Source organism: Uloborus diversus, chromosome 8 (assembly GCF_026930045.1).
Source record: "Uloborus diversus isolate 005 chromosome 8, Udiv.v.3.1, whole genome shotgun sequence".
Taxonomy (NCBI): domain Eukaryota; kingdom Metazoa; phylum Arthropoda; class Arachnida; order Araneae; family Uloboridae; genus Uloborus; species Uloborus diversus.
The window spans coordinates 46,831,275-46,964,886 of NC_072738.1; the positions used below are offsets into that span (position 1 = coordinate 46,831,275).

Sequence of the window (133,612 nt, forward strand, 5' to 3'; positions counted from 1 at the left end):
GACTATGCCTCTAGACTTGCACCAAAAGATCAAAATAAAAATTCTATGAATCTTTTTTTAAATTTTAAACTCTAAATTTATTTTGAATCTTACATTATTTGTGTTAAAACTGGTCTACTTATAACCTAATATTCAAACATAGCTACTGCCATGAAATGAAAATACCTAACAAGTTGCTGTTTCACCTATTGTGTGGGAAATATATTATGTTTTTAAATGTAACGTAGGATCGGTTGGGGTAAGTGGGACCTCTTTTGAGAATAGTTCGTTTTTGAAACCTTATGCATCAGTTTTGAAGCAAAAAATTTTAAACTTATTGTCTTATTTTATGTTATATATTATTAATAATCAAAAGTTCTTCATTATTTTCTAAAATAATGTTTTAAATATTCTTAACGATTATATTTTTTAAAAAATCGGATGGGGCTTCCACTTACCCCATAGTAAGAGCAGGGCCGGCTCTAGTAGTTCTGCCGCCCTAGGCGATATTGACTAGTGCCGCACCCCAATCACCCCCATTGAATAATAATAATCATAATATAAAATAATAATATGGGTTTTGCATATTCAAACTGTGGTACACACTTTAAGTTGTCTTTTTCATTAATAAAGTAGTGCATCTTATATCACTGAAACGGATGTTAATATTTTCAAAAGACTTTTAAGCCACGCAATTTGCCGCTTCTAAAACTAAATTGAATTTTTAGTTACATTCCAAAATATGCTTTGCATGTCCAAGCACTGATCAGGGGCGGATCCAGAAATTTTTGTAAGGGGGCTCAGGTTTTAATAGTCAGCGTTACTTCCTACTTAAAATGGTATCAGTTAGGCAGGGGTGCCTCTCCCCCCAAATGAGATCGAAACCCTGTCAATCTTTTCCCGCTACATTTTTTAATGCCGCAGCTTGCGCCATAGAAAATATTCCCTTAAATTTTCATCAAAACTCATATTTCTTTAGGTAGACAGGCTAGTCACGTTACCCTCTGCTCTGAATACATGAGATTACAGCTATTAAATAGTTGAAAAAATCTCAGACCACGCACACACGACATGAGGTTTGAGTTGGAAGAGTGCTTTGAAAAAACTTTAAGTTCATTTGAAATGATTCTTCTTTTGAAAATTAGCAAAAAATTAAAAATAGCAATGGCCCAGTAAACGAACCCAGTCAATTCTTTGAATTATTACGCGCTAAGAATAAGAAATACCAAACAGAACCAAGCAAAAAAAAAAAAAAAAAAAAAAAAAAAAAAAAAAAAAAAAAATTGAAAATTAACTTGAATTCTGAAATTTTGAATTCAAATTGTTTTTCGCAATCACAAGTTGCGACAAGACCCTGCTCATTGGGGGCAATTGTTTCTAGAAACGGCTCCTGTCCCCCCAAACCTGCCCCTCCTCCTGGGCTGCTACGTATATGTATAGTTGTGTGTGTGTTTAGGCGCGCGTGTGTGCATGTGTAGTCTTGTGTGCAGGTCCGTGTTCAGAATTTCATAAAGGGAGGGGTTCTGGTTTCAATGTTTTATCGTTCTTACCTGCACTATCAGAAAAATACAACAGTGGGTCAAATAATTCATTTCTGTTTAATGGCTACAATGAGGGGCATAGCGGTGTGTGGGGGAAGGGGGGAGGTTCAAATTCGCAGAAGATGTGTTTTTAAGTGATATATTACCAATTCTATTATTGTATATTTTATATACAGTAAAGCCTAGTTTTTATTCGGCTCATGTTTATCCGGATCAAATTTGTACAGTTAAATTGTACAGTAAATATATATTTACTTAAATAATAATTTAAAACTGTGAGTGTAAAACAGTGGTGCAACTAGAAAATAAGTTTTAAGGGAGACATGTTGATAAAAAATCTAACCTGATAAGAGGAGTCGGGGGTTCTCCCCCGGAAAATTTTGAAGTTTTTAATATTGAAAACGGAATTTTAGACGGTTGGCTCCGCGGAAATTTGTAGAAATTAAGGCGTAAAACGTGATTATAGGCCATATTTATTGACGTTAGGGTAAGGAATAGGGCTCAGGGACTCTCCTTGATCTTTTTTTTTTCTTGAAAAATTGATAGAAATTTATTTCTCCTTTCCTTTTCAAATTTTCTAAATTGAAGTTCCAAAAACGCATTTGCAGACAAACTTTGAAGATTTTTACGGGGAGGGGATTTTAAATCTGTCCCCTGAATTTTTCTAGAAAATCCTAAGAAACTTAAGCAGTATCCTAATATATTAGAAACGGGGGAGGTTCAGAGGTTATTCCACTTACATTTTTAGTAAGTTTTGTTCTAAAAACCTAATTTTTGATGATATTAAAAAAAGGCGATTCGAGGACCCTTGCTCGAATTTTTTCTGAAACTGGAGTTTTAAAAACGCAGTTGTACGACCATATTTGGAAACATTAGGGCGCTTTCCACACTGAAACAAAGCCAAACCCGAGTTAAGGTGATTTTTTACAATTTTAAGCGATGTTGTTAGATATTCGGGGGCTTTTTCTGGAAATTTTGCAAAACTGAAAATCTGGAAACAAAATTTGAAATGCTCCATAATGCTATTGGCATGGGGCGGGGGGGGGGGGGGGGGGGGTTCGGAGGAGCAGCACTTTGAAGAAGACTTTCTTATTTTCAGACGAACTAGAAAAAAGGAAAAAAATTGCTGGGAAACTTCAAAGATAATGTTTTGTTTTTTTAAATACTATAAACAGACTTTTCAACATTAAAGTTAGTTTTAAATCAAATTTACACTTTTCTTTGGTTTTTTATTATGTTTCTCCAATGGAAGGGGTTTAACCCCTAAAACCCTCCCCTTGGACACGGCTCTGCTTGTGTGTGTGCGTAGAACTGTGTGTATGTACGTAATCATGTGTGTATGCACATAGGCGTTTGTGTATGTGTGTAAAGGCTTGTGTATGAGTGTGTGTGTGTGTATGAGCGTGCGTGTGTGCAGGATATGGACGCTACCGACCAGGAGAAACGGATTCCAGGAGGCAGTGCTCGGAGTCGCACCTGCAGAGGACGGTGGGCGGTGGTCCTGCAGAGGCCCCTGGTCCAAGCTGAAAAAGGAACCGGACATCAAAGACGGCCAAATGAGAACAATAAGCAATCGTGATTGCGCAAAAAAAAAAAAAAAAAAAAAAAAAAAAATCACATTGATTCCAAGTACTATATTTTCGGATCTAAAAATTTGAAGTTCAATAATAATCATAATATAAATCTTGTCACAGGGGGGGGGGGTCAACTGACCCTTTGACCCTCCCCTGAATCCGCCCTTGGCACTGATACACACTCTAAATTATTTGTACTTTTAAGCTTTGAAGCAGTGAATCTTATGGCGCTGAAACAGATTCTCATACTTCGAAATTTGCCGCCCCTAAAATCTGCCACCCTAGGTGGCCGCCTAGGTTGCCTACCCCAGGAGTCGGGCGTGAGTAAGGGGTAAGTGGGTCATCCCCTTTAATTTAAATTTAAATGAAGCATATCTAAAAAAGCGGTAATGCGGTACATTTTTAGTGTGAATTATTTTTTTGTAAATGCATCCGTTTATAAGATAGTTGCTGTCTTTTAAATCTGTATCGTGGAAAATTTTAAAACGAAAAACAAAGCAATTTCATTAGTGAAATTTATTGAAAGTCTATAGGGACATATATTTTACTTTTACATATAAATGTGTGTTTAATGAACGTAATACAGTTGATTAAGATCAATTTGAGTAAATTTGCCAAAATTATAAGTAAAAAAAAAAAAAATTGGAAACACTAAATGACTGCGTCTTTGTAAAAAAGAACCATTATCGTTTCATCCTCAGGGATTATCCCAATATTATCTGCACAATGCCAATAAAAAGTTTCACTATTCCTATTCGTTATTGAAAATTCAACACTATTTTTCAATTTGATCATCAACTTCCAATATTAGACCTACTTAAATCGAACGTTTCACAAATATAATCACCAGCTTTAGCAGTTTTTAGCTCAACTATCAATTCCTAAACCAAGTCGTCATAGTTGTCTTGTATTTTGCCAATACAAATACTTAATCAGAGTTGCTCTTTATTTTTAAATCCCCATTATTATAGGGGGACCCAATTACCCCATAGTGAGGGGGTAGGTATAATACCCACTTACTTTGTAGATGGGTATAACACCCACTTACCATGTATAGCAAAAATGTACGGGGTAAGTGGGGCCCCTGCTCTTAAATACTTATTAATAATATTTTATTCAAAAATTCATGTTTCTGTATGAACTTTAAGTTATATTTTAGGTGAAAAATTAATTATCATAAAAAATAATAAAAACTAACCTGGGAACACTTTTTTGAAAAATGTTGCTTAAACTCGCAAAAAAAAAAAAAAAAAAATCAGATTTTTTTTTTTTTGACTAAGTGCTTTTGACTAGAAAAATTTCACGAATCCCAAATATGTGCTAAACCAATTACTGTGATGAAATTTAACATGATCTGGGCAAAAGAGTTTGAAAGAGTTGAAGAGAGTTGTTTATCCCTATTTCAGTTTTAGGGGGGTGACCCACTTACCGCAGTGACCCCACGTCCCCCAACCAACCCTTAATCTACAAATGTTTCAAGATTTAAAAAAAATCTGAATGAAAAAATCCGAGTTTTTTGATTTAAAAAGAAAATTAAAAAATCAGAAACCCTGATTTTAAGTAGTCATTTCTAATAACCTTTATCCTTATTACAATAAAACTATTTTCATATAGAATTTTAACATAGAAAATGTGTTTTACATATGAGCATCTTGCAGACTAAAATATTTGAGGGCTTTTTTTTTTGAGCAATCACGATTGCTTATTGTTCTCATTTGACTGTTTTGATGTCCTTTCATTTTATTTTCTCACCGCCACCCTCTGCACCATCATCGTCGACGGGCTCCTCACGATGCTGCTCCTAAAGCGAAAGCCGTCTCCAGGTTGCATCCATGTCCTACACACACGCGCATACATACACAACTACACACACACGCACACATACACACACACAAACGCATGCACACACATACACCTACACACATATACATACAGACACCTACACATACACACACACAAAAACATACACACATACATACAGACACCTACACGTACACACACACATACACACAACTACCCACACATTCATGCCTGCACACAGACACAAACACATATGCCTACACACACATACCCCCCCACACACACATTCATACACACAACTACCCACACACTTATGCCAGCACACAGACACAAATACACATGCCTACACACACATACACATACCCTCTACACACAAACGCACATACCCCCCACACACAAACACACACGCCTACATACACACACTCGTGATTGCGAAAAACATAATTTGAATTCAAAATGTCAAAATTCAAATTATTATTTTTTTTTTTTGTTTTGTTTTTGATGTAAAACTAAAAATCATATTTTAAACTGATATATTTATCATTAAATTTGTTGTAAACGAATTTGAATTTTTTTTCCAATTAAAAATTTTCGTTGCTCACTTTTAATTAACTGACATTTTTTTCAGCACCTTTTTCACTTTTTAAAGACATGATTATCGACAAACTAGTTTAATAGTTATTTTTCACCTGGCATTAACTAATAATGAATACTAAGTGTAAAAAGTAAATGAATATTAAGAAAATAATTCCATCAATACTTTTTTTCAAATTCATTTCTAAAATATTTTTTACTGAACTTTATTGAGTACTTTCATCAGTTAAGGTTTTATTAACTTTTTTGTTCAGAGGATTAATTTTACATCCTCCAAATGTAACAAATACTAATTCCCAAGAACGTCCAATGTTTGTCGTCCAATTTTAAATTACTCTTTTTATGAATCGTAGCTCTTACATATCCTAAGTCTATTTCACGCAAATGCGCAATGTATTTATTCAGAATAACCCAAATGAAAAAACGTTTAATAATGCTACTTTATTCCTGTCTCTTTGAATAATTTTATTATTACTAACAATTATAGGCAATTTGAATTTTATCATGTTTATATATTACTAAATTTGAAAATTTATTATTCACCCATTTACACCAAGTGTAACCAAAAACAATACATTCTTCTTCTCTTTTCTTTATAAGATTGCACTAAAGTAAATAATTATGTATGTAAATGAAAAAGTCTATTTTTCATTTTTTTTCTATCATAAACGCTAAATGTAACCTTTATAATTCTTCAAATATTTATATTTTGGCTAATTATGAAGAATAAATGAATACGGAAGAAAAAAGAAGACAACCATAAGGGCTTTGCAACCTTATTTTGTAATTAATATTGATTGATACTCATACATCTGTTCGATAGATGGCAGCATGAACGATAAGAAAATCAAGTAGAAAAGCGAAGATATTGCACTATTTCACCCTGACGCTTTCAGAATCTTTCGGTCTCTAACCGAACGTGTAATGTACTGATGATTTAATTTAAATTTTGGATCGGTGTTGTAATTTTGTTTTATCTTCAATTTCATTTTAATAAAATGGCTGCTAATGTTAATGAGCAAATTTTAAGTTCTGGGATTTTATCGAAATTAAAATTGAATGAAAAGAAGTACAAAAATCTTAAAGAATCTAAAAGTTTGCTTGCAATTTACGAACAACATGTGTTTGTTTGGCACGATGTTGGCTCTTGTTTATTAACTGCAGAAATGAATGCATCTGAATCCAAGAGTAGTTCTTTTATGGTAAATATTTCGTTAATATCGTTATGAATCGTTGCTTACTAAATGAATTAAACATTTTTATTGTTATTAGTCATTTACAGCATTTAAACAATTTGCTCCATAGAGATTGAAACAGAATTTTGTTCAATTATTTATCTTTTGTAAACTTCGTCCTAATTTTTAAACATTTTCCTTATTCCTTCTCTGACTTTTGTTTTGTGTTGCTCCATAAACTTGAATTCAGTCAAACCAAGCCACCATGGATTTGGATTTTTTAAAAAATGCTTTTGATTTATAAAAACGGCAGATTTCTATCTCTACCACTGAATTTTATGCATATCATTTATTTTGGGCGCTTAAGTTTTTTTAAAGGTGAATGTAAAAGTTTTTTAAAAGGCTTAATTTTGACTTGAGTGATGGATGTGATCCCTGCTGTTGTATATGTTATTCAATCATAGTCAGGGGATGAAGTGAGTGTAGGGTTCGCATCTCCTATTTGAGCCACTAGTTTTGACACATACAGTTGAACCCACTTATAAAAATTGAGAAGGTGTTCCGATATTTGCTCACAACTGAGTGCTTTTAAAACAGGGTTCGTACGCTCCTTCGAAACTCTTCCTTTTTTAGATCAAGACTACATAATCTTCCTGTATGACAGTAATTTAAAATACTTCCATCGACAACTTAACTTTGTCACAAAGGCGAAGATAAAAGGGCGATTTTAATGTAGTAATTTGATACATTTATTTTCATAAAGATGTGATTTACAAATTGGTTAGAGAAGTCATAAAAGTTGAATGTGAAAATATTATTAGTATTAGATGACGAAGACATTTTATAAGTGAAGTAAAACATGCTTAAATGATGCTTGGCTATTTTTTCAAGTTTTACAATTATTTTTTTCCCTCACCACCAGGGTTGGCAAAAACCCGGGTTTTTTTAAAAAAGCCCATGGACCCAGGGTTTTTCGGGTTTTTTTTAAATAAAACCCAAAAAAACCCAACTGAAGCTGGGTTTTTTAAAAAGAAATGTGGGTTTTTTTGTCTTTTTTTAGGGAAAATGTGGGGTACTTGTAGCATATTGTAGCGTAAGTATATGGACAAAGTGCAAAAATTGTCCTGGGGTAAAAAAGCTGGAAAACTAGTTAAAATTCAGCGTTTTCTGATGAAAAGTATAAAAGACGACAAAACCCAAGAATGGTGAAGTTTCAGATTTTTTAGTTTTCATGATTACCAACAGTTAAGGCAAAGTTACTTCTCGAGTGAGAAAATCTATTGTTCGTTTTTAATTGCTATTACTTTTTTTTTTTTTCATTTTACTTTCCTGTATTTCATTTTGTTATGCAAAACTACTGTAGAACATCAAGTAGTTTTTACTCCCTTTTTACTGAATTCCAGCTTAATCAAGATATTTCTTTCAATTTTATGTTGCCAGTTTTTCTATTTCTGTGTACAAACTAAAAAATATTAAACTTTTTCGTAAGATAATGAAAATACTGTACATCCTGTTCTGTTTTCTGCCCGACCGCTTGAAAAACCTGTTAATTTCTAAAAAATATACCTTGTGTTTATTCGAGATTTGCGACGTGTTTGTTTGCAGGAAATAATTCACATGAAAGCCTTTTAGCTAGAGTAGTTTCCTCTGTACAATCTGCAAATATTGGGAAAATCAGACGTGACAGGACTTAGTCAAAATAATTTGAGTCCATTTATTTATCAGTTAAAGAAAAAAGTTAAATATATTTATTTAAAATCTTTGAAACATTTTTTTAATGCTGTTAAGAGTTAAGAAATACTATTTCAAAAAATTTATTTTTTATGTCCAATGTTTGTGGTGAAGAAGAAATGAAAAAGAAGTTTAAATTGTGAAAGTATTTAAATTAATTTTTTTTAAACTTCTCAGAAAATTTAAAAAACCCAAAAGTGGGCTAAATAATGGGTTTTTTTTAAATGGGTTTTTTCAAAAAAACCCATTGGGTCCGACCCAATTGGGTCCAATCCGGCCAACCCTGCTCACCACACTCTCAGCAACAAAAGGCAGTTTGTGTAATTATTATTTAAGTATTTAAAAATATATTAGTAAATAGTACTATATTAAATGATTGTGTCAATAAAACTATTGTTTAGTAAATCGCAGTTTTGACACTCTATAAAGTCATCCACAAGGTTTGCCATTACTTGACGGGGAGACAAAAAGTGACATCACATAGTTATTATAACAATATGTTTATGAAAAATGACATGTGACAAAGAAAGGAGTAAGGTGAAGTGTGACGAAGGGGGAAGGGGATCAAATATGTTGAAAAAAGGTGTGACAACATTTAAGAATACCCCAAAAGTACTCCTTCAGATTCTCATTTTACTCCTTCAGAACTCCTTCATTTTATTTCTGAAATTGAGAACGAACCCTGTAAAAAATTTTATTAATCCTATTAGCTTTGTGTGTGGGATGTCTCTGTTGAGGATGGTTCAATTTGAAGTTCTTTATATCTGTCGTTATCCTCTCATGATATATATTTGTCATCTGCTTTAGCTTGAACTCAAATACAATATCCTCAGATGTATTTATATCGGCATAGGTGGCCTCTTCACTTCCTGAAATAATGGGACCTTGCCCTTTTCAGAGTTAAAAATTAATAATCGATTAAAAAATGATGTTTTATAGGGTGTTTTAATTTATTTCACAAAATTAAAATCTTAAAAATTCTAAATAAGTGAATTTTTCTCATCTTATTTCAAAAAATTGAAAAGAAAAAATATAGCGGGGGCCATTATCCCTATTTTTGATGCTATTTTATACATTTTTAGAAGTTCTTAAATCAGTTACATTAAAAACCAGTAAGTAATATAACTTAATTTTACCAAAAAAAAAAAAAAAACCCAGGGGCCATGCACCTTAACCCATACACTTCTTTTGACCCCTACTTTTTTGTTCACCTGCCGCCTATGTATCTTGGAAGAGATAATATTGACACCAACAAATATAGTAGACCCTAGTTTTGCGCGGTTTCGATTATACGTGGTTTAAGATTTGATACCTTTATTTTATTTTACACAGATGAGTTTCAGTTTTACGCGGATGCGGCAATGCAAACAGATACAATATTCCCCTCTTTAAAAATCCAAACTCCTAAAGATTGCAGATTACACTTAATAAACTGCATTTTGGCATTCTAATAATCGAGCTAGGGCCACCGGAGACATTTTATATAATTGGTTCCAAAACTCTTTCCAAAAGTTAAGTTACTAAACTCACACAGTTCAGAACTCACTGGAAGAAGAGCTTTTAGGAGTGACAAAGGAGGACAAAACCTACGATGATACTGACATCGGTGACACACAACCAAAAACGTTTACATTGAAATTTTTGAGTCATTCCTAGACAATAGAAATGATCCAGGGGTCTGTCCAAAATTTTTCACAGGGTCCGTTTTTTGTGAAAAATCAAATAATTTTGTAAAAATAGAATTAATTTTGTGAAAAATCAAAAAAATTCGCAAAAAAAAAAGAAAAAAAATTTTTTTTTTTGTTAAAACGAAATTTTAGAATTTAGAGATGGCACAAACTGCATCAATTAAACTTAAAGTTGAGTGTTTTCCTCTTCTATGACGAGAAAATCATTCTGGATTTTTCTTCTGATATTTGGCGGGGGGGGGGGGGGGGTGCATCGCTCTTTTAAGTATCAGTATTTATCTACCATTCTGCATTATGTTAAATTTTATACTAAATATATTTCTGTACAATATTTAAAATAATTGTAACAAAAATATAAATAAATAAAACAAAATTCAGAATAGGGTTCAGCATTCAACATTTTGACCCAAGACACTCTTAAAAAGCACAGAATTTCGTTTAAAACTTATAAATTCCGTGATTTTAACAAAAATAAAAAGATATTTCAATTGTTTACCTCTTAACAAAGCGTAATAATCATCAAAAATTAAAAAAATCGGATTCCCATAGCGGATGCAAAGAGATCGCAATTCTCAAAGTGAAGGCATCAAAAGTATAAAAACGGCTTGTAAAAGAAATATTTTTGTTAAAATTATTTTAAAATTGCATTTTAGAGTCCTATGATAACATATCATTAATATCTGTGGACACAGTTGACCCAAAAAAACAAAAAAATAATAATAATAAAATAAAATAAACCATCTATTCAGCATTTTAATTTTTGACTCATAACAAAAAATTTAATTTTGCTTTAAAAACTTGAAATGAGAGTTCTAACAGAAATAAAGAGACTTTTCATTTATTTGAATCCTAATAAAGTGAAGTTAGCTTGAAAAAGGAACAAAATATGATTCTCATATCGGATGTTAGACATCTAAAGAAAAAAAAACGGTAATTAAAAGTTTATTTAAAGTTAATCATCCTTGTTAGCATCGAAAAATCAAAACCCATATAATTTTCTCCCAAAATAACAATTAAACATCGCAAAAACGCAAATATTGACAAGCCAACAAAATGATGAGAATATTTTCCAATCAAGTCATTATAAAGGTTCAACGCCAGACGCTAAGTGGTGATAGTTTTCAAGTTGGTAACCCTATCTGAAGCGATCATATTTTTTCCTCACCCTTACTATCCCTTTGCAGTTCTAAGTTCATTTCGCAGATATATATTATTATTGTTTATTAAATCATGAGCAGAGAAAAAGTGCTTACCAATGCCTTTTCAGAAAAGTTTACAACAACACCGCTGCTAATTAGCTGTGATAAAACAAACAACCATTATATTTATTTGGCAGTAGCAATTATTTATCGCTTGCAGGAGCAGGAGCATCGGCTTGCAGGAGCAGGAGCGGCTTGCAGGAGCAGGAGCATCGCAAGAGTGCCATTTTTTTTTTTTTTTCAAAATTAGCCGATTTTGTATAAGCTGATCCCTCTAATTTGACTTAAAAAAAGGTTCCAAAATTTATCGGTTTATACACAGAAATATGCGTTATTTTGCTTTCAGATTTGCTCTTTCAATAAACAATTTGTGACAGATCCGATCTTGTTTATCAGAATTTTGTGAAGGGTCCGTTTTGTTTGATCGGGATTTTGTGAAAGGTCCGTTTTGTTTGATCGGGATTTTGTGAAAGGTCCGTTTTGGTTGGTTGTGAAGGGTCCGTTAACGGACCCAAATATCCTCTGGCCAGACCCCTGTGATCTTTCTGATTTGTTAGTGAAACAAGATTCTATCATGTAAATGACGCAAGTGATCATGGATGCGTTAATCCTCTGCAAAGAATTACGGAGAAAAATTCTTAATGACTGCTAAAAGACTATCATTATCAGCTCCTCCTTATAAATAAAACACGGAATTAATTTATGTTTTCTTTATGAATGTTTTGCATAAAAATCAATATAAGTACACATTAAAATTATTATACAATTAGTGATCACTAGAATGAAGTAGTTTTTTATCTACAGAACCTTACCGCTATATTTTAACACTACTACTAAGTCTCAATTTACTTGGTTTTGATTTACATGGCATTTCCAAGGAATGTAATGCCCGCGTAAAACGAGGGTCTACCGTATATAATTTTCAAATGTTTCTCTATTCCACAAATTAAAAAAAAGGAGAGTTAAGTATTCTTTTCAGAATTTATGACTCATCACAAACTTCAGTTAACATAGGAATATTTAAGAAATTTTTCCAAGAAAGTGTAAGGTGAACTATTAACAGATGAGGCACCAAAACCAGGTGTCCTGGCTATCGTTGTTACAGTGGTTGTTGCCGAGAGCTGCTGCGGAGTGAGAGGCATGTGAGCATCCTCAGTTGGGAGCGTGAGACTGAGTGCCAGCGTTTTGGCTGACGAGGGAGCATTGCTTGAGGAATTAAGTGCCTATGGCATACTCATATTCCTGCGTGACATGCAGTCATCTGTTGCATCGCCAGGTCACCAATATGTGGTGTACGGATGCGGAGGAGCGATACTTGTCCGTGTCGGGATTTTAGCCCATGGATGTTCGTGTCACTAACCCGATGCTTTAACAGCTAAGCCACGAGGACCTTAAGGCTCTGGGGCAGAGTTAGGTTATCTGCTCTCTGACGTACACCCCAGAAGTTTTTTTGGCTAAACCCTTTTATGATTCCAGCAAGTAATTTCTGGCAGCACTACAAGTGAATATAGTTGACCATTTTTTTTTTATTTGTTTTGCTTTCTAATGTTATCTTCTGTTCTAGACACTCACATTATCCAATCCTCCAGTGTTTGAAGTTGAGTCGATTTTATTTAATCAAACTGGCAGCTTGCTTTCACTAACTGGGAAGAATGGTGTGATGGTGTTCCAAGTTCCTTGGAGGTATGGGAAATTTGGAGCAACGGGTGATAAAAATGAAGCTATAGTAGGAAGGTAAAATACTTATATTTTTATGTCTTTCAAGTATTCTTGTTAAATACTTCTAAATATTGAAAATGAAATAATAAAAAAGAAAGAAAGGAAACTTGGAACTTGTTAAATAAAATACTTATCTTTTCACACCGGAAAAATAAATAACAAAAGGCTTTGTGATTACTGCTTAATCAAAATGTTGTAAGCTCAAAGCTTTATCTGAATCTAAAGAGTGATTTATTGTAGCCTCAGAACATAATGTATGTTACGCAGACAGTAGGTACAACCTCAAAAAACATACTTAAAAATTTGCATTTTGTCAAGGTTTTTTTTCCATAATTTACTTTTTGTCAATTAACATTTTTTATTAGTCTTTAGATGATTTCTTGAAGTTCAATACCCCTGTACATCATCCTTTTCTTTATCGAATACTAGAAAAAGTTGTTCAAAATTGAAACAATTAATGATTTTTGACATGCTGAAAAAAATAAGGTGAAGAGAAATTGTTGCCTTTTATAATTATCAGGGTTTGAAAATGTCATGGTATTTACGAAAATATCCGATATTTTGATAAATATCAGATCTGTCACTGATATCATGAATTTCTTTTTCAATTAGTTAAGTTGAAAAGAAAGTATTACCACTTGAATTCAAAGCTTGTAAGTATGGCTCGATTGGAGAGCATTAAATTTTTTTTACCACAAAGGTCCCTGGTTCAAAACCAATTTGAAGGGTATCCAATAGATTTTTTACTTCCCATTCTCAAATCAAAAATCAATCTAAAATTTAAAAATAACTTATAATAAGTATGTATACCCTGAAAGACCAAGCCCTTATAAATATGGTCATTTACCAGTGAACGTTAATATCACACATCAAAGGCATTGGTAAAAGATTGAATATTTCCAGTAGATCACCAATGGATGTTGACATTCTCTAATATTGGTCTTTAACAGTAACATACAAAAATATATAGGGTCCAAAAAAAAAAAAAAAAAAAAAAAAGACTAAATGACTCCAAAAAATATCTTAGTTGTTACTTTTATCAGAACAAGAATCTTTCAAATGCCACTTTACACTGAATTTGCATATAAATTCCAATAAATAATTTGTCAGGTAGGAGAATGTGGGGCAAAGTGAAGTGGTGAGAGATTTACTCTGCTTTTGCTGCCACTTAACTAGTAATATTTTAACTATGTAGTAACACGTGTAGTCTATTCTAGTCAAGAGAAAAGTACCTCTGAAAATTAAAAAAAAAATACCATAATACAAGCAATTTTCCAAAATTGATACTCATGTTGAAAAATTTTGTTGTAAGTCGAAAATTATTTTGGTTATTATTAAATGGTAAAGTTCTTGACATAAACATTTGAAATATTAATTGAGACCTAATAATGGGGTTCGATGAAGTATTTATTTATTTAATATTAAGCTTATTTCTATTTTGAATGTTTTGTAAAGTTAGTCAAGTGCATGCAAGGCAAAGTAGATGGGGCAAAGTGAAATAGGTATTTAAATTCTACTTATTCAATCTTTTAACAAATCACTTTTATATTTATTTTATCAATTGTTTTACGTACATTCCTTCATGTATTGTTTATTTAATTCATATTTATTCTCTTATTTTCTAATTCATTCATTTATTTTTCTCATCTATATATTTATTTATTCTTTTATTGTTTCAGTTCCTTTTCATTTGTTTATAAATTCTTATTTACTCATTTATCTTATCAAAAATATCTCTAACAATCATATGGAAAATGTTTCATTAAAAAAAAATTTTATGTTTCACTTTGCCCCATGAAAAAAAGAAGTGAAAAATGTCCATCTGTTTTTGAAGGGACGAATTTACTGCCAAAAATGAAAAATAATGTTTCAAAGCAAGTTTTATTTTTGTATACATTGTCTATCTTTATGTTCCGTGATTTTCAGAACAAATTTTTAATTTGTTTGTTTTGAAAAAAATAAGTTATCTTAACTATTTCACTTTGTCCCACATTCCCCTATTTGAATTTTTTTTGTGACGCCTAAGAATTTAGTTTTTGTCAGTCTCTTTCTCTATGTATATATTTTAACTCTTACAGGTCTTGGAATGTTGCAGAATACTTCTTTGTTTGCTCTAATAGAATAAGTGTAGTTCAAGCTTTATGGCATCCTGGCAGTTCTTCAAATACTCATTTGACTGTTTTAAGTACTGATAATTACATCAGGTATTACGCACGTGAAATTATATTATTCATAAGTTTTGTTTGTTATTGAAAGTAGAGTAAATTTCATCTGAATTATGTCATGTGAACTTTTCCGTACTTGCCCGGAATACTGTCAGTTTGATAAAGTTAGGCACTTAATTTTATTCTACACACCTATTACACCTAATGAAATGACTATCAGACTTATAGTTTAAAAATTTATAAAATATTGAATGATAACACTGAGGGAGAGAATATTTTTTAACACTAGAATTACGGAGGTCTTCGCATAACTGAATTATGGTGGTGTCATTTTAACTCCTGAGAAGAAATCTGCATAGTTCCCTACATAATGGTATACATTTGTAAAAATTATTTTAAACATATTTATAATGAATGCAGTTTATTTAAGAGATGTAGTGATTTTATGGATGCATAATAAGTTATTTTTAAAAAGTTTAAAATACCCTTGAAATGATCAGCACTGTTTCAGATGCATTTCAGAAACTAGTTGCTAATACCCCTTTTTACATGCAAAAACATTCTGAATGCTTAAAGTTCTTGCAATGATATGTTCTATGAGTTCGTGCTCTGTTTCAGCATCAGTAAATGTATTTTTATTTTTTCTCCTCAAAAGGCTCAAAATGACACCTGCCCACGCTTTCAGGTATCACCCCTTCAGTTGGGGTTACAAAAAAATCTTTTCAAAAACTTTATATTATTATACAGTACGATGATTTAGGAAAAGTCAAGGAAGGGTTAAGCATTTTATGGAAATACAGGGGAGCAGTTAGCAAAAAAGGTTTGCTTGGGTCAAAATTATCCCTCCCGTAGTTCTAGTGTTAAAGTTAGTGTTGAAGTTGTGCAGAAATCTGGGTTGTTTAAATGATGGCTGCAGTCAAATCTTATCCATATATGAGGCAATGAAAAGCAAAGGTATGAAAGTGGACATTCCCCATTGTTTATTCCAGTCCTTGGTAGTCTTTCATTGAAAAATGTTTTTGCTAAATCATGCTGTGTAGCAGCACCTACCAGGGATACTTGTACTATTTCTTGCACCAAAACAAAGCAGAAGCTCATCTACCATTTGTACTGGTTAACTCCAAATTTTCAATTTTGGTGCTTACATACTTTTGCTTCTCACTGCCTCATATGTAAATGGAGAGATTTTAATACCTCTACTAGGAACTGTCCATAAATGTCACTTTTTCAACATATTTGAGACCCCCTCTCCTTTTTGTCACACTTCAACTTACCACCTCCCCATCTCTTGTCACATGTCACACTATATTGCACCCTACATTTTGCCATAGAAATGTTTTTATTTCTACCAAGATGTGTCATGGTCACTTTTTGTTGCTTTTTCCCTCCCCCTTGTCAAAAATTGTTGCAATTTCAAACACCCCCCCCCCTTCAATATGTGATGTTATTTGAATAACCCCAAAGCGTTTTTTACGCTTTGAAAATCCTTATATATTATTTCTGTAGCCTGTTTTTGGTTTCTACGGGAGATTTTCTTCAATTCTTGATCGATTTCTTTGATTTACACCTTATTTTAAAGCTTATCGTGCAGGCTACTGACGAAAAATAGACCCACGGTCTAAAAATTGTGTTTTTCGGGCAAAAAAACCTGTTTTAAAGAACCAGAATGAAGTTTTCGGTTAAACTTATAACTTTAACTTGCACTGTTACCGACAGAGCTGAATAGCTTGATCGACAGAGTGTTCGACTGGTAACCAGGAGAATGCGTGTTCGGGCCCACGTCCGGACAACCTGCATCAAAAAATTATAAAAATATCGCGCATTACATGAACAATGGATAACAAATATGAGGGAATACATGAGGTAGAAACGCTCGTAGCTGTTATGAAAACTTGATGCAACACGGAGCTAAATTGATACTCAATTGCAAGGTTTTTTTTTTTTTAAGCTTTGGCTCCGGGAAGAAAATTAAAGCATAATGTAAGCGAAAATATAAGTATCAGGTTTAGGATTTCAGACTACATTGGAATTGTTTTTTGTTCAGTAAAATATAATAAATCGTATGTTGAAATATAGATTCTTCTAATGAGTTTTTGACTCTTTGTACAAATAAAAAAATACTACCACAATTTAAAGGGCAATATATATGTTTTTCTTCTTTTTGCAAAAAAACAAATAGCGTATCACATTTTTACTACATTTGAAAAGCCACGCTTAAAAAAGAACTTAGTTCAAATTATTTTGTATTTTAACCGTACTGTTAAATGATGAACACATGCTGCTATCTAAGTTCAGGGGCGGCAAATAGGGGGGTCAAGAGGGGGCGGCTGCACCCCCAAATTTTTTGAATAGAATGATAGAAAATGGGTGAATTCAATTTATGTAAGTCGGAAATCAATGTTCATTAAAAAACTTGCTGGTTCTCAGTAACTACTTGATGCAACTCGACACATTCCCAGAAAAAATGTTTTTCGTTATTTGGATGGTGACTTAAAAATTCATGAAGCATTTTCCGAATTTTTCAGAAGATAGAAAGCTGAAAGAGAACCATGGTTAATTTTAACTAAAGAAGACATTTCTTCATATAGGCTAAATATCTCATACGTGTGTGCCCGGTGTAATGATGGTATGTCCAATATGAGAGGCTCATGCAAACTGGTGTGGTTGCATGGTTTTCACAAGAAAACTCCTTGATATTAATTCACTTTTACGCTCACTTTTTAAGTGTATATTTATTTAATGAGTGTTCATTGCTTTCTTCTGCTAGAAACACGTTTCAGCTGCTCAATGCATTATATACTTTCATAGAAACTTCTTAAAAATGCATGTGGTAATTGAATAAAAAAAAATATATCAACAAATACCTTTTATGGGGCTCTATAATTATGCAATCTCGGAGTGACACAAGATGTTCTTCACAAGAGTTAAAACCATAAAAACATTTCTCGATAACTTCAAAGCAGTGATTTGACGACTGGAAGAATTATTACAAAATGCTTCTTTCAATGGTGAAAAAGCTCATACCCTTTAGCATGTATGACTTCGTTTGAAATTTTATTCAATTTGTATTGAGGGAATTTTTGAAAAATGCTTTATTCTATCAAAACATCTTCAATCCGCTACCCTTAATTTTCGGACTATTCTAGCGACAGTTCAATCTACAATTGATTTGTGCACCATACTACCATAATTCAATTTACAATTGAAACTGAAAATAGATTTTACATAAGATGTATATTTCATTCAAGTGTGAATCTTTTCAAAAAAATTCTTCCTCCGAGCCAATTTACATGATAATGTGAAGTCAAACATTGATTTTTCAATATTTTGTATGAAATAATAGATTTAGTTTCGAGTGAAATTAACTCAAGATTTGATGATAATTATTTTTCTGTATGGTTGGCTCTATATTATCTGGATTGGATTTTGAAAACGCAAAATAAAATGTTTCAATTATGAGTAAATTTTTAGCATGAGGCAAGAAAAATTACAAGCAATATACCGACAAGACCGGTTATCAAATACAGAGACTGCAGTTTCGTCCTTGTTATGAACTCATCAGTCTGGAATAGTGAATAACAGAGCTGGAGGCAGATGACATCTCATTGAAGCTGAGAGCGCCGACGAGACTAGATTATTCAATGATGAAAAATTCAGCCCCTCACAGTTTTGAAGTTGCCTGGGAGATTTTGAAGAGCAAAATATCAAGTGTTTTTATAGATAACTTTGTTACTTCAAATATTTTTTAACTATTCCAATCAGCTCAGCTAATAGAGAAAGATTTTTTTATGTCTCAGGAGGTTAGAGAATTATTTTCGAAGCACAATGGGCAAAAAATTCAAACGAAGTCATACATGCTAAAGGGCATGAGCTTTTTCACCATTTTTTACTTCCTTTTACAGAAAAGGAAGTATTGTATTAGCGAAAAAAATTTCACTCAAAATTCGACCTTAATTTCCATTTTGCCCACCCCCGAATTAATGTTGAGTTTTTTTTCAACACGGTTCACACGCGGATAAGTGCCTAAGAACGTATAAAAACCCGAAGTATCCATTTTGACATTCCCCGAGTTAATTACAACGACTTTTCTCGTGACGTCCGTATGTACGTATGTATGTACGTGTGTATGTGCGTATGTATGTCGCATAACTCAAGAATGGTATGTCCTAGAAAGTTGAAATTTGGTACGTAGACTCCTAGTGGGGTCTAGTTGTGCACCCCCCTTTTTGGTTGCATTCCGGTGTTGCAACAGGGGCAAGGGGTCTTTTGCCCCTGTTTGGGGGGAAATCATGGTTAATTTCAATGTATACTCAAGTGGTGTTATAATTTGGCGGACACTTGGCGATATATCGCCCGTCTTTTGGTCGCGAAGTTTTATCGCCAAACTGGCGACAAATTTGGCGGATTTTTTTTTTTTTTTTTTCAAAGCTGGTTTCAATTTGGCCACTGATGGTTATATTTAGAGAGTTAACTATTGAATCACATTAAAATTGCCAATAATGGGAAAATGACATTAAAATTAGAGTAAAAGGAAGTCATGTGATGCACACATCAGCTCGTTCTATTTAGCTGTACTGGCAAAACAGCACGACACTGGACACTGATAGATTACTAACACGATTCCCTGCTCTTCTGAATTCCAAAAATCATGCATTAAAACTTTTCCAAAAGGTATAAAAAGTTAAGTATCGAGATGTTTTGCATGATAACATATTAGAAAGTGAATCAAAATTTTAATTGTTTCCAAACACTAATTTTTATTCATATTAAACCGATTTTATGGCCACTTCCTGTTAGCTAATGTGTGTTTGGGACCGCACGGTGGTAATACATATTTGAGAAACTCGACCCCCCAAATGAAATGCTGAAATGCCGCCCCTGTCTAAGTTATTACGGTTCAAACAGCCTGTGATAACAAATTGTAAAAATTTTCAAAAATAAAAACACTTCTTGGCAAGAAACAAAATTTAAAATTACCTGTGGGTTCTTTTTTCGGTAGAGCATTCGGCTATAAACTGTCTGAACTTCAGGTCAGTTCGGGCTGTCCGACATAATAGCAAATTTACAGTAATATTAAGCATTACATGTACTCATAACATACAACAGATAACGCACGTAATAAAATAAATGCAGTGGGAATGCTACTTGGTGTTTCGACTCCTTTATGCAGGCTACAGTTATCATTCAGATAAGTTGACTGTTAATTGAAGGGTGTTCTTTCTTTTTTTTTAAAGCTTTGACTCCTTCCAGACCACTAAGCAGAATGTAAGCATAAAAAAAGGATTAGATGATTTACTTTAAGGGAATCCTTTTTGTGCAGAAAAACATTTTCATTGTATGCTGAAATGTAGATTTTTCTAATAGCAGTGTTCGACCTTTTGTACAAATGAAAAAGTACTACGCCAAATTAAAACTACGAGTTTCAACCAGTAAATCTTTAATTATTTATTCGAATAAGATATAAAACATTAAAATTATTATCAACTTCATTAGTAAGAAATCATTTTCTACTCCTCTGCTTTCGGCTTAAAAAAAATACATTTTGTCTACGTTCGAAAAATTATACTTAAAAAACGGACTCAGTTCAACTGGTTTTGGTTTTGAATTTTAAGTGTTCGATTAAAAGAAAAACAAGTGCGGGCTTTTAAGCCGTACAGGTTAAAGAAGCCTGCTATGGGAAATTGTTGAATATTCAAAAATAAAAACTTATTTCAATCTAATTTATTAATTCTCTAAAATGTTTGTTTCAAACGCTACGCGAAATCTTCCTCATTCTTTAATCAGATTCCATGTTTTACGAATAATTTTATCATGACAAAACACAGAGATTAATGATCTTATTATTATTATTTTTTTTTTTTGGCAAGAAGCTTTTTTGCTGTTTTTTATTACGCATTCCCTCAATGAATAGCATTCGAAAAAGAAGGCGCAATTGCTAGGTTTGTTGCAGTGTCGTGCTGTTAATCAGAATAGGGCCAGTTCGAATCCGTGCCAATAAATATCTCTTTAATGTTTCTTTTTTTTTCTGTCAGATGCTCAAATGACCAGGACTGTATTTGCCACAACCCATTTTTTCACATGCACAATTACTGCTTTTTCACGAGTCCCTCAGTCACACTTTTAATGATATCTATGTTTGCATTGAAAATACGTGCACGCAAAAGGTGAGCGATGATCAAATTATCACAACGTTGTATTTAACGAGGTTTTGTTGCTGATGTCTTCAAATTACATGCCTCATTTTTGCGATTATTTTTTTCGTTTACTTTTTTCGGTTCTTCTTCATAATGTTCTTTCTTTGAAATTTTTAAAGAGCGAAATGCCTAATGAAACGATTTGAAGCACAGTGCAGAGTTCCGCACGGGTCGACTAGTTGGTAACATAACTAAAAAATATAGCCCAATGTATTTTTGTGTTAAGTATATTGAATAAAAGATTTTTATGTGGAAAATGAGAAAAAAAAATTAATTGTAATTTTCAAAGCAATACATTTACTTTTCAAATACAAAACGGCAAACATTTTAATTGTTAAAAATCAAAATAGTACACATCTCTCCTTTCACTAATATCTTCCATTTCATCCTTAGAAGGTTCCCCCCCCCCCCCCTGGAACTAATAATTATTCTGCTACTTGCTATTTTTGTACATTTCATTCGCCTCCAAAATTAATTTCACTCCACTGAAAAGTGTCGGATCATTTTCACACCTTTAAAAAACCAGAGGTATATCTGTATGTAACTGATTTTCTTAAAGGCCTTTTTTTTCTTGAACTTGTTCCATTTGTGATTTTAGGGGGCATTGTTGGTTCAATATATTTATTAAAGCAAATATAAAATGGTGCAAGTTTCGGAAGGAATCAAAACTTGATCAATGTATCATATCGTAAATTTTACTAATTACCCTCATCAGTGCAATTATAAACTATCCATAGCCATTCATTCTCACTGGAATGAATACTAGTGACCTGATCAAGTGGCTGTTTAGTCAGTGTGGCATTGCTAATGTTACTCCGTTGTGTGAATATACTGCCGTGGGTAGATAAAGTGCATTAACTGCAGCTATTTCATTTTTCATTTTTTTGCATTTTTGTCATCTATTAGGCATTAGCTTTACTGTACAAGCTTGCTTATTTGGTTTCCGCTGGGGAAAAAAAAAACACACAATAAAAATGCCTAATTCTAACATTTTTCTATTGTTAGTATTGTTAAGGATTAAACCTTTTTTGGAAATGATGACACAGTTCTTGAGAAAACAGAGGAGATTTATTTAAAAATATTAATAATAGAGCAGGTAACAATTGCAAACATCCAGCAATTAATCGAACATCGTTAAACACTGTACATCACTCAGTAAACCACGCGTTCAAATCCAAAATACGTGAAAAGAACAAATTTGAAAATCACAGCACCAGTGCTGATACATTCACAGACAGCAGTGAAAAACGAGACTAAAGAGTTAGAAAGCAAAACTGACCCTCCTGTTCATTCACAAGGCCCCCGGCATTTTATACTTAGCAAGGAAATATCCAGAAAATCCTGCAATTTTCTGCCAATTTCTCATATTTTCCTTTTGTTCCATTCACAAATCTTATCATTCAGAATTGGGGGGGACCATATACCTCAGTCCAATGTTAGGAGGTTGTATATTCATTACAAGAAACTATTTACAGGTTACGTTACTAAGACAATTTTAGATGAAAGATAATGGAATAAATGACAAATTTAGCCAGATTACAACAAATTAATCATAAAAATAATTACAAATTACAGGATTTGTAACAGTATTGAATCCAAAACATTTTTCTTCAAGTATCTCGAAAACTCATTTCTTTGTATACTGCTGTTTACCTGCCCACATCAGTATAATCGCAATTTCATGAAGGTAAACAGTTCAGTTTAATTAGGAAAAAACGAGTGAAAGAATTAAAAGTTATTCTTACTGTTTATTTATTTATTTTTCATTGCCTTTGTCCATTTCCAAAATAAAATGGAATTTTGACTTTTGAGGAGATAAGTTTTAAATTAAATTAATTCACTGAAACTTAATGGATACTTTTGTATGGCAGACATTATTATCTAAAATGTCTTTTTGTTAATGAATTCATAATGCAGTAATTTAATTCTTTTTATTCTTTTTAACAGGATTTATGATGTGACTGAGCCTCAAACACCGACACAGGTAATATCCCTTGGAGCTAGTGCAAGGAGTTCTTATTTGTCATCTGAGGCAAAAATATCATTTTCCACATGTTTTGGTGAAAATGCTGTCAGCTTTGATTTTGGACTACCTGTTAAAATTCAAGTTCAATTGCAAAGTGAATCAAGAGGAGTAAAAATGTTTGGAGAACAAACAATTTGGCCAATATTTTTGCTGCATGGGAATGGAGATGTATATATTCTGAAGGTACCACTGAAGAAAGAAAGGTATTTGACCTTTTTTTTTTAAAAAATTTTAGTCCTCATCCTTGTGCTAATCAAAAATATTCTTGAATAATAGAAATTGCTTCCCTTTGTTTTGTCAAAATTATTTCATTGTTATGAACATTTGTAGAGGGAGCTACAGTCAACTCTTGATAACTCAAAGTCCCTAGGGATTGGGTAAACTGTTCGAGTTATTGGTAAGTAGACTAATGGGAAGTTTTCACGACAGTCTCAAGCATTTGGGACCTAATAAAAACTTCGAGATAAAGGAACATTCAAGTTATAAGGTTTCAGTTATTGAGATCCGACTGTATTTCTAACAGGTTTGTAATAAAAACATTGAGACTTGAAGAATGCTAATAAGCAATGCATTTTTAAAAACTTGAAACAATAAGCATTTGCTACCTCTATTCATCTATCGAGGCTATAGAAACAAATGTGTTCACATCTGCTCAGATAGTCAAACTGCCTTAAATGCATTTAATCAGGTTGTTAAGGCATCTGCTTCGCACTCTTGCAAAGCTGAAGGAGGTTACTCTTTGCTGGACACTCTGGGGTGAAGGAAAATGAAATGGTTGATTACCTTACTTGGAAAGGTTCTGATACCCCTTTTGTTGGCCCAAAGCCAGCAATTAGAATTTCAAAAAATCTTATTAGGACTGCTGTTTTTGATATTTTTTTGGAAAAAAACTACCATAACTGGCGCAACCTAGATGGACAGCGACAGACAATGGAACTTAATAGAGGTTGCCCTAGTATAAGGACAAAAGGGCTCATAGGCCTGAATCAAAAGTGTTAGGAGGGCATTTTGTGTGATTGCAATGTCTTTTCTGCCTACAGGTTTGAACTCCTTGGTTGCCACTTACTCCAATTGTGGGAGATTTATGATGTTCCCATTAAATGCATGCTAATTTTTGCTTCAGCTACTGGTCTGTTTTGAGACTTCTGTTTGGGGTTTAGTACAATAGACCTCTGGTCGCAATGCTTGGCTCTGCTGAGCCCCCTTCTCCTTCATTACATTCACCTATGTTGACATACTATATACAAAGTCCAGTCACATTAATGTGACCACTTGTCAATAGCCAGAGGAACCACCTTTCGCAAAGCGGACTGCTGCGAGACGTGCAGGAAGAGAGTCAATTAGGTAATTAGGTTCCTGAAGCTGGTCACTGGGATGTTGAGCCATGCCAACTCCAATGCCGTGGCCAGCTGCGCTAGTTTACGCGGTTGAGGATCCATGGCGCGAACAACCCGATCGAGATGGTCCCACAGATTTTCGATTGGGTTTAAGGCAGGTGAGTTTGCTGGTCCGGGGAGAATGGTAAACTCATCCCAGTGCTCTTCGAACCATGCAAGTACACTGCCAGCAGTATGGCACTTTGCATTGTTCTGCTGGTAAATGCCGTCATCTTTGTTGGCTATTGAAAACATTATTGATTCCCATGCAAATTCGTTCTTGCACGTCGGTTGGGTGCGGGCTGACGCGATTGACGTCATCATGTTGGATGTAATTTGAGGTTAATGGCCTACAGCTAAGCTGAAAATTAGGCAACTCATTTCCAACTAAAAATTTGAGGGAGTGGTCTGCCCGAAGAAAATAAAACATGAATCATTCTTTACACTGAAAAACATTTATTTAACATATATTGAGAAAATAATTACAACACAATGATTTGGTTCTCCGAAGAAAAATTAAAAAAGATCTTACAATAAGTCCATGCAGGTATCAAAAGTCCTGTCGATGTTCCATAGTGACACTTCACAGGTAGATGGACGGCATAGCAATTTCCACCAGAATTGCAGGCTGGTCAGTTCATACCTTGTTAGCAAAGTTCACCACATCAGGAGAAAAAAAAACATATCGAAGATGGACACGACCCTCCTTCCTCGGAGAACAAACGACCCACATCAGGGAAAATTATAACTTTTCACTTTGATAGACGTCATAACAGCACGCGCTTTCCAACTGAAGACATCAGCAGTGCATTATTCAGGAAAGATCAGACCTCACCTGAGAGGCCAGTAGCGAAAAATTTATGATGACATTGACAAACACATTCACAAAACACCAACAACACAAGACGAGGAGACGAGTAAAAGAAAAGTAGCGATCGAGCTACGGCAGGTCAGAGTATTTGTAGCCAGATCCGACCTTGCACGTAACAATGTGACGTTACATTATTTGCATATTGCAAGAACAACACAACCCGGAGAAAACACAGCTTGCAGGTTGCACAATTCTTATTTAATTTGGCATTCAGCACTCAACACCTCAACATGGTTTCCTCATGTGATCGACATGTGCTCTGTCGGAAGTTTACCGACGTCTGCCGAATGACGGCAACCAATCATAGCGTGCCACATATTTTTCCGAACACTTCCGATTCAAACTCGGACATTTGAGTGTCGGTGGCAGGTGGATGGGATTTCCTGCGCAAGGTTTTTCTCCCGGAATGGCAAAAGGTAAGTCACAAAATTTTTTTTTTTAAACAATATTGGTGAAATCCTTCAAGAAACAAAAATAAAGGCATTTAGCCCAACACATCACCAATCGGCGATCGGCACGTGCCGAGTCGACGTGCATAAGACACGTGCATTGAGATGGAATGGGGGGGGGGGGGGGGGTTTGGAATGAATGAGTGAGTGAGGGTGACTATCAAGTTGATAGATGGAGATGGTTTTTGTTTTTAAGCGATTCTGTTTTTATTTTATTATCCTTTAAATAGTTCTGATTGAGTGTTCAAATAAACGACGAGTTTTTAAAAAATTAGTTTTTCTTTCAAAAACAACTGCTACATGGGCTTAGAACGTTGGGAAAGTTCAGGAAAGGAATTATTTTTCCCAACAGAAGGGTTATGGGCCGTGCCCATGTTGCACTATTTTATTTGAGAGATATATCGGCTTCGGGGGCCGTAAGGATTGAAAAATCTTATGAGCTTTTTAAAGTCTGAAGATTTTCAAGTTTAAGTTAGAAATTTTGAACATTGCTTTACAGCCATGGCTTTGCTCCACGAAGGTTTTGAACTGCTCAGCAAAAAGAACTGGGATAGATGGAAAATAGATGTTAAAGTCTTACTTCTCGATAAAGGATGTTGGAAATTTATTGAAGGGAAAGTAGTCGCTTTAGATGAAAAGGCAACTAGTCGTGAGCGTAGCGAATTTCTCCTGTTGCAGGATCGCGCTTACCCCACACTTTATTATGCTATAAAGCCTGAGTTCAGACCACTTATTCAGGACACTGCAGATGGCAAGAAAGCATGGGAGATTCTGCAAGCTCAGTTTGAACCAAAAACGCGAGCGAGAGTTATACAACTTTTGGATGAATTCTTTAACATCCGTTATAAAGATAACGAAGAAATGGGTCTTTTTATAGCTAGAGTTAAATTAGCAGTGAAGAAATTGTATGACGCGGGCCATAGTTTAGATTCGCTTTTTCAAGGCTTCCAAGTTATTAGGCATCTACCGCCGTAGTATACCGGTATAATCCTACTAATTTACCGTTGGAATGATGAAGATTTTGACATCAACAAGATTGCTGAGGAGCTGGTGAAAGAAGAAAGTAGACTGAAACAGGAAAAAGCTGACAATGAAAAACCTTAGGTGAGTGCTTTCAATATTACTAATAGAAGCAAGAAGACAGGAAAAGAGTAGAAAACAAAGGAAATGCTAAATATGTTAAAAATACGAAGGATAGAAAGTTAATAGGACCGTGTCATAAATGTCATCAATACGGACATTTGATCGCGCAATGTAGAAGTAACGTAAATCGTAATAACTTTTCGAACTTCAATGATAAATATTCGATGTTAGTTGAGAGTTACATTTCGACCTCTGAATCAGGAGCTGGTAAAGATTGTAATAGAAATCAGTTTCACTGGATTTTTGATTGTGCAGCAACAACGCATTTTTGTAATAACAAGAACTTAATGAAAAATTTCGAAGAAATTTCCGATGTAAATATGGCTTTGTTAGTGGGAAATGCTAATAGTAAAGTTTTGGGAAGAGGAACTGTGAGATTTGCTGTAAAAATGAACGGGAAAGTTAATTGGATAGAGTTAACTAACGTTTTATACAACCCAAACATGAGAAGAAATTTAATCTCCGGTGCACGTTTAGAAGCAACCGGTGCACATTTTGTTGGAAGTAAAGGAAAAATGTGCGTGTTCTTTAATAATTGCCGAAAGCTATTTTATGCTCGTAGAGAAGAGGGTTTATACTATGTAGAACCGTTTGAGTACGATACTGCAGAAAATAAACAAGTAGAAAGCGGATTTAACGTAAATGCCGGTACTGTTAAACAAAATCAACTCTCTAACCTTTGGCATAGGAGATTTTGTCATATAAATTATGATTACATCCGAGATACTAGTAGAAATCAAAGCGTGAATGGTCTTCCAAAAATAGAAAAACCAGACGAAAAATGTGAAGTTTGTATTCTAGCTAAGTCAACTAGGATTTCTTTTAAATCAAATCCTAAGATCTCCAATTCTGCACTACAGTTAGTTTTTATGGACGTTTGTGTTCCTCTACCAACGCCATCAAAAAGTGGGAGTAGATATTTTCTTTCGATAATTGATGATTTTAGTCGTTTTGTGACTGTTTACACTTTAAAACTAAAAGATGAAGTTTTAAGCAAATTCATCCACTATCATAAGAAAATGGAAAGAATAACGGGAAAGAAACTTGTTAGCATTCGTACAGACAATGGGGGCGAATTTTGCAATGAAGAGTTTGAACGGTATTTAAGTTCTTACGGTATTCAAGCCCAAAGAACAAATGCTTATACACCAGAGGAAAACGGGATTTGCGAACGTTTCAACAAGACATCTTTAGACGGGATAAAAGCAATGCTAAAAGACGCGAAAATGAACAATGAATGGTGGGCAGAAGCGTTATATTGTTTCACTTTCACTTGGAATCGAATTTGTCATAAAACAACCAAAACTCCTTTTGAAATGTTTTTCGGAAGAAAACCCTCGGTAGTATTCCTAAAAGCTTTCGGAAGTAAAGCTTTCGTTAATGTTCCAAAACAACGGAGAAATAAATTCGAAATGCGTGCAATTGAGGGAATAATGATCGGATATGCGATAAATACCAGAGGATATAGAATTTGGTTAATTAACGAGCAAAAAGTAATTGAAACTTGTAATGTTAAGTTTAATGAAAATAAGAATGCAGTGGAAGAAGTCCTGGACCCAATAGAAAAACCTAAAAAACGAACTCAATACTTGGAATTCCATTACGAGTTAGATGAGGAAGAAAGCGCGCAAGATCGCGATGACGATGGAACATCTAGTGAAGATTCAACTGAGAAAGTTTCCAAAGAAGAAAATGGATCTGAATTTGCGAAAAGCGAATCAGAATTGAATTGGGTTAGAAATGCAGTGCCGAGACCTGACGGAACGCGAAATGACATTTATTATTTCTTAGAGGGAACGAAACAAAGATTTAGATTATGTAATGAAAAAATATTGCAAAAGTAAAAATTTAAAATTCGAAAAACAGCTGTTTGATTTCAGCGGAAAGAATGTTTTTTCGGGAAAGATTAAATTTGCAAATGATACAGAACGCGAAACTGAAAAAAATGAAGCAAACATTGTTGAGGTGAAAATTCCGACAAGTTTCAAGGACGCTATAGAATCCGAGAATGCTCAAGATTGGATCGAATCCATGAACGACGAGTTAAATACAATGAAAGAAAGAAAAGTTTTTGAGTTAGTTGAGAGACCGCCGAACAAAACTATACTAGGAAATAGATGGGTGTACAGCGTAAAAAGGGATGTAAATAATCAAATTTCAAGATTCAAATCGAGGTTGGTAATTTTAGGTTGTCAACAAAGGAGAGAAGATTTTGACGCTATTTCTTGCCCAGTAGTCAATTTTTCAATTATTAGACTATTTTTTTGTATTTTGGTTTGTTTTTATAGTTGGAAAAATTGTCAAGTAGACATCAAAAACGCTTATTTATATGCCGAATTAAAGGAAAGTATTTATATGCACCAACCCATAGGTTTTTGTAAAGATAAAAATAAAGTTTGTCTTCTGAAAAAGTCAATCTACGAACTACATCAAAGCGGAAGAAACTGGTATATAGAAATCGAGAAAGCATTAAAAAATATTAATTTCATTAAAGTAGAATGGTGTAATTGCGTTTTTAAAGGACGAAATACCATCCTATTACTCTAAGTAGATGATATCGTAATATTCGGAAAAGAAAACCAGTATATAGATGAAGTCATAAAAAGTCTGCGAAAAATTTTCAATCTGAAAGTCCTTGGAGAAACGAGAAAATTGTTAGGGATCGAATTTTGTCAAGATCATAAAAATTTGTATTTGCATCAACAAAGTTACATAGAAGAAATTTGTGAAAAATTTAAAGAATATAAAATCCCGATAACTTCTTTACCCATAGTAAAAGGAACTGTTATTTCAAAATTAGATTGCCCAAATTCGAAATGTGAAATAGAAGAAATGGAAAGAATTCCCTATCGAAGTTTGCTCGGGAGTTTAGCTTTTTTAGCAAACCGCACTCGTCCCGACATAACCTACGCGGTAAATGTTTTATCGCAAGTGCAGGAAAATCCCGGAATCAAACACTGGGAAATACTACTTAAGCTTCTAGGTTACGTTAGGTCTACCAAAGAATATAAGCTGAACTTGTCCAAAGTGCGAAACATTGAAATGAAAATTTTTTCAGATGCCGACTACGCTGCAAGTAGGGACGACAGAGTTTCATTGGGAGGAATGATAATTTTTATCGACGGAGTTCCTATCCTGTGGAAAACAACGAAGCAAAAATGTGTGAGTTTGTCCTCGATGGAATCCGAATATATCGCATTAGCTGACGCGGCGAAAGAGTCTGTGTGGCTGAAAAATGTACTAGCGGATAAAAATTTGAACTTCGATCTTGGAGATACAGTCGACGCTCATTATAACGACCACACATTATAAAGACCGTCCCATTATAACGACCAGTGGTAAAAGTCCCAACTTGGTTCCTATGAACTCTATGTTAATTTGCTTTCATTATAACGACCTTTTTGTATCGTCTAATCCAATACAGCGACCGAATTCAGCGGACGCTATTTCTGGTGTTCTTTCCAATAAACAAATTTGTAGCTTGAAATGACTTTGATTATTGTTTACGGACATCTGCCTGTAGTTTTCAATGTCAAATCGAACTTTGAGAGGGGTGGAGAGATTACCATTCACCACTGCTAGCACAGAAAAAATAATGGGAGGAAAAATCGAGAAATTTCCAGATTCCTAAGAAAAGGGAGTTGACAGATGTGTTGGTAGTTTGGTGTTTGAATCTAGTGGTTTTTAAAATTTGGGGTTCTCGAGGGACTTTTAAATGCTTCTTTGAAAAGCAAGAACAACACAATTTATCACCTATATCTGAAACAGAAAATAATGTTTCGCAAAAATCACTTCTGTCAAAAAGGCAAACATCTGTCTGGTTTTATCTTCAGAAAATGTTGTGGTAGTAGTAGTAGTAGCAGATTTGCAAGTGTGTAACATTTTCCTCCCTATATTTTCTACTTTAAAATTTGTTTAATATTCTGTCATAATATTTTGCACACGATTTTTCTAAAAAATTCCTATGATAAAAATAATTTGGGCATTTAACTGGAATGTTTGAAAAAGTACCATTTTTTTCGGAACAGCGGGGCATGCATGATGACCGTGTATATATTTTTTAATTATACCAGTTATAACGACCACTCGTTATAAAGACCTTTTTCTCTGGGACGGAGATGGTCGTTATATCGAGCGTCGACTGTAGTACTTTATTTTGCGACAACAAATCGACAATTGATTTCACGAAATCAAGTATAGAAAATGCGGCGAACGAAACATATAGACGTTAGATACCATTTTATTCGCAATTTAGTAAATGATGAAATTTTCAGTTTGAAATTTGTTTCTGGGAAAGAAAATGTTGCAGATTTGTTTACGAAGCCACCTACTAGATTGGAGTTAAAGAAATTTTGTGATAAGGTGTTTGTTTGAATATGCTTTCTTTTGGAAAGAATTACTTTTCCGGACTTTACGTTTTGACCAGCGAGATGCTGCGTGATTTTGAGTTGCATGCATTTACTTTGAACTTTTTGACTTTATTCCAAAGTTAACTTTTTGAACTTTAGTTATGCTGAACTTTTGCTTATTAGTTTTTCTTCAAATTTCAATTTTTTTGATTTAATGCTGGTGATATTTATGTATTGTGTTTTTGAAATGTTAGTTACATTTGCAATTGATGTTTTTGATGATAGTATGTTTGAAGAGTGATTTGCACGGGAAGGTGGCCGATGTTGGCTATTGAAAACATTATTGATTCCCATGCAGATTCGTACTTGCACGTCGGTTGGGTGCGGGCTGACGCGATTGACGTCATCGCCAATCGGCGATCGGCACGTGCCGAGTCGACGTGCATTGAGATGGAATGGGGGGGGGGGGGGTGTTTGGAATGAATGAGTGAGTGAGGGTGACTATCAAGTTGATAGATGGAGATCGTTTTCGTTTTTAAGCGATTCTGTTTTTATTTTATTATCCTGTAAATAGTTCTGATTGAGTGTTCAAATAAACGACGAGTTTTTAAAAAATTAGTTTTTCTTTCAAAAACAACTGCTACATGGGCTTAGAACGTTGGGAAAGTTCAGGAAAGGAATTATTTTTCCAACAATCTTGAGGAAAAACAATGCCATATAGGAGTGGATATAGTCCGCAAGGACAGATGCGTACTTGTATTGATTCATCTTGCCTTCCAAAATGATGAGCAAGCACGATCAGACCTAAAATTGCATGTTCATGCTTAGTATAGGGATAACATTTTTGTTTTCAATTTTTAATTCTAACTTGCGCAATGAGTCAAAATTAGTTAAAATGGAACAGGCTTTTTATATTGTTAGAATTTTATACAAAAACAAAAAAAAAAAAAAAAAGAAAATAAATACTGTGTTTCATGCATACTTCCAAAGAAAGATCTATTCTAACAAAATATGTAGATGGTGCTTCTGTCTTCGCCCATTAGCACCACCTATACAGTGTCATAAATATGCTTGCAGGTCACGTTAGTCATTGATGGACTAGGAGTAATAGCATCATATCAGTACTGACAAATTTTGTACGGTGATAAATTGTTGGAGCCCATCTGGTGGGTATTTTCCTAATGAAGGTAGCAGAAGTGTTTATTATTTCAATCTTTGCTGTATTAAAGATTGTCTTCATACCTAAAAAACGGAAAAAACGTCATCACTAAAAAAGTGTTATCGTAAGTAAGCTGAATAATCAATACAGACTATCATTTGGCTTGTCAGACATCCCAGTTTCACCGGGACAGTCCAGGTTTTCAGACAAATTCCTGGTGTCCCAGCGAGTTTACTTCTTGTCCCGATAAAAGGTAAATTTGATTACAGATGACCATAAAAAAGTATAAAAAATTTTAACTGTGAAAGAATATTTAAAATAATAACTTTGTCATTTTTATGGCTCAGAGCCAGACTGACGTAAGTTCAAAAATTGCAATTTTCTGTTTATCACTGCATTGTATGTAGAATCCTAGTCCACATCCAGCAATGCAAAAAAAATCTTCTGTAACTATTTACCAGTGTTAATATAGCATGCTTCTTATCCTTTGCATGCACCAGACAAATGTTTTTCTTATCTCCTGTAAAGTAGCGATTATGTGACTTACGTTAGTCTGGCTCTGAGGTTCAGATTTGTAATATTGACCCATAAAATTAATATAGAATTAGCTTGTGAGGATGTTTACAGCAAGATTAAAAACAAAAAAGACTTTCCAAAAAAGTCCTAGCCAATTCAAAGAACAAATATTGTTGGAATTTTTATTCCTCATTCAAAGTTTTTCTTCTTACTAAAGTAACTTTAAAATATATACGTGTAAGAAATAAAATGTTTAAATGTAATTGCTTGCGTCATGTATTATTTATTACCTGTGGTTTAGACTCTTAATTAGTAACCGTTTATTCATTGCATTGAAAATGAACTACGCTCAAAAATCCAACCCGAGATATGTACCGTTGTGAATACTCACTAAACAGCCGGAGGGGGCTATTCTGGTGTCCTGGTTCAGTGGCGGATCCAGCCGATTGTTTTGGGAGGGACCATCCGAAATTTTTGAACAAACCCCCTAGGGCTGAATTTAGCTCCAATCTGCTGCCCCCTCTCCCCTAAAAGAAGCAAAATATTCTTGACTCAAAAAACGTAAAAAGTGTTCCCCAGATTCAAACTGTCAAACTTATGAAGAAATGATGGCGTTTCACATTCAGAGCCGCCCCGTTGAAATCATAGTGATCTCCCGAAAAAATGTTTGTTCGGCAAATTTTCCTGATGATTCGGCTAATACCATGATTGAAAAATATTTGACTTTCATAGGATGTGTGAAAGTAATAATTATTAAATTACCAGAAAAAATTGTCTCTGGGAAAAATGAAAGAATGCTAATATTTTACTTTCAAGAATAACAATTTAATTCAAAAAATGTGTATTATAATAGTAAATTTGCTGCCCCTGAAAAGTTTGCCGCCCTAGGCAACTGCCTACTCTGCCTATTGGAAAATTGGGCTCTGATAACTCCCCAGAAATTTTATTAAAATGAAGTTTTAAAAACTTAATTTTCAAGGTATCGAGACATTAGGTGAGGAGGTGAATTCAGGAATCTCCCTCAAAAATATTTCAAAATATAAATTTCTGAGTAATTTTTGAAAATTAGGAAACTAAAAACGCATTTTGTCTATTTTTGTTGATGTATGGAGAAAGATCAAGTTTTGGGCGCTGGCCCCAAAATACTTTTTGAAAATAAAGCTTAGAAACTGAAATATTCTGTCATTATACATTGAGAAGTTAGAAGAGAAGGGATGTTCTTCTAGCTCTTCAGCTGTCCAGCCTAAAAATGCACCTTTAGGTAATGTTTGCTTACATTTAAGGAAGTGTGAAAGTGCTTAGAATCCTTCCTTCCTGGAAGTATTTTGCCTTTGAGGCTCTAAAAATTCGATATATTTATACATATTTTAGAAAGGGATGGAAAATTCGTGAGCTCCTCCAAAAAACCTCCTTTTAAAGCTATCATCACGATATAAACTAGGGGTCCTATCAAAACTCGGTTGTAATTGAAGTCTCAAAAAAATTCATTAAAGTTGCTTTTAAGCAAGTTAAGTGATAAGGGCTGGATAAGCTAGTTTCCGTTGACATTTTTTCCAAATAAGACTTAAAATGCAATTTTTTGCTACATTTCAAGGCATTTGTGAAAGGGGGTTCTCCTCCTAGTTTTGAAATTAAACCCATAAAAACGAAAATTTAGGCTGTCTTTGATCTTGTGAACAATAGGTATACTTTGAGAACCGCAGCATTTAGAAATTGTCCAAGTGTCTGTAGTTGGAATCAAGAAATGATGTAAAAGATGGAGAAAATTTTTGGAAATAAAAGTTTTGCTTTGAGAATAGGGATATAATTTATCTCCCAATTAAGGCCTATACTTCTTTTTAAGTAAAAAACATGTGTTAAATTTTGTTATCTTCTCATATTTTTTTCTTTTTTTTCCTTAAAAAAATTCCTACAATCACAAGGCTTTGGGAAAGGCCATGGCCCCCCTCTAGATCCGCCCCTGTCCTGGTTGAATACAATCAAAAATTGATATCCCTAACCTCCTTATCTCAAAACCCTTGATGTCTCGAAAAAAAAAAAATTCTCCAGCATTTTCTATAAAACTACTATGTATTTTCCATTGTTATCTCGAAAGTTATTTTTCGAAACCCTTGATATGTCGAAATTTTTACATAGAAGCAAGTTTCAATTGTCATTTTTCTTTGGCAACTTTTGTAGTAAAACCAGTTCCAGGGACAATTGCTTAATGTTTTTCATCCCTTTTCTTGGAAATTTTGTGAATGGAGGATTAGGGCAAGATAATAGAAGAGTGTTGGTATGAGGGAGGTGCTTTGTGTTTCCCCCAGAGTTTAGAATCTTTGTGCATTTGTTGTTCATTTTGAGGAAAGGGGGTCCATTTTTCGTCTGTCAGTTTTCAAGCGAAAACGGCAAATGCGTTCCTCATTTTCATCATTCTGCTTTTTTAACTCCTACAAAATGACTGCTGAGAACTTTTTGAATGTGAGGTTACTAGTTGAAGATAAAATTAAAAGTTTTTTAAGTGAAAAAAACCAAGTTGAAATTGTTATTAATTTCAAAATCTCATCCTGTGCACTTTTGAAAACTATAAAATTTCAAATCTAGTAAAATATTGAAGACTACTTTATTGATCATAATTCAAAGTGGTCCCATAGTACACATATAAATGCATATAGCGTATGTATGTATAATTGTGAGAGTTACTAGTGTAATTATTTTAAAACCTTGATAACTCAAAAACTCGATATCTTGAATTTTTTTTCCGTCCCGGGAGATTTGAGACATCGAGGTTGTACTGTATTTCAGAAATCTGGCAAGCTTAATTTAGATGAATTCTGATAAGAAATGAGAAGACCACAACTATATGAGTTATGTACTACATGCAATATACCAGACAGCCCGGTTATTACATCCAGAAACTGCAGTTTCATTTTTGTTAGAACTCACCAGTCAGGAATAGTGAATAACCAAGGTGGAAGAAAACGTCATCTCATTCAATAAGATGATATCTGCTAAACTTGTATCTATTCTGGTATTAGGAATGGGGACGAGCTAACATAATGTATATTTATTTATAATTAAGCATGATGATCATATGTAGGCTTGCCTGCTTTCCGAACAACTGAGATGTTAAAATGCCCCCCCCCCCCCCCCCCCGGCTTCCCCCGAGTTGCAAGAATTAGAAAGGTTACACATTCTTGACTGGTTTTTAGATTGTTTTCAAGGGTAGTTCATTCTTAATGCTATGGATAAATACTTGCTAATTATGAACCTAAACCAGATGTAATAAAAAGAAATAACATCAGGCCTCTTGAACTGTGAAACTTTAAATAAAGTTTTTCGCAATTCTGAATTGCAATAGGAACCTACTGGATGGGTTTCTTGTTTCTTCAAATGGCTACTCTTGCAATCAAAATAGCAAAAACCACAATTTGAATGTTCACGATTCAAATTAATGCCAGGGGATACTGGATGATGTGTGCTGGATGCTGGATGACGTGTACTAGATGCTGGATGATGTGTACTTGATGCTGGATGAGTGTACTTGATGCTGATGATATGTGCGGAATGTTGTATGTTGAATTATTGTTTAGACATTTGAGACATTCTGGTAATTTATGGTATTAAATCCCATAATTGACAGATTAAGCTGGCATTGGTCCAAATTTATGGGAGGTGATGCACGTGTGACAAAAGTTCAATCATTAACATAAAAATAAATTTCATTTTTCCTTCAGTGAATGGTTTATAAATAACTCTGAAAAATGATCGGACATCAACTACGGTCAAGTGAAAACAATAAGCAATTCATGATTGCTCAATAAATGTCACAAGCAGATAAGTTTGAGCAGGCTAGGACTTTCTTTAGAATGTTTTTTTAAAGCGTTAATCTTGTTCTCAAAATCTCCACAAACTAATCTGACATTAATTTTACATATCAATGTTACAAATGGCAAAGTAATTTTAACTACCCTAAATAATCCTTCACAATAAATTATTTTTAAACTTCTTTTAAATCAAATTTATCTTTTACCGGAACGTGAAGCAAGCCAGCTTTAATTCCAGGATTTTGTTTGAAAACTGGGACCATCCCAGCCAAACCTGACTCTCTGGCAAGTGTAATCATATGTAATGCGTGTAAGTTTAGCAAGTTTTTGAAGTAATAAATGAAAATGTAAGTTTTTTTTTTAATACTTAACTAATTGTTGGTGTTTTATTTTGCAGAGTGTTATCTGTGGCAAAATTAGAAGGTCCTTTAGCCATGTATCCTCCTGCAGAAGATAATTATGGCTATGATGCATGTTGTATATTGTGCTTACATAGCACGCCTTTAAGCATTGTAGTTGCTACATCAAACGGCATGATTTATCACTGTATAGTTCTGGGAAATTCATCGTCTACTTCCGTCAAACAACAGGTGTATTTCTTTTCTTTCCCTTTTTGACAAAACGTATCTTGCTCTTCTTCTTCTACATAGATACATTTAGTAAAAGTCAAAATAATCTTTTCAGGCTTGTTTTAAAATTAAAAATAGTTGATCAGATAATCAAAGATATTGTAAAAAATGAACATTTTGAATTGTTTGACAAATATATGTCCCTCCCCCCCCCCCCCCATTTATTTCAGACACAAAATCATGTGTACAAAGAAAGTTGATTTTAAATGTTTTTTCTAGATATTTTTCTCCCAATTTTAATTTTCTCTTGCTTTCTTACTATTCAACTATTTTTGATAAGATGTGTCTGCTTCATCGGTGAATTCGCTAAAAGCTGAACTTTAGAGAATGTTAACAAACTGTTGATCAGTACATATTGTTGTTGCTTATCCTCCAGTAGTCTGACGAAGTCAGACGAGGTCCATCAGAACGTTGATCCTGAGAAAATCAAGAACCAGAAGGGGAGATGAATAAATGTCCTCTCTAGAAAGTCCCAAACAGTTGAGGATATGTTTAGGATAGGCTCTGTATATTGAAATTAGAAATAAGGCACTTATTTGCTATTTTATTCTCAGTCTATCTTCACCATCCATGTGGTTCTAACTTTTGCACTGGATGATAATGACATTTTATTGTACACAAGAGATAAAATATGGCTATCTTTATTAAACTTTTACGTAATTTGAGTCTCACTTGTTACAAACATAAAAGGAACAAAATTGCGCAATAATGTTGGAAGTAACTCATCTCTACATAGTATAAAATGAAATCCCCAAAAAGCGTCTGTGTGTTTGAACTCGCAAGACTCGAGAACTACCTGGCCGACTGTGCTGAAATTTTCACAGTTTGTTCCTTTAAGTCGTGAAAAGGTTTGCAGACCAGTTCGAATAAAATTCGATGAATAGTTCTTTTTTATTCCAATTTACTTCTAATTTTTACATAAATTGTCAAATATGAGGGTAAAAAATTACTTGCACATATTAATATTACATATCGTTAGAAAGGGTAAAATTTTCCGCTTTCTACGCAGTTTGTTTCAATGCTCTAACTTTATTACGATGGGAGTTATTTGAGTTTTTAGCTCGAATTTTTTTAGGCTTAGCTGAAATTTAGGCACTACTTTCTTCATTAAATAAATCAATAAAATGTGAAGGAATTGTCCCACAGCTTTCTTTTTGACACCATTGGACAAATCGACTTTTTTTATTCCAGATCTAACTCGACCTATGGTCGAAAAAATAAGCTGTTATCTCAAAAGGAAAAAAAGTTACAAGCCTTTTTAAATCAAGTTTAAGAAATTGCGATTCCATTCAAATTGTAAACCATTTTCTTTCGCATTTTAATTCCTTAATCTTATTTTATTTTGTGTTTCCATGGTTACGCATTTTAGATCATCTTTCTGGATATAATTTCTTAAAAGTATTTTAATATCTGTCGTCATTGTTTGGAAGGGAAATCATGATGGTTGTTTTTAGTTATTTTTTACGCCTGATTGTTGAATATACGTCACTTGACACAATTTTTATTTTCAAGGTAGACCGGGCAAAGCTGGGCAAATCAGCTAGTTATGAATAAGAATGGTAATGGCTGACTTTTTTTTTTTTTTTTGATTTACTTTGATATTAAGTACACCTAATCTGGAAGTTTAGACATTTCTACACAAAATTAATATTTTACTGTCACAATTATGATGGCTGCTACTAAAACGGAAAGTTAATTGAGCTGTCAGTTGCAACCAGTAGTCATGAAAACCTAAAAACTGTTGATTCGTAATGATGCAAAGTCCTGGGGACCAGTTTTAACCATTTAGGAAACATATTAATGTAGATGAAGATATTTAAAGCATTGAATAAGTCTTTTTTAAAGGTATAATTTATTTATATTTATTTTATTTATTTATTTATTTATTTATTATTATTTTTTTTTTTTGCTGTTTAGCAGACTATTGATTAGAGAGTGGTTGGTTGTGACATTTTAGTACTTATATTGAGCCTTTACATAAATAAATATTATTTAGCGCTGTTAAATGTCTGTTATCTTGTTCTTTGGAAATTGAAAAATAAAGTATAATATAAAAAGAAATGGAACACTTTTCTAAGCTTTCACAAGAAATTGCACTTTCTCGAGAATTACTCTTATTTATGTACAAAACTCAAAAATTGTATTTTTGAAATTCTAGGTTAATTTAGTTTTTCTTTTTTTTTTTTTTTTTTGAATAGGTAGAAGAAGCTTCATCTTTTGAGGTGTCAGATAAATGTGATAGTGCTTTGTATGTATTTGAAAGTGTAGAGCTACCTCTTACTTTGAGTGATGAACAGGATGATGTGTATGGTCACCCTATTCTACTGTATAAAGGTAACGATTGCTATACTGACGTGGGATGGTAAAGCCCTTTATTTACAAATTTTTCATTTTTCATCTTTTTGCATTTTTGTCATCTATTGTTTTTCAGCTTTAAGTTACGAGCTTGCTCATTTGGTTTCCTCTAAAATGAAGCACAAAAAAAAAAAAAAAAAAAATCAAATTTAAACATTTCTCTATTAGTAGCATGGAATCCAGAGTGTGTTTCTTCAAATATCTCAAAAACTCATTTCTGCAGATAATGTCCTTTACCTTCCCAAGGTAGTATAATTGTGTATCGTTAAACCTCGTTAATTGATGATGACTAAAGTTGAAATGTGGGGCACCTCTTTGAAAGTAGTCTGGGCAGAAGTCTTTGCCTGCTGAAAATTTTGCATAATGGCTCTCTCTTTTTTAAAAAAAAATCTTTTGCTTAAAGCTACTGATATTAATAAAGTAAATAAGATTTGAACTTTTTTTTTGTGGTGGTATGATGTGTATGTAGACATTGTAGACATCTTCAGTCAATTTTATCTCTAAAATTTTAAAAATTTTGTTCTTAAAGCAAGGATTTATCATCGATTTTTCTGTTTAAGTTACAATCTTTATGGGGTGCAATGTGAAATCTTTTTGCATCCTTAACAGGGAACATATTTTTTATTTTCCTAGTAAAATTACTGTCTAAAATGTGGTTGAATGTTTTTTTTTTCACATTTCAACCAGATTTTCTCAGTACTTTTTTACATACATCCAAACAAAGCACAAAAATTGGTCTAAATGCTAATTATCTCCTCTTTGTAACGTTCTACTGAAACTAGGATTTATGCCCAATTAGGATTTAAAATAATTATTAAATTTAAAATTTTGTTTAAATGAGACTTCCACACTTTTTAAGTCACCCGATGAAGTGTAAGTGCAAGCAGGGCCGGATTTAGGGGAGGGCAAGCGGGGCTACTTCCCCGGGGCCTCCACAACAATGGGGGCCATCACAATAAAAAATTTTTCCAAAATATCCTAACTTTCACGGGTTGAAAATATCGGATATATACATATATATCAAAATATTCGGATACATATCAAAGTATCGGATATTTTCGAAAATATGATCTTTTCGAACCCTGATTAGGAACCTCCACTCCTTCGTTGCCCCGGGGCCTCCACACTTCCAAATCTGGCAGGCCTGTGCTGGCCCACCCTGATGCCGGGAAGAATCCCGGTGCACCAGAGCATTTTTTAACATAGGGACTGCGCGACACTAATGTCGCCTAGTGAAAAAAATCTGTCGCCTAGAAGATGCGAAATCAAACCACTGGGCGACATTGGAAAATCTAAAATTGGTACACTCATTTTTGTAAACGGATTTTCAAATCTTTGTAAAAATCTTAGGAAGACCCTTGCCTTCTTAAAAAAAAAAAAAAAAAAAACGTCGACTCGTACATGACGAAAGGGTCATTCCATGTCAAGTGATCCAAAGTTTTTTTCCCTCACCCCTTTGTATTTCTTTGAAATTTGGCTCATCAATTGTACCCTTTGAGGTAATCAAAAGTCCAAAATTTTAGATTTTTATCTCTATTATTTTTTTATTTATGACACTTTGATTTTTCGAAAAACCCTCTTTTTTTCATGGATGTTTGAACATAAAATGGACGATAACTCAGCACCAAATATAGATAGAAAGATTTGGTAAAAAGCATTTTAAAGTACATGAGTTGCTGTTTAATTAGATATGCAACATGACTAATTGCAGAAAATTTTTTATTTTTAAAAAATGAAATTTAAATTTTAAATTTAAATTTCTCAGAAAAAGTATAATGAATTTTTTTTTAAAAATTCTCAAAAATTTGTGTGTATTTTATCTTCTTTTGTGCTAAGTTTCAAGTTGGGATCTCAATGGGTTCATATTTTTATGAATTTTTAAATAAAATTTGACTTATGAAATAATGACATTTTTCAGATTCTAACTAGTTAAATATCGGGTTCTCTTACTAAGGATGGTCTAATAAGTAGTAATTGATCATGGCTATGCTTGAAATGAGCTGACATGAATTTGTAGATTGGTACCCCCCCCCCCCTCCCTCTACCGCACAACCACATTTTATCTTTTTTTTTTCAAAACTGTATTTTAAAAAAAAAGCTGGCACGTAAGAGTTATAATCATAATAAACTGGGATGCACGCTGCTAAACATCAGTAGTGACTAAGGCTTATAAATGGGGGGGGGTCATAAGAACTAAAAGTCAGAAAAACTTTAACAGACAAATAGAACCACTCATTTGCAGCTTTTTTTTTCTTTCGGAAAGTGGGACGATAGGGGCAGGGGGAAAGGGAGGGGGGAGAGCAATCTGGAATGAAGCTTAACAACATGGAAGGTTATGCTCAAACTAGCAAAATTTGTTTGATCTATAACTGCTTTTAATATATGTATAAATAGATCTCGCTGCATTGCTCTCCTTTACAACTGAAATTAAAAAGAAAACTAGCATTAAAGAAAAGAAGACCGCTGCACTCCAAATGTTGTAGAAAGACAGTTTTATGTGGAGATGCATATGATCTGATACTTAGATTGATTTTTAGTTTAGTGTGAAAAGAATGAAACAACATGGGGGGAAACACTCCTATTTTGCTATGATCTTGGGGCAAACTATTTCTTTCCTCCCTCCAAAATTGAAAGTTGGCGCAGGGGTAGGGGATGAAATGAATCATAACTTTCCTTATCAGATAGTGAATTAATCAAGTACATTTTGTGAAGTTCGGATTGAAAAAGAAACACTTGGTCCGAAAAAAAAAAAGCGTCAGGTGAGGCGTGATACCAGTATAGTGTTAATTGTATGTGTTGGTGGGGGGGGGGGGGGGGGTAATGTACTTCGTCTTGCTTTAAAGAACAACATTTACCAGCTTTTAATATGCTTTCTATTCATTTTGTTTTATTTTATTAATTAATTTATTTTTTGCATTTTGAAAATAGTTTTGAAAAAAAAATAAAAGTGGCGGTGCTGGGGAGGGGGGCTTTTTCTTGCTTTAAGGAAGATTATTTACCAACTTTTAATAAGTTTACGATTTATTTTGTTTTATTTATTTATTTATTTATTTTGAATTTTGAAAAGTTTTGAAAAAAAATTAAAGTGATGGGGGGGGGGGGGGGGGGCTTACCAATCTACAAATTCATGTCAGCTCATTTCAAGCATAATCATGATCAATTACTACTTACTAGACCATCCCCAGTAAGAAAACCCCATATTTAACTATAGTGAAACCTCCGAATAGCGGACAGTCAAGGGACTAGAAGTTTTGTCCGTTATTGGGAGGTGTCCGCTATTAGGAGGAACTACTTGATTTACCTTTTTCAAAATGGGCTATTGTTCCCTTTGTAGAACACAATCGAAACAATTGCGAAAGGTTTACTACATTTTACGTCAAGTGTAATTAATCTGTTTTTTCTTTATAAATGTACACTGACAGCACACACTTGTCTTAAAAAGCATTTAATCAATTAAAGTAATCATCTAAAACATTTTGACATCTCTTTTTTGCATTACCAACGGCGGCGATTCGGCGGAGCAACCCCCCTCCCCCCCACACACTTTTTTATAGTTAATTTATTTATTTTATCTCGAGTATCACTATTGTATGATTGACAGTTGGAAATATGACCTTGAATATGGGCAAATCTCTTTCATATCTAAAAATTAAACAATCCAACGAAACCACGGTGCCATAAAGCCGACTACTACCGGCGCCGGTCTGCTCAATTGCATCTCCTGAGAGCCCCAGTTAGAAAAAGCGCCCAGTTTCCTCTTTTTTATCTTAACTTTTGAATAGTTACCCTTTTAATTTCAAGAAACAGTGATAAGGAAATGATGGGGGGAGGGGGGAATATCAGTTGTGGAGGATGAAAATCTTTGTAAGGCAAGCAGTTACTAAGATATTCTGTGAAAAGAAAAAAAAAACGGAAGTGCTACGATCGCAAGGGAAATTTTTTGTGAAATAACTCCGTTATTCGGAGTGTCCGTTATTCAGAGTGAATTACATGGAGTGGCCTATATTGAGGGACTGGGACTTGCAAAAATGTCCGTTAATTAGAGGTGTCCGTTATTCGGGAGTGTCCGTTAAGGGAGGTTTCACTGTAGTTAGAATCTGAAAAATGTCATTATTTCATAAGTCAAACTTTATTCAAAAATTCATAAAAATATGATCCCATTGAGATCCCAACTTGAAACTTTGCACAAATAAAGATAAAATACACACAAATTTTTGAGATTTTTTTAAAAAAAATTCATTATACCTTTTCTGAGAAATTTAAATTTAAAATTTAAATTTCATTTTTTAAAAATCAAAAATTTTTTAAAATTTGTCATGTTGCATATCTAATTAAACAGCAACTAATGTACTTTAAAATGCTTTTTACCAAATCTTTCTATCTATATTTGGTGCTGAGTTATCGTCCATTTTGTGTTCAAACATCCATGAAAAAAAGAGGGTTTTTCGAAAAATCAAAGTGTCATAAATAAAAAAATAATACAGATAAAAATCTAAAAATTTGGACTTTTGATTACCTCGAAGGGTACAATCGATGACCCAAATTTCAAAGAAATACAAAAGGGTGAGGGAAAAAATTTCCCAAATTTTGGATCACTTGACATGGAATGACCCGAAAGCCTTCTTTTTCTTCCCTTGGGTACCGGCCCACCACGCACTCGGCGCCAGATCAAGCAATCGATTAGCACCCCACCTCATTAGCTCTTTCATTGATGATAGCCGATAACCATTTCACGGCTATCTGTGTACAGGGTACAGGACCCTGCAGGGACACTACTTGTTGGGACGGGACGGCAATAAAAGCAGTTTGCGAAACGAAAACAGCTGTTTTTCATTCAAAGATGCAAAGAGAGAGGTATTTTTTCGAAAAAAAAGCCGAAGGCTGAAGGGTCGGGGTTGTTTCCTGGAATTCTTTTCAGTAATTTTTGCTTTAGGGTAACTGAGGATTATTCCACAACTACCACTTCCTTTTTTATGGCTTTTTGAATAAAAGGGATTCGCGCGTTGAAACTTGTAGGCACTGGCAATCTATTTATTTTTTCTCCAGTTTCGAGGCAACAGGACTGAAGAATGATGGAGTCATTTGTAACACGTTTTAGCTGTAATTAAAAATCCTTTTAAAGTTATAATGAAATTGAAACTCATTTTGATGATTCAAACAAAGGATTTTTAAGGGTAAGTTTGGTTCGTAAGAAAATTTACTTATTTCAAAAACTTTTACTTTAATTATCCATTACCGCTTTTAATTTGTAAAAATGTTTTTGAGACATTTGTTATTTATACTATCATTTCCAGGGCCCGGATTTACATTTTAGTTAAAAGCTATTGCTTATCACGAAAAGTTGTGTGAGTTGTCATTCCTAAAAAAATGGAAATACTTGAAAAAAAAATGAATTTCATTTTCAAATGCTTGAAATTTTACAAAAATGTGGCTACAAGCCTTGAATTTTAAAATTTTTAACAAATTGGTGTTGATAAGGAGGAGTGCCAAAATATGTTAAATTCAGTGTGTGCTTCAATGGAATGCCGGACATCACATAACGTCCAGATCCAAAACGTCCATGGACATAACGTCCAGGTCCAAAACATCCGAGGGACATAACGTCCGACAGACATAACGTCCAACGGACACAATGTCCGACGGACAATAGGTCCAAAGACAGAACTTTCACATTTTTGGACCCAGCTAGGACATAACCTCCAGTTTTAGAAGTTTATTTCTTGAACTTCTCAATTAATTACATGATTTGCCACTGAACAATAGGTTTTATGGAAATTATACTCTTAGCATCGTTCATTATTCCGTCAAACTCTATTCCCTAGTGTGTGTGTGTGTGTGTGCGCTCGAGGGGGGGGGGGGGGGTTGCTCCTAACATTGGATTAAAGTATATTCATAAAAAGAAGTATGCTTCAATTTTATTTCTTACTAGTGGTACCCGCACGGCTTTGCCCGTAATAGAAAAAATCAAAAGGTCTTTTGGTTCGCCTGTATATTTACAAATAATGTATGGTGAATTTTCTCGCCAATTGGCTTGTACCCATTTTGCGGTTCCACGCTATGATAATTTCGTATCTTGCCAATTGGCTTGTGCCCATGTTACGGTTCCACGTTATGATAATTTCGTAATTTACTCGTCCACCTTATGATAGTTTTTTTCTTAAAATTGGAATAGAAAAAGAACAAAATCGAATTTTCGAAAAATCGCTTCGAGGTGCACACCCCCATGCTACAAACTAACTTTGTGCCAAAGTTCATGAAAATCGGCCGAACGGTCTAGGCGCTATGCGCGTCACAGACATCCAGACATCCTACAGATATCCTACAGACATCCAGACATCCTCCGGACAGAGAGACTTTCTGATTTATTATTAGTAAAGACTAAGCGTATAAATTATGAATTGTTCAAATGGGCAGTATGTTACTCTCTTGCTACCTATTTTCTAAGTGTGTACCCTATTTCTTTTAAAGCACTTTGTAGATGGGTTGCAGAGGTGATTAAAAACTAACTGTATCGAAAGTCCATGAGAGCAAGTAACAATGCATTATACTTTCTCCTCCCTCGCTCTATCTCTCTGTCGACTGCCTCATTGATGTGTCGACCCCTAAAAAAATGTTACTGTGTACTATCTCAACTTGCAAGAGTACATAATTAAAAAAAAAGTTTTGTTTGCCTATTTTTCTCCGAATATTTTCGATTCCAATCTTCCTTTATATGGCTTCAAACTGCAGAATTTTACTAGATTTTTTTTTTCAAAATTCCCTCTGGGGGAACCCTCGGGACCCCTAAATTGGGAGCCCTGCATCATTCTCTCAATGCTATTCCCCTTCTTAAGGGAAATCCAAAAAGGCAGGCAAATACACATTGAAAAAACACACAAAAAAGAAAAGAAAGAAAGAAAGGAAGAAAGAAAAGAGAGCACATGTGTCTCAGGGGAAAAGACAAATATAGAGCAAAAAAAAAAAAAAAACATTAATAATTTGCTTTTAAAAAAAAAATAACTGTCTTTGTATTTGCGTATGTTCTATTGTAGCACCTAAACTATTTATCCGACTTTCATGAATAAGTGTCAATTGATTCGTTATTATGGCTCAAGTAACGTACGCTATCAATCGACTTCAACAATAGGAGGAGTTGATTTTACCTTGCAAAACTCGATTTTAAATGATTTTTTTAGCGTGGGTTTTAAATAAATTTTAATAACCCAACTAAGGGAACAAAGGGTAAGAAACAAGTTTGGTGTTGATTACTATTATAGTCTTATTAAGTAAAATCAATCTTTTATTGTTTAAATTTTCTATCAGCTTCATGTAATAGCAATAAATTAAGTTTACCTTTTAAGTTTTAAATTAATGATATTCTTGTATATCAAACTTATCGTAAATTACTCACGCTATTATTTTTTGTCCGTCTTAGATTAAAACGAAAAATATTTAAATAAAATAAAAGAATAAAAAACTGAAAACCGACTACGGCAAAAAATAAAAAAAAAAAACTAATTTGAATTTTGACATTTTGAATTCAAATTATGTTTTTCGCAATCACGAGTGTATGTATGTGCGTGTGTGTTTGTGTGTGGGGGTATGTGTTTGTGTGTACGGGTTATGTGTATGTGTGTGTAGGCATGTGTGTTTGTGTCTGTGTGCTGGCATAAGTGTGTGGGTAGTTGTGTGTATGAATGTGTGTGTGTGGGAGGGGGGTATGTGTATGTGTGTGTAGGCATATGTGTTTGTGTCTGTGTGCAGGCATGAATGTGTGGGTAGTTGTGTGTATGTGTGTGTAAGTTTTTGTGTGTGTATGTGTGGGTGTCTGTATGTATGCGTGTGTGTATGTGTTTGTGTATGTGTGTGTAGGTGTGTGTGCGTGTGTGTGTAGATGTGTATGTAAGCGCGTGTGTGTAGGACATGGATGCAACCTGGAAACGGCTTTCGCTATAGGAGCAGCATCGTGAGGAGCCCGTCGACGGTGATGGTGCGGAGGGTGGGGGGGGGGGAAAAATCAAAGGAACGTCAAAAACAGTCAAGTGAAAACAATAAGCAATTGTGATTGCTCAAAAAAAAAAAAAACCTAAAAGATAAGAAACAAGGTAGGTGCTGTTTAATACCATCGTCCTATTGAGTAAAACCAGTAATTTGATAGGTTAGATATTCCTGTTTATTTAGTTCTGTTGAAATCCTCTGCCACTTTCGCATTAATAACATAATTCAATTCAAATACCGTAGTCGTGCGGTATAGTAGAACTGTAGTTGAGAACGCACGACAACGGCATTTGAATTGAATTATAATACTATTAATGCGAAAGTGGCAGAGGATTTTAATAGAACTAAATAAACAGGAGTATCTAACCTATCAAATTACTGGTTTTTCTAAATAGGACGATGATATTAAACAGCACCTACCTTGTTTCTTATTTTTTAGGGTTTTTTTTTTTTTTTTTTTGCCGTAGTCGGGTTTCAGTTTTTTCATCTTTTATTTTTTAGAGCTTCAATTTCCGAGGGAGTGCTCCAAACCTCTTCTCCCCTACCATTATCAAAGACAAGTAGAATGCATTTTTAAGAATGCAAATTAGAAAAATTTCTTGTGGCGGGCCCTTGAATCACTCCTCCACGTCATATCACAAAAAGAGCATATTGAACTCCGTTTTTAGCACTACAATTGCAGAAAAAAATCCGCCTGACAACCCCGAACCACCCTCTTCTGAACATTATTGGACATAATGTTTGCGTTTTGAACGTTTCAATTTCAAAAAACGGGCGTGGGGAGGGAGTCGCACCGGAGCGCATAATATTACGAAAGACAGTTAGAATTGCAGATAAAGAAAATTTTCCTTTGATATGGGCCCTCAAATCTCCCCTCACTCTAACATCATCAAAAAGATCGTCTAAAACTGCATTCTTAGAGCTAGAAGTTCGAAAAATAGACAGGTGAGTGACACCGAACCTCTTCAATCCTAACATTACCAAAAATCGTCTAAAATGCGTTTTCAAGACTAAAAATTTCGAAAAATTTCCGGGGGAGAAACCCCCGGACCCCTTTTACTTCGGAGTTAATACTATTCTTAAGGTTTGGTTCATATCGGCTTCCTTTTAAATCAGAAGATCTATACAGCCGCCACAGAACAAACAGTACTTACAGAAATACCGCTTTGAGGCGACGATTATGCATACATTTGTTGAGAAAAAGGCTGTAACCTTCTCAATAATTTTTACTTTTATGATAAACTTGTGTCGCCTAGTAAATATTCCTTAAAAAATGCTCTGCGGTGCACCCTCCTCTTACGGCACCCCTTTCTTCATCTTTTTTAGTTTGACTGCAAGTGTTTTTTTTTTTTCAGAAATTGCCGCAACTATATTTTTTGAAACCACAATGAATAAAATAATCCAATTTAATAAAAGCATAAATGTGCCGCACAAAAACTGAATACGGAAGGGAACAATTCAGAGCTAGATCTTGGGAGAGCAAGCCGGAGCTCTTGTCCCCGAAGGGCCTGCGCTAGTAGTTTTGTCGCCCCAGACGATGTTGACAAGTGCCACTCCATGAGCATACGCTCACCATTATATTTTGTGCTGAAAAAAAAAAACACTAAGGAACATTTAGTTTTTTTCCTTCTTTTCTCTTTGTTTCCTTACATTTTACCATCTTGAAATTTGCCGCCCCTAAAATCTGCTGCCCTAAGTGGTGGCACAGGTCACCTATACCAAGATCCAGGCCTACTCCAGCCCTGGGGTAGGCCTGGCTCTTGGTTCCTCCCAGTTCTGTGGGCAGCAATTTCATCCTATTTGTGTTTCGCTGAACTCTTTATGTGTTTTCATTGAAACTTGATATAAAGACTTGGAGAAAGGTGGATATATGAGGCTCTGTATCAGTTAGGCACAAAAGCTGAACGGCCTTTCCCTTGACTTCACCAAACATTACCTAAAAATGCATTTTCATACCTCTGATTTCGAAAAGTGTGCGAAGGGGAGCACCCATCTCCTAACCTAACATCTCAACATGTAGCCTGAAATTGAGTTTTTAAAACTGAAATTTGTCAGAAAGGATTGCGTAGCAAAGATAGCCTGAAATTGCGTTGTTAATATTCCAATTCGGAAAACTTTCCAAGAGAGAAAATCCTCCTCCTCCTTATGTTTCTAAAACTAGCCTAAAATTGAATTTTCTAAACTTCAATTTTGATAAAAACTGCTGTCCCTCCCCCCCCCTCCCATTCCTTTCCCAAAGATCAACACAGAAAACTGAATTTTTTTTTAAAGCATAAGAGAAAGGAATAATTTTAAATTTTCAGAGAGTGAATGCTCGTATTCTCCCTTTCTTATGATAGTCTAACTTAGACTAAGTTTCAAAAACGTTTTGGGAGGGAATCTCGAGTCCCCTCCCGGCGCCCCCCCCTCCACCTAACCAAGCAAACCATCATGTTGCATTTCTAAAACTTCAAAGTCAAACAACAACCGGAAGCCGAGACGTCAAATCCCAAGCATCAGCAAGATACTGCAAAAAATTATGTCTTAAATACTTATATTCAATGCAATTTGCAGCAAAAATCATCAAATCCTATTCCTTTCTCTGCCCATCGTCACCAAAGATCGAGTTCAAAATCGAAAATTTTCTAGAAAAAACCTCTGAATTTTCCGCATCCCCTTAACGACATAAAATTGGGTTTTTAAAAGTTTTATTTTGGAAAATGTCCTGGAAGGGTTCCCGAATGCCAAACGTCATGAAGCTTATCTTATAGTAACTTCAGTTTTGAAAAATAATTGGAGGGAAACCTCAAACCTTCATTTGCTAAAATTAGCTATGTTTGACATCAATTTAGAAAAATTCTCTGGGAGAAAATCCAGATCCTTATTTTTTTTTCCACAAAAGATTGACTTAAACTAAGTTCAAAAAAATTCTGGAAGTTCATTCGATCTGCAATCCCTCCTCCCTCCCCTACCCCTTTTCTGTCTTTTCTTTGACATTTCACTGGCTGCCTAATATTAGCCTTTTAGTACGTGTAATTTTTGAAATTCATTTTTCGTTCCAAGCAATAAATTGCACAAAAAGGAATTATTCATATATCAAAGGTTTTATAAATTCACTCTAATTCTTTTTTCTTTCTCATGTTAGTTAAACGTTGATAGTTATTTAAATAAAGGTGGGTAAGGGAGGAAGCTTCAAGTCAAGACATTCCCAAGAGTAATGCCCCTCTCTTCCTAAAAATTCCTACAGAGACAAGTGTCCTTTTCCCTCCTCCCACCCTTAAAGTTCGAATCCGTATGGTCAGACCTGAAACAAAAATGGATCTACGAGGGGAGATTAGGGAAGAAAAAATTCCGAGCGAAGGCCACTGAAACCTGTCATTCCAGAACAACTCCAAACATCGTCTGCAACGGCATTTTCGGCCTGAATTTCTTAAAATTTTTCGAGGAAGTGAGTTCCCGAGACCTTCAGCCCATGCCACCGAAGATAGTCCAAAATTTTGTTTTCTGGAGCTCTGTTTTGAAATACAGTAAAACCTGTAAAGTTGACCACCCTTGTAAGTTGACCACTATTTTTAGGCTCAGAATTAGATCTATATCATATAAATCAACCTCTATAAGTTGACCACCTGTTTAAGGTGACCACTAAAGTAGTGCACTGTGAGTGATTAACTTACACAGGTTTCACTGTACGGCCAAAAAAGATACCTTGAATTGAATCCCATATCTTCCAATGCATTACCAAAAAAGGTCTAAAATCACGTTTTTAAAAGTTCAATATCGAAAAACTACCAGGGGAAGAAAGATCACAAAATCTCTCCTCTCCCTAATCTCAAATTCGATTATTTCTCACGAAACTACTAAAAACGGTTAAATCTTCCCCCATGTTTAAAATTTTAATTCAAAAAATCCTGGGGGAAGGCCCCAAACCTCCAAAGATTGCGTTTTTGGAACTTGAATTATGAAAGCTTTCCGGGGGGAAGTTCCTAGCAACGTCCCTTCCCGTAACGTCGAAAGATGGCTGGTGATAGCGTTTTTATGACTTGAATTTCAAAAAAATTCCGAAGAAGAGCCAGTGGCGGATCCACAGGGGTGGTGCTATTGAGGCACTCCCCCCTCTCCCAAACACATCACAAAAATCGTCTAAAACTGTATTTTTACGACTTTATTTCCGAAAATTTTCCAGGGGAGAGTTTCTCAACTCCCTCTCTTCAATGTCATCGAAGATCTTCAAAACTCTTGAATTTTTGGAGCTTCAATTTCGAAAAAATGGCCGGAAGTAAAAGCTTTTTCGAAAAAGTCGTTAATGAGGGCCTTCAATTACGTTTTTAGAACTTGAATTCCAAAAAAATTCCGGAGAAAGACCCTCAATCTCGCATCCTTCCCCTAAACGTCAATGAAGATCCACTAACATTACCTTTCTGAAGTTTCAATATTGAAAAGTTGAGGGAAAACTCCTGACTCTATCCCTTCTCCTAGCACTACCAATGATGGCTAACCATCGCATTTCAAGGCTCCAATTTCAAATTCTGGTGAAAAGTCCCAAACCCCGTTCCATCCCCCTACGCCATAAAAGATGGCTTACAACTGCGTTTTTGAGACTTCAATTTCGAAAAATTTCCGAAGAGGGGCCCCCATGTCCATCTTCCTTCATCTTTCAACATCATTCAAAGATTGTCTAAAACTCCGTTTTTGGAACTCCTCCATTGAAAAGTTTCTGGGTTAAAGTTCTGATCCCCATGTCTTCTGCTACGTCATCAAAGATGGCCAGGAAAAGCGATTAGACAATAGCGGAAACGGATCCACGGAGGGGAACTTGGGAAATGTTCCCTTTCCCCAAAAAATCCCACACGTGTACATAAAAAATTTCAAAACAGAGGGCAGGAAAATTTTTCATCTGTTTTCCAGTACTAATCTTTTAAAATAAGTCATTTTGAACTCAAACCTGCTTAAACTGTCTTTTGTATTTATTTGGTGTAGAGTATTATTATATGGGTAAAACCTAAAGCTTCCATAATTTAGTGGCACAACTAGAAGGGGGGGGGGGGGGGTACCGCCCCAGAAGGCAGATTAGAATGTTTTTGAAAACATTTATTGTAATTAAAGAGAAGAATAGATCGTACCTGGGGAAAACAAAGTTATTTTAATAAGAGGGGGAAAATGTCGCAAAAATAATATACATTTCTATTGTAAAGAACTTTAAAAATTTTCAATCGTGGTAGATTATTGATCAGTTAATTACATCCCTCACCTCCTACTTCTTTTATCCTCCTTCCTTATGAAGAAAGTCTTCATAATGCTACGCTTTGGAAATATCCTTTCCCCCGCCAAAACATTTCAAGAGCTCCTCAAATTTCGTTTTCAGGCCTTCAATTTCAAAAATTTCCAGGGGACTACCTAACACCACGCATTCTCAAAACATCGAGAATCGTTTAATGTTGCTTTTTTGGAGTTTCAAATTTGAAAAATAGCCGAACCCCTAACGTTACCGAATATCGTCTACAATCTCCTTTTTAAGACGACTGTAGAAAATTTCCGGACAAGGGCCCGAATGCTCTTGTAGGAAATCTAAAAATGAAAAAAATTATAATTTCAAAAAATCTAAGGGGGAGGAGAACGTTTACATCCTTTGTCACTAAAATCGCTTTAGAACTTCATTTTCTAAGACTTCAGTTTCGAAATATTTTTGGGAAGAGTCCCAGAACTCCACTGTTCGTAACATCATCAAAGTTTGTCTGTAACTGCCTTTTTGGAACTTCAGTTTCGAAATATCGGGCAGAGGGGTGATCAATTAAGATCTCTTCTACAAAAAAAAAAACAATCGGGGGTAAGCCCCATAGGCGTTGGAACCGGGAGAGCTGAGGGAGCTTGAGCTTCCCCTGGAATATTTCAGACCAGCTTAGATCCCCTGGAAAATTCTTGCACTGCTGCTTTTTACTGTACATTGTTTACCTCAAACCTGATTTCAAAAATGTGATCTGCCTTTTCTGGGAATTTCGGAATTTCTACCCAATGAGCTACAAAAGCAGTGAGCAGACGGAGTGGTCAGTGCACTTGAATTCACCTTCACCTTTTTTTTCACTGTTAAAAAACTCTTGAATGCCGAAATGCGGGAAAGTGGACACTACTCCTCGGCCTGCGAAAATCAGCACCAGTCAGAGGCGTAGCATAACCAAACATTTTTTTTTTGGGGGGGGGCACCAGAACCATCACCAAGAAGGGTTTTGCTACCCTCCCGCCCAGTTTTTCAGAAATGGCGTCACCAATTTCATATTAGTAATGAAAAAAAAGCAGAAAGGAGACTTTTACGATCTGAAGAACATGTAATAGAAATGATAAGTGAACAAATAGAATAAAAGTGTCAAAAAGAGTTTTTTCTGCAAAATTTGAAAGCAAATGCAATCTCTGAATATTATTTAGGAACATCCAAGCAAGGTTATGCATTATGATTTACCTCTGAGGAGCGCTGAAACGAATGTTTTGAACATTTTTAACGAAAAGAAAGTATTCAGTGTTTAGTACAAATCTATGACAAGCGTCAGTCAAGTAAAAAATGAATACGTAAATAAACATAACTTCATAGGGGCTGCCGGCATTTTTAAATTTCTTTTTTTCTTTTTCTTTTCTTTTTTCTTTTTTTTTTTTGTAAAAATATCATCATGAAAATAGTGATTAAGTAGAGAAAAATATATGTGCCACCAAAATACATTTTAATTAGAGAAAAAGTTGAAACAGAGTAAGGCGAGATTTAAAAATGTCATGCCTAGTCACACCACTGCTAGTGCACTAGTTCTAAGTGTTTAAATACAAAAGGCGAAATTAAACGAAAATTTTATAGCGATGTTCTGGAGACATGACATCTAAAACAAAAGAAAGTGTAAAAACTAAGATAAGTCTGAACTACCAAAAAATTCAAAATGTTAAAAGTTTTTTTTTTTTTTTTGACGGGAGCCGCAAACGCTTGTATTTTAAACAAATAAAAATATAAGGCTAGAAATTGAAAATTTCATTATGGAAAAACCAAACCACTCAAATAATTTTGGAAATGAATAGCAGCTGAGAGCGAAGACACATTGGCTTGGTTGGATAAAGCAGCGTGCTAATGAGGGAAAGGGTGGGAGTTCAAATCTGGGTCGAAAAATATGGTTTTAATGGGTTTTTGGTTTTCAGCAGAATTTTAATCCAAGTTTCCACTAATATGCAAAATTCTAAGCTGTATATCTGTTGTTGTTAAAATCAGGAAACAAAGCATTGCTTTTAAGAGGGTAAATCGAAGTTTGACTTTGCAGAGGGATAAATTCCAATTTATTTTGCTGCTTTACTACACATTGCTTTGGTCTATAGCATCTCAAGGTTGCATTGAAATCAGAAAATTCTTCTTTTGAACTCGAATGCTTCGCGTGGGTCAACCAGTCATCTAAAATAATTTCGTTTAAGGTCTTACCTTTCAAATAACGGCTGGGGTAAAGCACCCGAAAACTCCCCCCTAACATCATAAAAGTCAAATAAAATTGTTTTTGGAGCTCCAATTGTACTGACGAAACGTACAGTACGCGAAACACCAAAACACATACCCAAGATCACATTAATTACAATTCTTTAAAGAAAGAAACAGCTTTATTCTTACTAGGTGGCATGGTTAAGATGCAGCATTATAACACAAATACAATTGCAAGAATAGTGCTTTTAAAAGAATTTAAAACTACTCCTTGATCAAATACTAACTCTAAAATTAACCCCCAATAAAAGTTAAAATACATTAGTTATTACACGGCCAGAGTTTCCGCCTATACATATTTACAAAAGCACCAAGCCCAAATAACTCTCTGCTTAAAATTAACTAATATGAAATTTGCATTTTACACACATTAAAATAACATTAGCCTGTAACAACATAATACCACAATTTGCACAGATTAAAAAGTTCTCATGTAATACATTAAAACATTACTTCACAGGGGTTGAATTCTACGACGAGGCATCAAACACTAAAAATCTCACACGCTGTACAAAAAGCACCAATTCGACCTTGCTTCAAAGATCTAGCGTAGGCTGAATGATTTGAGGATTCGCCCGCTGCCGGTAGCTCCGAACTCCAATTCCTGCTATTCATTTTCACGGGCCACAAGACTTATAATTTCCAACCATCCGATGCGTTCATTAGCTCCCAGGTCTGGTCCATGGGGCCTCCACTTCCGACACAGCGATGAATTTAGTCTGGCAGAAGACTCTGATAGATTCTTGGTTCACTTATGTGATGCCGAGACTTCACATCTTAGCGAGGAACATTTATCTACACTTAACCTTGCAAAGGGCCATCCCCACATTCACCATTTTAACGAAACTCGAGAGGCTGTTTCAGCCACGCATGCAAGGCGAGATGATATGCGTAAAAAGGAAACTTTAGCTCTTTCGTACTGCCTTATATCCATTGCGTCATTTCCAACTGTTGCCACTACGCTTTTGGGCAGTACAAATGCCCTCCCCCTTAAAAAAAATATACACAAGTATATTTTTATTGAACAACTCTTCCATTCACTCTAGGCCGCAAATTATAAGGATGCACAACATGTGGGACAAAACGACCTAAGAGACCAGGCATCATTTGAACATCAAGAGGCAAACTCCCAGTTGAATTTCCCTCCTCTTTTGTATTTTCTTGTTGTGTTTGACAACCTTGTTGTGTTCTTGTTTGATCCATATCTGTGGTAGCAGTATCCGGGTCAACTAAGGGAAATCTGGGAGTGGCCAAAGCAATATTCTCTATATGTACCACCCTGACGTAATTTGATTTCTTTGCGTGCCTAATTTTTACCACTACTGGAGAGATAATTTCAGAAATTAGAAAAGGACCTTCATTATGTTTACTCAATTTTTTTGAGCGCCCTGGCTTCACAGCTGGATTATACCAAAATATTTCATCCCCTACTTTAAATTGCCGTATTTTACTTTGCCTTTCTCGTCTGTTTTCATTTGTCTCAGCCGCATTTTCCAAATTGTGTCTCACTGTGGCGTATGATTCATGCAATTTCTTCAGTAGCTCATTAGCATAATGCATATTATCCGCATAAGAAAAGGGGGTCGCCTTTTCCAGAAACTCATGAGGCAGATTTAAATTTCTTCCATACATCAACCATGCCGGTGCAAAACCGGTCGACTCGTGTGCAGACGTTCTATACGCCAGGAGAGCAAAGGGCAATTTTATATCCCAGTCATCATGTTCGGAATTTACTATATGCGAAAGCGCATTACCTAACGTTTTGTGATATCTTTCCACGCACCCATTACTCTGTGGTCTCCACGCCAGGGTATCTAATTTTTTTATATTCAAACTCCGGTATACTTCCTTCATTGCATTGCTTAGCAAATTCAACCCCCGGTCTGACAAAAATTTTTTTTGGTGTCCCATAACGACTAATGAATTGCATCACTACATCCGCGATGACATCACTGCCTATCGTAGACACAGGGAAAGCATCCACCCACCTTGTAAAATAGTCAGTAAAGGTAATGATATATCTATTACCCCTTTCAGTGACAGGCAAGGGACCTACTATGTCGAAAGCGACTTTTTCGAATGGACCTGCCGGAATAGGAGCTCTCTGCAATGGAGCCAAACACCCTGGCAGATGTGCCCTTTGTTCCATACAACTCTGACACGACTTCACCCAGTTTATGATTTGAGCCCCCATTCTCGGCCAATAAAACATACTTTTGATTTTGTTAGAAGTTTTCTTAATCCCGGGATGACACGCTTGCGGACTATCATGATAAATCTCACATATTTTTCGCACCAACGACTGTGGCACAACGTACCTAATATCTTTTTCCCCCTTGGAATTTCTGTTTCTGCATACCAAAATTTTATCCTTCAAGAAAAATTCCAGTTTATCCGGATTTATCCGGCTATTTTTTAACAGGTTGTTCTTTATCCTAATACATGCTCTATCTTTTTCCTGTTCCTCCCGCAATTTTTCAACCGAAGTTTCAGCCTTAACCGGGCTCATCTCACTCAATTCATTGAATTGAACCTCCCTATTTTGTGTCTCATATTCAGAAACATTTCTGGACAAAAAATCCGCCACCGTGTTAATTTTCCCTGGCAAATATTTTATTTCAAATTCGAACTGGGAAAGCGATAAAACCCACCGGGCTATTCTGCAGAATGAATCCTTAAGCTTAAAGCAGCTAGTCAGAGGCGCATGATCCGTGTACAAATAAAATTGTTTTCCCAGCAGATATTGTTTAAAATAATTGGCAAAATACACAATGGCTAAGGCCTCTCTTTCAGTCGTCGAATATCGAGTTTCCGCAGAATTCAATTTCCTACTTCCAAAGGTCACGGGTTGTGGAAATCCTTCTGTGTCCAACTGCGCCAGGACGCAACCTATCGCAATCTTACTTGCATCTGTATACAAGTGAAAGTCTTTCTTCATATCCGGCAGATACAAAAAGGTGTCATTCATCAGAGCCAGTTTTAAATCCTCAAACTCCTCCTCCGCCTGTTCATTCCATTTAAACCCCTGTTTCTCTTTCGTTAAATTTGTTAAACTAACTGACCGCCTAGCAATATTTGGTATAAATTTTCTATAATAGTTTATACATCCCAAGAAAGATCTCACTTGTTTCCTATTCTTTGGAATTTGAAAATTCTTTATAATATCAATATTTTTTTGATCCGGAAAAACTCTACCTTTGCTAATTTTAAAACCCAGGTATTTAACAGTTTCAGTCAGAAAAATGCATTTATTTGGCTTTAATTTTAACTTATATTTTTTCAATCTGTGAAATACTGCCTGAAGTTTCGGAAAATGACTTTCAATTGAATTACTGCTAACTATGATATCATCAATGTAAACTCCGATATTCATGGGATCCAAACCAGAAAGTATAACACTCATAAGTCTCTGAAAGGAATTCGCACTTGTCCTTAGACCGAAAGGGGTGCGAGTAAACTGGAAAAGCCCTTTCTGTGTTGTAATTGCCAATTTCGGTCTATCTTCGGGCACCACTATTTGTTGAAAAAATCCACTCGTCAAATCTAAAGTTGTAAAAAATTTTCCGTATTCTAACTTATCAATTGCTTCATTAATATTTGGTATGGGATAGGAATCGGGCACCACTTTCATGTTGAGGCCGCGAAAATCGACCACCAATCTAAATTCCCCTGAGGTTTTTCTTACAAGTAGAACGGGTGCGGCATAAGGTGATTCGGATGGTTCCAAAATTCCTGCCTCTAACAAGATATTTAACTGCCTATCCATTTCATCCCTTAAGTTATAAGGGACCCTGTATGGTTTCTTCTTTACCGGATTTTCATCCGAAAGTGGAATCTTGTGTAGTACAGCATCGCATCCCTGCAGGTCCCGTACCGAGCTTGCAAACACCTCTTTATTTTTATTCAGAAAGTCTATCATTTTATTTTTTATATCAGGTTGCAAATGATCTAACCTAAATATATTACTCCACTCTAAATCGGCCTCGTCGCATTCCCCAAACCGCTCCTCGTTTTCCTCAAAATACATGTCATTCATTATACTCTCAGCTTTAACTACTTCTTCGCATCTGACCAACTTTGTTTGTTTGTTAATATGAATAAATTTATCTGTTGGGTTCATTATCAGGACCGGAATTCCATCTTTTTGCGCTCCCTTACTTATAGATCGGGCAATTAAGAAGTTCTTTTCCTGTTGATTATATGGTTCTATCATTATAACCTCCGAACCTAATGTATTTTTCAAGTTAACCTTTGCGACAGACTGTGAAAAAGGGGGCAAGGTGATTTTTCTGCATATATGACCTATTTGGCCCTGACTTCCATTTCCAATATTAAACATAGCGTCTGTTTGCTCCGAATTTTCCCATGAAATCATTTCATTGTTTATTTTTACCGTTTTTTTCTTATAATTGATGATACATCCGTTTTCAACCAAGAACGGCTGACCCAAAATAACTTTAAAATTTTTTGAAATATCTTTTGAAATTTCATAAAAATCCGAATTTATAACTCTATCATTTATGGTCACGTAAAGATGGACTTTTTTAAGGATTTTTATAGCCTCTTTCGCAACGGTATTTATCCACAACGAGCATGGTTGACAGTCTGACTCCAATGGTATACAACCCTCCTCAATTAAATTCAACGTCGCCCCCGAGTCGCATAAAGCCCCCATCTTGTTCTGGCCAATCTTAACCTTTATAACAGGAAGCTTTCCCTTTTGCCCATTATTTATACGCACCCCAGGGATTAATGTTTGCGTTTGTGCCGACCAGACCCCCTGGTCTAGTTTTCCGGAATTTGATTTTTTTGTGTGCTCGTATCCTGGATTCGTTCTACAATATCGAGCTATATGTCCTATTCGACCACATTTAAAACAAGTTACACTTACTTTTCTTTCATTACCCCGGCATCTATGCCCCTCCAACAGCTCAACCCTTTTTGTTAGATAATCCATTTTCTCTAACAAGGTATTAAACCCGTCGCTTACTTTATTATTTTCTGTATTCGTTTGATTTATCCCAAACACTGACTCAGAATTTGCCTCGAAATGTTCAGATTGATTTAAAAATGGATTATCGGCGGATTGTGCTGCCCTCCAGGCAATTTCTTCACGACCTGCATAATCTTTGAGTTCTTCCAAATTTTTAGGATTTCTGACAATTACTCCCCTCAAGATTTCAGGTCGCAAATTTGCAAGAAGCATGTTCATTAACATGTGTTTACGCTGACTTTCCACTATTTCTTTAGATTCATTTCCGAAATCTAGCATTTTGCTTTTCGCATTAGCCCTTGCGATAAACCTCTCCACTGGCATATTTGGTGGCTGCCGGAATGCCATAAACTCGAAAAGGGCCACGCTTGGGGGCGGCTTGCTAACAAATTCTCTGAAAAGGACCAGTTTCAATGTTTTAAAATCACTAATTTCGTCGCGAAACTCATTGAAACATTCCCTAGCGTTTCCAAACAGCCTATCTCGCGCCACGAAATATTTCTCCGAATCAGACCAATTCCACTGCAAAGCCGAATCCTCTATCCTTTCAAAAAACTCAGGAAGAGGAGTTTCACTATTAATACCTTTAAACACAGGTATCATTGATAGATTCATTACAGATAAGCCGTGAGGTACAAAAACTCCTGATGCCTGGTCCTTGGCCATCCCTTCCTTATACAATACGCAAAAACACACAAAATTACAAATTTAAAACTTGTAAAAACCACCACATATTATACACCGCTAATATGTTTTTTTTTTTTTATAAAGCCGCAATAACCCAGGTTCGAATCCTGGTCACGGCACCATTTTTGTACTGACGAAACGTACAGTACGCGAAACACCAAAACACATACCCAAGATCACATTAATTACAATTCTTTAAAGAAAGAAACAGCTTTATTCTTACTAGGTGGCATGGTTAAGATGCAGCATTATAACACAAATACATTGCAAGAATAGTGCTTTTAAAAGAATTTAAAACTACTCCTTGATCAAATACTAACTCTAAAATTAACCCCCAATAAAAGTTAAAATACATTAGTTATTACACGGCCAGAGTTTCCGCCTATACATATTTACAAAAGCACCAAGCCCAAATAACTCTCTGCTTAAAATTAACTAATATGAAATTTGCATTTTACACACATTAAAATAACATTAGCCTGTAACAACATAATACCACAATTTGCACAGATTAAAAAGTTCTCATGTAATACATTAAAACATTACTTCACAGGGGTTGAATTCTACGACGAGGCATCAAACACTAAAAATCTCACACGCTGTACAAAAGGCACCAATTCGACCTTGCTTCAAAGATCTAGCGTAGGCTGAATGATTTGAGGATTCGCCCGCTGCCGGTAGCTCCGAACTCCAATTCCTGCTATTCATTTTCACGGGCCACAAGACTTATAATTTCCAACCATCCGATGCGTTCATTAGCTCCCAGGTCTGGTCCATGGGGCCTCCACTTCCGACACAGCGATGAATTTAGTCTGGCAGAAGACTCTGATAGATTCTTGGTTCACTTATGTGATGCCGAGACTTCACATCTTAGCGAGGAACATTTATCTACACTTAACCTTGCAAAGGGCCATCCCCACATTCACCATTTTAACGAAACTCGAGAGGCTGTTTCAGCCACGCACGCAAGGCGAGATGATATGCGTAAAAAGGAAACTTTAGCTCTTTCGTACTGCCTTATATCCATTGCGTCATTTCCAACTGTTGCCACTACGCTTTTGGGCAGTACACAATTTAGAAAAATTTCTAGTCTTCATAACGATATCAAAGATGGCAAAACAGCTGCGTTTCTTAAATTGTTCATTTTCCACAAATTTCTGGGAGGGGGCCACGGATTTCTCCTCTAATTAACATCTCCGTCTCCGAATAATGTCTAAAACTGCGTTCTCAGAGCAACAATTTTGAAAAATTTCCAGGAAGAACCCTAAAATACCAACCTCCTTAACGTAATTAGAGAAAAAATATAAAAATTTTCAAGTTTCAATTTCGAAAAATGCCGAGGAAAACCCTCCCAAGCCACTTTGCCACCCTAGCATTAACAAAGGTCATCAAGAATACATTTTTAAGACCATACAAATTAGAAAAAACATCCTATTTTTGATTTTTGGGCTAACTTTATAATTCTGGAACAAAAGATTAAGTGTCTAGCAAGCTGAGGGTGATGAGTCAGTTTGGCATTTAAATATGAATAGCATGGGTGCTCCAGACATAACTAAAAAAGATTGCTAAGTTGTTTGTACTTGTTCAAATAATTTCAACTTCCCAAAAACATATCTCATTTTAAGTTATTTGACCCCTCAGATTATACTTTACGAAGTTACAATTATTCTTGTTTTTTTGCTTTCTAAATTACGGTTTTTTCGTCACTTACAGATACATTTTCATGACAAAATTGTTACTTTTCATCTACTATTGCAGAAAAAAATCCCCCAACAATATTATTATATTAATATTTTATAGTTTCTATCAAAGACTTTTACAAAAACTTATCTGAACAATATAATATATAACGAACACTTCATTTTAACACATTTCCAACGTTCTGTTTCTCCGCCCTCCTGTTTCATCTATTCGCCTTTTTCTAGTTCTCAGAAAATAAGAAATTCTTCTAAATGCTACGCTGTCAAAGCCTCCCCTTTCCTCCAAAATTATTACAGAGCACCTCAAATTTTGTTTTCAAGGCTCCGATTCGCTGAAAATTACCGGAAGAGAGTCCCTGGATACCTTGCCATCCAACCACATGGGAGATTACGTAATGTTCCGTTTTTGGGACTTCAATTTAAAAAAATTGCTGGGCCCCTAACGCCAACAATTATGATCCACAGTCGCATGTTTTAGCGATTACAATTTCGAAAAAAATAACGAGAGGGAACCTCTGAACCTTTTCTGATAACATCATTGAAAAACGCTCTCTAGTAGGACTTCAAGTTTAAAAGTTTCCAAAGTAGAGCCCTAGTACAATCTTTTCCTCTAACATCATTGAAGGTTGTCTACAATTACGTTTAAGACTTCAAAATCGAAATATTGGGCGGGAGATGTAAATCGATTCGAAAAATCGATCGAGGACAATCCTTTGAGTTATATTTTCACTAAAGTCAACAAATATGGTATACAATCGCGTTTTTAAGACATTAATTGCGAAAAATTTTCAGGCGAGGTATTCAAAACTTTTCTCCCTTTAACATTACCAAAGATCGCCTAAAAATTCGTTTTTAGAACAAGAATTCTGAAAAATTTCTGGGGGAGGATCCCCGAAACTCCTCTATTTCTACGTGACATCATCGAGTACTGACTGACCTTCTTTCAAAATAAGAAGTTTTATCACCTCATTCTCTCCACAAACAATTGATACAAGATAAAAAAAGAGATGGAAGCTTCGAAGCTAATTTCATATGTAGAAAAAAATTAAAGTCCCCCCCTCCCACCAATTATTTAAGGGGCCACTGTTTCTGCCCCTTACATACCAGAAACTTCTCATAATGTGTCCCAGCTCCCCCTACTTCTACAAAGTTCCTACGATTCTGGTAAGACCCAAAAAGTCCCATTTCTTACCTTACCGTCAATAACTATCGCTTTTTAAAACTTCAATTTCTAAAAATTTCCACCAAAGACCTCCCCTCCCCGAACCTTTCCTCCCCGTATAACCTCATCAGAGACCATCTAAAACTGTTCTTAGGATTACAATTTCAAAATTCTCGGGGGAGAACCCCTGAACCCCCTAAAAGTTGGTGAACATTTTAAGATTAAAATATAAAAACAACAATACAAATACAGCAATGAGCAAAACGGTTTTTAAAATTATTTTTTGAGAACTGTACTTGCAGAATTTGTAATGCACAAATTTTTTTATGCGAAGCGTTAAGACGCAGAGGATAAGTTGTATATCTCAATTTTTATGGTTATTTTTTTAATGAGTAATATCATATACCCCCCTCCCCCCCATAAACATAAATTGCTGAAAAAGTTCCCCTCCCAAATCCATAGTCTGGATCTGCCACTGCTCGAAACACTTATAACTTTCATTAAAACAATACATATTATTCGAAAAAAATATTAAAAAAAACATGCTGCAGTTCTTAAACTTTTTTTTTAAATTTTAGTTTAGTTCCCCCCTCCCTTAATGCATTACTCAATCGCCCCTCCCTACCGGATCGTCTGGATCCACCACTGAGAAGAGCTCTTAAATCAATCGTCTAACAAAGCTACGTTTTTGAAAGTTCTGTTTTGAAAAATTGCAGGGGGGGGGGCAGCATATCTGAACCCTCAACAGACCTGAACTCTCTTACCTAACGCACATCTGCATATAATGCAATGCATGACGAACATTTGTATAATACACAGCAATTGCTACATCAGTCTAGAAAAATATATTTTAATATTTTTGTTGTATGTATGGACTTTTATTGATCAAACTAAAAAAAAATGATTTTTTAAAAAATTATCTTCTGTGATTTAAAATTAATTAGTACCTTCACCAATAATTTTGATGAATTTAACTGCAGTTTTTCTTCACAACTTATGTTTTGCAGATGTAACATCCCACAGTAAATATCATTGCACCCATGCATCTGGACTACATTCTGTTGCTGTTCCTTTTCTTCAAGCCATTGAAGAGTGCCTTAATGCAGGTCTTACGCTTTTCTTTTGTTTACCATTAACTTTTTCGAGATGATGATGCAAATGTTATTCTTGAACCTTTTCTTTCTTTTTTCCTTTTTTTTCCAAGAGCACCCATATAGGGGGCAAGAGGGGCTCAAGGCCCCCCCCCCCCAGAAAATAGAATTTCCTTGTTTTTAGTACTTTTTTCTTTGCAAAAAATGCAAAAACATTTCTTTTCCAGCCATTAATGAATAATTTATTAAAAATGTCAAACTTGAATAACTCTAATTTGTACTGAAATCGGATTCTATGGGGAAAATATCCTGCTAAACAATGAGGAAAATATCTAAGCCCCCTCTGAAAATTTTTCATATGGGCACCCATGTTTTTTTTGGTATAGTGTGTGATTTATTTAGTTTTAAAAAATAGTAAGATTAAAAGAAACTACTTTTTAATTTAATAACTTTTGTATTGGAAATATTTTTATTCAAACTTAATCTTCATTCAAACTTTTGATACTTAAGTCACAGAAAATTTTACACACATTTATAACTCTAAAGATTAACAAGTACAAATAATGCATTGTTCTTCACTAAGTAATGTCTACATTTTAGTCTCTACGTAGTTATTGTTGAGGTCAAGTATAAGATTACACTAATGTTTGTCTGCTTTGCAAGAACGTATTTTTTCTGTTTTCATTTTGAGATTTTTCCCTTGTAAAAAAAATGGTAATCCAAGGATGCATACAGTTGAAGCAAATTCAATGAGTTAAAAGCACAAACTTGCTGTAAACATGTGCTTCAAATGCATAATATTAAACTTTTTTAGTGCGAAAAATGATCTTTTGTGATAAAAATTGCTGCCCTTCTTTCAGATTCAAATTTCCTTCCACTGAAAAGTAGGTTTCTCGTAATTTTGAAACACTTGGGCAATTACATGAAGTTTGGGTTTGAACGATGGAAAGGTATAAGTTGTGAGATGTAAATGAATTTAAAATTAAAAGATTACTGTGAAGCACCGTTTATACATTTCTTTTAAACGTTTCTTTCAATTATATGTTTTGTAAATTGGTGCCTGCAGAGTCTAATACACATTAACCTATACCTGTTATACATTTTTTCATTTTTACGCTATTTCAAACAGTTCTTTCAAAAACGTATAAATGGTACTTCACTGTATTTGCAAACAATGTAATAAACATAAATAATTGCATAAAAGAGTATTGCATTTCCATTAATACTTCTTTATTTGCCTCTTCCAAAACTTGTGTGTTGTTTAATTTTTATGTTATAGTTTTAGGAAAAGTTGCTTAAAAACTCCAAACTAAAATAAAATGTTTAACATAATGCATCAAAAAATCTTAGTTATATGTTTTTGAAACAGATGGTTTATCCAAATTGCTCTATGAAGACCAAAAGCAGCCTTGCATTGTTGAACACATTCTGTGCACAAAGCCTTTCTCACAGATGGAAGCTGTTCCGGTTCTTGGTTTAGATGTGAGTGTCAGTGATGCTGGAGTTATCATGATTTGCCTGCTAGCTTCATTTGAATTTGTGTGCCTGCCTTTAGTGTGAGTATTAGTTTAATATTTCAGTATTTTGATTTTGATGCATCAATAGGGCCATTTCCATGGACACTTTCGACCCCGGAAAAAAACCTGCTTTTCACCGCATTCCGGTTATTAGCGGGTTTTATCTGAAATCTTTCTTCTCCTGCTAGCTTCTGGAGTGAAAGCAGTGTTTTTACCCAGAATGCATTACGCAAAACAAGTTCGTCTACTAGCCGCTAAGGGTGCTGGGTAAAAACTGCTTTCTCTGGTACAATGGGAGAACCTCTTTTACATGGAAAGGGGAATTTTGCAATCGTTTTTTTTTTGCGGAGCCAGAGCCGGGATTCCCCAGGTTGAAAAGTAGGTTTTGAACGTGGCTAATAACTGTTAATGATGGACATAACCAAGGGCGCCCATATAGGGGGCAAAGGGGGAGGCTCAAGCCCCCCCCCCTTAGAAATGTGAACTTCCTTGCTTTTAGTGTTTTTTTCTTTGCAAAAATGTATAAAAATTTCTTTTCCAGCCATTAATGAATAAGTTATTAAAAATGTCAAATTTTAATACCTCTAATCTGTACTGAAATCGGTTTCCATGGGTAAAATATTCTGCTAAACCATGGGGAAAATTTTTGAGCCCCCCCCCCCCCCTTAAAATTTTGCATATGGGCGCCCTTGGACATGACTAAGAGGTTCACCTAATCAAATGATGGGATGTCAGTGATTCTGGTAAGAGTCAAATGATCAGCTCTTGAATGAATATGACAAGTTCTTTCCTAATTGAGGGATTTTATAATCGAATTTTTCAAGGAGCTGCCATGATTCTGATTTTGCTCATTACTATTACCTATCAATTATGCCTATAACTGGCGATAAAATTTGTGGTAAAATGTTGAATATGATAGTAATAACATTATAGGTATTATTATGAACACTAATCAGTAAATGAGGAGCTTGTATATTTTTATATAGGGAATGGGACTGCAAATAAGGAATGCTCTGGAACGCTATCTATCTGGGTTTCGGAATTTTCCAGATTTTGGTTGACTCTAAGAATAGCAAAACATTCTTCTGTTGTGCGGTATTTGTCACGTTTTTCAGGTTTCGCTAATGTTGTGCAAATTTTCTTTTATTTTTTGATGAATCTGAATGAAAGAATAATTCATTATGCTGAAACGAAAGTCAGAGACAATTTGCAGCATCTTGTCCGTGGATGTTGTTTTTTATTATTATGTAATGCACCAATCAATACAATAAATAAATCATATTTTTATTTAAAATAATTTTGTACTTTTGTTCCATAGGCTTTGTACTGCATACTTATGAGAAGAAAATAATAAGTATCGTTAACCAAAAGTAGATGTTAAAAGATTGCTGCACAATTACCGCAAAACTCTTCAAACTTCATTAATAACAAGTGGCAGTGAAAAAAGATTTAAAAAAAAGGCTGAACTGGAAATACTGTGTATTCAACCAGTAATTCCTGAACATTAGCAATTTCAAACTTTTAAAACTAAAAAACAAGTAAAAAAATTTTTTTTGATTAAAAAAAAAATATTTAAGGAAAAAAGTTCCAGTTTTCGAGTTTCCCAGATTTTGGGATTCCAAATTTAGGGTCTCATACTGTATATATATTGGGTGAGTGCAAAAGTTCGTGCGGAGTTGCAATAGATGGCGTTAGAACAGGCGTAACGTGTTGTCATTAATAACACTATCTACGTAATTCAGATCGTTGGAAAGGTGACGTGTGCAGCTTTCATTCCAATCAAAATATTTTGTGCAGATACAAACTGATTTTTAGAAAGAGTACTTTTAAAATGAGTGTTGACAAAGTGCATTTACGGCATGTTATGCTTTGCGAGTTATGGAAGGGAATAAACGTTGCAGCAGCCGTAAAAAACATTCAAGACGTTTATCAAGATCAAGCACCAGCTAAACGAACTGTGGAAAAATGGTTTGCAAAATTTCGTTGCGGAGATTCTAAGCTGGAAGACGAGCCACGCTCAGGTCGTCCTTCAGACATTGATGACGACGTTTTGCGTTCTTTAGTTCATAATACTCCGCGAATTTCAACAGAGGAAGTTGCTACAGCACTTAACGTTGACCGATCAACCGCTTTTCGGCATTTAAAAAAAAAACGATTTGATTTAAAGCTCGATATATGGGTGCCCCATTTGTTGACCGAGAGCAACAAAATTCAGCGAATTTCTGCTGCCGTATCTTTACTCGGGCGGCTCAAAAACGAGCCGTTTTTGGATCGATTAGTGACGGGCGATGAAAATTGGGTCCTGTACAACAACGTTCAGCGCAAACGCACATGGAAACAGGCAGGTGAACATGGTGACGCAATGGCAAAGGCCAGTTTGCACCCGATGAAGGTGATGCTCTGTGTTTGGTGGGATTGCAAGGGTATAATTTATTTTGAGTTTCTCCCCGACGGCCAAACGATTGATTTGGACAAGTACTGTTGTCAATTAACTAATCTGAACCGAGAAATCAAGCAGAAACGTCCGAGTTTGTCAAATCGCAAAGGCGTAGTCTTTCATCAATATAACTCTAGACCACACGTTTCAAGACAGACTCTACGCAAACTGAACAGCCTGAAATGGGATGTCCTAACACATCCACCATATTTTCCTGATATCGCACCATCGGATTATCACTTATTCCGGTCATTGCAAAATCATTTAAATGGAAAAAAAACTTGACTCCTTGAATGCCTTACAAAACGTCGTGTCTTCGTTCTTCAAATCTAAACCACGCAGTTTTTATGATCGGGGCATCCCTATACTGTCAGAACGTTGGAAGAAGATTATATAGACAACGATGGAGAATATAACATTGATTGAATAAAGCGCTTTGCTTGCCTAATCACTGTATGACTTTCTTTCACAAACTCCGCACGAACTTTTGCACTCACCCGATATAAAAAAAGTTTCGAAATTTTTTCGTAAGGGAATTCAGGCAGTGAGAAGCAAAGGGATGTAATTGGACATTTAAAAGTTTTGTGTAAAACAAGTTTTAAGTTCAGATCCTAGGTTAGTTGTCATTGATTTTTTTTTCACCTACCAGAGCTGCTAGTTCTATCTTTTGCCCAAAAACGGAGGAAATGTTCTTCCATTTATACTGATTGTCTTCAAACTTTTAATTTTGTTTCTTACATCCATTTGCTTCTAACTGCCCCAATTGGCAATAATTACTTCTTTTATGCAATTTCAAGAAGGAAACAAATAAGAAACTGCAAAATCAGCTCCAAGGCAGAACTACATGCAATATATGAGACAGCCTGGTTATTACTTCCAGACTGCAGTTTCGTTTTTATTAGAAATTTCAGACTGATGTGTGCTAATAAGAACGAAACCGCAGTCTCTGGATGTGATAACAAGGCTCCCTGGTATATTGCATGTAAATAAGAAATGTGTTTGTCTAGTGGTTACATGTGTTCATTCACTCGGTTCCTACGCTTTTTAAATTATCTTTGTAAAAATGAAGCTCACAGACAGATTTATTTCTATTTTTATTTCTAATTTTTTTCAATTTCTTTGCATGAAAAAATAAAAAGCACATTCAGAACCTCTGCAGTTTCCTTGATTTTTTTTCTTTTTTTGCTGAGAAATATCATTTTTAGTGTAATTGTTTAAATTTCTCTCATTTGCTTATAGGTTTGAACTGTTCAAAACATAGCCAAAAGTAACTGATCAACAAGCCCTCTTGTGCATGTTTTATTTTTAAAGCTCTTTACAATTAAAATTGTTTAAAATGAACCCATGTGTTGAATTAAAATTTATGTTGGGTTCAACTTTCCCTGTAGCACCTGATGTTTTTCTTTGAATTGCTCAAAATTGTTCGAGTGAAAGATTGAAGCATGGGAGTGAGAGGTTCTGACCAAGAAATTACATTCAAAAAATGTTTTTTCTCAGCAGCCTTTTCCCTACAAAATGTTTGGGTGTGGGAAGGGTGCAGGCAGGCAGGCAGATTTTTTCAGAATATACTAAGCTTTCAGTACTTTTTCCCTCTTTCTTTTTAAATTTTTTTGATGGAAAAATAGACCAAAAGTACTGAAAATCAAAAAGTTATCTTTATCTCACAAACCTCTTTTGTTCCTACTGCAAAATGTTTAAATGTATCATCTTTTATTTTTGTAGGTCATCTTACTTTGCTACAGCTCCTCATTTGTTAGGAGATGATTTGCTTTTGGTAAAAGATCAAGATAAATCTATATCGTCTTTTGAACAGCACATAGAAAAATCGTTACAACGATCACTGTGTAGTCCTTTCATCAAGTCCACTTCTGGGAAGGACAAAGTACATACTTCTCCTCATCAGTGGTTGGATCTACTATGCAATGTAACTCAGAGGTATAGGGAGGATTATATTCAAAGACTGAACACAGCTCTAGCTTTATTACGAAGCAGGTAGGAATGTCTCTGTATTTTACACAGTTTTTTGAACTTAACCCGGTAGAACTCACAGGCCGAGCAGTACACAAAAGGTGGTGCAAGATGCCTGTATGACTTCACTATAAGTTTTTGATTAATGCAATAATACATGTAAATTTTAACAGAAGTTCATTGTCAATTTGTAAAATGGATATTTTTGCACTTAAAAACAACTTAAAGGACTTCAAATCGATTATTACATTATGTTTCCAAGAAATACTTAATATATATTTTTTTTAAATAACAACCACTGAAAAGACACTTAACATATTTCTGTGTTAAATTTCACATGCATTTATCATTGGCATAATTTGAGTGAACCTTGCAAGTACATTATTCACATTTAACACAGTAAATTTAGGATTTTTAGATATGGCCCCCAGTTGGATTTAGTCCAAATTTCCTTCCAAGAAATGAATGTCAGTTTTCAACAAATGAAAAACACACAACTCCCAGCAGATGCTTTTGAAAGAAAACATTTGGAAAGATAGCTACTGAAGCTCAGGTTCAAATCTGTTAAATTGCACAGTCAAAAAATACCAAGTTTGAAATGGCTGGGCTGACTTCATTTGTCATGTTAGTTTTGTTTTAAATATTTTTGTCTTCTTCCTTTAATTTTTCAGTTTTTAAAATCAGAGCACAAGTGTGAACCATTAAGCGTGCTTAAGGATCAGTGAAGTGTTTTAGTTACTGATTTATTGGACCAGTGACTTATTTTTATAAATTTCAGCCCCTGCTGTTGTGTTTCTTTTCTTTGGGGACGTCGAACATTCTCTAAACTTTTTGCGTTCACAATTATTGTTCTGTTGGGGGTCAATTATAGAACCAGTTCATTTGCTAAATCATGCTAATGTTTAACTGTTTCAGTAATGTTACTTGTGGCTACTGCATATTTGCTATGTTTGCTTCAATATTTTTTGCAATTCTGCTACAATAACTTAGATATTTGTTTTCTTTAATCAGAGCCATATTTCAGTAATTTTTTTTCCCTTGCATTTCTAGATATTGGAATACTATTCTTCATTTGATAAACTCCTTAAAATATTTTACTATAATGTTTGTAACTATATTTTTTTAGTTTTTTTTTTTTTTTTTTTTTTTACATTTTGACATTTGTAGGGTGAAAGTGCTGACTCAGCAAAAGGAGTACCAATTAATGGATATTGCAAGATGTAATCAAGAAAAGGAGACGCTTAAGAATGGTGCTGAACGCTTGGCGGAAAAGTATGAAGATGCTCAAGCTGCTCAACAAAAAATTTTTGTGAGGTAAAAATGTAAAATGAAAATTATTTCCTCAAATGCACGATGAGCTTTGTAAAAAATGTTTCAACATTTTTCTTCAGTATTTGAAATTTCATTACAAATTTATATTTGTTAGAAACATGCAACTTTGTTTTATTGTGCACAACTCGCCTATAGAGACTCAAGGCCTGCACAAGGGGAGAGAAGGGATGCCTATTGGCCCTGTCCCGAGCGTGAAGGGGGCCCAAGATTTTTAAAATGAGGGATAAAATATATGTAGGGATGTAAGTGTTAACAATATGGAGGGGGCCCGTAAAAGTCATTTGTGACAGGCCCCAAAATTTCTCTGTGCACCCTTGTAGAGACCAGACGGTAAAGCTCTAGATTAGCGATTGCCAGTCGCAATAAATGAACTAAAGTATGTATGAGTTCTCACATGATTTCATTTGTATTATATTTAAAAATTTGTAAAATATCTCCTTGGTTGTATAATTATATCTTTATGTTAAAATATATATCCATTAAAATTTTGTTTGTTGTTTTTGTAGAGTATTCTAATCTTTAACTTTGTTATTAATATTGCTAATAGCGAATAAGGTATTAACTTCTTGCACTGTGTGCATTTTTCTCTTAATGGCAGTCAAAAGTGCAAAAGTGGCTATCAAATTTTGTTACTTTAGTAGCCATTGGCTACTATTCAGAATTCCTAGACTAGAGCTTTACTGGCTGATTTACCAGTTACCTTTTATTATCAACTAAGGTTGTATTTTCAACAGTAAATTTTCAGAACCTGAAAATTATAATTGCAATAAGAAATGATTTTGAAAACACAAAATGCAAGATGAATAGCAATATCTGTTTCATATACAGTAAACTCATGATTATTCGCAGTCTTTCACGCTTTCAAGAGAAAAATTTGGTGATAACTGAATGTGTAGATAAATGCACTCATTTTAACTTAACAAGTGCAAAATCTATTTTTAGATGTTCCTGTTTATTTCTTCTCCTCCCTTCCAGTTAAGTCAAACCTTCTAAGACCTCCAAAAAAAAATTTTTTTTTAACATGTTGACTGCCACAGCATTTTTCAGAAATCTGGCCTAAAATGACAATTTGATTTAATCACATTATATCATTAAAAACTCTTAATTGTAGTGCATAGTTATCATCGAAAAGCATAAAAAATGAAACCACCTACCAAAAAAAAAAAAAAACCTAAGAAATGCATTACTTTTGTCCAGCCTATAAAGAGAAGCCAGCCCTTTGTGTGGAGGATATTTTCAAGAAGTTCCACAAGCAATAAAATATTATTTTCTTGAATTTGAATTTTTTATCGCAGTACTTGAAGCCCTACTAATGATGGAAGTGATTTGGCTGTAAGGCACAGCAAAGAAACACTGTATTTGTTTGCATCCTTGTTTGGGCAATTGGTCGGTTTTCCCTTTACTTGGTCAATCACCATGGCTGTGGATTCACTGGAATTTGATCTCCCAACCGTCAGTTATGAGTTTGTTAATTTTTGATTTTTTAGCTAGGACCATGGCTCTACAAAATTTCGCTTAAGCTTATAGTCCGTGACAATTCACCGAAACTCATGGCAACAAAGAGGGCACTACAGGAAACCCCTGTTTTAGATTATGTTTACATTGATTGGTGAATGCAGTATTCCGTTCAGCACCTCTGGCGGTCAAAATGGGCGACGCCCAATCAAAAGTAAACAAACTTTGAAACATTGACACTGATTAGTGGCTACATAGCAGATCATAGTTGCATCGGTTCAACACAGAAAAGTCATAAATTGCCGAGGTCCAAAACTGTTAGCGCCATCTAATGGGGTTGCCATCCATGCTAGGACTTGCTCCGACTCACTATCTTGAAAAAAGCAAATGTCTGCCCTGAGCCAACAAGGAAGACTGTCTTTTTGAGAGGAGAAGTAGAACTGAATAGCCTGTTTAATTGCCTCAATTTCAGCCTCGAAATTTATGGCATTAAGGGGCATGGGCATGAGAATTCAAATAGATCTTCACAATAAAACCAGCTCTGGATGAAAGTTCACCTACGATGATCTATTAGTATAGATGTGAAGCCATGTTTCTTTCGGGTAATTAATTTCAATCATTTCAAGTGCATTATCATAAAAAATGCGTTCGTTTAATTTTTTTTCCTCCTTAAAATTAATTGACCCTCAATTTTTAAAGAAATTTTTAAAACTTGCAAAGTGAATGTTGTATTAGTACATAAAAAATCATTTTATTATGTGTTGTATTATAATAAAATGTTTTTTTTTTTTTCAGAGTGGAAAATCTTTTACAGAAACTGACGCAAAATTTGCCTTATCTTTCGAAAGCAGAAATTGATATGAAGCAAACTCTTTTATCATATGAGGAAAAATTAAAAAATTTTGAAACTTCATTAGATCAAATTAAGAAAAAAGTTAAATATCAGAGAGAGAAAATGAAAGAGTTAGGAGATACACATCATCAAGTTCAAACAACTAAAGAAATGCTGACTGATTTAAATTTAAATGATACACAGCTGAAACATGTGAAAGAGCTATTATCTCAAGAGTAAGTACTTTCTTAGTTGGTTTTCCTTTGCCTAAAGCGTAACACAATTGGAAAAAAAAAAAAAAGAGAGAGAGAATTAGAGTTTTAAGCCTTCAGTCTATAGTTAAGGCAGATCTAACCTGGCAGCATTTTAATGCTGAAATTAGGATCTTAGTAGCATTCACAATGCTGCCAGGTTAGGTTTATCCAAACTGTAAGTATCTAATTTTAAAGTATTTATTAATATTACTGCTTATTAAACAGATAAAATTAATATTTTCTTTTTGGTAGTGTCATATGAAAGATCCAAGCTTGAGAAAAAATTGGAATTGCATAAAAAATTCTTTATGTGTGTGTGCATGCTTTGTAAAAGGAAAAAAGAAAAAGCCTAGTTTTTTATTTTAAAATAGAAAATTTTGGAATACTAGCACAACCGTTATCCTTTAAAAAAAAAAAAAAGTTTACCATTGTTAGTATATATTTCGCTGTTTTTTTAACTGTATCAGTCGAATGTTAATGTCTGCTCTTTCTTGATATGCATCTTGATTTTATTAAAGAAAAAAAAAACATGACCATGTGTTTTCAGCAATCAAAATTCCTTATTGTTCTTATTTTGTTATAAGGCTGATATTTATCTCAAAATAAACATATCTGTTGTCTGTACAATTGTCAGATAGCAACCACATGCTCCATTAGGGCTTGGCCAATGAAATTTATATTTATCCTGTTGAAATTTTATCTTGTTACTTTTCTGCATGCATAAATGTAGTGTTTATTTTTATTGATCTTATTATTATTTATTTATTTTATTTTGCGTTTTGCTGTAAACTTACATCTTATTCATTTGCTTCTATTAGTTATCACTTGGTTTATTAAAATTTATTTCTTCTGAGTTCACTTATGCAATTACAGTGATCATCTAATGAAGGTTTTAAGCAATTTTGATATGAAAAATACTTTTTGAGTTAGGATTCATTGAACAATATTGCTATGATAAAAAAAAAAAAGAAATTTAAAACGTTGTGCTACTTTTAAGAGGTGTTTGTATATTAGATTTTACTTTGTATATATATTGTTTCTGAAAGCTTGTAACTTTCTTGCATTTAAGCTTGCTTCTTTTTCAGAGGCGACTCCATTTCGGACCTTGTGCAAACTATCACTTCTTTGAAAAAGCAAACTGCCTTATGATTACCTTAATTGAACCATTAGAACTATTTGAATTGACTTTTTCCTTTTATCATGTTGAAATTACCATTGCAATTTTCTATTTTTAAATAAATTGTGAAATTTCATTGTAAATAAAACATAAGAAAAAAATTGCTTTTTTCTTCTCTGTATATTTATTTTAAATGAAAGATTTTGTAATAAAAAAGCAGTATGGACTATAAATTAGTTAAAATATTGATGAAGTTATTTGGATATAGTAAGCAACTTCAACTAAAAACTAATTCATCAATTTTACTTCTGTAGGCAAATTTAAATTGTCAATAATACTTGAACCTCAAAATTATTTCCATGTATTTTGCCGTGACTTGGGATGAGAATCTATTTGTTTTACAATAAGCAGATAGTGAGTCAGGTGGAACAAGCTAACATAAATAAGCAAAAGTATGTTTGTCTGGGAACTATTTATTTCCTAGAAAACAGCCGAAAGTTACTATGCAAGACGTGAAATTTTTTTTAATAAGAAGCTCATTTAGTCCAGTTCCATCTTCAAAGGAGACATTCAACTAAAAGGCATTATTGTGCGTTTAAATTTTTGGTATCAATTGAATGAGCCAATTTTGGATCAGCGACATTTTAGACTGGCAACATTTTGAAGCAGCGTTATTTTCTACCCACAATATTTTGGCCCGTGGGCCTGGTGGTTCACCAGTGAACCTAGGTTGACCAGTTGCTCTATGCAAACATACCTAAAATTTTTGGTTGTGTTCGCATACCGAGACCGGACGCTTCCGGTCTTAGATCGGGAATCAAAATGGTGGGAGCAAGTCTGGTCATTGGCTTAGCAAAAGCTGACCTAAAGTCACCTGACTCAACAACAACAAATGGTTGGCATGGCACATTTTGCTGGAAACAAGCAAAAGAAACCTGATATCTTCCAATGCTTTCAAATCTATCATGTGACTTGGGGTCTTGGCTTCACGAAGGAAAGTCTTCACTCCTTCCATTTTATCTCTTCTCAGTGCTACCGATCAGTTGATCACATGACAGCCAATGACATCAGCAGTTATTCACTGGTTGTTACTTACCAATGCTGAAATGAACGCTTTCAGTTTCTTCTCTGGCAATACCCGGTTACTTGCGCACATGAAAAACTTATTATTGGTCAAAAATGTCACGTGTTTCAATCAGTGGCTGATCCAGATAATCCTGTTGGGAGGGGCGGATGAATGATACATTATGGGGGGGTGGGTGACTAATGAAAATAAAGTTTTCAAAAATTCCAAGAAATAAACTGTTTTTCCGTATTTTTTTTTTCCGAATAATGTGTATCATTCAAAGAGTTTGAATGAAATTTACAAGTGTTTCAAGCACCAAGAATAAAAAATTGAGGAATAAAAAGTGACGAATTTCTACTAATATTTTCGATTCATTATCCAAGTTAAACCTGTCGACTTTTGATTCATTTGAGGACTCGTGAAGTGTTACGCGATTGCGTAGTGTAGTACATGCGTTGTGTGTGAAAAAATTTGTTAAGATGTACTCCTGGTTACAGGAGTGTGAAATGAGTTTAGCTGCATCAATAAAAATATGTATAAAGTTGAAGCAAAAGATATTTCATTTATTTTAAAGCATTAAATTATATATTGGTAATAGGTGCACCTTAGAAAACATATAAAAACATTTCACGAGCTCATGGTGAACTTAGACTTATTATCAACTCATCTAGACTAAAATAGGTGATTCTCAAACATGAAAAATTAAAATGATCCCCCCAAATAAAACCCCCTGGAGCGTGGATCGTCCAGAACCACTCGAAAGTCATGATGGGCGCAGAAGGAGCATTAATCGACGCAGATGCGGGGCCACGGATTCGACGTCCGTCTAGCCACCTTTCTTTTTCACTTTTTTTTTTTTTTGCCTGACAAGGCAATAAGCACTATTTCTGTAGGGGGACTCTTCGCGAGCAGGCATGATGATGGAGCGGGAGTCTCACGTTCTAGTCTACGGTCAGATCAGGAACCATGGAGCAGAACAATGGCCGCCGGGACATTTCACCTCATGGCTGGGGCAGGAGAATTCAGAGTCCGGCCAGGGCGTAGACGTTGTCAACGGGACACTGCAGTCGGAAAAGTCACTTCATTGTTGGATTCTTATCCCAGGGTGGCAGGAAAACCGAGAGGCGTCTCGATCAGCTATCTCCGGCAAGGAAAAAGGGGCAGGTTGGACTTGCTTCTCGGGGGCATCTCAGTAGGTCATCCCAAATTTTGTCAATCTTGTTCGATCCTTCTTTAATTTTTCGAAGAGTACGTCATATTCTGCCTTCTGGCGATTCTGCAGCTTTAGCTTCAGGAGGCTTTAGATATTTCATCTAGGTGACAATTTCTTTTGAAGAATTCAGCATCTCCTTTTCCTCCTCTTCCAGGCGTGGTGTCCGAGCTTTTCTCTCACGAACAACATCTTTCAATCGGCAAAATGGCAGAATGAATTATGCCGCTGTTCGTTCTCTCAGCGAGCGACCGGTTTCTTGGTGTGCTGTTATTTGGTGCTGCCACCTAGGTTGTGCGCGAGCCACTAAATTGGTTCTTTGCCATTGCATTTCTTTTCATCGCTCAATTGTGACAAGCCCTGCTTTCACATTTATCCCCCCCTTAAAAGCAAAAAATATAGGCGTGGTGTCCGAGCTTTTCTCTCACGATCAACATCTTTCAATCGGCAAAATGGCAGAATGAATTATGGCGCTGCTCAGGGGCGTAGCTAAGGGGGGGGGGTTTTGGGGACAACCCCCCCCCCCCGAAAAGTTAGTCTCAAAAAAAAAGAGAAAAAAGAAGAGAGAAGTGAAAGAAAAAAAAAAGCAGAAAAGGAAAAAATTCCAAGCGATTATATATATATTATATATATATATATATATATATATATATATATATATATATATATATATATATATATATATAAAAGAAGTAACCCCCCCCCCCCCCCCGAAAGTCGGGTCTAGCTACGCCACTGGCGCTGCTCGTTCTCTCAGCGAGCGACCTGTTTCTCGGTGTGCTGTTATTTGGTGCTGCCACCTAGGTTGTGCGCGAAACACTAAATTGATTCTTTGCCGTTGCATTTCTTTTCATTGCTCAATTGTGACAAGCCTTGCTGTCACATGAAGTATTTTCAGTAGCCGTTTAGGTCCTCATTTGTACTTCTTTCCTTATAAAAGAAAAGTTGCAGCATCAAGATGGCATCTCTATTTACCCAGTTTTTGTACCGAGCATAATGCAAAACTTGCATTTGTAAATCAAATTTGAAGATAGTTATGGATTTGTTTGTTGATTGAGCTGTTTAAAATTCGCGCATAAATAAGAGTGTTTGCAAGTTCTCCCCCGAAAATTTTTCTTAGAAATGCATTTTTAGACTCTTTTGTGGTTTTAAGAGGAAAGGAAGGCTCTTCGGCAAATTTTTGAAATTTAAGGTATAATTTCGAAAACAATTGTTTGCTATCTTTGGTGACTTGCATGGAGAGGATGAGATTTAGGAATTCTCCCCAGCCGTTTTTTGATATAGCTTCAAGAACGCAAATCGAAATTGCAATCCTGAAAACCCAATTTTAGGCCACCTTTGATGACGTAGCAGAAGACAGGGTTCAGAAATTTTCCCCCAGAAATGTTTTTGATGAAGTTCCAAAAACGCAGTTTTAGATGATCTTTGAATGATGTTAAAAGATGAGGAAAGAAGGGACATGGGATGAAATTTTTCGAAATTGAAGTCCTGAAAACGCAATTTTAAGCCATCTTTTAAGATGTAAGGGGAGGAACAGAGATCAGTACTTTTTATATCGGAAATTGTTCGAAATTGGAGACTTGAAATGCGATGGTTGGCCTTCTTTGGTAGAATTTAGGGAAGGGATGGGTCCAAGAGCTATTTCTCATCTTTTCGATATTGAAGCTTCAAAAGCGCATTACAGTAAAACCTGTAAAGTTGATCACCTGTCTATCTTGACCATCAATTTGCACCAAATTTGGCTGAGAATCTTGTAGCAAACCCTTTGTAAGTTGACCACCTGTCTAAATTGACCATTAAAGTACTGCACTGGAAGTGGTCAACTTACACAGGTTTCACTACATTAGTGGATCGTCGTTGATGTTAGAGAAAGGGCTAGGGATCAAGGGCTCTCCCACGGATTTTGTTCGGAATTGAAGAACTGAAAACGATATTGAAGGTTCTCTTTAATGCCATTTTCGATAAAAAATGTTGATTCCGGCGATTTTTTCGAAAATGAAGCTCCGAAAATTCAAAAACTTTCACGATCTCCGATCACTGAGAAGAGATAAAATGGAGGGAGTGAAGGCTTTCATTCATGAAACCCAGACCCCCAAGTCACGTGATGTATTTAAAGCAAATCATTGGAAGAAATCAGGTTTCATTCACTTGTTTCACGCAAAACGTGCCAACCATTCGTCGTTGATGAGTCACGTGACTTGGGGTCCTTGGATCAACTTTTGCTAAGCCAGTGATTGAACTTGCTACCTCCATTTATATTCCTGCTCTAAGTCTTCGATGATAGGAGTTCAGGGATTCTATTTCGATTCCGAGTCAAACTGACTACAACTGTATTTATGTCGAGGACTGCATACTAAGTGTCTTGCCTCCATTATTTTTTTTTTATACCGATAGATAGCAGCACCATCACCGGATCAAACAGTTAGTGAGAATTTAGAACTAGACCAGGAGCTAATAGCTATTCAGGGATTCTCTCGTGGAAATTTTTTGGATTTAAAGTCTTAAAAATACAGTAGTAGGCGATTTTTTGTGATGAATTAGGCCGCCACTGGGTTTCGGAAACAACCAGTTAACCGTAGAGTCCCTACATGACAGCAACCTAGCTCCGTTACTAATCACCGTTAAACCGGTAGCGGTATGCGAACGCAACCAAGGACTTAATCGTAGCTGTGTGCTTATCTACTTCTACTTCGGCATCGGCTTTCTTTCGGTCGGTCGTCGCCAGTCGCCGTCGTTTGAGAACGCATATTGCTTTGCTTCGTGTCGTAATTCGCTGTTGTATTGAAGTGGAATACTGTTTTTATTGTGGAAATTTGCTAGTTTGAATAATGGCTCAATTTGATGGTCATGCGGCCAAGCGACAGAGAACAGACAATGAAGGGGTACGTGTATGTCTTTCATATCCCTATTTACTTAAGCCCGGCGCGCCATTTTTTATTTCTATCATATATATGCTGTGTATTACCTGTTCGAATATCTGTCAACTGTTTGAATTAGGTAATATCTCCATCCGAAGTTTGTTTTCACGTCTGTATAATGACTATTTCTATCGTTCTAAGTCATTTAATCCTGATTTTGAGCTGGAGCCACTATATTCAAGTATTTTCATCTGTCACCAATGTTGAAATGTTACTGTTGATTTTTTTTGTTTCTCCATAAGTGTAAGCTACCTCCCGTTTCGGGGATATTTCAATAATTGGGAATCGGGTGCGGTCGTCTCATTTTTGACGTAAATTTAATTTTAGTATCCCTACTGATTTTTTGTAACCTTATGTGAAAAGATGTTTCCGGTCTCTTTACTTAGATTTGCAAAGAAAAATACCTCTCGCGCAGGCGCTGGAGCCAAAAATTGAAGCCAAGGAAGAAAGATTGCCAGGTTCCCACTTACCGAAATCTTTTCCAGAATTTGAGCAGTTTTGTTTCCTCCAGTTGTGCCCCACCACCTTTCATAAAACATTTGGTGTGCTCTGCCCTCTTTTTTTTTTATAATTTAGATTAGTTATTTTAAATAAATTATCAACATATGTGCTTAAATTAAATTATAACACATTTTTGATAGAAGGAGATAATGGTGTGCATGGAAAAGATTTACTGATGCCCATTTTCTAACGTTGGCAAGTATGAGGAAAGAGGACAGGTGCCAACAATTCCAAAACTATTTTTTGCTGCGGATTAGCTCGAGTTTTTGTAATATTGACAGTCTGATCAAAAACCTAATTTTGTCATTAGTAAAATAGTCTAACCAGTATCATTGATGGGAAAACAGGATCAAATATCAATAACTTTTCTTGAAGTTACTTTGACGCAAGCACAGTAAGGTAAAAATCAGAAGTATTGGCGTATGAGCCCTTTACGTATGCCTTTTACTTTTAAAACTGTACTATTAATAGCAATATTTGCAATTTTCATTGAAACTAAGTAAAAAAGTGCATTAGTAAAATAAATTTTAGCAGCTTGACTAAGGAATGTTTCTGTCCTTATATATTTTAATCACTGCTTGCCTAGATAGTCTGAAATGTCATGATTATCATCAATTTTCTATTGGTTTTAATTCATATTAGTGTCTTTCCTTATCATTAAAGTTTTTCATTTCATGTTATAATTATCAGTTAACTTTTCAGTTACATTAACAAATCAAATCTGAAACTTTTCTCTTATAGGATCCGGCTTTTGGTGGAAATTATTACAATAACAATTTCAATCGTGGAGGAGGTGGACGTCAAAAGTAAATATCTTTAAAAATATTTCTTTTGTATTAGATTTAAAAAATTTTATTTTGAAAATCATAATGTTTCTTTCTCCTAGTTTTGAAGAAAAACCTAATCATATATTGTTGATTACTGTAATGAATCCAGCTTATCCTATCACTACCGTAAGAAAACATCTATGAATATCAATTTTAAACATCGAAACTTTTAAAATGAATAAAATGTGCTAATTATTACTTTTTATTTTTTTAGGATGTTATTCACACTATTTGCAGCCCCAGTGGTAAAGTTCTTCGAATTGTCATTTTTAAGAAAAATGGTGTTCAGGCTATGGTGGAATATCCTTTTTAGTGTAATGTTAGAAATTTGGTGCACTTGAAAAGTTTTTGATTTCTATCAGTAGTACGTTAATTTTGAAATTAGTCGAATCACAACTTACGCGAGGGATGCGTTCCAAGTCCTTCATGTAATTCGAAATTTCGCGTAGTGGAAAAGGGTATGTGGGCAGTTCACAAAAGGTGGGAACAAACACAGACCTCAACTTTGAAGCTTCAACACTAAATAACTTTCATTTTAATTAACTCAAATTTTTGAGTTAAACTATAATACTGTATAAAGACAAGAATTGACATAAATTATGGAAAAAATGCTCTTCAAATGCCCTTAAAAAATATTCTTTGCTAAAAGGCACAATTTTGGACATACCAAAACGTTAACTGAGCAAATGTACCATTAAAAAATTTTTTTTTAAATTATTTCCATACGTTTCAAAAAAAAAAAAAAAAAAAATTAAAGGTATGAATCTTACACTGAATAACTTTTTGTTAATATTTTACACAAATAACAAAAGTAAAGGTAGATTATTTTCTTTGTAAACGATTTAAAAAAAACGCAAGTTTGAAATTTGATGTATGTCCAAAAGTTACGATCTTCACAATGCTGTTATTTCAGAACTAAGTATATTTATTTTAAAGATATTTATCGATCCTCAGAATCAATTTTTAATTGTTTTAAAGTGTTTTCATAAGCTTTTATGCAGTATCTTAGAAGAAAAATGATTTTTCTTAAACATACATGTGAGATGTCCAAATGGTGTTACGATCTTGACGCCGATAATTCTGTCCGTTTATTCATAATTTTTGATGATCCACTGTCTTCTAACCTCAATAAAAAAGGTTATTGTAATGTTATCTTCTTTGATCCATTGGTATTTTGCATAATTAATACGATACACATTGAACAATACATAAATTACAGTAGAAACATGGCTGGTTATGTTCGTAACGAAAGCCATTTTGCGCTAAAATTGCCAAGCAAACCTCCGTTGGCGACAACACTGTATAAGATAAGCTAAAGGTTACCAGAGGAGAATTCCAGTTTGACAAATGTAGTTTATCGTCAGCTGCACCACTTTTGGCGACTTTATCGCCTGCGCTAGCAATTTTTTTATTTTTAATTTTTTAGAGTTAAAAAAAATCGTCTGCAGTTGATTTGTAAACAAATATCAGTTGGTAATTTTCATTCTATCTTGAGATTTGAGAGATAGTAAGCCCTTTGAATTAATAACATGTTTTGAAAAAGTGCTTTAAACAATTTAATTAAGTTCTTTTATGGAATTTGTATTTATATGCTTTTTGAAGTCATTATTGATTTTTAATACCTATTTGCAAAAGGATTTATTGCAAAGTTTAATGCTCACACGAGATTGTCTCCTAGAAGTAGAACAAAAAGTGAGGTTCTTTTAGAAGTACATTCTAAGTTTGGAAAATATCTGCAGAAATGAAAGTTAATAATCCAGAGAATTACAAATGTTATTTGATAAAAGAAGCTACGAGTTTGTATAGTTATTTCCATGAAGCTTTTTTTTTACCTTTCATCAACTTCTTCAAAATCATTCCAAAACTTTATTACATGTAAAGAGCAGTATGTATAGCCATTCAAGTACTTCATTAATATCCTCTTTATTATTAAATTTGAAAATTCAAGAAGTAGTAAATAAAATTTTCATTGGAAAAGTTAAAAATCAGATTAACAATTGTCAAAAATGGTGAAACTTACATTATGATGATGTCCAAAATCCGTTACCTACAGGACAACAATGTCCAAAATCTGTTACCTACAGGCAGCTGATTTAATTTGCTAATTAACAATTTCTACAAATACCTGCTGTCTTTTAAGGGGCATATATTGTGTTCTAGGTATGCATGCTGTACAATAAAAGCAAAATTGATGTCAAATTTGAAAATTTTTGAAATTGCTCAAAGTTAACTTTTTTGTTCCCACCTTTTGAGAACTGCCCATGTGTAAAAACTTTTATAAACATAACCAATCATTTTAGACACTTGTAAACACCACCTTAAACAGTTAAAAACCTTTTCTTAACTATACATTACTGTTTCTTACATAAAGAACTAAATTTTTATTTGTATTTAAAAAAAAAAAAATCCCTTTTATTCAATATAAAACAGGGTTGGCAAAAACCCGGGCCCAAAAAAGTTGATGAAAGGTCCCGGGCTTTTTTTTAAAAAAGCCCATGGACCCAGGGTTTTTGGTTTTTTTTTAAATAAAACCTAAAGAAATGTGGGTTTTTTGTCTTTTTTTAGGGAAAATGTAGGGTACTTGTAGCATATTGTAGCGTAAGTATATGGACAAAGCACAAGAATTGTCTTGGAGTAAAAAAAAGCTGGAAAACTAGTTAAAATTCAGCGTTTTCTGAAGAAAAGTGTGAAAGACGACGAAACCCAAGAATGGTGAAGTTTCAAGATTTTTTAGTTTCCATGATTACCAACAGTTAGGCAAAATTACTTCTTGAGTGATAAAATCTATTGTTCGTTTTTAATTACTACATTTTTTTTTTGCATTTTACTTTATTGTAATTCATTTTGTTATGCAAAACTACTGTAGAACCTCAAGTAGTTTAAATCCCTATTTACTGAATTCCAGCTTAATCGAGACATTTCTTTGAATTTTATGTTGCCTGTTTTTCTATTTCTGTGTACAGATTAAGAAATATTAAACTTTTTTGTAAGATAATGAAAATACTGTACATCCTATTCTGTTTTCTGTCCGACCATTTGTAAAACCTGTTAATTTCTAAAAAAAATATAACTTGTTAAATCGAAATTTCTGACGTGTCGGGTTGCAGAAAATAATTCACATGAGAGCCTTTTAGCTAGAGTAGTTTCCTCTGTACAATCTACAAATATTGAGAAAACCAGACGTGACAGGACTTAGTCAAGATAATTTGAGTTATTTATTGACCAGTTAAAGATAAAAGTTAAATATATATTTTTTAAATCTTTGAAGTATTTTTTAATCGTTAAGAGTTAAGAAATACTATTAAAGTTCAAAATTCATTTTTTATGTCCATTGTCTGTGGTGAAGAACAAATAAAATAGAAGTTTAAATTGTAAATGTATTTAAATTAATTAATTTTTTAAAAAACTTCTCAAAAATTTTAAAAACCCAAAAGTTTGCTAAATAATGGGTTTTTTCAAAAAACCCATTGGGCCCAATCCGGCCAACCCTGATATAAAATACTGCTATGATGCACGAAAACAATAATTAATGGGAAAGAAAGATATAAAATATACCAGTACCTTACGTACAGCATGTAGTAAGGAAAACAAAATGCCCTATAGTTGTACTTTACAGTTGATTCAGTAATGGTATTTGTTACTTAAAAAAATGAAAGTGATGATAATTTATGCTGCGTGATCAAACAGTAATTCTAACATATTTTAAAATACAGTTATTTCATTGTTTATTTTATAAAGTTTCCATCTATGGTATTATCCCTCTTCCTGGTTTCTTTAATTTACAATAAAGATCAGCTTCCATTTTCATAATTTTTGCATTTTGCGTGGATACTATTACTCGGTGAACTTTTATGGATTTCCTTTTCTTGACTTTTAATTGTACGTATGGAAGATTCACTCATACCATCATACCTAATTGTTGTGCTACCCTTCATTTTTTTGTTCAGCTTTTCGAGAAGCTTTACCTTTTCTTTAATTGTCAGAATTGTTTTCTTTTTTTTTTATTCTATCTTCACCAACTTAAGATGAAATAGCGTTCTTAGGTGTCGTTATATTTCATTAACTTTCGCATTTAGAATGAAAAAATTAATGGAAAATGAGATGTAGTTATTTGTATAAGCGATATGACTAGTATGGTGTGGGTACTTCTGCTCTCAGAGATGCTGAAGGGATGAAGGTCCATTCACGAAAAAAACTTACACACCGCAGTTCCTTTCCGAACATTTTCATGTTGCGGGCAAGGAATTCGCTCTAGCTCAAAAATTCTTTACTGTTGAAAAAATCACGTTATAGCCATTTCGTGTAAATTGTATCGCATTGTAGCGGGAGTCGACTGTAGTGCAAAAAATTTATTAGTAACTTGATTGAATATTTTTTTGCAAAGAAAAATGACATTTTGCTATCTTCCCAAATCTTACCTCGACCTAAAATTTGCACAGGATTCTATTTTTCTTAACTCCATAGTACATTTGATAGTTTAGAAGCAGCTGAAAGAGCGAAACAATCATTAAATGGATGTGATATCTATTCTGGATGTTGTACTTTGAAAATTGAATTTGCAAAGGTATAATATTTTAAACATTTAATTTTTTGCTAATTACCTAGTCATTTTCATTTATTAATAAGATGTAAATATTGTTTTGAATTTTAAATTTGTTGTACCACCAGCCTGTGACTAAACAACTCTTGTGTAATTGTATTGCAAATACGCTAACCTAACCTAACTACACTGCTTGACAATTGCTGAGGAACAATTACGTTTTTTGGAATAGTTAAGAATAGATAATGATTAAAGAAACAGAACAAAATATATAGTTAGTAGGACAGATGTGCCTTTATAATAAGTCCAAAATAATATAGATATTACTGCATCAATGAAGTAAAAACTTAAAAATAAAAAAATAATCCGACTTAAATGATTTTCATACAAACACAAAAAAATGATCTATGTCAGAATGATGGAGACATGAGTACCTTAATATGATGTATAATTACCAGGGACACTGATTCACAATTTACATCTGTTTTCCATACTCCCTATTAATTATTGAGGAGTGCTTGGGGGATGTTTTCCCATTCTTCTCTCAATGCGGATTTGATTTCTTGTACTGTTCTGGGAGGGACAGTTCTCAACAACACGTCTGCCAAGAGCCTCCTAGGCAAGTTCAATTGGATTTAAGTCGGGGAAAGTAAGCAGGCCACTGCATACGGAGAATGTTTTCACTTTGCAGTGTGTCTGACACTTCAATGCTCCAGTGTGGCCATGTATCGTTGTCCGTAAAGAGAAAGTCTGGACCTACAGCCCCCCTAAAAAGACTAGCATGGTCCAGCATAACATCTCTGCAATACATTTGCGACGTATCGCTTTCTTATTCAAAAATGTGAAGCGGTGTTCCGCCATTGTGCATGATGCCTGCCCACACCATGACGCCTGGGTCGTACCGATCACGTTCGCAAACAAATTTTTGTGCATAATGTGTTCCACGCTCTCTCCACAGTAGTTGGTGACCAGAATCACTTGTCACACGGAAACGAGATTCGTCAGAGAACATCACTCTAGACCAATTTTGATGATCCCACCAACATGCTCCTTACACCAGCGTAATATCTCTCGTTGATGGCGTGGTTGAACTTGGATGCAACGTACGGGCTTCTGTGCATACAAAACCGACATTATTTACTCATCATGAGATGGTTCTGCAGAAACATGCTTACCAGTAGCGGTTGTTAGACTTGCAGCTATCTGTCCGAGAGTGAAATTTCTGTTCCTTTTTGCCACGAGGGCTACTTAGCGATCCTCTGAAGGTGTGGTGCTCCTACCATGACCCCCGGCATGCTTTTGCAAAACATTTCCACCTTCAGCGGCCGTCTTTAATCTGGAGATGGCACTTTTAGATACACCCATTGCAGCAGCCACAGTGGCGACACTTTGACCTGCTTCCAGTCGTCCAATCGTTCGTCCACGATTGTAGATACTCAAATGATGTTTTGCTGACATTTTACTCTTAAGTATTTCAAGAACCAAACAGAATTTCAGAGAAAAACCTTTTTTAACATCCAGCACTATTTTTGTTAAAAACAAAGCAGCGTAAATTTTCGTACGAATCTTGAGCGTGTATGCACTGTATTTTATACATATAACGAGTCTTGGTTTACCACGCCATCTGAACTTGAATTTATTTCCATAGGCCAGGTGGTTGAGGTACAAATTTGCATAAATCACTTGTTCCTTAGCAATTGTCAAGCAGTGTAGCATATGACTAAACTGAATTCTTGTGTAATTGTATTGCAATTATGCTATGTTTTTGTTAAAGAATTGAATCGCTTTCTTATTTGCTTAGTTTTTGTTATTACAGAATGCAAACTTAAAATTGATTATTCCTATAGCCTATACTTGGCTACTTCTCAGGCATGCCTTTCATGCTTTAAATAGAGCTATTTAGGAGTTGCATGTTAATTTAGTTTTTGTTTATACTATATTGAATTATGAAAGTATGCTACGTTAATACACACTGGTGTAAGAAATTAAGAGAATTTTCCGATTTGGTGGATTATTTTCAGAACTACTAGACCGATTTTAATGAAATTTGGTATGTACATACAAAAATAACTATCTAAAATTTAGAATACACATGCATGATCATAAATAACACTTGTTCAAGTCGTATGATAACATGAAAGAGCAATTGGAAATTTTAACATAAAAGGAATTATCCGGGGTTATGATCCCCTTTAACAGAAATATAAGCCTCACAATGTGACTCAATACTTAACCCTTTCAGGGGCGCATCATTATTTTCTGAGAAACATGAAGAAAAAACACCACAAGTAGGTTTATTTGATCATCTAGACATAGATTTTTCAGTTAAAATTTTTTTGGCAACTTTTTTCGCTGAGGATGGTGTTCTCATTTGTTCACACCCCCCACCTGGGGAAAGACAAAAACATGTTTACACATGTAAAAATGAATTTGAATCATTTAGAACAATGATTGAGTACCTCAGGTAAAATAAAGAAAAATGATTCACTCTTTCAGCGCTAATTAAAAATTTTAAAATCTGAAACAAAATTCTAATTTTGGGGTAAATGAAAAATTAAAAATTTGATTTGGACAAAAAATTGAGCCTACGAAAAAAACGACCACCGCCCCTGGAGTGGTCAAAATGAAGAAATTTATGGAATCCTGGTGGTGGGGGGGGGGGGAATTGTTTCCACTCGTTCAACAACGCTGTACTCAGGCTATGGTGGGTCCTCGGATGGCTGTTCCGAGTGTCTATTGCCCTCCCGAGAGCGTACAGACATGCTCTATAGAATTGGAGTCTAGAATTCTGCTTGGCCAATCCATCCAGGAAATATCCTCTACTTCAAGAAATTCGTCGACCAGAAGAGCTGTATGTGGTAGATCTCTAGACTCCAATGTCTGGGACGCTCTCGGGAGAGCAATGGCAATTCACAACAATTGCTTAAGGATCCCATGAACTGCTTCATTTCAAGTATGGAGTCACACTGGAAGGCCTATACGTCTGTTAGAGAGGTCCATATGTCCTTCGTACCCATTTTTTTTGTTCAATTTTGTAACCACTGTTTCATACCATCTGACTCTAACAAGTGATTATGATCATGCATGGAAATTTTAATTTTTTTTTTTTTTGGGGGGGGGGGGGGTAATTGTTTTGTATTGTTTCATGTATGGCACATACCAAATTTCATTTAAATCGGTCCAGTAGTTCTGGAGATAATTGACCAAATCTAAAAATTCTCTAAATTTCTTACACCAGTGTATTTATCAAATGATTTATGTTATATTTATCAAAAACAGGTTAGACTTTATTATATTTATATTTTGTAGCTCTAAATCTCTGTTGAGGGAAAAACATAAATTTATTGTAAATAATGTGTGTAAATATAATGTAATTTGTTTATAATATCGTTTGTTTTGTATGTAATTTTACATATGGGTTTTCAGCAAGCTTTGAAATGCTCGAATATTTTTCACAGAAACATGTGCAATATCTTTTTCTATACTTTTGTGACAAAATGCCTGTTTAAAATTTTAAATGTTTTAAAATACTTGTATTTATTTATAATGTATTAAAATATTTGTATTGGTGTTTATTTTAAATAGTTCCCAAAATATGTTTTCAATTATTATGAATTTGAAAAACAAATATTTGACTTAGGCGTAATTAAATGTTGAATATACAACCATTTACTAAATCACACTTTGTTACATTCTACTTAGAACAGGCATGAGATTCTTCTTCTGATACTCAGGGGCACCCTGATACAGGGCCAGACTGGATCTTAAAAACGACCCAGACGATTAAACAAAGCAGGTCCTTAGTTTTTTAGGAGAAAATCTTTCTCACTCCTCCCCATGTACACAATCTTAAAAATTTAAGGTTTTTTTTTTAAAAATGGAAGGAGAAAAGAGCAATAAAGCGAATGCCTGGCGTGCATTTTCACTGCAATATTTTAAACTTCCACTGTATTTTAAATTTTTTTTCTATTCAAAACATATTTCGATGGCTCCTGTGTTTTTTCTTTATCTGTAATTTTCGTGATATTTTATGTAAGCAATTAAAGATGTAAATATGTCGGTGGCACCTAAGAAGCTATCAATTTTATTTATCTATTCATATTTTTAAGCTGTAGCTTGCCATAAATTTACACTATATGCATTTTTTTTTTGTTGAAAAAAGTTTGAAACTCACGTCCGGTGACCTTAAGTAGGTAATATTTACAGAATTTTTAATGATTCTATTTCAAAAATACACTATCTTTTAAAAATTTTCAGAAAAAATACTTTTTGTTACTTTTTTTCCACTTTTCATTTATTATTACTATTTTAATTTTGTAAGACCTTTTCTTGCGCATCGCTAAAATATAATTGAAATGGAAATCTGAAGAAGGGCTGGAGTAGCATCCTCAATACCCTTTTTAAGATGGCGCTTAAGTACACAGGCCTCAAAAAATTAAGGTTCAACCATTTTTTTGGGTCTAATTTTGCAAATTAATGAATGTAGAAACAAAAAATTTGGAGGGCATGTGCATCAAATAGTTTTTATTGAATGCGTCATAGAAATTTGTATTGCTAAAACGGTTTATAACAAAGAAAGCCATCTTTGCCGAAAAGTTCATTCTTGAAGAAAACAGAACATCAGTGTTATGTAGTAAAATGGTCAAAGAGACCCGACTCAGAGTAAGCCTTGTTCCAGCTCATGTAACGACCTTGGAGGAGGATTTAAAGCAGCAACCTGTCTGCCAAGATCATCCCGAAGATGTTCTATAGGATTCAGGTCTCGAGATCGAGCTGGCCATTTTTCCATTCAATCTTATGTCCATGGACCTTTTTATAAAATCTTTTTTCAACGCTGCCTGTTTTCTAAACCGTATAATTTTCTTCTTTTTTTCTTATTCAACAATCTCATGCCTGTTAGAAGGGCAAAATTATTTGTAATTTGATTAAAATCAGGGTTGACTTTCTGCCGGCAGAAACTAGTTTTTGCCGTGCCAGTGGCAGAAACTGGTTATAACAGGTTAAAACCGGCAAAAACTTAAAATCATCTTAAAAAACTAAAGTAATTACTAAATGATATTTGTTTAGGTAAACTAAAAAACTAAACTTCTTTTCAAAAATAAAAAGTAAAATGTTATGCTAGTGCCCTTGATTTAGTTCAGAAAGGGAACTTTTCAATTGCTGATGCTTGTGATATTTGGATTAATCTAACAAAGAACAAAAATCATATGGGTTCTTAGGATAGAGGAGTGACATACAGAATTAAACTGGCATTACTGTTTGTAATTTGCTCGACTGTTTGTAATTTGCTCACAAATAAGCTTCATCTAAATTGCTTGTGATTGAAATTATCATGTGCTTCAAGAAAAAAGTGTCGAAATTTTACTTGCCAATATTAATCTAGATTTTGTACCCAATATCACAGCTTTGCAAAACAAATTGACCCCACTTCTTGAAACTCATTTTTCCAGTCGAATTTTTACCACTACCCTAGTTACTACAGGATGGACCAGTTTAAAAAAAAAATACATTTTGAAAGGTTTATGAATATTGTTTGTTCCTTGATGCATTGCCTGCTAGCTCTTCTGTTGCAAGAATATTCTAAAGTTTCTCATTCGTGCATATTAAATGGAGAAACTATTTAGATTTTTGGAACTACCTTTTCCAAGAAGCAACTGCAGGGTCCAAACAATGTAACATTTGATTCTGAATTGTGATAATATTGTAAATTAAACTGTGCTTTGGTTAACAATTAATTATTTTTTCCATGCATTTTCTACTGTCTGTCAATAGTTTCTTTTTTTTTTGTCATTTTGAGAGTTTTTGCCGAAAATGTGGCAGAAAGTGGTTTTTGCCATGCCGGTTTTAACCGGTTTCAACCAATGGTTTTAACCGCCCCGGCAGAAACTTGCCAGCCCTGATTAAAATTCATGAAGTGAAAAAATTGTGTTGATGTTGAATTATAATTAATTTATTAGTAGCAGCTAGTGTTAGTTGTAATGTAGTAAAGTGTAATGTCTTAAGCATTTGGTTTGAAAGACAATAAGTTACTCAATTTTTTTTAGTAAATTGGTTTCTAAGTTGTCAATTGTATTGTTGATTTTTTATGTTTTTGTATTTTAATTATTACTTTTTCTCACCTAGCCAACAAGACTAAATGTTTACAAAAATGACAATGAAAGTTGGGACTATACAAACAACACATTAAGTATAGGTATGTTTTTCATAGTATCTTTTTTGATAAAATTCTTTAAAATTTGTTTTTAAAATTACAATTTTTACTTAAAATTATCCTAGTTTACTGTTAAATCAGGGGTCTGTCCAACATAACAAATGAAAAGAAATAACAAAACAATCTTGATGAAAAGTTTTTTCTTACTATTTGCCTCTTACTATAATTTATAACAGCTTTAATAAGCAACTAACAACTTTAATATACTACTAATTTTCTAACCAGCAATCCTCATTTTCCTGACCTTTTTTTTTTATAACTTGAGATTTCAGAAATGAATACTATGTTTTAAAAACAATATGTGCCATGTGTTAATTGCTGCCCAATTATTTCAAATATAATTATTATAGGGGGGGGGGGGGTGATTTTTTATCCTTTAAACTGGTGCCATTTTTTGTTTATTATCTTGGCTTCCATTGTGATGCAGTTTGGATATCATCCCTTTTCAGCATGATTTAACATTTTTTTTTTTTTTTTTGATTTCCTCCTATTTGCTCTCTGACCATTCTTATCCCTGGTTATTTTAAAACTATTAGTTTTTTAGCACACAAGTTTTAATTTTTTTTACTAATTAGGTAACATAATAGTGGTCTTATAAACATCTTTGAAACTTTATCAATACTTATATCGATGATTTTGAGAGTTGCCTTCTGGTTAGAAGAACCCATATCTTCTTAATCATTTCATGAAAAAAAAAATGTTAAGGTTAATTTTTTAGTATAATTAAATTTCCAAATCTCAAACTTAGGCAGGCCCCTGCTAATATTAGTTAATTATTAGGAAGTATACTTTTTGTATTTTAAAACTTCATTAATGTTTTTGTACTTGTTACATTTTAAAATTTTATAATATAAATACGTTACAAGATTACATGTTTTTATTGGTCTATCACAATATTTCATTTAATAATCCATACATGGCCATCCACATAGGAATACTACAATTTATACAAAAAAAAAAAAAAAAGAAAATGCCATTGTAAAACAAATGTTATATAGCTTTTGAAACATATCACTGTCACTGAAAACAAGACATTTAGTCTGATATGGATGTTGCAAATGAAACTCAATATTCTTCAGCTTCTCTAATAAAAATTTTGAACACATTCATTTCAGTCTCTTTTGTTTGATCATTCAATATGTTAATTGGAAACTTCAAACATTTTCAGAAAAATCGTTTTAAAAAATACTTGTTCAGTTTAGATTAATTTGTTTCATGATCATTCATGGCTTGCATGTGCAGTTGAAAATGTTACATCATATTTAGTTATATATTTGTACATATTGCATAAAAGTTTTTTTTTAAGTTCAAGGATGTGCAAACATTGAATCATTTTCAAATCTTCATTAGCCATTTAATTGCACAAGAAAATATATTTATAATATCTCTGACATGATTTGAACAAAATACTAACATAACAGCAGAAATGAGCCCAAAAGACATGATTTTAGCGTCATATATGACAGAAAAGAGCTAAAATGCCACATAAGCTTGATAGAAGTGAGCCAAAATGCCACACAACAGACCAAATTGCCACTGCACGTAAACAGTACTGAAAGATCTTGGTTTGCAGTCGGGAGACCGTATAATAAGACAGTGATTTTTAAAACATTGAAAGATCTTTAAAAACTTTCATTTAAGAAACATGCTGGACATTTTTATGATGCCTGGGACACAAATGTGACAAGAATTCGCCGTTGTACACAAATAATCTCTAGTTCAGATTGCATTGCTGAGAACATAGATAATTTGAGATATCCTACTTCGCACTTCCACAAAGTTGAAGCATTTGCTATTAAAAATTACATGAAACAAATCACAAGCTGTTTCTCTTATCACTTCAACATAAATCACTCAAGAAAACAAGCATGATTGAACTCCAAGAGAAGATACATGGACAAGACAAAACAACACTTTCCAAAACAAGCACCAAAACAAGTGCTTTACAAATGCTGTATCATACCCTAATGCTGTGAATCTTGTATATAGGCAAGCGCTTGGAGGTCTGTACTTGGCATCTGGGCACTCAAGTGAGCCGTGACAGATACTTGCTTCGCTGTGGTGCAGACTTGTATTCCAATTAATGCTGGGAGTTTGCAAAGACAGGAAGGTTTGCTCCTTGTCTGAATTATTTTCTGATTGGCTTCATAGCCTCAATATCTCTTGTCTTGTTTATTTTGATAGATTGCTTGTAAATTAACTTCTTTTGTATGCAGATGGTAAGTAATTAGTGGGAATCAGTAAGTATAGCAAGAAATGAATAAAAATATTTATATATATATATATATATATATGTTTAACTTTTTCTTATAATATATGTTTCATGTAGTTAAATTTTATATGTTCAGTAGTTGAGTAATTTCATAAGTTCTTTGTGTAATCTAATTAAATTATTTTAGGAAAACAAGGTGGTGATCGTCCTGCTCTATTGCAAGAACCTCCTCGTTATGGAGGACCTGGAGGTAATGCTCCTCCTTTTGGTAAGATTTGTTGACATAAGTTTTTTAAATGTACCTTTGCCAATATTTGGAAGTTTTAAGTTTATTTATTATCAACATAGTTTGTTTTACATAAGCATACAACTTAATAATTTTGCAGATGGCAGAGGTCCACCTTCTTATGATGGCGGGTATGATGATTACATGCCTAGGGGACCTCGAAATGATCCTTATGGCCCTCCTTCTCGTGATCCATATGGTGGCCTTGCTCCTCCCGACAGGTATTGTATAGCATTATAAGGAAAATTACATAAATTGTTTTCTATCTAAAGTGTAACTGCAGTAAAAAGAAACCTTGAATCGTACATAAACCTTAATTTAATACTTTATAATATTTAGCAGAAATCAACTTTACTGTTTTATATCTTTGTTCCAAATGTCTTTTTTTTTTCTCCTAATTCTCTTTATTTTTTTTTCTTTTGGCTAGTTTGAATTCAAATTAATATTATTGATCTGAAAAATAACAGGTATTTTGTTAGGTTAAAAAATATTCATTATTTTTGAACTTTTAAATGATTGATTCAAATGCATACTGAATTTTTAAGTGCTTGTTTTTTACCTTGTGAGAGACATTTTACAGATAAATGTAATTAGTTCTTAAATATTATTCCACTTTTCGAAAATTGTTTTTGAAAAGCTAACAGTTAATCAATATTAATAAGAGTTTCTTTTGCTAGTTTTTAAGTATTTACTACCTATACACTTCAGATTGTTTTATTCGTTAATAATTGAATTTCAAATATGTTCATCTACTGTTCATTGTTCATCTATTATTGCAAACAGCTTCATTTCTCTGTTCGTATTGGGGGGGGGGGGGGAGACGTCGCCCTTTTTTACGGCCCATGTTTTTGACGCAGAAGTTAAAGCAGAGAGTTAAGTATAAATGAAAACTATATTAATCTTAATTGTAACTTACTTTCAAATTTCATACTTTTTTCAATATGTTTTGAAGCAAAATGAACAGGATTTTATATTTAAAGTGTTAGAGAATTTATTATTTCTTCAATATGTTTCTTCCTCCTTTTTTATTGTTTGCTTCTTCAGTATTTTATTCATTACGAAATGAGTCTTGTTCAATGGAATTTAAATGATTATAAATAAATTTTAGTCGAAAGTATTTAAAAGATCACATGATCCTGCTGCTGTCATGCCAGTCATTTGGTTCAGATATTAAATAACAATGTGCTTTAACCATTTTTTAAAAACTCTAAAACTATTTCTCATTTTTGTTTCAAGAAAAGTGAAAAACATTTATAGAAAAAATTAAGTTAATTTTACCTGTATAACATAACAAAACGAATGAGTCCATTAAAATTCAATATTACATGTCATGCGTAGATTAGTCTTGCTGTAATTCTGCAGCAATCTTTTAGTACCCACTTTTGGTTAAGGATAATTCTTTTTAATTTATCATGAGTACAGTACTACAAAGCCTATTGAACAAAAATACAATGATATTTTTAGCAAAAATATGATTTTTGTTGTATTGATCGGCACACGCATAAGTTGAACATCATTCGCAAATTATCAATTTTTGCGTTCTTAAGTATACAAGAGAGGTACTTAAGTATACAAAACCTGGGAACTTGTTAAATACAGGACAATACTAAAATTAGTTTGCTATTTTTTGAGTCTGGATCTAGAGAAGTTGTGATCCTGAGCATTCTGTATTCGGATTCCCATACTGTTGTTCGAAATACTTTTGTGTGAAAGATCCAATTTAGCCATTGTGCGTGTTATTAATTGTGTGGCAGTTTTGCTATCTTTATTTTGTTGAGGGTGCGGGGCACAAAAATTATCTATAATATTTAAATATTGTATGTTTCTAAAGGTTTGGAAGAGATCCATATCGTGGCGATGGGCCTCCAATCTCGCCTCGTGGACCAGGGTATGGTCCTGGAGGACCTATGAATCCTCCTGGAAGCAATCAACAAGGATCTGTTATGATGGCATATGGCTTAAGCCACGAAAGGATGAACTGTGACCGTTTGTTCAACATCTTATGTTTATATGGAAACATTGTTAGGGTAAGATTTTAAAAATTGATGCTAATACTGCAGCAACTTTAGATTTAGGGCTCATTTGTGCTCTAACCAAATTCAATTAAATTGATCAATTGTATCTAACACAACTCCTCTGCTCTACCCAGAAAAGAATTTCAATATGTCCTTTAGTTAGCCATATTGAATAGGCTTTGGTGTAAACTATGTATAAGTGCTGCTTTATTTTTGATTTATTCAGAAAGTCTTTTAAAAATTAACATTTTCACACTCGTCTCTCTCTCTCTCTCTCTCTCTTATTTCAAAGCCTATTTTTTCTTTTTTTGCTGAAATTTGAAATTTCAGAATTACTAATGATACTTTGTCAATATTTTTAATTGATTTTTTTCTTTTAAAAATTGATATCAAGTATGTTTAAAGTTTTCCCTGCGCCCATTTTCTGCTTCCTTATGTTTTCTTTTGCAAAAACTGAAACTCCGCAAAGAAGTTTGTTTGCTTCTCATTTAATGCCAAAATTCACTAAACAATTTTTTATGATATTGTGTAAATACTCGTCTTTTCTGTTGGAGTTTTTGCAGACCCATGTATTATTCTCTTTCAGGTCTCTTCCCTTCTATTACATTTTTAAATAATTTGGAGCTTTAACAAATTGCTAAACTTTTAATATTTTTCAGCCTTTTTCTATTATATTTTGTTATTTCAACGTTATGATCACATGTGTGAATATGGGAAGTCAAAGTTCTTAATGCTCCAATTTTGGTTTAGTTTTATAAATGTTTTATTACTTAAATTCTAATAATTATTTTATGCTATTTTTTAATTGATTATAAAAATACAAACACAGACCACAAGTGTTTTTTTTTAATTATTTTTAAATGCAATATTGAACTGCTTATCATTTGTGTCAGGACTTCAATCCTGCATTAAGCTTAAAATTTTCATTTTTGCTCTAAATACTCCTTTACAAAGTTGTACTAATTTTTTCATAAATATTATGATTTACTCAGAGCACGAAGAAATCGCCGTAGTTGGAGGGAAAAAAAGTGATTTGTTTTGATTTTCGTTTTGGATTGGGAACCCTGTAAAGTTATAGTCTGTTTCATTTTAAGTTTCCTGTATAAATTTTCCAATTCCTTATTTTATCTGCAATGATTTCAAATTGTAAGAACTCTTCCATGTTCTAGTTATACTTAATGCACATAATTGGTTTATGTTCAACTTATTTTTTTTTATAACTCAATATTTTGTATTAGATGAGAATCACTTTCAATTTAATGTGGGGTGTCGTTGGGTAAAATTGGTCTGACAAATCCAATGCTATGATTATTTAAGTTTTTTTTTGCATTCATTGCTGACTTGTGTAAACTTATCTTTGTTTGACTGTAATGAATTTTCTTTAATATTCTTTCATTAGATTAAGTTTTTGAAAAGCAAGGAAGGATGTGCAATGATTCAAATGGGCGATCCTTTGGCTGTAGAAAGAGCTGTTCAGCACTTAAATGGTTCCGTGTTTTTCGATTCAAAGCTTCAACTTGGGTAAGTTTATGAAGTAATTTAAACTACGATATTGTATCAAATAATTGAGAAATGTATTATTTTGCATAAAATACAGTTTTATTCAAATTTTCTATGAATATGTTTGAAACTAATAATTAATTTGACCTCCCCTAGACTATAACTTCAGACACGTTATGGCCTGGAATTTACTAGGCTGGCACTAAGTTTCAACATCTCTGAACCATATTTTAGTGACAGCCGTAATTAGCATGTCCATTGTCGTACAGTCAAAAGTATGAAGCCGTTTATAGACGATAGCCTACAAACCTTTTTCGGATTTAACTCTCGTGAATTACCAGACTAATGCAGTACAGTGAGTTTGTTTTTTGAGCAGAAATTTTTGGTTCTCTTCAAAATTGCATCGCATGTTGTCTTGTTGGGAAACAAAATTTCCATATGGCCAAAGTTTAGACATGGTTGAAAGTCCTTTTTGTGTCAATATAATGACTTTGTAACTGCCACTGTTCATCATTCCTTTAACAGGAACAAGAAATTTAGTCTTTAAAGCACTGAAACAAGCCCAAAATATCTTTTTGGGCAATACTTTAATGCCCGATTGATGTGGTACAGGTTGAGAGGTGGTCTGTTGCTCTTTCTTACGAACTTGGATTTAAATCCTTGAACTGCAAAATCGGTTTCATCAGAAAGAGAACCCCCTCAAATCATATTTTACTTTTCCGCCTATTCCAACCTTTCTTTATATGAGACGTAAGAAGCTGCTGCTTGTACTGTCGTTGTCCTCTCCACCCGAGTTCTAACAGCATGTATCACACTGTTGAAGGTAGAATATTGACACCAGCTGTGCCGCTATGAACCTGGACATGACTAAACTGCAGGGTGGCGACAGATCAGGGAAAACAGGGAGATCAGGGAAAAATCAGGGAACTTTATTAATCAGGGAAAAGTTAGGGAAATATCAGGGAATTTTGAAAAAAATAACAAGAAATCAGGGAAAATTGATTTTATCAAGAAAAAATTTTTTTTTGCTTTGCAAAATTTTCTCTAATTCCCTATGCATTTTCTGCCAATTATCTGTTCAAAAAAAAAAAAGGTGTAATTATACAGTGCCACATACAGGACTCATAGTCCTCCTATATCTCCTATGTTTCCTATATTTTCACAATTTTCAGATATTCTCCTATATTTTCTCACTTACTCCTATATTTTTTTCATCAGATGTTAAATGCTACCCAAAAATACAAAAACCTTTGATCTATTATTTCCTTCTTTCTCCCCTGCAATGTGCCCTCTTACATCTTAAATGTTGGCATATGTACTAAATTTATGTTTGATAATTTTTATGAAATATACAAAATATATATGGTTTTACTTGCAACTTTTAATTATTTTCTACTAATAAGTTTACTTTGTAATTTTAATATTATAAAATGTTAATTTGAAGTGTACTGCTGTAAAGATTTTAAAAGCTTTTAATTTTGTCACATACAATCTTACATGTAGTTCAAATGACCGCTTGTAGCTCAAATGATTATTTTTGAAAATGCCGTGTACAGATTTTGGTACTAATTCAACTTTTAGTACTTCAATTGTTTCAAAGCTTGTAGCTCGCTGAAAAATGTAACTATCTCGATGAAAAAAAGTCATTTTATAGGATTTTGTCCACTTTTTTTTTCAAATATGTACTTATTTTGTGTGTAGATTTTCCAAGAATTTCAGAAATCAGTCTTCATCTCTGTTTTTTTTTTTTTTTTTTTTTTTTTTTTTTTTTTTTTTTTTTTTTTTTTTTTTTTTTTTTGACTCTCTTTTTTTTATTTTTTTTATCTACTTCAATTATGGTTTCAAATTGGACAGGATACTGGATAGTTCTGTGCTCCACTTGAGCTCTTCTAACACCCCCTTTCATTTGACAGATTAGGTTAAATTCACTTTTTATGCATGGTGTGTGTAAATATATATACACACATTAACTAAAATAATAATAAACACATTATGGATGATGCCATTACAGTGGGCGCCGGGTAATTAAATCAGCCACTTTAATGAATCAATTCCTCGAAAACAAATCAAAATCCAGTTTTAATATTAAGAAATTGCTGAATTTTTGAATCAAACATACCACTTGAATGAATCAAGCATATGAGACTGACCATTTCCCACAAACGTGATGCATTAGCACAGCCTTTTTTTCTTTGCCTTTGTTTAGTAAAGTTAGTTTTTTTCTTTAAATAGTGAAACGAATCGGAGGCAGAGTGTTGCACACTTTTTGTAACGATTTTTCTCAGCGATATGTCCAACAAAATCAGTGGGAGGAGAGAGACATGGAGTCAACAGGACTTTTAATCCTTAGTGTTAGCATAACACTAAGGATTTGAAGCAATGAGGTACCAATATCGAGGACTATGAGTAGATTCATGACATTAAAAAAAGAATGCCCAAAATAATTATTACCTAGTTTTAGCAATCAATAACAAATGCATTTTTCAAAGCACGTAAGTTAAAAACTGAATTTTGTGATTGCTTTTTCATACTGTTTTGTGATAAAATTCTTTAAATAATCAGAGAATAGATATTTTGAGTGCACGGTATACTTCTAATGGTATCTCGTTTGACCAAAAATTTATTAAAAATCTCTTAAATTGTATGTAGAATTGCTCTTAAAAAAAAGAAAACCAGGCACACACAATTTTGGGAAATTAAATTAAATTTGTCTTAAACAAACATGATTCATATAAGCGGCTGTAGGTTCGAAAATTCATTGCTCTCACTCTCTTAAAAAATTCCAGCGATTTTAACTCGGACTGAGTAAATTTTCACTCCTTTCCAGTATTGAAAACGCACTTTCCTTATAGGAGTGAATTTCATTCCTTTTGCGGAGCGGTTATTTTCACTCCTTTTGGATAAGCTAATTTCACTCCCTTTTGATAAGTTATTTTCACTCTTTTTTAAGACTAAATTAATACCCTAAATGAGTGGCTGCTTTCCGTTTTGGAAAGCCGCTATTTCACTCTTTTTTAGAATAAAATAGGTAAAATCATTTCACTCTCATTTGGTGAAATTGTTTTTTAAACGTGTTTTCATGTGCTTATACTGTGTATTTGAATTTAAAACTGTTATTTCATTTGAAAAAAAAAAAGTTTTTGAGTTAAAAAAAGGGAAAAAAAACTGTTTTTAGTGTTTCCGAAGAGGATGCACAAAAACTGTATGGTAAGTATGAAGAATTTTCTTTTTTATTAAAACTTTAACTGGTAATATTTCTTGAACTACTCATATATCGTTACAAATCACCCATGTGCAATATTACGTACAATTCCCAATCTAAAGATTGAAATAAAATTAAAAAACCCACACAGTTCCAAATAAATAGATTTAAAATTTTGAAACTCTATATTTATATTCTCAGTGTGCCTTTTAACAATAATGTTTTAAAAGTTACATCAGTCCAAATTAATTTAAAAAGTCACTCATAAATTGTGACAAGATACGTTTTAATTCAATTTTGTTTCTTCGGGGCCATTCATTAATTACGTAAGGACAATTTTGGCAATTTTTGACCTTCCCTTCCCCTTATGTAATGGTATGTAAGACTCCCCCCCCCCCCATCTTGCGTAAGATTCTTTTTTTTCTTCACAATAATAAAATAACAAATATTGCATCACTGGGATCGTTCTTAAATTAACTATCATTATTTTTTTTTAAATATTTTTGAGTAAAGAAATGTTTACTGTAAGGAATCTAGACTGAATGTTTTTTCGACAAATAATTTTTATATATAATGCGATAATAATTAAAAATAAGACATGCAAAACACAGTGCGATTCTTTTATTATATTTTACACGTTTCATTCTTTGAAACACAAGTAAAAAACAGCTCATCCTATAATACATACTTTTACTTTCCTGAAGCAAATGAAATATAATATTTGCCAAACCACTTGACCGCAGATTTCTATATAAAATATCAGCTTGGAAAATATTACGTAAGAATGGATCTAACCCCTCCCCCCCCCCTCTCAAAGCAAGAGTATGTAGAGAATTTTTAACTCCTCCCTCTCAGGACCCTTAATTAATGAATGGCCCGTTACACATGAATGAGTGTAATATACAAAGTTCATGCTACTCTTTGAAGTTTATTATACACAAAAACAATATTTGATTAACTTAAAATTATGCAGTGGTTGGAGCTCCGACCATCGGGAGCGGATTCGGTATCCGACCTATAGATTTGCGCATGGTCGGGTCTGTAACACCTGCCTAAAATATATATACAGTACACACACACACCAAGGATGGTAACGACTGTTTCAAATGTCATATTTTTGATTCGATGACCGAAACAAAATTGTTGATGAAAGTTTCATTAATTTGGAAGGAAAAGTTACAAAAAGTTCGCCGTAACATTGCACGTGGGTGATTTGTAACGATATACGAGCAGTTCAAGACATATTAACAGTTACAAGTTTTAATAAAAAGAAAATTCTTCGCACTTACCATGTAGTTTTTGTGCATTTCCTTCAGAAATCTCATTAGGCAACAAATATTGTTTAAATTCATTAAATGAAGACATTTAGATAGCGACATGCATTTGGTATTCGCGACCAACGTTAGTTAAGCCGAACGTGGAGGTATAGAAGATTCTCCCTAAACAAAATCACGTGACAGAATCGAACCAATGAAAATGCTTTTGAGTCTTTCCTTTAAAGAATGTTTTTATTTTTCGCTCATCAAAAGGATTTTTTCCGAATTTCACGCGAATAAGGACGAATTTTAGTCTTGGTTTTTTCGTAAAGCGTCTTTTTTCGATAAAGCTAGCACTCAGAAAGAATGAATGCACCCGCAATAGATTTCACTCTTTTTAAGAGTTATTTTTTCGTTCTTTTGAATTAAGAGTGCAAATATGTGACTCTTCACATTGCCATGACTTCATGCATGATATAGAATTGTATTGATAATGGCGTTTTTTTTTTTTTGTACAATGATCCAAACATGCCTACTGGATCCTATACTTTTTTCAAATTCCTATATATTTTTCTACCTAACTCCTATATTTTTCCTTTGAAACTCCTATATATTTTGCTATTGAACTCCTATATATTTTGCTATTAAACTCCTATATTTTTTCTTTTAAACTCCTGTATATTTTTTCCCACTTGCTATGAGCCCTGCGTATAGTTGCGCATCTTTTTTCTTCAACGTCAAAATATTGAATCTTACTTATTAACCACAGGATGAACTTTCTAAGATTGCTTCTGTGTCTTTTAGGTTGTTTATTTTACTTAGCTTGAAATTTCCTTTCACGCTTTCAATGCTACGTAAAATAAACAACCCTACAGGCAAAGAGCCTTCATTAATGCCTTAGCTCCTTTGCCTTTATTCCATTGTCTCGAAATAATTAGCATACTGTAATCACGATTTCAAGAAGAAATCTTTGGTTTTTGAATTAATACTACAAAAAATTAAAAGTTATTGCTTCTTCGTGTTTTTAATTTAATTGCTGAAATTGAACTTTCAATCAAAAAAACTTTGTTTTTTTGCCGTTATACTATTTGCAGTCACCACAGATCATAAAAGTTTCCTTTTCTTCAGTCTTAAATGATACTTTTATTTTATAACCAAGTTGTATTCTTCTTTTACATATTTTGAAATTACCTAATTGCTTTTTTTCTTTTTTTTTCTTTCATTTCAAAGTTTATTACAAAAGCAATCCAATGTTTTTTTCGTTACATACTGAAATTATTTGAAATAGAGTTAACTTGTGTACTTAAGTAAATATCTTTATTTTTTTATTGTTCAAATACTGTATTCATTCATTAAAACCTATGTTCTTGATTAGAGAAAAGCTCCCTATGAATGGATGTCAAATGGTTTCATCTTTTTTGCATAAATATGTCAGCTAGTTATATAAGAATAACTACATTCTATTCTTAAAATTCTTATGCCAAGTGGTTTCTGGAAGTAAAGTTTTTTTTTTTTTTTAAATTTTCTATATTCTTTCCATTATAGAAAAATTTAATATATTATTTTGTGGGGTTTTCCCCCTAAAAATTTGACTTGATATGTTTTTTTAAACAATTTTATTAAAAAAGTAGCATCTTTTAAAAATATATCTTTAATTAAACAACTTAAAACGTTTAAAATACTGCATTTTATACAAACATACAATGGATTTCAAGTAGAGCAAAGAAAGAAAATCAGGGAAATTTGTTGAACTTAATCAGGGAAAAGTCAGGGAACTTTTTTTCACAGTTCCTGTCGCCACCCTGAACTGGTTAGTTAAGGATTAATGAATTTCATTCAGAGTAAAGTTTTGTTGTCATGAGCCGAAGTTGATACTTTTTGCTTGTATTTTCTAGTATGGTTGGTTCTAGCATTTCCAGCTGTCTGCCGCTGCTTCCATACCCTTCCGACACTTGCTGTCCTCACTCCGCATATTTTACCTATTTCCCATAACGTCTTAGATGTGTTCTCTCAGCGCAATCACTTTAGCATTTGATTCTGAGTTGATATTCATGACGTTAATGATAACCTCCTCAACTAGCGATAAACTTACTATGTTGAATACCTACCATCTGGCAGAGAAATTTGAATACCTGCTACACCAGGTGCATAGGCAAACACTTACAAATTTGATAGCTGCCATTTGAAGTCTGAGCTCATTTCGAGGGCTTCTTCGTAAGCTTACGCATGATAAAATGAAAAAAATGACGTCTCAATTGTCACAGTACTGTATTTTACAATGGAAATTTTCCTTCTGTAAGGTGTTTAAAAATGTCTTTCTTTTCAGATATTCCAAACAGGCTTATTTGAATGATGTTCAACAACCATTTACTCTTCCTGATGGTTCTCCATCATTTAAGGATTACATGGGTAATCGAAACAACAGATTCACAAATCCTGAAGCTGCTAGCAAGAACAGAATTCTTCCACCTTCAAAAATGCTTCATTTTTTCAATGCTCCATTTGGTATTTCTGAAGATCAAATTAAACAGGTAATGTTATTTAAGTGATTCTTTTTGAATTAGTCAAATAAGAGTTAAGAAAACTTTTTTCCACCAAGTTTGTTAAAAACACCGTTTATTATTTTTTTCTGAGTTAATCTGACCAGGAAACATCACGAGTTCAGTAATCATGAAAAAAGTTAAAAATGATCGCATTCAAAAGAGTATCTTTAGAAAAAAATTTGACCCAAATATTGTGTGCCCTGGTCCTTTTGTTTTTGAGATATGGGGGGTCAAAGTCTGTCGAAATCTTACGAAAATTCGCCAAATTTAACGACTTGGCAAGAAATGGAAAATACCACGTGATTTCATCGCCTGCGTCTAGCAAGACTCTCATTTCCCAGGGTTCGTACGCCCTTGAAAAACCTTGAAAAGTGCTTGAAAAAAAAAAGTTCATTTTCAAGTGCTTGAAAACCTTGAAAAAGTTTTAAAACCTTGAAAAAGTTTCTTAGTGCTTAAATTCTCTCAAAAATCAACGAATTGTGCTTAAAAGTTTTAAAAAAGTATTTCACCAATGCAATTTTCTGAACATGTGTTCAGTATGCAACATCGCGAAAAATTGCTTCCGTGTTTGGGATTTTTAAACCTTTTGCATCTTGTAAATATTTTGATGTTTTTTACAACCAAAAGATATTTTGACATGTGGTACTTTAGATTAGTTTATTTTTTGTTTAATTTCATTAATTAACAAAGAAATTAATTTGGAAACCATGACAACATTGAACTTACTCGGGTTTCGCGGAAAATTGCTCTTGTGTTTGAAATTTCAATCTTTTTGCATCCTGCAAATATTTTGGCTAATCAAATGTTATTTTCGCATATGCTACCTTAGATTAGTATATTTTTTGTTTAATTTTAATAAAAAACAAATAAATTTATTTCATGGGAAACATGCCACGTCGAACGAACTCGGACTTCGCGAAAAATTGCTTCTCGTGTTTGAAATTTCAATCTTTTTGCATCTTCCAAATATTTAAATATATTCACTAATCGGATATTATTTTCATATTTGCTACCTTAGATTAGTATATTTTATGTTTAATTTTAGTAAAATATAAGTTTATTTTATGGGAAACATGACAACATTAAATTTAATTCGCGAAAATTTGCTTCCCTTGTTTAAGATTTCAATTCTTTTGCATTTTGTAAATATTTTTATATTTTTGGCAATTAGTAGTTATTTTGACACTGCTACATCAGATTAGCTTATTTTATTTTTTATTTTAATAACTAAAGAGTTAAAGAATTTATTACCTTGGTCTTGTTTAATTATTTGCTTATTTATTTTTGCAATTTTGAATTTGATTATCTTTACCTAATTTTTGGTCATAACAGATTTTTCGAAAAAAAATTAAAATTTCAGCAGTTGAGCACCTAACAAATTAACTTAAAGTTTGTATTTTAAATATAAAGCTGATTTATATAATTTTATTAAGTTGAATTTTATTTATAAGTACATCATTTTTTTATGTCTGCTAAAATAAATAAGGTGTATAACAGGGGTGGTTGTATTATGATTATTTACTTGAAATCCAGTAGTGTTCGTTTTTATGCTTTTACCTCCCTATACCTCCAATTTTCCCCTTTTCCTCAAATGTTCAAAATTACTACTTTATTAAGGTTGTGGGTACTTCGAGCAGCTTACTGAAAGAGGCTTTAATCAGCAAAGGGGTAAATAGCTAAAGGAGGGTCATTCATCTTCATTTGGATCTAATAAATTGAACAGGACCAGCCTAGCTAGTCCCAGTGCCTGTTGCTGGTTATCAACAGGCACTGGGTATGGTATTTCTATGCAAAATATTTTGACTTAATAAACTATTTTATGAATTGTATGCATAGCAAAAGTTATTGTTGTACATATGTATATTCAAGTAATAGGAGTCTTAGTTTTAAAAATTATTCCCCCCCCCCCCCTCGCCCCATTTTGCTCTTTGAAACTTTCAGGTAATTTTTTATGAACTCACAATCACAATTACACCTGAATATTATTGTCTTTCTAAATTTAAATTCTAATTTCAACAATAACCCATTTGTTCCCAAAATAAATCTACTTTTGTCATAACATATGTCAACTTCTTGTGAATCTTTTCAATTTCGAAATATGGCTCTATAAATCTGAACTTGCACATTTATTGTCTATTGCAAGTTAATCAAGCTGAATAGGCTCAAGTTTGCATTCAGAGTATTTATCACTGTTTAAGCTGCTTTTGTATATTTTGAGGTGTAGAGACTGGACTGTGGACTTTCATAAACTTTTCTTACTTCCTAATTTTTAAATTTACTCGAGGACAGTTGAAATGCCTTATTGGCTGAACAGCTAATAATACATACATACAAATAATTGATTTGCATACTTATAAATGATTTGCAAACCTAATATTTTTAGAACTTAATAGTGCAAACTGAAATAACTTTCTGGGTAGTGTTTTTGTCCTAACCGCCCTTATATTGTAATAAACCACTCTATAGCTATTGTTAATAAATGTTGAAACCAGGGGGGGGGGGGGGGAGTGACTTCAAAAACTCCTCTCTGGCAATGCTATTGAACTTGGGTATTTTAGTTTCTTCCCATGTAAGGTAAAAGCACTTATGAAAGGTTTTTTTTTAAGTATTAATTTGCTGATTCTAGAAAATATACAAACCTCTAACTGCTGCAACCTTTGAAAAACCTCAAAATTAAACCTCTTGGTATCTGCTTCTCTTTATGACCAAACTTTTCAAACATTTTCAGAAAAACTTTCGACGCAGTAGATCTTTCATCAAAGTGTCTCTCGTTGTAAAAAAAGCAATTTTGTTTTCTTATACTTTTTTGTATTATTGCCTTATTTCTATGTGTTTGTAGTAAATGAAATCTGCATACAATATTTTTAGTACAAATTTCTGATATTGCTTTGAAAACAAAATTTTTTACCTTGAAAAGTACTTGAAAAGTGCTTGAATTTTTTTCTGCCTAAAGGGTATGAACCCTGTTTCCATTTCTGGTCATCTGCAAAGCGCGTAAACGATGTTTCGAATTAACCCTTTACTTGTGTGGGTAAAATTAAAAAGTAACTATGAAGCCTGTGAAATGGAAACTAGAGAGCTTTATCCAGAGGAGCTACAACTTTATAACGAAATTGAACGTAGGATTTAACTTTGTAATCGTGATAATAATGCATTTCAGAATTTAAGTGCATTTCAAGTGTGTTTTACTTAACTAATTTAAGTTTGTACTCTTGTAATGAAATTTGTTGTAAGTAATTAATAATTATGTACGAGAATTAATATGAATAAGTAAAAAAAACATTATTATCAAAGCTTATATATTGAAAATAAAATGGATAGTTTTTGATGTTGAAAGAACATGATCATGGATTGTAGTATCCCAGCTCTTATTTATTTTTTCAAAAGTTATTATCATTCATGAAGTTTTATTGTCTGACCACTGCTAGCGAAAATGTTTAATTTAAAATCGAAAAAAATAATAATTAAAAAAAAGAAAACAACGGATAGTAAATGTCAAAAATTTGCGCAGCAAAACTAACGATGTCGGAAATTACTTCATAGCATATTCTTATCAAAAATTTTATAGTCGACGTTCATTACAACAACCCCTGTAGTTCAAAAAAGTCTGTCACTGCAACTGAAAGTCGCTATAACGTAAATGCACATCATATTGCATGTTATTTAGTCATTTTTAAAAATACTGAAGTCACTTTTACCAATTATGTTTCACGTTAAAAGGTAATTCAAATACGAAGCAAAATAAAAATTAATACAGTTTTTTTTTTATTTGACTTGTTAGAGGGTTTACACATAACTTGAAAACGATACACATAACGAAAAACACACTGGAAATAACTGACAGAAATCGTTTTTTTTTTAAATTTGAGAACATGGTTTGAAATCTTTAAAAATGTCGTTTTCTTCGTATTTAGATACTGTTGAAGACTTCAGATTTACGTCTTTTCAAAAAAAAAAAGACTTTAAAGTGTGTTTACCGTTTCTCTACGGTTATCATATTTTTTTCCAAACAGTTTCATCGAATAAACTCTTTCAGTGGAAATATTTCACACGCAGAAGCATAAAAGTTTTAAACATCAGTTTTTTAACAGACAAGAATAACAAAAAATTCCATTGTTTTTACAATGAAAACAAATATTTCGGGCTGTGGCGTTTTCCCCTATACAGTTGTACGTTAATATCCCGGAACACAAGCCCCTAAAAATTTCAATGCCGCAGTCTGTGCCACGACACCCCGCGCCATGGTAGTCACCCCGAGTAAAGAATTAATGCGATATTTCTCACTCGCTTTGGTGGTGACCAAATATGGAAGTGAAATGTCTTGTCAGATGCAGATGTTGAATTCGCGCCGTACCTTCCATTTCTGAACAAAACTCGCTAAGTTTGGCGACTTGGCTAAAAATTTCGGCAATTTTTAAGACATCATATTTCGATAACGTGGTCACGAGGGCACATAGTTTCAGTGCCATAAACATGTTTTCCAATGCTCTTTCGAATGCCACCAATTTGAAATTTTTTTGAATTTCCTTGATCGTGATGTTTCTTGGTGAGCTCACCTATATAGGATAAATTTTGGTCATAGTTTTTATTTTTTGCACAAATAGAAATGTTTTTTCTTTTTTTTTTTTAATAAGTGAAGGAGTAATGCCTATCAAAACCTTATTGTTTGTACAACGTAAAAAAAAATCTGATTTGCCTTTATTTTGTGGCAACAATAATTTAATACTATAACACTGGGTCATTCCACGAAAATGTCAACCTGCAGGCCAAAATTTCAAACTCAATCAATATTAATGTGTTGTACATAATTTTAGAGAACATTCTTAATTTTCGAATCTCGTAAAAGGTTTTTCAAGATGGATGCCGTGCATAGAAAATTACTGCTTGAAGATCCTCAACGACAACATGTAAATTTTCACTATAAAGCATTCAAGAAACACGAACTGTAATTTTTTAAGCATACATTCGGTGTAAATATTATTTTCAGTTATAATAATTGAAACTGAAAACTCCAAAATCTAAGCATCAACTTATTTCTTAGATTTTGAGTTTTCAGTTTCTTTTATTTCTTTCATTGCATTTTAATTTTTTTCTCGTTGGGCCTAATTTGAATTCTGTGTTGAATGGCCTGTTACGTTCGTCACAAAACGTCGTGTTTTCCCTTCCACACGTTTTATAGGACTATAAAAAAAACTTTGCTTTATTCTCTTCCCAAGAGCTTCCTAGAATGCATTTAAAATGTTGAATTTTTATTAAATTTACACAATTTACTATCAGTGTGACGAACGTAATCGCTTGAAACAAACACTGCATCTTTTGAACGTTTAATTCAATATTTTATTGGGTTGTGTTTTATGGAAAAATCGGTAGCTCAAAGAAAAAAAAAGAGAAAGTTAAAGCAGTGTATGAATGGCAGGTAAACAAAAAGAAAATGCAAGAAAAAAAAAGCAACAGAGCATTTGCAAATATTACGGCAAAAAAAAAAAAAAAAAACACACACACACACACACAACGATAAAATAAAATTAAAAAAAAAAATCAAGACGGCTGAGGAATAAAAAATGAGGAGTCAGGAGATGAGAATCATTTGTAGAGAAGCTAGTAAGCTAGCTTTGTATAGAGTTGTAAACCAATGCAACTTCCTCTTTCTCAACATGTTACAGAAAATTCAAAAAGCATGCTTTTCCAAGTAGTCCCAGGAAAAAGAGCTTTTATATGTGATCATCTTGCTAATTGATAATAATGGAATTGCTGTGGCAGAAATGAAAGTCGAAAAGTTCCAGGAAGAAGCCTTCTTGTAAAAACAATCCTTACGATGGATGTTGTTTTAGTAAAAAAGATTATATTTCTTGATAGCTTTCTGGGGAAAAAGCAGTTCCACTTTTGTGTGATTTAAAAGGAAAAAAAAGTGTTGTAAAAACCCAAGACAGAAGAAAAACTTATCTTTTCTTTATTACATTCTAAACTGCCATTTCTCCCATAGGTTTTCTCTTGCACCAAGCTCTTGTTCTTTCTATGTCTGACTTAGGCATATTCACAACATGATTGTATATTTTAATGAAGAAAATAGATTATAAACAGTGAGAAAACTAAAAATTACTGCCTTTTAGCTGTTGCCCAAAACAAAAAATAATAGTAATAATAAAGTTAATTTTGATGATAAAAGTTAACAAACTAAATTCAAAGCTAAACAATAGCAATGACTCTTACGCTCTTGAACTTGAAAAAGAAATCCTTGAAAACCTGCATTATTTGAAATGTTAAAGTGACCAAAATAGACAAATATATGTTTACTTAAGCATTGAAATGTTAGTTTTACTAACAAAATTAAATTTAAACGCTATCATTTTTCTTTTTTTCTGGCAACAATTAAAAAACTGCATCACTTCCATCATACAAAAATGTTGGGGATCAGAAAATCAAAGCTCTCGCATAAAAGGTTTCACTTCAAAACAGGAGAAAAAAAATTTTGTACAAAGCCAATAAAAATCATTTAATTTATGTTGAAAAATTGTTGATATAAGTGTTACTTTTAAGTATCAGTGCTTACTTATTAATATTTAGACACGTAACGTTCTGAAAAACTATTAGTCTTCACCGTGACGAATGTAACTTCAGAGTTACGCTCTTCAATGTTACCTTCGTCAGGTTATATTTTGAGGAAATATTTATTTCTGCTACATTATAAGAAAGATGAGTATTATTCTGCATGAAAAGTAAAGTTAAGGAATGAAAGTAACACATTGCACTGTTTTCACAATAATATCTACCTAAACTTTAGAGAAATTAAGAGCTGAATTTTATGTTGCGAACTCAAGGTTGCAAAAATGTTACATTCATCACACTATAGTAATTTAGTTTCAAAAACCAATTTATGTGATTTATACTGTGTTTTATTGCATGAATATTACAGTTTTATTCTTTCACATAATTCCACAAAATTACCAGTAAATGATTGTTAGACTTTTAAAACTCATGTTATGCAGCGAAAGTCTCTGAATGTTATGTTTGTCACTATGGAATGACCCCACTATAGCCGAAGTTCAGTTATGAGGAAATCATGGATTTTGACAAAATGGCAATTTACTTTTTTACAATTATCTGAATTGAGATTAGGCTCCTCAAGGTACTATGCTTCAATACTTAAATTGACCTTTACCAGTATTTAGTAGGGGCTAATGAGGAAGTGATGAGGTAAAAAAAAAAAACTTTCAGTTCACCCAGTCAAAATTTCCCCTTGTGAACTAAGAAATAAGTTTTTTTTTTTAAATGCAATATGCTGTAGTGGTTGCCAAATCATTCTAATTAGTGTTATGTGCCCTCTTATAGCATTTAGAGGAACATTGATGTGTCAGTGAGGGAGTGACTGAAGAAGGTGGACAACATTCAATAGTACAAATCTTAGAAGTTAATATTTTTAATAATAAGTTATTATAAGAATGTTATCATGGTGGGTCACATTTATTAAATATGACACATGTATTCCACATTTACCCTATTCTGCGGGTAATCTGTAGTTTATTATAGGTGTGAAAATAAAAAAGACTGATAAAGTTTAGGATGTCCCTTAATTTTTTTACTTGTTTATGTATGTAGTTTAAAATCTGGTAGGTTCTTTTAGAACATATGCAAAATTTTATGAATTTTGATTCATGCATTGAAAAAGCCCAGATTTAAAATTTAATGATTATTAAAATATAAAGATCTACTTGTACATTTGTACTAACTTTATTCACATGCATTTTTAGACATTTAAATCTTTTTTACTCTAGGTCTTTGAAGAGAAAGAGGCTAAACCTCCAGCAACTGTCAAGCTCTTCCAGTCAAAAAATAAGTGTAAGTATTTGCTTCTAATCATGTAGTTTGTGTGAACTTGTAGTTTTGAATAGTAATTTGTCTTTATAGTAACAGGATCAGAGGCACTATGGGTAATTTACTATATTGTTAATCTTAGTTGTGTGAAGTTTCTGCTATTCTAAAACCATGTCTCATGTTCAATCATCGCTACATTTTCCTCTTTTATGAAAAGAAATTACCCACAAATATGCTTTTTATTTCTACTTATTTGTTTCCTCTTCAAGTTTTAAAGACCAATGTTTTTATAAATTTTTAAAGCTTATAAGTTTTAGGCCTTATAAAGTACTTATTCATGTTATAGAAATTAAGAAATAAAACGTTCATTTGTTGGTCTTTAACACATTGACTGCCAAACTATGAAAAAGTTGTAGCGTAATGAGCTTGGCCAAGACCAGTATAATTGTGAGCCAGCTTTAATTATAATAGTACCTTCCCTGAAGCCAAGAATCGCTGTACTGCATATGCACTTGGGATCAGTGAAAATAACAAATCCAGCAATATGAGCGAGCTTTTGATCTATTTAATCACTAGCTATAAGTTGTCTTGCACTTTGGCAATCAACCTGTTAATATTGTGATATCCATATTGACATTCAAGATAAATATTAGCCTTGCTTTTGACCAGACTTTCTATCTCCAGAATGACTAGTGAGTTTTAAAGCAGGGTTCGTACTTCCTTAAAAAAAAACCCTTAAGAAACTCTTAATTTCATCAAGCTAAATTAAGGTCCCTAATAAACCCTTAAAAAGTCCTTAATTTTCTGAAAATTTCCTTATTTTTTAAAAACTATCAAGTTTGATCCCTTTTTCTTTTTTGCCCCTTCAAATCTTTATCCCCCGCGATATTATGTCCGAAGATACTGGAATTATGTGTGTTTTTTTTTTGTTATGCTTTTATCTCCCTACCTCTACATTTTTAAAAAATTATATAATACTCATCAAAAATACCTGCAAGAGCCTTAAGATGGACAAATTTCAAGATAATTTGTATAACACCAGCTCAAAAGTAACTTTGTAACCCATTAAAAATTTAACCAAATGTACACACAATATTTTGACTCAGAACTATTTAATACATTTAATACTATGGCAAAGGTGCACTTAAGTAATAGGGGCTCAAGATTATCCCCCCCCCCCCCGCCCGTTCTCACTTTGAAACTTTTAGGTATTTTTTGATGACCTCACAATCACCCCTGTACTTCATATCTGTATATTTTTTTTTCATTATTTCAATAATATTTTTATTTCCTAATTTTTTTTAGAAAAAATGCAAAAGACTGTTGAAAAAATGTGGTCTAACTCCCAGTATCTGTATTTAAACTTCGCGTGGTTACTGTTTTTATGTATTTAAAAAAGCTTTCAAAACATTTATGGTGACTCTCTAATTGTTTAGATTAGGCTTTATGGCCTGAAATTTTTTGGAATTTCATTATTAAATGAACCAACTTCTTTTTTTTTTTTTTCTTTTATCATGAAATAATAGTATTATGAAGTTTTAAAAACCAAATTATGAGGAGAAAGGATAATCAATTATATACATTTTTATTTTCAAATGTTTTTTATAAATATTTCCTCTCCCCCCCCCCAAAAAAAAAAATATTGATATAATTGAGTGAGACAGCCAAGATTGAAATCTGGCTCCATCAACAGGGGTCGAAGTGGTCCTATATATCCTATATTTCCTATATTTTCAAAAAAAGTGTAAAAATCGTCCTATATTTCCTATATTTGTGGAAAATGTCCTATATTTCCTATATTCCTGTTTTTTATCCAATTTATTTCTTTAAAACAACAGTAAACAAACTATCTGACTTCGGATTTTTCGTCGAAAGTACGTGTGCAAACGAATTTGCAAATTAAAAAACACAACTCACTAAATCCTGCAACAGGCATCTACTCTCATTGGCCACAGCAATATGACGTCACTGTAGTGGGTGGAGTTTCGAGAACGAATTCTGAAGTTGGTTTTAGAATTTTGCGTTTGGCAACAGCAGTTTGTTTTGTTTTCCAGCGTGGTTTTTTTTGGTTTTGTTTTCTTTTGGTTTTGTTTTCGTGGGTTTTTTTTTTTGGTTTTTGTTTTCGGCGGGTATATTTTGTGTTCAGTGCATTTTCTGATCAGAATGTTATAATAGTCTTTTTGCAACTTTTCTTTTTGTGGAATTTTATCGAACAAAATATCTGTATGTTTGTGCTACAAAGCATTGGTTATTTCCTGTTAGTTCTCAACACAAAGACGGTTTTTATTTATTTATATAAGCTATGTTTGTGACACTTCTATCCCCGCAAAAATTGTGAGTTGCTGTGTTAATTATCAATAAATTTCACTTTGTTCTTTCTTTTTTTTTTTGTCTACAAAGTACACTTTTTTCAAAAATTATTCTTTCAACTACAGGAAAGTCATTTCAGGTGTAAGTTATAATTTTGTTTGAAGATTTTTTTAAAAACAAAATCATTGATAAGAATAAATGAATAATATGCATGTATTATTTCTTTTTTTCACAGCGAAACTATTCATATAATGTGTCCTATATTTGTCCTATATTTTTTGTGGAAAATGTCCTATATGTGACAAGTCGATCACTTCTACCCCTGCATCAACCCCTTTATTAGAGGACTCAGGAGTTAGATATTGCTTCCTCTCTTTCAAAATTTATATAGAAATAAACAAACTTGTGAGAAATAGTACAATATAGCAAATTTGTTCAAAATGGGATTTTAGTAACTATAACAGATTAAAAGCAATAATAACAAAACATTAGTTTAAATATCTTGAAGAAAAGAGATTATAGTTATCTCCCTTCAATTTGCCTTTCACTCAATCATGTATGCTAAAAAATAATGCTTTAATATAAGACTAATTTTCTGCAGTTATCCTTTTTTTTTTTTTTTTTGTGACTGAAATTTGAGAAATAAATACTATGTTTTAATACATTTAACCAGTGCTCGATTTCTAAAAATTGAGGTACCGGAACTCTGTTAAGGGCGGACACACCGGGGGGTCTGAGGGGTATCCATACCCCCCCCCAGCTAAAGGGGGGTCCGGGGGCTCTCGGAAAATTTTCAAAATTTCAGTTTAAAATTACGCATTTTTAGGCTGTTTTTACTTCTCAATCAACAATAGTTTAGTGTTCAAAAAGTAAGGCTTGAAACAAATATTTTGACTAATCAAGTAAGAAGAAATTTCAGTCAGCAACATCAACACTTTAACACAGTCAATCAACAAGTCAAACTGCCAACCACGTAAGAAATGGAGTATTCGGTTAAAAAGAAAGAAATATTTTATTGAACTCAAACTTTTTAATAAACATAATGAAAAGCAGTAAAACAATACAACATAACTGTTTCAAAAATTGTTCTTAAAATATACTCCAAAACTTCATCATGTTTTCTTCGTATTTGCCTTCTCTTGATCTTTCCTTACTCTTGACAGCTAGCGCCGAGTGGTGTCCAGAAACCAGCCAAGAGTTAACATACTTCTCTGGATCAAACAGTCTAAGAGGAGGTCCATTAATTTTCAAAAACATCAGGCCAGAAACCGTTCTTATGTTGAGTGAAGATCGCAGCGGTGTAATTATTAAGTTCATCTGAGAGAATCCTCTTTCACATTCACTTGATGAAATGGCAACCGAGTCAACTGATTGTTTTACAGGATTGAGGCTTTCTGGTAACTCTCTGGAGTAGATATATTCGCGTAAACCTGTAATTAACTGTCTTTCGTTAAGTTTGAACCTGGAAGCAAGTTTCCTCATTTCATTTTCCCCAAAAGTTATTGGGAGTTTCGTCGGCCAGGTTTTGGTATCCATAACTTCAAGAGTTGTAGCTAACTCAACATCTTTGTCATCAAGTAGTCTCGTTTCAATAGAAGTTTTAAGGGCCTCGTAAAATATTTTGGGGTTCAACGGCTGATTGTCTGATCTCCCTTCTTTTGTGTGGAGAGGAACTCCGAAAAAAGACAAGTTGTTTACTGCTTCTTGAGCCATTGTTGAGTAGGACCCTGGAACTGTTTTTCTTTCTTCAAATAAACCAACTGTGATTAGCAATTTTCTGTTCGCATAGTTCAAATCTGCATTACGATGTTGTAAAGCTTCACTTAGTTCTGAAAGTTCTTGCAAAGCATCTGCCATCAATCCCAGGTCTAGAATGAAATTAGTTTCTGTGATTTTGTTAAGAAGTCCGGAAAAAGTACTTTTATCTTTGCTGTCTCTAGATGGGTCATTTGAAGCTTCTTTAAAGTGTTCGACTAATGCTTCATATGACGTCCAAACAGCTGACACAGATCTAAAACTAGATGCCACCCAACGGGTGCTCAAGACTCTTCCAATTTTTAACATTTCTGTATCCAAAAGAGTTGCACAGCTTCGAAGTTCTCTGCTGTTCTTTGGTGAAGCATGATAGACAACATAGAGTTTGTCAATAAAAGATTTAAACCTATTAACTTCTGAAACAGATTTAATAACGTCTGACACTGACAGCTCAAGTCTATGGTTTGCACAGTGCCAAACAATAACAGAAGGAAATTTCTCACGAAATAATGTTGCAACGCCTTTGTGCTTACCGATCATAGTAGCAGCACCATCACAAGTTAAGCTTGTTAAATTATTACTTAAAAATACGTCAGATAGTCCATTAGACCGAGGACAGTTCATCAAAGAGTCAAAAACAGCTCTAGCAGTAACGCCATCTAGTTCTATTAGATCCAAAAAGACGTTAGTGGAGCCACTCATACCGGTTTTAGGCAAAGAACACCGAACGTATACTATTAAACTTGACTTATTACTTAAGGACGTGGATTCATCAATTATCAAACCAAGTTTTGTATCATTCTTAATGATTTCATCTACAAAGGTTTTCTTCATTTCCTTACTGATATGCAAAGCAATTTTAGCACAGGCTTTGTCTGAGTGTAAAATGCGACCCATGTTAATCCCATTTAATTCTTGCAAATCAACTTCCGTTTCAAAATTGTTAAAAGACTGATTTTCTTTAACAACCTTGTACGCCGTTCGGAAAAATTTTCCCCGTTATTTCTTTTTCATGAGAGTTCTGTCTCAAAATAGTTTTCTCCAGTTTTCCGTCTTTACTTTCGATTAGGATTTCAGCAGCTGCCTTATGACCAGCACTCTCTTTGTGGTCAAAAATCTTTTTCCTTAAAGACGTTTGCTTTTTCTGTTTAGTGTCACCATAACTGTCTATTTCAACATTTGCCCATTCTTTTGAAATTTTCATACCTGTTTTTTTCTTAACAGATAAGATCCCTACTTCTTTACAAGTACTGCATCCTAACTTTCCATTTTTAATTAACAACCAGTCATATTTTTCGCAAAAATCAGTTTTTTGAAAATTAGTCCAACAATCTGGCAAGGCATTGTCGTTACACTCAACCTTTTGTCCTTGTTCTTTAGAGTGATGTTCGTCAGAATCTGAACTGGTTACCTTTTCAGTGCTAGTTGACAGTTGTAAGGTCGTTGAAGATGGTTGCGTGAGGTTGTCTTCACAATCAATGGTTCGCTTAAGTCTCTTAGTATCACCCGAGGGTAAAAAAAAAATCGGTTAACTTTTTGTTCATCTTATTTCACAACAATCACACTCGCATACATTGATAAACTTCAACACAACTAACCTAAGTAACGTAACAGAGATAAATAAAAGACGACCGTGTGTGCAAGTGGGTAGCGCGTAGTAGAGTACAGTACAGGACAACACGGACTCCTGACTACGGGACTACGACTGAGCAACTGAGCATCTAGTGATGAACGAAATGGGGAATAGATGCCAGACGGACGAGTCTATCTCTAACCTGGAGGGGAGGAAGCTATACTGCACGTGCGCCGCGGCGGATGAGTCTACTCACTGACAAAGAATTTTAACTGTTTTCAAATAATTTAGTTTTTTTACAGAGAGAGGTTCCGGAACGCCGTTCCGCCTGAAATCGAGCACTGCATTTAACAATATATGTGCCATGTACTGTATTAATTACTACCCAATCATTTCAAGCATAATATATAGGAAAAAACTTGTTATAGTTAATTCGCCATTTTTTGTTGAATCTTGGAATGTCATGGACTCTAAGGGCTATTTTGATCTAATCCCTATTCTGCTTGATTTTAAGATTTTTTTTGAGGGGGGGGGGGGATTTCCTCCTTTTTGCTCTTTGGTCACTCTCATCCCTGTGATGTATGAAATTTTAACATTTTATTCACTTTTAATGGGACATCCCAGTCAATTGTGCCTCTCCCTGCTTTTTGGAAACGATGCATTTCTGCATGTGTATATATAATATGTATTATGTACTTGTCTCCCCTCCCCCCATGGAAAACTTAAATGGTATACATAAAGTTATCTAATCATTTCCCCTATGTGTCCTTAAGATTTTTTGAGAGCCCTTAAAAAGTCCTTAATTTTTACTTTTAAAAATGAGTATGAACCCTGTAAAGGAATGTATATCTTGACTCAAACAAAAAAATATTTGTTAATTAAAATTAATCCTTAAATTTGAAATTTGTTAACTTGTTATGAATTTCTTTCTGGATTTGCTAAAGAAATTTACTGGATTTAAATTAGTATATGGAAAAAGATTTTTTTTTCTGCTAATAAATATTGTACTAAACCTAAGTTCTTGATAATTTGAAATTAAAACATAATTTCTAATTTGAATTTATTTTAGCTGAAAGAAGTTCATCTGGATTGTTGGAATTTGACTCGAATGGGGACGCTCTTGAGGCCTTGGCTCTTTGCAAACCATATCCCGATTCCCAATCCTGGTAAGATAATATTGAAATTGACTTGCTTTTGTGAATGTAATTAAGAGTTAACTGATTTTCAAGGCATGGGGGGGGGGGGGGGGGGGGGTTGATTACTGTTCAGTTATTTAATATGATTCAAGTTAATTTTTTAAATGTTTAAGATTTTTTGTGGCGACTCAGTCAGAAAAATGTTTATGTAGTACCTCTTTATTTTTAATATGGAATCCAAAATGAGTTTCTTCAAAAACCGATATCTGTAGATATTGCCCTTTATCTTCCCAGAATCTTATTATGTTTAGGAAGAAACATTTCTTAAATGAACTAATGAATTTTCTTGTTCTAGGTGCAAAATTCCCTTATATTTTGAAATTATGTTTCTCTTCAACTGGCGGAAGAATGCAGGAAGGTGGACCACGAGGTGGTGGAGGAAGATTTTAAAATGGACATTTCAATGATTTGAATTAGTGAATTTTATTCCACTGACATTCAGCACATGTGTAGCTTTCATGCTTTTTGTAGTAATAACATGTCATGAAGAAATGAAAAAAAAATTCTCTTTTCATTTGTCATTGCAATGTGTGAGTCATATGATTTAATTGCAAGATTATCAGTAATAAACAAACTTTTTTCTTTGACAGCTTGTTATTGTTCTTAATTTGGTTTTCAACATCTTTCATTAGCTTTTAACTTATTCAGGCGTTAGAAAAAAATGCATTAAGAGAATAATTATATCTTGGATTAATCTCATCCTTAATTATCTTAGACCTTAAACATCCTTGAAAAATCCAATTTTTTCTGATATGTGTGAAAGGCCTATTAATATAGGGGAATGTGGGGCAAAGTGAAATGGCTAAGATAACTGAGCTTTTTTGAAATGAACCAATTGGATTTTTTTTTTTGAAAATTACAGTACAAAAAGGAAGAAAATTATTTTATAATGAAACTGGCCAGAAACATTTTTTATTTTTGGCAGTTATTTTGAGCATTAAAAAAAAAGTGGAAAATTTTTAACTTTTTTGGGGGGTGGGGGAGGAGGGGGCAAGTGAAATATGAAATATTTTTGTAATAAAATAATTACTTAATACTAGCAGAGCAAACAGACGTGCTGAAAAGTAAAATATGAAATAACGACGTCATAGAGAACTATACTGCAGACACGAGTTTTAGCATTAGAAGAAACTCCTTTTTCAATGCAAAAGAAATGAGCTTATGAACGAAAAGATATTTGACATATATATTTTGAATGGCGGAGCAGATCTGGGATTTCAAGGTCCCTTTATCTTGTCTCATATTAATTAATTTATGTTAAAATAAATTTAAAAGTAGGAAAACCTAAAAATTTAATCATCAAGATTGCAAGTTAGGCTTGTGCTATCTAAGTAAATTTCTAGAATTTTTTTTGTTGTACATTTTGAAATTTAGATGAATTTAATGTTTAAAAATAAGTGAAAACAAATTGAGAGATGTAACTCAGTATAATCCGAAATTTCAAGTTCTCTGTTAGGAAGAAACACTGTGAAAACAATTCAGAAATGTTCCAAATTTCTGCCAGTAACATATCTTGTAAAAAACCAGAAACGTTTTCTGCCAAATGTCACTAACCTTTCTGGGTCCATGGTTAAACATTTGTTGTAAACAAAGGTCTGGATGCACGCTCCTAAACACTGGTAAACAATGGGGTCGTTTCCGAAATTCTAAAAACTTTTCTAAAAGAGTGCTTAAAAACATAGAATATGACCATTTTTTAAATAATTTGGCTAAGTTTAATATTAAAAAAATATATATTTAAATCAGTGCGCTTTCATTGTTTATGCTTCTGCTGATGACATCACAAATGATGAGATGCAGTTCACAAAGCACAATATTTAATTTGCTCATTTACTCGCATGTACTGGCAACAATATGGTTGATAACAAACAGAGCGCAATATCTAATTCAGGGGCCGTGGTAGCCTGATCGGTAGGGCATTGGACTCGGGGCCGGAGGGGCTCGGGTTCGATCCCCGCTGGTCGAAGACCCACCGTCGTCATTAAAGGGGGACTGGGCGACGTTTAATATGCTCGTGGTCTCAATGTCCTCCAAGTGAAACGATACCTCTGGGGGTGCTAGCACCAGGTAGCTATTAGCTCTTGGACTAGTTCTAAATTCTCATTAACTGTTCGATCCGGTGATGGTGCTGCCATCTATCGGTATATAAAATAATGGAGGCAAGGCACTTAGTATGCAGTCCTCGACATAAAATACAGTTGTAGTCAGTTGTGACTCTTGAATAGAATAGAATATCTAATTCGCTTCTGGATTATCGGAACGTGGTAGACGCTGAAGTACATCATTTGTAACGTCATAAGGACCGTGCCTTACTTTTAAAATTGGACGTTTTAAAAAATTAAGCGTTGTGGAAAATGAGTTTTTTTCTCACTCCATGTTATATTTTTTGCTTATTCTATCGATTTCAATGACTAAAAGTAGTACTTTTCATTGAAGAAATCGACCCCATTTCATAGGGTTTTCTTTTTTAGTTTTTAGAATTACGTTTGCATGGCTGGATGTGGACTAGGAGATTACGTACAATGGAGTAATAAATAGAAAATCGCAATTTTCGGACTTAGCCAGTCTGGCTCTGATAGTTATTTTAAGACTTTTTTTGTCCTCTGCAATCAAATTTTTCTGTAACTAGGTCGTGAAGTAAATCGACTGTGACACCAGCATTTTGTCTGAAAACTCGGATTTCTGTTAAGTCTACATGTAGCAAAAGTTATATAAGGTTAAGGTATTCTTAAAAAAAAAAAAAAAAAAAAAGCAGATAAATATTTTAAAGAATTGAAGTTGAATTTCATATTTTGGAAATTCTTCAAATTTGTTTGATTAAATGTCCATGCTTTCGTTTTATATTGAAAACTATTTTGTTCTTTATACTTATTGCTATTATACTTTTATGGGTATAGGAAAAGTAGCTTATTTTTAATCATGTCAAAGCGGTGTGTTTCAAGTTCTTTCAGTTAAAAAAGAGGCAACGAATCAAATTTGCAATTGTTTCTCACTATTACTAACCCAGACAACGCCGGGTATTTTTGCTAGTGTTTAATAGTGCAGTTGGACTGGTTTCAGGCTAAGATTCCACAAGTACGCCAGGAACTATACATTTAATCAAAATAAAAAATGCACATTTGATCAAAAATTAAATGCTTATTCTCAACGTACTTATAGTTACATTCCTTTGCTACCGTAATTTTACTTATGTGAATATAAATTTAAAAAACAAAAAATACTGTATTTAAAATATGCTAATTATGCAAAAATACTGCAAATGGCACTTACACTCACTTCAAGAAGCATAAGCGCCATCTAGTGGTCTAGTGTGGTCATGCTCTTACTTTTCTGCTATGACTCAAGAAAACAAAGCAACAAGTAAATAATCTACGTATGTATATATCACTTTATAAGTACTCTATACATAATAAAGCAAGGTACACACATACATTATATATGAAAATAATTTTTGGACTTGGGTGGTGAGAAGGCAATATCTGGTAGTCTGGTCCTGGAAATGGAAAAAAAGGCAATTCTTTGCTGTGACTTCGTAGGAATATTGCTTGCAAGTTGTAGTGGTGCTAATTGTATTCTTTGCTGTATCTGGTTATTGCTGACAAATATATTACAGTCTGAAAGATAAGGAAAAAAGCACTGTTTGTAAAAACGGATGTGTAACAAAGAATAGCCAGTAATTGACCACTCGAATACTAAAATGTAAAAATCAAGAATAAATAAGTAGATATATTTAATCTGAGTGCTAGAACTAATTTCTTGCATCCCATAAAATGCTTGGTTGCACGGCTTTCCAAACTTTATAGCTAGCGAACCCCTCTTGTAGACCAACATTCTGTGCGGACCCCTGAAAAAAAAAAGTTCTTGGGGGCTGTCCATAAATGTCAGATTTTTTCAACATGCCTGGCCCATATTTGTCACAAAGTGCCACACCCCCTCCTTACCCCCTTTCTTCTTGTTGCACGTTGTTTTTCAAAAGCGTATGATTATTTAAAAAAAAGTGAAATGTCCCTCTTGTTACCCTTTTCCTTCCCTTATCGCAAACTAAAGCAATTTAACAAGCCCCCTCCCCCTTAAAGCATGACATCATTTGTAGAATACTTCATTCACACATTCTGAAGAATAGAAATGAAATTGATCACATAGAAATAAATTAGTAACAAAACGATGAAAATTCATATTTGAATATCTAATTGACGGGAAGAGTGAGATTGTTTAGCTGGCACAATTTTACTACAAAAATATTAGGTTTAATTTTTGACTGCTGGAGTCAAATCTTAGGTTTAGAACTTAACAGCTTCGGTATTTGGTTTTGCGCAGTAACTTTCTGATGCTTTCTCAGCACATTTTGAACTTGGACATGTGTCCAATCTTTTAAAACACTTTGAAGTACAATTTTTAGAACTGCTTTCAAAACATTTCTGAAAAACACTTTTCAGAACACTTATTTGGCTCAGGGCACGTTTTTACGTTTTGGTAACGCATTTGAAAACATTTTTTGAACTCTGACACATGTCGACATGTCTCTTCTTTAATACATTGCAACACTTTTTTGGTACACTTTTTACAGCACTTACGAACCACCCCTTTGATTATACCAGTAGCTTTTGCTGTTAATCTTACCACAATATCGTGGGGTAGCTGTCAGTTGCAGTCGGTAATGGACTGCCTTCGACCCAAGGAGGATAGAAGAAAGGGGAGATGCTCAACGCAACAAAACCTGAAGCTAAAACCGTAACCGGTTTTAACTGGCGCGGGAAAAGTCTACCCAAAACATTCGGCATTGAAGGGCTTTATATCAGTGCTATTTAACCTAGAATGCTGTGTTTAATAGTGAATATTTTCTGTTGATTTAACTAAAATGCCCGCTTGTGTTGCGTACGGGTGTACAAACAGACCGGGAAACAAGATATATCTTTCGTGCCATTATAAAAGAATATTTAAATGTAAGGTTTAGGTATTGGGGGGAAAAAAATTGAAAAAAAAAAAGCAATTCACTTAGACAATTATATTCAAAATTACTGCACTTTAAACAGCAATAGTGGGTAACACGAAGGGTTAGATATTTTGCAGGCAAGAAGTCATTTATGCCAGGACAGTGGAAAAAATGGCAAAAACAGAATTAGAGAAAGTTGAATTGAGTTCTGTTAACAAAAGATATAGGAATGAATTTTTTTAGCTATCAATTTTATTATCTTAATATATAAAAATCTTCTGTGCGGACGTTTGTCACCATAAGGCTTTTAAACGGCTGGACCGATTTTGATCAAATTTTTTGTGTGTAATTAAGTTGTGGCAAGCATGGTTTCGAAGCGCGATGGATCGAATCGGAAACGTTTTTGTTAATTAATTAATTAATTTAAACATTGGATGGTTATATCTCCCAAATGATTAATATTTATTTTAACCTATTGTTGAGCGAGAATTGAAATAAATATTTAACCCGTTGCCAAAGGACAATAAGAAAGCCAGCTATGCTTTTTGTAATAGAATTTCCTACAAGGAAATGTCAATTGAGAATAGGTAATACGTAGAGAGAGAGAGAGAGTGAAACCTTAATTTCTTAAAAGCAACGATTTTAGGTCTTGTTATATAATATTTAAAAGTTAAGTACCAGAAGAAATCGGGTTCCTTTCACTAACCAAATGATCAGAAAGTACCGTACCTAGCAAAATTTGTTTCTCAGCTCAAATCCATCTGAGTTTTTGCACAATGTCAAGAATACTTTAAGGATTATCAAACTAATCAGTACGTTATTGAAGGAAAAAACGGTGGAATTTAAAGACGAAGCAAACTTCATTTTCCTCCAGATAAATTACAACAAGGTAGTTCTGTACCCAAAAGATCAGTGCAGTGGAAGATCTTTATCTTTGGTGGAAAGAACAAATTAGGCAATATATAAAGTTTTAAAAGTTTTCGTTCAAAAGATCGAACCGCTCATCGGTCGGAGTTTGCTTCGCTCACCGATCGGGTGGCTTGGCGAATTTAGCCGTAAACAATAGAGTTGCAGGATTATTTGTTTGCATTTTAAAGCTACTGTTAATGTAATTTATTGTATTTTTTGTTTATTTGGCGAAATGTTTTAAATTGCAAAGAATTGTTGTTGGTTTTTTAAAGAGTGTCTAGTCATTTTATTTGAAGAATGCGTTTATTTTACGTCAGAAGGGGGAAGGGAAATGAGTGACTTTCGCTTATTCAGAAAACTGATTTTGCCTTTATCATTTTTTTAAATGATATCCTTTCGATTGTTTTATTCTTTTTGATATGGGTTATGTTGCAGCGGGATTTGCCGTTTATTTTAAACTAGCCGCCTGCGGCGACCAGCTGGTCCGCTTTTTTACGCCATTCGCCTTTTTGCGCCAGAGTTGCCGCCTTCGGCGGCTGCTTAGACAATTTAGCGACGGTATTAATCAACGTTTTTCTCTTTTTTCTCAATATTATCATTCGCCTTTTTACACCGATGTTGCCGCCTTCGGCGGCTGCTTAAACAAATTTCGTGGCGGTATCATTCAATCTATATCTATGTATATCATTAGTAGTTTGAATAAAATATTTTCTAGATCTATCTCCAGTTCCGTCGTTTGGAATATTTTTAAAGGAGGGGGTACGGCGTACTCTTCATGCAAATTTTGTCGAAAAATAACAAAAAGCACTTCCACTTTTATGTGAAAGCATTGTTTTTTCAAAGTCATGGTGTGTGTGGGGAGGGGGGCACTGACACCCCTTTGAAATTCCTTAAATGACGGACATGCCTCTTTCTTGCTGTCCATCTGCTATATCGAACTCTATATTTGTCTATCTATCAATCTATACGATCTGCGCATTTCTACCTCCTGACAGTACAATCTTTTTTTATTTATATAAGTATTAATTCGAAAACAAAAACATTTTTTGTCCACTCAACTTCTATCTATCTCTGTATCTACCTAACCTAACCGCCAATTCGTAACAGAAACGAAGATCATGCAAAAAATCGCGGACTTTACTTATTTAATCAAAATAGCCCTCAAAAATAAAAGCTCTTTGTTCCCCGTAGTGTTCAAAAAGTAGCGCTTGCAAAAAAAAAAAAAAAAGAAAGGTGAAGAGAAGGCAAACGATTTCAGTTGGATCACGTGATGAGGTAAACTCGGAACTCAGCCGGCAAGCGAACAGTGCGCGTTGTGTTCTGCCATTAAAAAAATTGTAAAAAAAAAACTATTGCGTATTTTTCAAAACTTTTTTCTTCTGAAGAGGGCGAAATGTTTTTACTATTACCAACTAAAATTTTAGAATTGAGGGTTCAATACTTGTCGCAGGATGGGTTTCGAAAAAAACTAAACCCAGAAAAAAATGTAAAATAAAGGTTTTTTCAAAAATCAATAAAAAATACAAAAATTGCTCTATCTTCAAAATTTTTTCAATCATCATATTTAAAACTAAATTTCCTACATTATAGTACAAAAAATATTTGTGTGGTGCAATTGGTTCGGGGTCTGTGAGGTAAAAAGTACTAAAAAGTGCAAAAAAAACGCATAAAACATTAAATAACTTTTTTTCTAATAAAAATATCAAAAATCGAAGCCCGAGGTGCACTTTTTCAGCAAAAACTGCACCTGTATACCAAATTTCATCTTTCTAGGCCTTACCGTTTTCCTGGGATGCGCGCCACAAACACACACACACACACACACACAAACATCTTATTTTATTATATGTATAGATAGATGGAAAGTTAGTTTTTTATGCTTAATATTTGAGTACAATTTTTATCCTTTGAGTATGGTAGAAGGAACAAATCATACAATCTATGAAGATCTTTCAAGTACGCGAGAAAAAATAGTTAATAAAACAACTGCTCAGTAGGCATTAGATAAATCAAGTTGTAATAAATATACGCATTTTGACACCAAACAGCTTAAAACATTTTCTTTTTACTAATTTTTTTCAACAGAAAGGTTCAAACACTTGATAGTATATTGAAATTTTTCAACTTTTCAATTTACAAAGTTTGAACAGAACAACGTCTGTCGGGTCCTCTAGTTTATTATATTTATTTATAATTTGCAAAATTTGCGTTTAGTAACAAAAGCAATCCTTTTAAACCTCCATCACAACATGTTGCAATATAATGCAGTAAAATTTTTCTATGAGCCTAATTCTTTTAAACATAAAATTTCAGATAAGTAATGTTTTTTTTTTAAAAATAGGTTTGGCACATTTCTGCCAAAGTAAAATTCTAAAAGTGTCCTGGCAAAACTATTTTTTGCCCATATTTGCCAAAGTGACAAAACTAGATTTTCTTCATTTATGGGGATTGCATATAAACGTGTTTAATATCATAGTAATTTTAACTGCATTCTAATAATTTTCATGTTTTTGTGCCTAAAATATTAAATTGCATCAGTGGAACAGTAATCCATTGCTTTAGTGAAATGCTTTTCTTTTTTATTTTATGAATGTAGAAAGAAAGTGGAGAGTAAAAAGCAATAAAAATTAACTCACTGACTTTGGTATAAAATATTAAACTGTCCTAACTATTAAATAAGAAATTCTCATCTTTTAATTTTTAGCAGGGAAGTAGTGCAAATTTTGCAATGCCAACAGAGTAATAAAAATTACAAGAGGTCAACTATGATTATATAGAGTGAAATATAAATGTGATAAAAATGTATAATTCATACGAAATGAAATTTTATTATTGACAATTACTCCTAAAAATAGTCAAAGTTCATTCAAATTCAGTTGGATCCGATATATCAGGATATTTTTTTAAACATTGCATCACAATATGCAAGTTTTAAATCATTATCTATTTCCCCTAGTTTACTTTAAGTTGTTTTAATTATACATTTATATTAATGAAGAACCTAGTTTTGGTCTGCTTTAATTTAAGTTTCAATCGGATTATTCAAATTGTACAATTGTTGTACTTGTTTTCCCAGTTTTTGCCACTATCCTGGCAAAAATAACCCTTTGCGGGCAGGATGACCAACCTCATCAAAAATTTAGACTGTTATTCTTTTTCCAGATTTCATTTAAATTTTCAAGCTATTTAATTTTGACAGAAAATAGTCAAATAATATAGAAAATTATCTTTTTTCTCTAAAGAAATAATACGTTTTTTTTCCTCCTGTCTGGGGAAATTGATACCCGAGGAAAAGTAGTTGAGAACTGGTAATGTCTAGTCTTTTTAGACAACCATCCTTTGCATTTATTTTCCTGTCTCAAATACAAATTGTAAATTCAATTTTTATTTAAAAAAAAATAACAATCTTTGGAAGCATTCGTTTAAGCAAGTTTAATGTAACATTTATTTTAAGCTAGATGTCAAAGAAAACCAAAACTAGAATTTAATTAAAGCATGTTTAATATCTTTTATTAATTTACTGAGGGCAAAATTAAAAAAAAATTACATAAGTTGTCTGTAAAAACTCCATTTTTTTGTTCCCTTTTGAATACTGGCAAAAAATCTAATTTTGCTGGAAGGGGAAAATCGTGTTTTTTTTTTTTTTTAAACCCGTGGCGAAATACTTGGCAACCCTGGCAACACAACTTGAATAACTCATTTCTTGTTCGAAATATCTCTACTAGAACCATAGAAAAAAGAGGATAGGGCACATATTTTTTTAAATGCAAGAAAACTATAAATTTGCTACATCATATTATGATATATAATGATGTTTTATCATATTTTAACTGTCACAATTAAAAACAAGTTTAATATTCCAGAAATACAGCGCGCAAAAATGTCTCATTTGTGCAAATGGCTTAAGCAATACATAAATTTTGAACTACAAGGCAGATTTTTTTTTTAAACTAAACTTATTGAAGAGAGCTCTTGACAAAGAAATATAAAAATTCTTAAAATTTTTGCCTATTTTAAGGGTATTTTTTAAGAAATTTAAATTTTTGTCATAAATTTGTGTTTTACTTTCAATTTGTCAATATTTGTTGTATATAATAAAGACATTTTTTGTACTTGGTACATTCTGTAGTTCTTTCAAACAATGTTCAAAATTTAGGATTAAAGGCATCCACATTTTTTAGTATAATTTATTTCTAATGTAATTATACTCTAATTCTAACTAAGCACAGTTTCAGACATACTTCTTCATTAATTAAGCACGTTTAAGCTTCTGAAATTGTGTGGTAATCGGGGGAAATAAATAACTACTCTACATAGCAAAAATGCATTCACTAATAACAAAAATGAATAAAAATAAGAAAAAAAATCTCAAAGAAATAGCTTTTTTCATTGTTGTGTGATAGATAAATCTTTTTTTTTTTTTTTTTTGCTCCGACTGTAAAAATTATAAAAATTCCGCACTGAATTCCTTTCTCTTTCTGAACGTTTTCCCTGTTATTCTACTTTGAATACCATTGCTTTCTTGGGTAGAGTTTTCCCCTTCCCCTCTCCCTTACCCGCTCTGTCCACGGCTTCAAGTGCGCGCAGCAAGTTTACGGCTTTGGGCGTCTCCCCTTTCTTCTATCCTCCTTGCTTCGACCAGGGAAGGCTTTTCTTTTTCTGGCATTCTCGACTTCAACGGACAGTGATTCATTGAACAAAATTTTTACTGGTATCATATTAAGACATAATTCTACTGATTGGTAGTTGAAGAAAGGGTTTAAAATTATATTTAAGAAAAAGAAGAATTTTAGAAGAATTTAAGAATTTTAAAGAAAGCAATGTTTTCACTTTCTATTTAACGGAGCAAATTCGGATCATATTTTAGTGCACATTTAGGCAACTGGAACACTTTTTGTGAATGAAAGCCTTACAAACGTGTTTCCAATGTGTACCGGGAATTTGCAGTGTGGTGGCTGCATGATCTAACGGCATTGTATCTTGAGATGTCTGGATGTGGTGTTGAAAGGATAATTCCATACTTCGAAGGTGAAAATTTTAGTTATCAAATATAAGAGCAATATTAAAATCATGTAACGTGTTCAAAAGATTTTTTCCCGAAACTGGTATTGGATCCTCTACTAAGCGCGGCGCGGACCACAGTTTGGGAAGACCTGGTTTATGGCAGTAAATCAAGTTTTGTTTGGACGTTAGAACGGTACACTTGCAAAGACATCTAGAAAAAATCAAGAAAGTGACGTGACTCTTACTATACGTTGTAGGAGAAGTTCCAAGTCTAACAGCACCGGTAAATGTCACCATTCTCCGGTGAATATCAACAAACAAAATAACATCGACAAAAGGCCGAATATTACCGGTGAACTATACAGTGAAAGTCAACATTCTCCAATTTCGATCTTTTATTGCAACACTAGGTTTCGGGCAATCACGCCCCACCTAAGAAGAAATAAAAAAAAAAAGGTCAACGAAAAATTAAAGATAACACCTCCTGCCTCTCTTAGTGTAAGTCCAGATGCATTGCAAAATCTGTCCTGACCAAAAACTCCGATTTAAATTTTTTATTGCAGAAATTATTACTTGCAGTTTTAGGGCATATTATTTTGACAGTCAGACAATTCGCCATAACACGTCAGGTTAAATGCCCCACTTGAGAAAACATCACGAAACTTGTTAAAATAAGCAAACAGTAGTGACAGTTAACTAAAATAATGCAAATCAATACAAACTGTACAAGCAACGCGATAGTAACTAATTTACGCATAAATAAAATGCTTAATGCTTTTCATTTATTTGAAACTAGAGGACCCGCACAGCGATGCCTGTGCTAGAAATTTAATGGAAGTCCGTTGAATAAAAAGAATTGACGCCCCCTCTACCTCTGATGTGAAATGATCGTTTTTCTTTGTATAAAATGAGTACACACCTTTTCAAAAAAAAAAAAAAAAAAAACTATTAAAGTTTCTCTGGAATTTAAAACTTTTCGTCAAATCATTAAATTAGATTTACAGTTGCTTTAAAACTCTATTTAGCGAGTGAAGCGGTTTTTACTGCAATTTAAAATATTTCGCCATATAAACAAACTAGTATGTTGTGGCCATCACGAAACTTTCTTCTATATTTTTCTTTTTTTTTTTCTGATCCCTCCCCATGCTTGACGAGGAAGCAATATTCCCAACAAAAACAAAATTACACATGCAAAAACTTGACTACCATCCCAATGTCTGAATTATTTTAAAAGCAAAGCAAAGAGCGAAAATTGAAAGTTATTTTAAAAGCCTTGCTTGAATTAATTACAAATATTTTATTTGTTAACAAACATAAGATGGCAACAGTTAAAAATTTTAAATCATTGAGATAATATTTCCTATCATTTCCATTCAATTAAAATCACGGAAATACGCAGACGACAATCTATTACGATTTATCTTTCTTATTGTTGCATTAATAAAGCTATTTTTATTCAAAAAAAAAAAAAAAAAAAAATCAACACCTCTTGGAGCGATTGGCGTCAAAATTGAACCAATGCCTGTTTACGTATGGATTCACATATATTCCAAATTTCAACCAGAACGCAGCATTACTTCTTGAGATAGGGCACTCACAATGGAAAAAAAGAACGGGCGATTGCGCTACCCCCTTTTTAGGTGTTGACACCAAAATAAAATCAGCTCTTATACCCACTAAGGACTACTTGCCGATAAATTTTTCTTTCATTCTGTTCATTATTTCTTGAGATACAGCAGTCACAATCGACGATAAAAAACGTTCTATAGCTCAACCCCCGTTTGAGTTATTGACACCAA

At 33.7% G+C, this 133,612-nt stretch overlaps 2 protein-coding genes across 2 annotated transcripts; both read left to right on the forward strand.

Annotated features, from left to right (window-relative positions):
* The first annotated feature begins 6,423 nt into the window (after positions 1-6,423).
* LOC129227623 (nucleoporin 88-like) lies at positions 6,424-76,163 on the forward strand. The gene is made up of 12 exons (XM_054862214.1): positions 6,424-6,690; positions 12,846-13,015; positions 15,079-15,204; positions 23,307-23,588; positions 37,452-37,644; positions 39,882-40,017; positions 65,039-65,137; positions 66,492-66,678; positions 70,799-71,068; positions 72,212-72,358; positions 74,627-74,899; positions 76,003-76,163. The coding sequence occupies exons 1-12, from the start codon at positions 6,487-6,489 to the stop codon at positions 76,064-76,066; spliced, it is 2,151 nt and encodes a 716-aa protein (XP_054718189.1). The 5' UTR covers positions 6,424-6,486; the 3' UTR covers positions 76,067-76,163.
* Positions 76,164-81,013: 4,850 nt separating this feature from the next.
* LOC129227580 (heterogeneous nuclear ribonucleoprotein L-like) lies at positions 81,014-121,554 on the forward strand. The gene is given in 15 exon segments (XM_054862164.1): positions 81,014-81,192; positions 82,471-82,535; positions 82,616-82,682; positions 82,771-82,856; positions 87,024-87,120; positions 93,220-93,289; positions 95,707-95,787; positions 95,906-96,026; positions 97,637-97,832; positions 99,220-99,341; positions 106,105-106,309; positions 114,094-114,157; positions 120,841-120,908; positions 120,910-120,937; positions 121,263-121,554. Coding segments are annotated over 15 exon segments (1,419 nt in total). The 5' UTR covers positions 81,014-81,138; the 3' UTR covers positions 121,358-121,554.
* Positions 121,555-133,612: the final 12,058 nt, after the last annotated feature.

What these genes read in the sequence shown, in the direction of transcription:
- LOC129227623 (XM_054862214.1), top strand. Translation starts at nt 6,487, where the DNA reads ATGGCTGCTAATGTTAATGAGCAAATTTTAAGTTCTGGGATTTTATCG. An exon ending in GTACCACTGAAGAAAGAAAG is followed by an intron (nt 23,589 to 37,451) that starts GTATTTGACCTT and finishes TTTATTTTGCAG; the next exon opens with AGTGTTATCTGTGGCAAAAT. An exon ending in TTTGTGTGCCTGCCTTTAGT is followed by an intron (nt 66,679 to 70,798) that starts GTGAGTATTAGT and finishes TTATTTTTGTAG; the next exon opens with GTCATCTTACTTTGCTACAG.